Source organism: Geotrypetes seraphini, chromosome 9 (genome assembly GCF_902459505.1).
Source record: "Geotrypetes seraphini chromosome 9, aGeoSer1.1, whole genome shotgun sequence".
Classification (NCBI taxonomy): Eukaryota; Metazoa; Chordata; class Amphibia; order Gymnophiona; family Dermophiidae; genus Geotrypetes; species Geotrypetes seraphini.
In genome coordinates this window covers 64,204,678-64,332,604 of record NC_047092.1, presented here as the reverse complement: position 1 = coordinate 64,332,604, position 127,927 = coordinate 64,204,678, and the positions used below count along the sequence as shown (strand labels likewise).

Sequence of the window (127,927 nt, the reverse complement as noted above, 5' to 3'; positions counted from 1 at the left end):
CTGTTGCCACGATCCAGGCCTCGGGGTTTGATTTTGCGGAGGCCGTGTTTCCATTCATGCCCCCGCAGCCAGGTTTTAAGAAGTGCCAGCGGTGTGCACGCCCGATCTCCCTCACTGACCCACACAATTGGTGCTTGCAGTGTCTGGGACCAGAGCATCGGGCGGACTCCTGCACCCGCTGTGCCACTCTCAAAAAGCGCACGTTGAAGAATCGTCAAATCCAACAAAATTTACTTTTCGGCACCGGCCCGTCTATGGATTCGACATCTTCATCTGCGGCACCGTCGAAATCGACACCGACCACTTCGACGCCGCCTGAGACGACGTCGGCGCCTCCGGCGCCAGGTAAGCCGGCTAAGAAGCCTTCCCCCCTTGAGCGCCCTCCCGCCTCGGGGACGGCACCAGTCCTCTCGGCTCCACGCCGGGCCAAGAAACGCTCCACTCCGATATCGGTGAGTGCCTCGTCATCGGCACCCTCATCGCCGGAGTGTAGAGCGGCACCCAAGGAACCAAAAAAGAAAAAAGTGGTTCCGGTGCCTCCCCTGGATGACCGCATTGCGGCCATCCTCCAGGACAAGTTGCAAGAGCAACTCCACCAACAACTTCAGCAGCTCTTACCATCTATCTTGGCACCGCTGCTCTCGGTACCAGACCGGCCCGAGCCCCGCACCGTCCAACCGGTATCCACTCCATTGGTACCTATGGACTCCTCCATGCCCATTCTCTCGGCACCGCATCTCCATTCCCATACCGAGCCAGTCGCCTTAACGACGACGGATCCTCCTCGGGACCGAGCAGGACACCGGTCTTCCCATGACCCGGACCGGCACCGGTCTTCCCGAGACCCGGACCGGCACCGTTCTTCCCGGGATCGGGACAGACACAGGTCTACATCGCCAGGAAATGTCTCGGTACGCTCAGGCAAGTCTTTGTCTAAGACTCACCATGCCGACCCGTCCACTCCGGTCTCTCGACACGCAACCACCGATGTCAGAGACCCGGACCTATGGGAAGAATCCCCCCCCGGTACCGAGGAGGATGCATCGTCGTCGGACGAAGAGCCTTCCGCACCCGAGACCGCTTCCAAACCTGAACAATCTTCCTTCTCTAAATTTCTCAGGGAGTTGTCAGGGGCTTTGTCTTTGCCATTGGAATCTGACTCCAAAAAGTCACAAGCTTTCCTGGAGGCTCTGGATTTCGATCAACCTCCCAAGGAGTTCCTAAAGTTACCTGTTCACGATATCCTACGGGAAACTTTTTATAAAAATTGGGAGAACCCGCTAACTGTCCCTGGGGCCCCCCGTAAATTGGACAGTCTCTATAGGGTCATACCAATCCCAGGTTTTGATAAACCCCAACTGCCCCACGAGTCTCTCCTGGTAGAATCCACCTTGAAAAAGACTCAGGGCACCAGTGTGTATGCCTCCACCCCTCCTGGCAGAGAAGGAAAAACTATGGACAAATTTGGCAAACGGCTCTACCAAAATGCCATGCTTGCCAATAGGGCAAACAACTACTCCTTCCATTTTTCCTTCTACCTGAAACATCTGGTAATGCAACTCTCCTCCATGCAAAAATACATGCCGGAGCACAAGGTCCCTCTTTTCCAGCAGCACATCTCCAGCCTGCTTCAACTGAGGAAGTTCATGGTGCGCTCTGTCTATGACTCCTTTGAGCTCTCCTCCCGTGCATCTGCCATCGCTGTGGCTATGCGCCGCCTGGCCTGGCTCAGGGTCTCTGATCTAGACGTCAACCATCAGGACCGTCTAGCCAACGCCCCATGTCTGGGAGATGAACTATTCGGAGAGTCCCTGGATACCACCACTCAGAAGCTCTCCGCCCATGAGACCAGATGGGATACTCTCATTAAACCAAAGAAAAAGACTCCTCCTACTCGTCCTTATAGACCGCAGACATCATATCAACGCAGGTTCTCTGCCAGACCGCTCAACCCACCTGCACAGCAACCTAGGCGGGCCCGCCAGCACCAACACACCCAGGCTCGTGCCCAGCCTAATCAACCTGCCAAGCCTCTTCCTCCTGCCAAACCTTCTCAGCCCTTTTGACTCCTCTCTCCAGGGCTTAGCCAGTCTTCCACCCTCATTGCCTCTTCCTCAGCCAATCGGAGGCAGGCTCCACATTTTCTTCAGCCGTTGGGAGGTCATCACATCGGACCAGTGGGTCCTCAACATCATCCGCCACGGCTACTCCCTCAACTTCCAGACTCTTCCGCCAGACAATCCTCCCGTCGAGTCTGCTTCTCTCTCAACTCAAACCCCCCTCCTCCTGAGGGAGGTTCAATCCCTCCTCCTTCTCAATGCCATCGAAGAAGTACCTCCAGATCAAAGGGGTCAGGGATTCTACTCCCGCTACTTCCTGGTACCCAAAAAGACAGGAGACCTTCGTCCCATTCTCGATCTCAGGGACCTCAACAAGTGTCTAGTCAAGGAGAAGTTCAGAATGCTCTCCCTTGCCACGCTTTACCCTCATCTCTCTCACAACGACTGGCTATGTTCCCTGGACCTCAAAGAGGCCTACACTCACATACCAATCAATCCAACTTCACGTCGCTACCTGCGATTCCAGGTGCACCATCGCCATTATCAGTACAAGGTGCTACCTTTTGGCCTCGCTTCATCACCCAGGGTGTTCACCAAATGCCTCATTGTGGCGGCGGCCTTCCTCAGGTCTCACAACCTCCAGGTGTTTCCCTACTTGGACGATTGGTTAGTGAAAGCTCCTACGTCTCCTCTTGTGCTACAAGCCACTCAACATACCATCTCTCTTCTCCATCTACTGGGGTTCGAGATCAACTACCCCAAGTCGCATCTGCTTCCCACACAGCGCCTTCAGTTCATCGGAGCAGTTCTCGATACCACACTAATGAGGGCATTCCTCCCCTCCGATCGTCGACGGACTCTGCTCCACCTCTGTCATCAGGTGCTCCTTCATCAAACCATCCCAGCTCGACAGATGATGGTCCTCCTGGGACACATGGCCTCAACGGTGCATGTGCTTCCCCTAGCACGACTCCACCTCAGGACACCTCAATGGACTCTAGCCGACCAGTGGTCACAGACCTCGAATCTTCTTTCTCATCCCATCTCTGTGACATCATCTCTTCGGCGATCTCTACAATGGTGGTTGAACTCCTCAAATCTTTCCAGGGGCCTTCTGTTGCATCTGCCCCCACATTCCATGATCATCACCACGGATGCCTCCCCTTATGCATGGGGAGCTCACCTGGGAGACCTACGCACCCAGGGTCTTTGGACCCCATAGGAGCGTCGACATCACATCAATTTTCTAGAACTACGAGCCATGTTCTATGCTCTCAAGGCCTTCCAGCACCTTCTTTGTCCTCAGGTTCTGCTCCTGTGCACGGACAACCAAGTCGCCATGTACTACATAAACAAACAGGGCGGCACGGGATCTCGCCTCCTTTGTCAGGAGGCTCTTCGTATTTGGACCTGGGCCACGGCCCGCAGTCTCTTCCTCAAGGCGGTCTATATCCAGGGCGAACAGAACTCCCTGGCCGACACTCTCAGCCGCATCCTTCAACCTCACGAGTGGACTTTAGATCCTCCCACGCTCCACTCCATCTTTGCTCGCTGGGGCACTCCGCAAGTGGACTTATTCGCAGCTCCTCACAACCATCAGCTGCCCCAGTTCTGCTCCAGACTCTTCTCTCCTCGCCGTCTGGCCCCGGATGCATTCCTACTCGACTGGACGGATCGGTTCCTCTATGCCTTTCCTCCACTACCTCTGATGTTGCGGACTTTATTCAAACTCCGCAGGGACAGAGCCACCATGATCCTCATAGCCCCCCGGTGGCCTCGTCAACACTGGTTCTCCCTCCTGCTTCAACTCAGCTCCAGGGAGCCCATTCCTCTACCTGTGTTTCCTACTCTACTTACACAGCAGCATCAGTCTCTACTACATCCCAATCTGTCTTCACTCCACCTGACAGCTTGGTTTCTCTCGGGCTGACCTCTCCAGGAAATCTGTCTCAGCCTGTTCGTCTCGTTTTAGACGCCTCCAGGAAACCAGCCACCCTTCAATGCTACCATCAGAAGTGGACCAGGTTCTCCTCTTGGTGTCTCCGACATCATCACAATCCCACCTCCTTAGCGGTGGAACCTGTTCTGGACTACTTGCTCTCCCTGTCCAACGCAGGCCTCAAGTCTACCTCAATCAGAGTCCATCTCAGTGCCATCACGGCTTTTCATGAACCTGTCCTGGGAAAACCCCTCACGGCTCACCCTCTGGTTTCCCGATTCATGAGGGGTCTCTTCAACATCAAACCACCTCTACAACCTCCTCCGGTCGTCTGGGACCTGAATGTGGTTTTATCTGCCCTCATGAAACCTCCCTTTGAGCCGCTTGCCACAACTTCGCTCAAATTTCTGACATGGAAGGTTCTTTTCCTCATTGCCATCACCTCTGCCAGGAGGGTTAGTGAGCTTCATGCACTGGTTGCCGATCCACCGTTCACTATTTTTCACCATGACAAGGTGGTTCTACGCACCCATCCAAAGTTCCTTCCTAAGGTGGTCTCAGCTTTTCACCTCAACCAGTCCATTGTGTTGCCTGTTTTCTTCCCGAAACCTCATTCACATCCCGGAGAACAGGCATTGCACAGTCTTGACTGCAAGCGTGCCCTGGCTTACTATCTTGATCGTACAAGGGCTCACCGCTTGTCCCCTCAGCTCTTCCTGACCTTCGACCCAAATCGTTTGGGTCGACCGGTCTCTAAACGGACGCTATCCAACTGGCTTGCAGCTTGCATCGCGTTCTGTTACGCTCGGGCCGGTCTGTCACTAGACGGTGCTGTCACGGCCCACAGGGTAAGAGCTATGGCCGCTTCTGTTGCTTTCCTCCGTTCCACACCCATTGAGGAAATCTGCAAGGCGGCCACCTGGTCCTCAGTTCACACATTCACTACTCACTACTGTCTGGATGCTTTCTCCAGACGGGATGGGCACTTCGGCCAATCTGTACTTCAGAATTTATTTTCCTAATGGCCAACCATCCCTCCTCCCTCTTTGTTAGCTTGGAGGTCACCCATGCGTAAAGAATATGCTGCCTGCTTGTCCTGGGATAAAGCACAGTTACTTACCGTAACAGGTGTTATCCAGGGACAGCAGGCAGATATTCTTACGTCCCACCCTCCTCCCCGGGTTGGCTTCTTCGCTGGCTTATACTAACTGGGGACCACGCACTCCTCCGTCGGGCGGGAAGGCACTCGCGCACGCGCGGTGCGGCCAACTAGAACTTTCTAGTAAAAAGGTCCGTACCGAGGGCTCCGTCGGTGACGTCACCCATGCGTAAAGAATATCTGCCTGCTGTCCCTGGATAACACCTGTTACGGTAAGTAACTGTGCTTTTTGGGGGGTGAAAACTGCGCATACAAGAAATTTCCTAAGGGATAAAGAGCCTTTTCCTCTAAAGTGCATTAAAAGTTTGCAGTTACTAAGAATTAAGGACTAAAATTAATGCATGATGTGCAGCGTCTTGAAATTTCATACAAGTTGGGAACACTTTATGGGGATTTAAAACTGACGCATTCCTTTTGAAATCCTGGCAGGGAAATGCAGTAATTGTTAATGAGCTTTTTTGCATATTGGTCCTTTATCTATGTTTCCCTCTTTTGATCCTGATGGCAACTGTGTTGTGTTTGAATTCTGCAGTAGCCCAAGGAAATAATGAAATGAAAAGAAACTCCAGGTACAGTGTAGAACAAAGGACTAGTCAGATTTTGTTTGAAATTTGAATCAAAGGCATATGGAACAGAGATCTAGCCAGACCTCAAATTTTGGATGGGCACATGTCTCCACATCCCTTCCCTTCCCAGCCAACTCAACTCAAAGCATTAAAAGTACCTGATCTGTTGAGGATCCCCAAGCCCCACCAGCTGAATGGATCCTCTGGTGGCAAGAATTCCTCCCCTCTTCCACTTGCTCCAGCCTGCAGCTGTCTATATTTGGCTGTTGTCCCGCCCATGCTCAATTTTTATGCATGCATGAAACATTGTGTGCAGCACTTGGACAGTGCTGTAAGCTGGAAAAAATGGGAGAGGGAGTTCTTGCCGCTTGAGAATCTCCACCAGCCATAACAAGGGTGTGAGAATTTTGGATGGGTCTGAGCCCATGGGTGGCTACATTACTGAAATGGAGGTAATTCTATAAGTTTGCTGATATTTAGGCACCAATGTTGCCTTTGGAGCCTATTCTGTAAAGAAAATTATAAAATAGCACAATAAGTAAAATACATATGAAGTACAAACGCACTTACAATACAGCTGGTATAAATGGCACTTACCTGCATTATAACCTACTGTATGATATGAGGCTACTTTTTCACAATCTATAGCTGTAACTGTTGGCCCCGACCAAACTCCATGCTTGTGAATATCCACTCGCAAAGTATGTGCCCTCAAATACCAGCTCATAGTTTACACTCAAGCAGGGCTGCCCAAGTCCGGTCCTTGATCTACTGGCAGGCCAGGTTTTCAGTCTATCCACAATGAACATTCCTGAGAGAGATTTGCATACCAAGAAGGCAATGCAGGCAAATCTCTCTCATGCATATTCATTGTGGATATCCTGAAAACCTGTCCTGCCAGTAGATCTCAAGGATCGGACTTGAGCAGCCTTGGTTTACAGAATAGAATCTAGCTGAAAGTCACTCATTTATGTGCAGCTGTATTCTTCTGTCTATGGCTAGAATATCGGTGCACACAGATATGCCATCTAAAACTAGGCAGCTTGTTATAGAATTAGCCCCATGATGCTGAATTATAATGAGAACAGTTTTTTTCAAGTTAAAATTCATTTTTTTACAAAGATAATTGCTGGTTTAAACTGGGACAACACTAACACAAAGCTGCCATGTATTAAGATGAAGATCAGGTGTCATGAAGCCATTGTTTCCATGTACTGTATTGCAGGTTGAGGTGTTGGTTAATAAATGAAGCATTTTGACAGCAAAGTTGTATTTAATTATTGTGGTGTTCATGGTATTGGAGAAAACAGCATTAGATTTCACTCAGGGCAGTGGTTTATTTTTCTTCTTGAGTTTTTACTTTTTAGACAGCCTTTATACTAGCAAAACCAACAAGTGCAATGAATACCACTGGTTACACAAACAAATTTTGGTTGCCTACAATAACTAAACCTAACATCTTCTTATTTAGTATTTCATTCTCTAAGACTTTATTTCTGTCATGTGGGGGGTGGGGCTTAAATCAAGGCTGTTGGGGTAAGGTTTGAACTTTCTTTTGCGAGTCAATATTGAGCCTGTGCTGATCAGCATTTTTTTTTGTTTTTTAAAGCAGTACCTGCCACAGGCTGGTTTGAAGAGGGGTAAAAAGTAAGCTGTTGTATAGAAGTACTAAGGCCTCCTTTTACTAAGGTATGCTAGCATTTTTAGCACACGTAGGCAATTACCACACGCTATGCAGCTAGAACTAACGCCAGCTCAATGCTGGCGTTAAGGTCTAGCGCATGGGGCAATGTAGCGCGTGCTATTCTGTGCGTTAAAGCCCTAATGCAGCTTAGTAAAAGGAGCCTTAAGTTCCAAACAACTTGTGAGGGCGGGTTTCTTGGCAGACTATTAGAAGAGTGCTTTGCCATCACCTTCCCCAATCATTAGGTAAGTATGCAAGTTTAAGATGAATATTCAACGAATCTTTCGTTGAGGAAGCAGAATATGATTCCAAGTTAGAAACCTGTTTTCAGCAGATAGAATTCACTTAGCTAAATTCTGTATGTTAGAATCAACATTTCCCAACTTTTCAAGATGCTAGATATACTTTCCCCATTTGTGAGCACCAGATCCAGCATCATTTCTTCCCTTGTGGGTTCTGTCACCATTTGTCTGAAGAGAGCATTTTGAAAGGCATCCACAAACTCTCTGCTTCTTTCCGATTCCACAGATTGAACTTTCCAATCTACATCCGGCAGGTTAAAATCACTCAGCAGTAGCATCTCCCCTTTCTTCCCAACTTCTGGATATCTGCAACCAGATCTTTGTCAAGTTACTCCGCTTGTGTCAGAGTTCTAAAGACAACTCAAGTTCCATCTTCTCTTTAGAGCACAGGTGTCAAAGTCGGTCCTCAAGGGCCAGAATCCAGTCGGGTTTTCAGGATTTCCCCAATGAATCTGCATGAGATCTATTTGCATGCACTGCTTTCAATGCATATTCATTGGGGAAATCCAGAAAACCTGACTAGATTCCGGCCCTCGAGGAGGGACTTTGACACCCCTGCTTTAGAGAGACAGGAGAAAAGTATAGGGGCCAAGGCAAATATTTGGATTTTTTTTTTCTATATATAGTTTTTAAAATTTATATCTGCAAACAGTAAAACATTCCACTCACTAACCAATAATAAATAAAAATGGAAAATAAGGAGCACCTTTAAGTACTAATTTTTTTTTACTAGCTTTCAGAGAAGCTAAAAAGCTCCTTACTCAGAGCTGGAGTTTACTGACCTGAGTAAGGATGTTTTAGTGGTTAGAGTGGCTTATGGGCTTGGATCCTTCTCTCTCTGGTTCACTAACACCCCCCCCCTCCCCCCCCCCCCCGACTACTTAAGCCACCTCTGTGCAACTCTACTAGGCTTTCCTATGCCAGATGCTGATGTTCTGGAGGCAGGAATGTACATTTTTATTCTGATTTTTATGGTATGGGGGGGAAGGCAGTGATCACTGGGGGAGTGTGTGGGGGTCTGTACTTTGTGTCTGCAGTGGTTATCTGGTCACTTTGGATACCTTCTGAGCACTTAGACCTGTTTTTAGATCACCTAAGTCACTACATACAAGTTCCATCTAGGCAATCTTGTTAAACTTTTGGTTATACTTGCAGTATGACTAAGTCTAGGTCAGCCCATGTCCCGCCCTCACCACTCCTCCTAAACAGCTCCTTTCAGCTCGGTGTACAGCGACACTGAAAAAGCCTGTTTTTAGATACGTCTAAAATCCCGTTTCGATTATCAGCACTTGGATGACTTGTCTTTTTGACCGTCCAAGTGCCGATTTAGGCGAGATTTTAAATATATTCCTGTTTCTATTATGAGCCCCATACTATATATAGTCCAATAAAAAGATGTCACCTTATTTTCCACTTTCTTTTTTGTTAACCATTGCAGTGGAGCAACAGTATTTCACCCTAAGCTAAAAATATTTAGTTCTACCTTTAGTCATTTAATTTTTCTAACCCAGAATCTCCTCTACTACTATTTATCACTTATATAATGCTGAAAAGCATACACAGTGCTGTACATTTTGACATTTATAGACTGGCTCTGCTTGTTCTTTCCCCATAGGCCATCCAGGATTACCTGTCTTTTTGCCCATCATCATTTTCTGTCTCTCCCTGCCCTCACCATCCAACATCTCTATACATCTCTTTCTTCCAGTCATGCTGCTCTTCTTGATCTCGCTCCCTCTTCCCCCCTCTACCATCCAAGCCTTTGTCACTCAACACCACTGCCCCCTCTCAGTTGTTCTCAACCTGTCGTCCCACTGGCTTGCTCAATTACAAAATTGTTTGCTCTTTGTTGGGCCAAGTGTTTTCCTGTGTCAGTGGTAGCACAAAGATCACACAGAAACCAGGTATGGTACCATTGACTATTGCACACCGCTGCTGATTCTGGTTATGTCCCCCTCTGATGTAACTTCCTGTTACTGGCAGCATTTGTGATGGATGCCATAGGGCTGTACCCAATATTCTTATCTGGAAATCAGCATTGAATTTCCAGGGGTTACTATGGCTGCTACAAACATAGCCGGTTAAGCTGATATTCATTGGCTAGCCATCTAACTTATAGTAGCCAAAGATAGACTTGCTATTTGAGTCCATCTGACCACTTAGCTGGTGAGTTAACTGGTGCTAACCAGTTACATCAGGTGACATAGCCAGTGACCAGTTAGCCACTAATATTCAGTGACCATCTCCATATGTAGGCAGTACTTCTGAAAAGCTTTCTGCACTGCAAGTGGGGAGTTATTGGCCAGGTCATTTGTTCCCAAATGGATAATAGCTTTAGCACTCTTTAGTTTCTTCCCTAATTATTAACAGTATTTGTTTGGTACTCATAGTAGCCAAGGATCCTCTTCACTATTTTAGGCTCTTTGACTTGAGTTCCTAGGTTAATGCCTCTGATGATGGAATCCCCGAAAAACAATACTTTTCTGAATTGAGCTTTCTTACTTTTCCTTTGTGGGTGCTTTTCTTAATGAGTTACCTTCACTGGGTCCAGTTTCATTTCAGTTCTTTTTTTTTTTTTTTAGCACTGCAATGCTCTAATGGAGCAAAAGAATTCTGTAGATGCAACTGTGAGGGTGGATGTTTGTGTCGCATGTTACAGTCTGCCTGTGATCCATTTATTCTTTGATTGCATTACTCTTTGTGGCAGTGATTTTAATTTGGTATGACTCTGTGGAGTGATTGAAGCTACTTTGATGGCGTCCCCTGCTTAAGATTTAAAAGCTCCTCTTTAATATCAGAAATCTGAAGACAGTTGGTATGATTCTGTGGAGTGATGGAAGCTGCTTTGATTGCATTCAATTCCTGCTTAAGATTACAGAGCTCCTCCTTAATTCTAGAAAGCTGAAGGCAGATGGGGTGAGCCCTAAGTCTCCAGATAGTGTACCTTGAAACTAAAGCACCACAATGTTTGCACTGAATAAAAGTCATCCTGATTGGTTGGTATGGGGACTGACTGATATATAGACAACCCAACAGTCAAGAATACTTATCAGTAGCAAAGCCAGGGATAGGTGGAACAATAATTTTTTAATTCAGCAGAGAACCAAGCAGATGAGAATTAGGTCTATAGGTAGTATAAGCACAGAGGTGGGAGGGCCTAGGCAACTATGTCCAATGTTATTTTCTATTAAAACACCTTTTTATAACTGTTTGCAAAAAAGCCTGCCTCCAGACAAAAGGTGTGGGGGGGGGAAGGAGGAGGGAGGAGTCTACCACAAATACTTCAAAGAAATAAAGTTATTAGATTTAACAGTTTTGCAAAGTTAGTCTAAAGCTGTGTGCATAGGTTCAGATTAAAAGGTTGAAATGGGTGCCGGTTAACAGAGTCTACTGTACTGTATATTGATGTTTTCTGATGTTTCCAGACAAATGCAAAAACATCATAAATCCTGCCTCCTGCTGAAGCTGAAGGTTCTGGAAGGTGGGGGGAGGGGGGGAGATTTTTTCTTAAAATTTCCCTGATGACATGGGGGTTCAGATTCTTATATTTTCTTGGATCCAGTACATTTAGGGCTCCTTTAACTAAGGTGTGTTAGTGTGCACCAGCTGAAAAACTACTGCCTGCTTAAAAGGAGGCGGTAGCGGCTAGCGCGCACCTTTGTAAAAGGAGCCCTTAGAATTTTTTACTAATAAAGAGTTGAGTTTATCTAAATAATGTGACTAGGTTGATTAAGACTTGATAAAAGGTTTTGCCTGCTTTGAACCTTTATAAATTGTGACATATCTCTTTTGTTATGGGAACCTTCGATGTTAACCTTGACTTGGGATTGTAGGAAACAATGTGGATTTTTCTAGTTTTTATTCTTTCCTTTTTCTGTTATTTGTTTTTGTAACATTTTAATTATTTAATTAAAAAAAAAATAGAACTGTGCTGCATGATCATTCTTTAACTGTTATACTAATAGCCACCTTCCTTCTTATTTTATTCTTATACAAAATGTAATTTTAGCAAGCAAGGCATCCTGTTAAAGTATCCAAGATAGAAATAATACTAATTGATAATCTTTCCACCAACAGCTTTTTTATCACCTTTGTTAAACCTTAAGTGCCTCCCTTTTTATTTTACAATCTCAAAGAAAACTGGAAGATTTTAATTTCATTCTTTCATGAATCTTGATTGCTGTTACAAACATCAGCATTTCATGACCTACCGATTCTTGATTTGCTTTCTAACCATAACATAATTAATTTAAGATTTCTCCTTGCAAAAGGTTAAGACTTGATCCAGACATAAATATACATTGTCCTTTCCAACCCCAGGATGATATAAGATACTTTATTTAATACTCATGTCAGAGGAAAGTCTTGATACCTTTGCAAGGGCAAACTATGTCTCTACCATCCCATATTGTACTGAATCAATTATAGCATTAATGAATACATAATGAGCTAAAGAATTGATTTATCACTAGATATTTTATGAATCCCTTACTCAGTCTGCATGCTAACATTATTTATCATCCCACTGGAGTGCAAATTATTGGCTGCATGCCCAGTACAACAGTGAGCCTCAAACTGGATTCTATAAAGGGCAGTTAGCTTGAAAAAAATGAAACAGATTTATTCGCAGAACTGGTGAAGACAGTCTAAGAATGATATTGTTTATTACAAAAATATATATAAAAAGGTCTGAGGAGTAGCCTAGTGGTTAATGCAGAAAACTGTACAAAAATATATACAAAAAACAGGTTTTAACCAATTTTAAACTGACAGGATGGTCACTATCTTTTCCAGATCTTGTTGAACCTGTAACAAAATAAATAAGAGAAAATAGTGTAATACAATATGTTAAAACATAGTAAAGCGCATACACACCAAGATGCCTGAGACAAACACACATAAAAAATACCTTGTTAATAACAGGCCTCTTATTTTTCAGTTGATGCAGACATCGGCTAGCTAACAAAAACATTTTTTCAATTGTAGTGGAATATTCTCGCCCTATGTTTTCATCAACATAATCTTCAATTGTCTTTTCCTCATCTTCAATTTCTTCTTTGATATCAATCTAAAAAAAAAAAAAACCTACAAAAGTTAAATACTATTTTCACAAGTCTTAAAAATTTAGGGGATCATTTACAAAGCTGCAGTAATGATGCTGCCTCCGTAAATGCACTTAAGCACATTCAGTTCCTCTGGGCTTCAGTGCATTTACCATGGCAGCATTACTACCACGGCTTTGTAAAAGCCCTCAACTAGGTCATAAGTAATCTGAAGGAAAAAAAACCAAACTACGCACCACTAAATAATTTATTTGGGGGCAAGGTTAAAAATTTCATGCATAAACTACAAAGGGGGCATTTTTCTCCAACCCTAACACGGTTACCAGAACTCTACCACATAACTATAATTTTTGCTAAAACGATGGGGGTGGGACAGAGCCATTTATAACAGAACATGACAATAAAAGAAAACAAGATTATGTTAGTTAATTTCCCTTCATAGGAAAAGGGTATAAAAAGGTTATTCTTGTAATCTAAATCACAGCACATCCTACCCTCCCAAATGCAACCAACTGCCTGGCAAAAATCAAATTACTGTACTTTGGCAAGAGGTCTTCACTAATCATCTATAAATTATTTCTAATCATTTGCTTGAGGGGACAGAAAGAACAGTACCAACAATTGTGGTTCTCGCGTTTCATCCAGAGCTGAAAGTCCTGTTATTATTTCTAGTAAAACCTGTGAAGAAAACAAAAAAATGCACTACTTACTTTTGTAACCTTAATTTTACAACTCCAGAGAACGTTAAACATTTTTATTGACTTGTTAAGTGTATGGCAATGCCTTTTAAACAAGATTCTGAACAAAATAAAAGGTCAGTAACAGACTGTGTTTCATTTTCTAAGACAGATTAGACACAGTACACAGCTAGTCATTGTTTAATCCTTCAGTATACATTTCCCCCTCCCCATTTGCGGTTTCATATAATCGCGATTTTTTTCTGGGGAGGGGGAAAATAAAAAAAGTAGTCTTAATTTTAAAATAACCCATATTTTTTTCCTCCCTGCCGCCTTCCCGGCCTTACCTGGTGGTCTAGAGGGCTTTCGGGGCAGGAGCGATCTTCCTACGCTCCTGCCCCGTGCAGATCGCCATGAGGAAATGGCTGCTGTGATTTCCCGTATTCTCTTGAGACTATGTCAGGAACTCCCTACAGCCATTTCCTCATGGCGATCTGCACAGGGCAGGAGCGTAGGAAGATCACCGTTGTATTAATAGTAGAAAACTCACCAACTACAGTTAACATCCAATATCTACTCCTAGTTTGTCTGGGGTTCTCCTATAAAGCATAGGTTCTCAGCAAGCAATACACATACTCCAAGGGTTCCTTGGCCTGCATTTCTGGCACCTACCTTTGACCAAAGCTGTAATTCTGTAAACGATACCATTGCATGATTGACATGCAACCGGCGGCCGCCAATAACAGCGCTGTTTACAGAATCCAGCCCTATGTGCTCTTATGTTATATCTGCATTATCCAGTTGGCACACGTTAATCAGAACGTGCTGGCTGGGTAAAGCTAGAATGCTCATTCCTTGCACCCTCCTGAAAAAAAAAAATGCCAAACTATGCATGATTAGAACACGCAAACAGACAAATTTTTGGGTGCACTATCCATGTAATAGAGCTTAACACCATTTAGTATGCTCCTTAGAAGCTTAAAAAACAGAAAAAAATAACTAAAAATACATAGACTTTTCCAAAATATAGAAGCTCTTTTACTAAACGGTAGTAAAGCACTAACAGGTGCTTACCACTGCTTAAAAATGGTGCTAGTGGCAGGTGCTCACATGCTAACAATAGACTTTGAGCACACTTCCCATGGCTAAAACATACATTTTATAGTTTAGCATGGTGGGTGTGTTTGGGGGTTGGAGTAGGCATGCTCTGAGCTAATTCGATCATGTTACACCTCTGCTTCAAAACGCTCACTGGCTACCAATTTCATATAGGATAACATATAAAATAGCTCTATTAGTCTTTAAGACAATAAGAAATAATACTCCTGCATTTATAGATAGGCTCCTGATTCCTTACAGCCCGTCAAGAGTTCTCAGATCATCCTCACAAGCTTCCCTATATGTCCCCTCTTTAAAAATCATTGGTACTCGCCGTGACCTGATCTTCTCGGTTACAGCCCCAACTATTTGGAACTCACTCCCTCTATATTTACGACTTGAACAAGATTTGAAAAAATTCAAAAATAGCTTAAAGTGTTTTCTTTTTAAAGAAGCCTTTAACTAAAAGTTTATTTTCCGGTTGATTCCTAATTTCATCGTCTTGTATTAAATTCAGATTATCTACCCCCTCTCTTTAGATTTTCCTGTTTTCAAATTCTTTTCCTCACACCATCCCTATGTTCTAACCTAATCTGATTAACACATTTTTTTTTTTTTATTGTATTTTTTCTTTTTCCCTCCTTTCCTACTGTTTCATGTGTTTGTTACCCCAGTTCGTTTTTTTAATTTTAAAGTAATTATTTTTATTTACGATGTATTTGTGATTTAAGAAATCCAATTTTATTTCTTTGTAAAACGCTTTGTATCCTGAAAAGCGTTTAATCAAATAATATAATAAACTTGAAAACTTGAAACTTAATTGGTTAGAACGTAGGCATTGGAGCACACCGATTGATTAACATAAGAGCCATTAACATCTACTAAATAGGTGATGTTGAAGGCTCATGTGCTAATGGCTATGCACTAGTTTTACAATTTGCATGTGGCCTTATCACATGAGAAACCCAGGCAGTAAAAACAGCACAGGCCACTTTTTAGAGCAGCTTAGTAAAAGGACCCCATAATATTTAACTGAACCTTTGATTAAACACACAACTCAATTTCTTCTTTTTCTACTCACCACACCAAAGCTGAAAATATCTGATTTGATGGTTATCTCCCCACGCAGTGCCTCTGGTGCCATGTAGGCTGTTGTCCCCACAATTCTTTCAGTCATAACTGTGTTTTTCAATTGTCCACATGCTCTTGCAAGTCCAAAATCAGAAATTTTGGGCACAAAGTTTTCATTCAGTAAAATATTTGCACTAGAAATTAGAAGCAAACACTACAATTAAGTGTTTTGGTTTTTTTTTTTCAAATGACCAAAAAAAGCATTAATCTTTAAAACACCCCCAGCCAAGTTTTTTTTCTGATTTTTCTGGACACATCTCAACACAGATGACTCTTTAGGGATATTTTTCTTATTTTTAAAATCCATTAAAATATTTTTCAAAGCTAGTTTGTTTACAAAGCAGATTGCCACAGTGGCTCACAGTAATCGCACCGAAGCCCACTGGGAATTAATGGGCTTTGGTGCCATTGCTGTATGGCAGCTGCTAACACAGTTTTGTAAATGAGGTTATTAAGCAATATAATGCTAGGTAAATTTATACTTTCAAAGCCATATGTGTTCTTCAATATAATGAACTCATTTATTAGCTACAAGTCATCTTTTTATGTTAATACCCACTATTCTCACTCATAATACTGACTCTAGGTATATTCTCTTTTACTAAAAATGTTACTTTAACATTTAAGTCCTGCTCAACTATGAATAACACAGAATTCTGAAATTCAATTAATAAAAAGCATCTTCCATGTTTACTGTTAATAATTCTAATAAAGCAATGCAGCGTTGTGGCAGTGATTCATGTCACTACAGGGAAGAAATATGGTGGGAGAAAGAGAAGCAATACTCAAGGTAAGGTCACATCATGGAGCAAGACAGAGGCATTATAATCTTGGTTTTCTTTACCATTCCTTTCCTAATAACTCCTAGCTGTTTGCTTTTTTGGCTGCCACCACATTGAGTGAAAGATTTTAGTGCGTTGTCTACGATGATACTTATATCTTGTTTCTTGGATGCTGACCCCTAAAGTGAACCCTAGTATCTGGTAATTATGATTTGGATTATTCTTCCTGATATGCATCACTCTGCATTTGTCTACATTAAATTTCATCTGCCATTTGTATGCCCAATCTTCCATTTTCCTAAGGTCTCCCTTTAATTTTTCACAGTCCACATTTTTTTATTATTATTTTTATTTAAAATGTTTATATCCCATATATCCCAAAATCTATATGGGTTACAACATACATACATAAGCATAAATAGCCAAACATGTACATTTTTTAAAAAATTCCAAAACAGAGCATTACAATAATCTAAAGGCTTCTTTTACAAAGCTGCGTTAGCGGCTTTATCGCAAGCAACTTTTTAGCACGCGCTAACCCCTACGCTATCTGAAAAATTACCACCTGCTCAAGAGGAGGCGGTAGGGGCTAGCGCGGCTGGCAAATTAGCATGCACTATTGTGCGCGTTAAACCGCTAACGCGGCTTCGTAAAGGGAGCCCTAAGTTTTGTGTTACCAAACACTACATCACTTGCCGAAAATTAGCTGGAGAGAGCAGTTTTTGCAAGTTCAAGACCAGACGAAGCTTAAAAAACATCATCCTAACTACCGAGGCAATATGACCCGAAATGTTAAAGCCGAGTCTAACACCCCCCTAAATTTGTAATCTTCTGCTGTATCAGGATCAACACCCCATTTATATTCAAAATGCAGAGGGGCATCTAGAAATCTGGTTGAAGCAAGCCACAATATTTTGTTTTTTGAAACATTCAGTCATGGGGCATTATTCATCATCCATGCCACAATAGAATCAAAATAGGAAGACAACTGAAAGCTTAGAAAACCATCAGCGGGCATCTCAAAAATAATAGTCTTGTGTCATCTGCAAATTTAGTCACTTTGTTGTTCCAAGTTGCAGATCATTTATAAATGTTAAATAGCACAGTTACCAGTACAGATCCTTTTGACACGCCACTATTCACCCTCTGACACTGAGAAAAATGGATATTTAACTCTACCCTCTGTTTTATGTCCAGTAACCAATTCTTAATCCACAACAGAACATTACCTCCTATCCTATGACTTTTTAATTTTCTCAGGAGTCTCTCGGAGAAACTTCTGTCAAAAGCTTTCTAAAAATCTAAATACACTACAGCAACCGTCTCATCTTTATCCACGTGTATATTCAGCCCTTCAAGGAAATGAAGCAAATTGGTGAAGCAAATGATGGAACATTTAACTAAGTCTTCTCTTTTGTCTGCATCTACCCGGCATGATCAACAATCACTTTTCCACAAAATTTACCTTTTAATATCCCTGTGGGTATGGTTGTTTTCATGTAAGAAATTGATACCATGTGCTGAACCCAGAGCAATGTTACATCTTTTTATCCATGAAAGAGGGGGTGTGCTATCCTAAAATAATATCAAAATTAAAGAAAAAAATCTGAAATCTATAAATAAAGATAAGGTTCATTACAGTTTCAGCAACAATGTAAGATCACTGCAGTATCTTCTTTGATTTTAGCTCCAGTTCCCAAGATGACATCCCAGCTACTTTAAAACAACAAAAAAAACCCACGTAGGTTTCTCTCTCATTTCTCTCCCCACCCCAGAGAAATCACATCAATCGACATACCTGTTCTCCTATTAATATTTATACTTTCTAAAAAGGTTGCAAATTCTTAAGGAACTAGCAGGTTACTTAGCCATTTCTGATCCAATCATGAGATACATTCTCCCCTTTAGTGTGTGTTAATGGACAATTAAAAAGCCATTAATCAGTTAGAAGGCTGCAAATTTTTTATACCCAATTGTGTTCCCTTCTAAGATGGAGAATACATGTTGATATTTTAAACTTGCCACTGGCATTGCGAGGGTGGGAAGTGCCCAGGGAAGTGGCGCCCCCCCTCATCCTCTTTTCCGTCTCCCCCCCCACCCCCACCCCCGCTGCACATGAACCTTCCCTTCCCTACCTGTACCTCTTTAGCTTTCCTAGAGTGAGCAGCATCTTCAACTTGCTGCCCGTGCCGGCTTTCCTTCTGATGTCACTTCCTAGTCATAGGACCCGGAGGTAACATCAGAGGCGAACAGCTAGAGGTACAGTGGGGGAGGTGGGAGGGGAGGTGTGCCGAGGCCAGTGCAAGCAGCAGGTTGGAGTTGCTGCTCACGCTGGCGAAGAGCTAGCGGTACAGTGGTGGAAGGGGGAAGTGAAGGCACACAAGTGGCGGGAGGAGTGGGGGGCAGAGGAGAGGTGCCAGCACTTCCACCAAGACAGCACCAGTGGTGGTCCATCCCCCCCTTACTAGACCACTGAGACTTGCTAAACCATACCTTCTTGAAATCTTTTTATGATGTGGGTTCTCATGAATTCATAGTAGCCTTGGGAGGGGCCTTAGGCATCTCCCTCTGTATCCCATGTGATGCACAAGGAGGGGCTTAAGGTCTGACATCTGAGCAAATCAGGACCTTAGGCCCATACCCATGTATCACATGGTGCACCTGGGAGGGAAAGGCCCTTCCTGCCTTTTTTTTTGGGGGGGGGAAGAAAGGAGGGAAGGTAGGGGGTGGTTGGAGGAGGGGGCGGTGGCGCAGGGGTCCAGGAACGGGTGGGGGCATGGCACAGGGGTATTCAGCCAGGCAGGAGGGAGTAAGCCATCCCTTCTGCCATTTTTACTGTCATGGGGGGGAGAGTGTCACAGTGCCGGTTCATGGGGGGGGGGAGTCATTGGGGAGGGGCTTTTTACTTTTTTTTTTTTAATTGGGAAGATTGTGTGTGTGTGTAACAAACACACACAATCTGTGCAATTAAAAAAAAGAAGCCCTAACAGCAGTGACAAGAGGCTGCATGCAAACTTGGTAGCACATCAACCGCTGGTCCACAATTGGCCAGAGAATCAGCCAACAGAAATTCAGTCAGTATTACCGACTGTCTTTAGTGCATCTAGCCCTAAATAGAGGAAAAAGTCTTAACTTACCAGACAAGTTAACCTGTCTAGCAATGAACCATTGGGCATGTAAACATATACCAGGCAATGATCATCATGGTCACTAGAGAAGCCAATCAGCTCTACCAAGTTTTCATGTCGACACCTATGAAAAAAACCCCAAAAAACACTTTCAATAAATTCATCAGACTTGAGATCATTTAGATTAATTCCATTTTTTTCAGGTTATCAAAATGGGTGCATGGAAGGACAATAACTCAATTCAACGGTCAGTGTTTACACAGTCTTTTTGAAGCCACTAGACTAGTAGCTACAATTTGGTGTTACTTTGCCAATCCTTGACACTTTTCCATGTCACAATATAAACTAATTTTTTGCTGCTTATTTGTGGTTAATAACTAAAAGTAATTAGGTGTTATTTTTTTAGAAATCTTTTTACAAAAGTGTTTGGAAAAGTGGCCTTAGTATATGCTTAAGTGGTCTTTCCCGTGCACTAAGGTCATTTCTTCATGCAAGCCAATTCCTAAAGTGGTGAAACACTGTCCTTAATTTACCATCAGAATTTATAGAGAGAAAAAAAAGATTTCAGCTGGGTCAGCATGCCTACACTGCTGGCATCACTTACTTTCCCCCAACCTCTATCATTGGACAAAAAAACTCCTTCTTAAAAAAAAAAATCACCTACTGCTGCTCTTTTTTTATACATTATTTATATTCCCACATATTAAAACTCAAGTTTCAAAAAGAGCACTCATCAGGGACCACAGTTTCGTTAATTGCTGGCTCTGAATGAGAAACACCAGGAGCAAGATTAATGAATTGAGCACGGAGCTTAAATAACTTTACTGAAGGACAGTTCCCCTCATGAAGCAATAAGCGAAACGGAGGTCCCATTGGGACAGGTTTAAGATAAGTGTTCCTTTTGAATCTTGAAATATGGGAATATAAATAAATGCATAAGAAATTAAAAAAAAAAAAAAAAAAAAAATCACTTATTGCTACTCTAAGAGGGAGCTTTTTGACCAATGATAGAGGTTGGGGGAAGTAAGTGATGCCGATAATGGAGACACGCTGACCCTATTTAGGTCTTTTTCTTCCTTTATAAACTTTGATTGATGGTAAAGTGAAGACAGTGTTTCACCACTTTAGGAGTAGGCTTGCTCATTGGTGGTGATATATTTTTCATCCTTTGTATTGATTTATTGATCATTTCTTCATGCAGACAAAAAATGTCTGATTTCCAAATTCCAGCATTAATGGCCACGTGCTGTCATTAGCGCATAACCATTAAAAAGATTAGCACATGAGTCTACTGCTACCTATTTTGTAGGCAATAAGGGCTCAAGTGTTAATCACTTAGTTCGTCAGAACTAATTGATTGAGGCCAAGATTTTCAAAAGTTTAACGCCGTCGCTAAACTATTTTCTGGTGGTTTAGCCTGTATGCAGTTTAGCGGCAGATAATCAAAATGGATTATCTCCATCTTTAGTGAGGTTTCTAGTAGTCTCCGACACTGACATGCAAATAGGCTCTTCAACAATGAAATGAGCCCTCCCGTGGATTCTTAAAAAATGCCGAGCCATTTTAAAAAAACAGCATCGGCTTTTGATGACTAAAAAAAGTGACTGGTCCAGGGGTACCGGTCAGTATCAGAGACTGCTAGAAAATCCTTTTGTGGTGTGATGCAGTGAGAGATGCCCATTCTCTCCGCTGTATCACCACACCCTTCCCTAACATCATGGCTGCGACCTCCCCCCGGCAGCAGGAGAGATGCCCACTCTCTCCTACTGCACTAAACTACCCGCCTTGACTAGTAGTGACCCCCATCTCTGCTGCACCCCTCCCCCTTACCTGAACAGATGAGCTGGAGATGGACATCCTCCTTGCAGCTGCTGCTGCGTAGTCTAAACCGGGTATTCCCCTCCCCAGTGCATCTTGGGATGCACCGGGGAGAGGCCTGAGGCTCTGATTGGCCCAGAGTGTTTAAGGCCTCCTCCTATGAGTGGGGCCTTAAATAGTTTGGGCCAATCAGAGCATCAGGACCATCCCCGGATGCATCATGAAGGGTCCTATAGCTCCGACTGGCCCAGACACTCCATAGGCGGGGCCTTAGGTATCTGGGCCAATCAGAGCTTTAGGAACCTTCCTGATGCATCCAGGGAGGGGCCTTTGGTTCTGATTAGCCAAAATTGTTTAAGGCCCCTCCCCTGCTGCCGGGGGGGGCAGGGTGTCGTGGCCAGGATGTTAGGGAAGGGGGTGTTGTGATGCAGCAGAGAGAATGGGCATCTCTCCTGCTGCATCACAACACAGGGGCAGTGGGAGAGTGTGGTTTTCTTTTAAATGTTTTTTTTCTGTGCACGTGTCCAGCAGCGACAGGCACATGAAAATGTAGGAAATCTTCACTGCTGTCCGCCGATCTTATTTGCATGTGCGATTTTTTTAAAGAATGTCTCGGTTTTTAGATTCGGTATCGAAATGGCTGCGTTAGCAGACCTTCGCTTTTTAATGCGAGTTTTTGAAAATCTTGCTCTGAGTGTTTCTACACTACTCTCTGCCCCCCTGACATAACCACTCTGTGAAAAAATAAAGAATCTTTTTAGCATGTGGTGTACATGTGAGCAGAGAGAAAAATTACCATGGGACACCTCAGCATAGCCCATGATAAGCCCCTTCAAGCTGCAGTAGGCATGCATTACAGCTTACTCAGCTTGGTAAAGTACCCCCTTAGTGTTTAGAGGGCTGACCATTCAGTAAATCTCCAAGTGCTATTTACTGTTCACCTGCTATGTCTAACATTTGTTGTATTGATAGAAGTTGCAAAATGAAGAATATCAGTATTAACTCCACCATCTCCAAACACAATAGTAATCTGATCCTGTATCAGAATGGTGATTTTAAATATCAGGATGTTTTCTAGAAAAATTGTTATGAGACCAAAATTAAATATCAACTTAACAGTACCTCTCTCAGCAAAACGTCTGCTCACAGAATTAGCTTGACTTTCTAAATTAAAAGTTATGAGACGATAGTACTATTGTCTCCCTAGCATGACAGCATTTAAATTGGTGTTAGTTGTGATGGCAATTTTCAGTAATGTGCTTAATAAAAAGTTTAATGGAAAGGTCCTCTACTTACTTAGCCATTGTTTTGATTTCTTGATCAAACTGATCTTTCAATTCTTGAATGCTAATATCAACCAACTAAAAAGAAAAATAAGCAGAGAAGTCCCAATGGGTTAAAAAGAAAAAGACTGATATACAAATGTGTTCTAACATTTTAGAGATGGCAGAATCATTAGTTAATGTAACAGGCCTAAAGACTAGTTTAATTTATATTTTGTTGTAATTGAGTTGGTACTAATCAAAAATCCTTGAAGCATATATACTAATCCATGAACTCACTGTTCCAAAAATCCAAGCCAGGAATATGAACTTTCTCCTGCAGAAAACAAACCACATTCAGATGAGCTGCCAATGAGCCCCTCAGGGAAGGAGGGTCCATACATGAAAGACCAGCAATCTGTACCCGGAGCAAAGATACTGCTAGACATTTCTTCAGACCATCCTGCAGAAACTCCAGGACTCGAGGAATCAATGGAAGAGATGGTGCAGGGAACACCAGGCCTGGTAACACCTCCAAGCCTTCGCATAGGTCGCCACTAAGGACTTCCTTTTGCTTCACAGCAATCACTGCCAAAGAGTAGCCCCGGCTAGACAAGGATGCGTACTCAAGAGCCATGCCGCAAGACTAAAGCATTCCGGATCCTGCATCGCAATCAGACCCTGTGTGAGGAGGTGAGAATGACAAGGTAGCCGGAACTCCCAATCCTGCTGCAGCCGAACCAAGTCGACATACCACGGCTGCCTCGGCCAGCTGGATGCCACCAGAATCACCGGACCCTCGTGGGCCGCTATCTGCCTTAACATACACCCTAACATGGGCTACAGAGATAAAACATAAAGAAGACCCTCCTCGGGCCAGAGCTGAACGACAGTGTCCAGGCCTTCGCTGCCGGCCTCTAGATGACTCAAGAACTGATCGGCCATCTTGTTGGCCTTGGTCACCATGAGATCGAACATAGGGCACTCACAGTGATTCACTACACTAGGGGTAGGCAATTCCGGTCCTCGAGAGCCACAGGCAAGTCAAGTTTTCAGGATATCCACAATGAATATGTATGAGATGGATTTGCATGCACTGCCTCCTTGAGATGCAAATCTATCTCATGCATATTTATTGTGGATATCCTGAAAACCTGACCTGCTTGTGGCTCTTGAGGAATTGCCTACTCCTGAACTATGCAATCGAATGCTCTTTGAGAGAGTGACCATCATAAGAACATAAGCAATGCCTCCACTGGGTCAGACCTGAGGTCCATCGTGCCCAGCAGTCCGCTCACGCGGCGGCCCAACAGGTCCAGGACCTGTGCAGTAATCCATCACTTTAGTGAAGGTCTGGGGTGCCGTCGCCAATTCAAAGGGCAGTGCTGCACACTGGAAATGTTGGCCCAGAACATGGAACCGCAGATACTTTCGGTGGCCCGGGAAAATGGGAATGTGGAGATACGCCTCCGTCAGATCCAGGGAGGCTAGAAACTTCCCCGGTACCACCGATGCTATCACTAAGCGCTCCGTCTCCATGCAGAATCAAGGGACTTTCAGGGCTGCATGGACCACCTTGAGTTCCAGAATTGGTCTCCAATCATCGGATCCTTTCTTTGGAACGATGAAGTATATAGAGTATCTCCCTGGCATAGGTTCAATGGCCGCAATATCCAAAAGTCTGCGGACTGTGGCCTGCCCCCGAACCACCTTCGCGGGGCAATCCACAGGGGTATCCAGAAAATACTCAGTCAAAGGACAGAGAAACTCCAATTTGTAGCCATCTCCAAGAACCTCCAGACCAGTGGTCGAAGGTGATGGCCTGCCACCAAACAGCCACCAGAATGACCCTTCCCTGATGAGTTGCAATCTGGTGGAGGACCCAACCATCATGGGCCAGGGAGGAAAAACTTACAGTAGGACTCCCTGCGGCCACGGCTGTACTAGAGAGTGTCTAAGCCCACGGTTCCAGGCTCTGATCGTCAACTAAAGAATCGGTCTGCTTTTGAGTTCATCATGGCCATGAGGTCGAAGTGAGGCCTACCCCAGCATCACACAATGGCCTGAAACGCTACCGAGGACACTTCCACTCACCCATATCCAAGGTCTGTCTACTGAGGAAGTCTGCTTGAACATTATAGACTCCCGCCACATGCACTGCTGAAAGGGCCAGGAGATGACACTCCGCCCAGAGAAAGAGAAGGCGGGCTTCCTGAGCCAGAGAAGCACTCTTGGTTCCTCCTTGGCGACTGACATATGCCACTGCTGTTGCATTATCGGACTCAGACCACTTGGCACTCCAGAGTCAAGTGCAATTTCACCAGAGTCAAGCAAATGGCCCGCAGTTCTAATCGGTAGATGGATCAATTCTTTTGAAAGGACATCCAATGCCTCTGAATGGGACGATAGTTGCAATGGGCTCCCCAGCAGTGGAGACTGGCATCTGGCATCACAACTACCCAAGATACAATCTTCAGCGACATGCCCCTGGAGAGGGACTGCGGAAAGAGCCACCAATTCATGCTGACCTGGGCTTCCAGAGTACAAGGAAGAGCCGTCAGCAACTACACCATCTGTGGTGCCCAGTGGGAGAACAACACATTCTGCAGAGGATGCATAGGCACCCTTGCCCATGGGGCCATAACTATGGAGGCCGCCATGGACCCCAGTACCTGTAGATAGTCTCAGGCAGACGGAACTGGATTCTCCAGAAGACAAGAAATCCAAGAGCACAGCTTCTGTCTGCATGCCTCTAGAATATAAACTCGGCCAGCTGCTTTGATGAACAAAACCCCTAGGGGACTACATCAGGGTCCAGTTGCTTTTCCTGTAATTCACAATCCAACCCAGGTCTTTCAGAACCTGGACCACCTGATCTACCGTGCACCAACCCTCAGCCAACAGGGGGCTCTAATCAGCCAATCATCCAAATACAGGTGCACCTACCGTTCCATCTTCCTCAAGTGAGCTTCTATGAGGCACCATTGCCTGGCCAAAGAGACAGACCTGAAAACTGATAATGATTTTCCAGAACATGAAGTCAGAGAACCTCTGTCTGGGAAAATCTCGAACCATGAAAATAGAGCATCCTGAATCTCTAGAGGATCGGGGTCTGCTGTCAGGCAAGGCAGTGGTCCACAACAGAATTCATGAGGTTATCCAGACCTTTGCCAATAACAACTGCCCCTTAAAAGGGAGTCTTGCAAGAATAGCTTTAGAGGTGGAATCACCAGCCCACTGCCTGATTCAGAGCATTCTTCATGCAGAAATCAAATATGCCAATACCTTACCCAAGACTCAAATACTGTCATATAAGGTATCAATAATAATAGTACTCAGGATACCTTATACACTCCAATGGGAATTCAGATTCCACTGTTCTCAGAACAAGTCAGTGGTGTTGGAATTCTTCACCATTCCCTTTACATGGAGAGTAATAAATATCTTTTATGGAGATAAATATTTTTTTCTTTTTTCATTTCTTGTTCTTTTTACATCCTTATCTATTCTTACATCCAAATAACTTATATTAGCTTAAATAGCTTATAAATCGAAAAGGAGTGTATAAGGTATCCTGAGTACTATTATTATTGAGGCTACTATTTTTTCATATTTTGAAGTGAGTCATAAAAGTCTGGTAGATGATATAAGGTATCAGCCACATAATCTCCTCTAGCCAAAAGAAGCTGAGGAGGAGGCTCCATAGCGCGCAGAGAGAGAGACAGGTGCATGTGACAAAGACTGCTGTCAAAGCAGCCTTTATGCCCAAAGCTGCTGCCTCAAAGAGCCTCCTGAGGACCAACATCCACCTAGCAGTCCTGCATGTCCTTGAGCACTACACCACCCTCACTACGAAGGTGTGCTTAGTCACTTGCACCACTAAAGAATCCACCTTAGGCTGACCTAAAAACTGCTGGCACTCCTGTGCCATAGGATACAGACGATACATAGCTCTCACAATCTTAAGAGTCCCTCTGGAAAATCCCATTGCTCAGAGATCCGAATGCTTATATCAAGATGCCAGAGTGCACACCATATAGCCAAGAAGAGGAGGTGGACAGAGCCAACTGAGTGACCAAATTCAGCTCCTGCAAAAACTCCGAGATGAGATCTGGCAAAGTGATAGACTTAAACACAGAGGGATCATTCCCTGTATTCCAAAGTCCCCGAAGATCTAGCATACATACAGTCCCGGGTCCCCCCACCCTAAGAAGTGCTCCGTCAGAAAACAGAGGGCCATAAAGGTGGTCATCATCATAAAGATCTCCCAGCTAGAGGGTCAGCTAGAGAAACAGTGGCTGATAGAGAGGAGGATGTGCCTAAAGAAGCAACGCCACAGAAAGACACGTCCGAGGCGGAGGGAAGAATGGCTGGTCTGAAACGTATTCCATAAAAGTTTCAGAAAATCTGCCCTAGGGCTTAGTCACCCTCAGATGACTTGCGCATTTTGGGCTGCAGAGGGTCCACAGCCTGGTGCATGGAACTTTCAGAGCCCCGAAAACAAAGAGAGAGAGAAAACAGCTAAGGACAGGTGGATTGGTCACATTGGCAACTTCTGTGGAGAACTTCCTTTTCTTCTGTTTTTATAAATTGTCACTTTGGGCCTTTCATTTATATTCAGTTTGAAAGAATAATACACCAACTGTCTCAGGGGTACAGATGGCAATCCAGTAGATGGCGCAGAAGCACTTAAACATCTATATCTCACAACGTGAAATGCTAGCGGGTAATCTTTGGAAAATTAGCGTATCACTCTGGAGCTGCACAGCTTCATACATAGAAATAGCGCTACTTTTCCAAAGATTACCCGCCAGTATTTCACGTTGAGATATAGCTGTTTAAGTGCTTCTGCACCATCTACTGGATTTCCATCTGTACCCCTGAGGCAGGCTTCTCTTTCGAAGCCGAAACACGGGCCGTGTCGGGTCTTGAAGGAACCACAAGATAGATTGGCCTTTTTATATGTTTTTGTATGTTCTTTATTAGCCGATTATATTTAATAAACTCTGCTTTATCTCAGGTTGATGTGTACAGCTCCTTCCCCACTTTTTTGTCTGTTGTGTATCCACAGTGGGGTAGTTTGCCTTGTTTTTTGGACTCATACTATATATGCCATTCATTTGTAGAACAAATAATTCTAAAGCTATCCCTATTTAAAAACTAAAAGTACAGCTTTTTGACTACAAAAATCATCAAAGTTTATAAAATCCATTTAGAACTTACGGTCGTTAGTTTCTTTACTGCCACAGTTCTGCTGTTGACTGTACCTTTGTATACAACCCCAAAACCTCCTTCTCCCACTTTTCTACCTCCAGCTGAAACAGGTCGGTCATCAAAATTATTTGTACTCTTATTTAACTCTTCAAATGAAAATCTGCAAAAACCTGTTTTAAAAACAAAACAAAACATTTTAGTTATAATAGATTATGATATGCCTACATCAATTTTATTCTATGTACCTCTATGCAAGAGGTGTACAGAAAATCTCTTAATTATCTGGCAAGGAACAATTATGACTCTATAGTCCAGTTCACAAATGATAACTAAAATACACAAGAAAATCTGCTCACATTTTTGGAATAGCAACAGTATACATCATAACCCAAATCCTAAAAATGTGTCAAGTCTTTGCTGGGTTCTGTTAGTACAGTGCTTTGGGGGGGGGGGGGTGTTCAGACCATTTCCCAGGTTTGTATCAATTACAGTGATGATACTCAAACTATCCTGAGGCAACATCAGCCAATAATGTTTTCAGCATATCTAAGATGACCATGCAAGCATAGCAAGCATAGATGACCTTATGCATAGTCATTGTAGCTATCTTGAAAATATGACAGGCTGGTCCTCCCCTAGGATAGTTATGAGAACCACCAATTACTTGGGCAGATGAGTGTCCTAAGTTTAAAACATTTTCTAATTCAATTTGCTATCATAATAATATAAGTTCATACATTTTAACATACAAACATAAGAATATAAACATAGCCATATTGGGACAGACTGAAGATCTATCAAGCCCAGAATTCTGTTTCTAACAATGGTCAATCCAGCTCACAAGTACCAGGCAAGATCCCTAAAGATTACAACAGATTTTATGCAGCTTATCCTTGAAATAACCTGTGAATGTTCTCAAGTCCATCTTAATAATGGTTTATGGATTTTTCTTTTAGGAAATTATTCGGATTTCTTTTTAAACCCTGCTAACTGCTTTTATCACATGCTCTTGCAAAAAATTCCAGAGTTTAATTACACAGTGAATGAAGACTGAGAGAGCGGCAGATGCTGGAATGGGGAATAGGAAAGTTGCAGTACCATGAGGAGGGGCAGGGGAGACAAGACAGAGATAGTGAGCCTGGAGTAGAGTACAAGAGAAAGGGTAAAAAAGGAAGAGAAGCTAGGTGGGGGTGGAATATCGGGACAGGGATAGAACAATGGCCTTGGAGGCAAGGGAAGAAAGGATAGGGTTGGAGCTGGGACTGAAAGGGTGATGAGATGCAGTGAAGGGTAGATTAGGGCCAAAAGGGTACAGAGGATCAGAAGGGGGGGATAAGGAAATGGGAGGCAGGGGCAGGGCATGATAGAGGTGGAGTGTGGGTGGGGCCAGGGTAGGGTCATGTGTCCTTTTTTTTTTTTGTCTTCGCAAATATGGTAACCCTATCAATAAATCATTATTTAACAAGCAGAACTTGGAATGCTATCGCTCATCCCAGGGAAGGAACTGCAAGCAATGGATCTATTGATATTCCTAGTGATATGGATTGACCATTATCTAGGACAGAATGCTGAGCGTGACTTGGCATGCTATAACAGATCAAAGACTCATTCTGTATTGATATGAATGATTTATCATACCTGTTTCACTATCCTGAGAACTGTTTTCACTTCGACTATCTGAAATTGAACATGGTACTTCCAAATTCTCAGCAGGGCAGTCAGAAGCCATATGGATTTCATGTATAGGGATGGTATTTTTGGATGTCCATTTCGCTGCATTGTCAGAATCTTTGACAGAATCTTTAAGGCAAAAAGGGAAACAATTGCTTCCAAAAACAACAACTTTTTAAAAATCATTTCTGATACATTTTCCCTCCCCCTCCCATACAGCTCAGGGACTCATGCCAGCCTGAGAGCCAGAAGGTGTCTTAGAGCGACGATGAAGCAAGCGCCCGTCTTCCTTCTTTTCTCCTCCTTGGACCCCAACATAGCCACACCACCTTAGATGACTACATTATAATACATGTAGTCTGAGCAACAGAGCAAGCCTCCATTTCATTATTTATATATGAATTTATCATGTGAGGATTAACTTCAATAGTCACTGCATTTAAAGAAGTCTAGGTAAAAGGACTGAAAAACAAAATGCTGTGAAAGGCAATGTGATGCAGCAGAGGAACAGCTCATGACTCAAGACATTAAGTTTTACCCAAAACAAAAGGTTGAGAAATAAGAAAAAAAATATTATAATGATTAATAATAAAAAGCTACCATTCACAAACAGAAGGTTTAGACAAGGAGAGTACCTCCAAAGTTTAAGAGAATAACAGCCAAAAATAGTTTTGGCTCAAAACAAATTTTTATTCTAAATACTGTAGTCAAACTTGAATAATCTCAAATTCTCTGCTTTCAAAAATCACATAAACAATGAAAACATGGAATAAACATGCATCTCAGTGTTAAAAAAAACAACCTGATCAACTGCAAAGGACAATGCCACAGGAATTATACTTGACTGAATTCAAGAAGGTGTGTGATAGGCCAGTGGGATCTCTCAGAGGTAATGGTTACTGCGGATGGGCAGACTAATGTGCACATAGTTTTGTTTTGAAATTTGTTGGGATACAAAGTATGCATGGTCATTTACAGGTGCTCTTCCTGTATCTAGATTTCTACTGAAAGAATTTTCATGAAGAGTTTAAAATACTTTTTACATGCATATATGTGGATAAAATACATTTTGCCAATTGCTTTGAAAACAGTCTCCTCCTTCTGAAGGAAACAATTCCTCATTTTCCATTCAGGACTCAGTTTCCAATTAAATGGAAAATCATAGAACCTCAATGTGTGAGTCTAAAGCACCTTTGCAGACTGTTCGGCTTTTTACTTTTAAAATTTGCCTATTTCATAGCCACAAATCAAACTTAGGGGTTCAACCATGAACCTCTTGGAATCCCTAAGTGAAATCAAATCCCAGTTTGGAACACTACATCATCATCACATGCCTGTGATCAGTTTTGTTTACCAGATTTGTAGCAATTTACCTGGCAGTAAGAGAGCTGCAGCTGCCAGGAACTCATTCCTCTTCAGAAGCTCCACCAGATCATCCACTGTGCAGTTTGTGGTTCCCCAGTCAAACAGTAGCTCACATGTAGGGCTCTTGCCCATTTGAATAGATCCTTCAAATCTCCTGACAGAAAGTTAAGTGTACAGAAACATAAGTTATGATTTACTTTTTATTCACCCCCCCCTCAATAACGTCCAATCATATTCTTAAGATTTGCATAGGTAGTGTAACAAGACGCTTACTTGGGTATTTTTAAAATACGGTTCGACAGCTTTTTTGATGCAAGTATTAGATTTAATTCATTTCCCAGGTTACACAGTTTTAAAGCAGTTTAACAGCCTTGTTCTTAATTTAACTTGCAAACGTAAATGCTATTATCTATAGCAGGGGTGTCCAACCTTTTGGCTTCCCTGGGCCGCATAGACCGAAAAAAACGTTTCTGGGGCCGCGCAAACACTGCAGCAAGACAGAGGAGGGAGCCGGCAAGACAGTAAACATCCAAGGGCAGCAGAGGAAAACACTGCATCGCCCTCGCCCGGGGACAACATACTTCACGGGGCCGCAGGTTGGACACCCCTGATCTATAGCATCATCATTTATTTGTTCATATACACTTCTTGTTCTACAAATCATCTTCTTACCTTATATGAAACTGGTCGTATCGATCCTCACCTGAAGGCTTTTTTATATCTACTGCTATTTTCTTCCATCCTTCTTGTGGATCAAGAAAGTCTGCCAGCTTCCGCAAAAGCCCAAAGTTAAGGCAGCGGACGTATGTAGAAGGAGTTATGGATTTGCTCATCTTGAGTTCCTAAAATAAAAAAAGATTAATTTAGTCAGAAGTGCATCTTTAATCATGTCACTCTACAGACTTTCACAAGGATAATTCCAATGAGGAAAAACCCACAAATCTAAAGCAGGATATTTCCTTCAAAAAGAACCCTAAACTAATAAATCTCCACACGGTCACATTTGCTCTACTCAGTGGCTATGAAATTGCTCACACTGTGTCAGATACACCAAAGGGCTTTTCCTGATTTTTGAAGCATTTCTCATATACAGAGTGGGAGGAAAAATCCTATATAGGCACTAATATTCATGTAAATCATACAAAAAAAGAGAAAAAAATATTTGTTCTGCAGCATACAAATTACTATAGAAACCTGCACATAAATCAATATGTCCAGTGAAAAAGAAGGGGGAAAGACATCAGTAAATAAATTAAACAGGTCATATGATCTCCTATAACACACAGTTGTTTCAGATTTTAAGACCTAGGAAAAAAAAAAAAGTTTCCATCACCTGACTAAACCCATTTTCCTAAAAAAATAAGTGCCAGTGTCATTATTAAAACAAACGTATTCAAAATAAATTCAATAAATCCTTTATAAGAACAAGGAACCACTTCTGTTCACCACTTGAATCAAGTACCCATTTATGTGGCAAATATGCACAAAAATGACTACAATACCAGCATAACAATAAATATGAATACTCCACTTATTTAATGTAAGAGCACTGTCTCCAATGGAAGAAAAAGCCTCAGTTATCATCATGGCAGAGAAAAAAATGCTCAAACCTCCTTCACCCACATCATTGGCAAAAAACTTCCGAAGAGAATGTGCAGTTACCACTACTCTATTTTTGCAGGACTAAGTTCATTAGCTGCCTTCTTTTAATTGTGAAGATGTAAGTGATACAACATATAAGCCAACGTTCACGGTGTGTAGCCGTTTCTTCAGGGCTTCGTCAAATGTCACTTCCCCACATTTATTGCGTTGCTTGCTTGTCTGCTCTTACCAGGGTCCTGTCCAATACCAGCATATACATACATGCCAGAACTTTGGCTACACATTCTTTAAATACATCTTAAAGATGACTATATCATATGAACAGAATGTGTAGTACTTCAAGCTACTCATATTGTAGCATAATATGATTGATTTTTGCTGGATGTAGCAATTTTTAAATATTGCCTGAACTAAAGTTTGTTTTCTGACCTGGTCTTTTTTAGAAACTCTAGCAAACTGTCTTCATACTATTGCAAGCCTGAAACAAAGAAGTTACCCATTTAGTGGATATCAACAGATGGAAAGATGTAGCAGCAGTCTCTCCTCAGACCTTTACTGTGCAAGATATGCACCATAAAAGAAGGTTGAGCAGTGTTAAACTGCACTCTATTCTCCAAGCCATGAACAGCAAACAAAGGCTGGAGTAAAACAAAAGACACAGGACATAAGCCATTCAAAACTGGGATGAGACTGAAAGCCTAAGCATCCACCTGGACATTCTCAGACAAAGACCCTATTAAAATCCAATTAAGGTTCTGCCCTGCTAATAATCAAATCAGTTGACATCATCTAGCCAGAACAGAAACAAGTTTGAACTGAACTCCTGAGTTGTGATTGGGCCCGACTTCAAGCCCTTAGAGTCCACAAAAAGGGGAGATTCACTTAAACGCCTCCTGTTTGGATCACTGCTGGACATTCTACAGCACACTTTTGCAGGGATCTCTCCTCTACATTCAAGATGCCATGTACTCTCAGCTAATCTGCAACTAAAGAACTCTTCTTCCAGCAAGGACATCATCTCCTCCAACAGACCACCTTGGGCCTATATCATAGTGAGTTACTCTTAATCCAGCTTAAATCGATCATTCTGCTTCTCTAACAATATTTTATCTTGTGGCACATTTCCCTCATTTAAAAATTCCTAAATTGTAACCTAATCTTATAAATAAAAGTCTAAACTTATACATTTTGCTCTGTAAAAATAAAATTCTAGTTCCTCCTTAAATGCGTCAAGTATCTGTTCTTAAATATTACATGGAGCCAAGTTATAAGTAGGTTTCCCAAAATTAACATATACACACATTTTTCCTTTCCACTCTTATTGTTATATTTTTTATTGGTGGTGAATTGTGGCCAAGGTTTAATAGTGCACAAGATAATATTGTATACCTAAGAGTTAAATTAATACTGAAATTGTATTGTGCTGTTTTATAGAAAATTGAATATCTTGTTTCAATAATAAAATTTCCATTGGTACTAACAGCCTCTTTTACAAAGCCGTGCTAGCGGCTGCCCTGCACTAATGGCCCCGAAGCCCATAGAGATTTAAAGGGCTAATGCGGCTTTGTAAAAGAGGCAGTAAGTGAAAACAGTCGCTACTCTCCCTGGTAACCAAACTTGATTTACTTAATCACTGTAACTTTTTATATCTATTTTCCTGTCAGCATGCACTCTTGTGCTTGACTACCTTAACTTCTAACAAAACTCTATTTCCTCCTAAACTTCCACTGTTAAAGGTTGGTACCCACTTTGTTGTTCAGGCATAGTTTTGAGGGTGGTCTTCATGCAAGTGCCTCTGCACTGAACACCCAAGCTTGCTTAAGTGCTCACACTTAACCACATACACACAATTATTTCCACTTACATAGAAACATATAAATTATGTTAGCATTCTGTAAAGGGATGTAGGTGTCCCTTTATAGCAGTGTTTTTCAACCGCTGTTCCGCGGCACACTAGTGTGCCGCGAGATGTTGCCTGGTGTGCCGCAGGGCCGCCATCAGGGCAGTACTACCAGTCCTGCATTCAGGGGCCCGGAGCTTACAGGGGGCCCGAGGCAGGGGCGCCAGTAGCTCGCCAAGGCAAAGTGAGTCGATCACCCAGGACTCACTTTGTCTTGGCGATCTAATCTATCGAGCCGATAAGTCTTCTTCTCCCCGACGTCAATTCTGCAGTCAGAGAGGAAGTTCGGGCCAGCCAATCGCTGCCTGGCTGGGCGGAACTTCCTCTCCGATTGCAGAATTGACATCAGGGAGAGCATGCGTCGGCGTCGGCTTTGGGGCCTGTTATCCATTGGTGGGTCCTGTTCCCCGATGGCAGTGGCAGTGGCAGTGGCTTGGGGAACGGCAGGGAGAAAGAAAGAAAGGGAGCAGGCAGGGAAACAGAAGGAAAGAAGAGAAACAGAAAAAAAGAAAGAAAGGTCAGGGAGAGAGGAAGAAAAAGTTGGGGGAGGGAATGAGGTGTGGAGGAGAGAAAGCATACAGGCTGATAGAAGGGAAGAAAGATTGGATGCACAGTCAGAAGAAGAAAGTGCAACCAGAAATCACCAGACAAGGTAGGAAAAATGATTTTATTTTAAATTTAGCAAAGTGGAGGCAGTATTACCACAGTTTTCAAAGGAATTTGCCCAAATAACTTAATAGTTAACTGGGTAAATTCCCAGAGATGAAAACTTCCCTTCACTTACTATGCACAGTTCTGAATTTATATCTGCTGTCTATATTTTACAATATGGTCACCTTTTGCTAAACCGCAATAGTGGTTTTTAGCGCAGGGAGCCTATGAGCGTCAAGAGCAGCGCTGGGCATTCAGTGCAGCTCCCTGCGCTAAAAACTGCTATTGTGGTTTAATAAAAAGGATGGAGGGTATATTTGTCTATTTTTGTATGCTATAAAAACCAAATACAGAGAGAGATTGAGAGCTGTTGACGAAGAGCTACGTGTGTGTCTTTCTTCGATTCCAGCCAGAATATCAGCTTTGTGTTCAGCCAAACAGGCCCAGGTTTCGCACTGAATAAAGTATTTTATAATTTTTCACTATTCTGTTTACTTAATATTTCATAATAAAGTAATTATAAAATACTTTCTTTGTGTTTATTTGATTCCTATTCAAGAGAATTACTTTATATATAGTCAATATAGGCACAGAGTTAAATTTTTTAACATTTTCTAATGGTGGTGTGCCTCGTGATTTTTTTCATGAAACAAGTGTGCCTTTGCCCAAAAAAGGTTGAAAAACACTGCTTTATAGCATTGCCACAATAGGAAAAAAGGGCTTAAAGTGCATCACGCTGATTTTGGATTAAGCTTTGTAACTTGACTTTTCCAAATTCAAACTCAAAGCAAGTTACATGACTTATTTCCCTGCTCAAGTAGGCTCCTAATTTAAGTTGTGCCTGAGGCAATGGAGGATGAAGTAATTTGCACAAGATCACAAAGAATGTCAGTAGGAGAAGACTTCTGAACCCTGCTTCTCAACCACTTAGCTACGAGTACTTAGTACTTATCCACTAAGGAGGATACTTTTATAAACAAAGCGTCAGAATTTTGTAAAAAGCCTCTTACAAAATTAGGTCAAGCCCAATAATATTCATAGTGCAATCCAGCATACTTTTACAGCAAATATAAACAGGGGAGAAGTCTGGGTAGAGTTTTGATTTACATGTGTATTTTGTAATAACGATGTTCTTTACACATCAGTATTTAGCTTTTTCCTAAGCACGTCCAAATGTCAGCATCTACAACCTAGTTGCTATCTATAAAACACCAGCACAAAACAATCTCCGTGCTTGGCCCCCCAAACTTCTTAGATTTCGATGCTATGTGAGACAAAGTGTTGGTCAGGCTAAAGCCAGGTGATGAACCCTATTCTACTGCCTGTATTTGTTTACATGTACAGTGGTACCTTAGATTACGAGCATAATTCGTTCCAGGAGCATGCTCGTAATCCAAAATGCTCGTTTATCAAAGCGAGTTTCCCCATAGGAAATAATGGAAACTCGCTTTGAAAGGTTCCCATCCCCCCACTGAGGCCAGCAGCGCTGCTCCCCCCCCACCCCACAAGAACTCCCCCCAAAGGCCCCGCGATCTGGCACCCCCCCTCCCGCCGCCATCGGGCAACCCCCCCCGCCGCAACCTGAGTCCCCTCTTCTTACTTTAATGTAGCACCGGCATGTCGGCCTCCTCTTCTGTGCTGGCCTTGAGAGAAAGTGAACTCGCAGGCCTTGAGCATGCGCACATGCTCAAGGCCAGCACAGAAGAGGAGGCCGACATGCCGGTACTACATTAAAGTAAGAAGAGGGCTCTGGGGGACTTCAGGTTGCGGCGGGGGGGGGGGGTGCCCGATGGCAGCGGGGGAGGTGCCAGTTCGCAGGGAGGGGGGGCGCTCGCAAATCGAGGCGCGCTCGGTTTCCGAGGCGCCGATTTTGCGAATGTTTTGCTCATCTTGCAAAACATTCGCAAACCGAGGCACCACTGTACATGCAAACCCCCTACTTAACTTTACCACAAGGAATGCAGCTGTTCATGCTAGATAGTTATATGTGTAAGTTTGGGGGGGGGGTTAAATGCAAATATTAGTCATTATTCTGTAACACCAGCACCTAATTTGTCCAGTGTGCAACTCAAAAAAATGCATGGTCAAGGGAGGGATATTGGTTGATCGGAGGAAGAAACATTCCTACATGTTAGGCACAGTGTTATAGAATACTGTGATATGTGCCCAACTATCAAAAATTAGGCAACAGCGTTTACACTGAATTTTAGCAGACATAAATGCTAATGCCTGAAATTAGTCACAAAGAAGGAAATTCTGTATAGGACGCCCGTTTTTGCAGTCGTCTAAGAAGTGGCTGAGAATCACACACCGGCGTCCTATACAGAATTAAGTCTGCCTTAAGGGTCAGATGCCCAACTCGATTCTTTAACCAGCGCCATCTCAGGCGCTGATAAGAGAATTGCAAGGGAATCCCCCTGCCACGTTCAGCTTAGCGGTTGCGGCATGGAACCACTGACCCCTCCCCTCCCCCTGTGAACTTGGTTAGCAGGAGGGATGCCAAATTCATCCCAATACCACCCCCGAACCCCCACCCGACACTGTCTGTGGCAGGAAGGATGCCCAATCCCTCCCACTGCCACCTTCAAACCTCCCCTCGAAGTCCCCCAGCAGGAGGGATACCTACTCCCTCATGCCATCGACCCGTCGATCCCACAAGACTCCCCAACACCCATCCTACACTCCCCAACATGCCATCACACTCCAACATCCTCCCTGACACCTCTTGAACCTCCCCCAGTACCTTTAGGAGATAGCCAGCAAGAGGGATGCTCACTCCCCTTAGCTGGCAGGCCCGCCTCTTCCAAAATGGTAGGCCTTCCCCTTCCCAGTACATTCTGGGATGTACCAGGGAGGGGCCCAAGGCTCTGATTGGCCAAGGTACCTAAGGCTCCTCCCACAGATGGGGCCTTAGGCCTCTTTCCAAGTGCATTCTGGAATGCACTGGGAGTGGCCTAAGAATCCAAGTGGCTAGATACCAAAGGCCATTCCTCTCCCTGATGCACCCCAGAATACACTTAAGGGGAAGACTAAACTAAACTAAACCTTAAGTTTATATGCCGCATCATTGCCACGGATGTGGAGCTCAGCACGGTTTACAAGAACTTAAATATAGGAAGAGAAGGAAAAGGTTTACATGAACTTAAATATAGGAAAAGAAGAATAAGGGTAGGGTTGCGTACAGGGGGGAAGACCCGCCATTTTGAAAGAGGCAGGACAGTGACAGGAGGGAGTGGGCATCCCTCTTGCTGGCCATCTCCTAAAGGTACGGGAAGGGGGAGGGAGGTATCAGGGGGGGAGATGTTGGGAAATGTCCAGGGATTGACGGGGCTGGCGGCAGGAGGGAGTAGACATCCCTCCTGCCAACTGGATGGGGGTGTGTGTCAGGGGTTTGGGGGATCGACAGCACGAGGAAATGGGCATCCCTCTTGCAGGAAGATTTTGCGTGAAGGGGGAGTGAGTTCCGTGCCTCAGCTGATCGTGCTAGTGAGATTTTTTTGCCGTGATCAGCATAGCGGCCGCGTCTGTTTGAAATGTAGAACAGCTTTTTGTTGGCCTATATTTCAAGTGGCTATAGCAGCCCTAGGGAGACGCCTAGGGCCACTTAAGTTTGCCCAAAGCCACTTCTGGGTGAAACCACGCCCAGCCTTGGGTGAGCTTAAACATCCTTACGCATCTCCCTCAACTGCAACAGATGCCTACAGTATAGGCTGCCTGCATTGAAGTGTTTTGTTTTTTTTAAACATGTGTCACGATTGGCTAGTTAGACAGCGGTCTACAATCGGAATGCCGTTTACAGAATTTGGCCCCAAATCTGCACTAAATTTGTATTCTATAAAGCAGTGTTTTTCAACCTTTTTTGGGCAAAGGCACACTTGTTTCATGAAAAAAATCATGAGGCACACCACCATTAGAAAATGTTAAAAAATTTAACTCTGTGCCTATATTGACTATATATAAAGTAATTCTCTTGAATAGGAATCAAATAAACACAAAGAAAGTATTTTATAATTACTTTATTATGAAATATTAAGTAAACAGAATAGTGAAAAATTATAAAATACTTTATTCAATGCGAAACCTGGGCCTGTTTGGCTGAACACAAAGCTGATATTCTGGCTGGAATCGAAGAAAGACACACACGTAGTTCTTCGTCAACAGCCGTTCCCTTCACCGCCCCGTCACCGTCACCGCCATCCCTTTCACCGCCCCGTCACCGCCACTGCCATCCCATTCACCGCCCCGTCACCGTCCCCGCTGCATCCATATAAGCCTTAGTACTGTAATATTTAGCTTATTCCTTTCTTATAAATCAAAGTTCCTGCTGCTGAACTAGAGAAAGAGATGTTCAGCTGGCAGGGCTTTGTTTATAAATTTTTATCAACACAACTAATATACTATTTTATCCTAAAGCAAAAAATAAATAAATAAATATTTTTTTTTTCTACCTTTGTTGTCTGGTTTCTGCTTTCCACATCTTCTCATTCAATTCCTTCCATCCACTGTGTGTCTTCTCTCTACGTCTTCCATTTGCTGTTACTGTGCCTCTCCCTTAACCCCCCCCCCCCCCCAATTGGTCTAGCACCCATTTTCTTCCCTCCGCTCCCCCATAGTCTGGCATCTGTCTTCTTCCCACTCTGTCTTCCACATTTCCCTTCGGGTTCTGTTCCTCTCCACCCTCCTTCAATGTCTGTCCTATTCCTTTCCACCACCACCCTTCCCTCCCTCCTTTACCACCTGTTCCTTTCTACTACCCTTCAGCTCCTCTCACGTGGCTTATCTATCTACCTTCCTCCCTCTTATTTTCATGGCACGTTACAATGTAATTTGTGCAAGCCACTGGAGCCTGCGAGCTCGATCCCTGTCCCATCCCCACAAACCATCTCGCTTCTGTGCTCCTATTTTCTCCATTTCTAATATCTCCCCTATGTATCTGTCATTGCCCCCCCCTGTGTCCATATACCATCCCCATGGCATGTCCCCTTTATGTCTCTGTCCCTATGCCCCATGCACATAATTTCCCCTCTTTCTGTTACCTTCCTGTGTCCAGATTTCCCCTATCTTCCTCTTCCATACCAGTGTGTCTCTTCTTTTCAACCCCATCTAGCTTTTTTCCCTCTTTCTTCCCCCCCCCTGCTTCTAGCATCTGGCTCACCTGCCTGTCCTTCCCTTTCTTTCCTGCTGTGGGTTTTTCTTTCCGTCTTCATCCCCTTGGCCCAGAATCCTTTTCCCTTTCACTCCCTCCTTCCAATTTGAGCCGGGAACACGAGCGATCGCACGGTCCCCGCAGCCACCACTCGCCTGCCCAATCGATCCTACTGTTTAGCCAGCTCTCTCCCTTCGCCTCACCTTAGTTTGTAGATTTTGTTTTTCGGCGACATGCACGCTTTCCCAAAGAGCCGCGCACGCGCGGCTGCTCAGTGTTCAATCTTCTGCTCTGCTGCAACTTCCTGTTTCCGGTTGCGTCAGAGCAGAAGATCGAAACTGAACAGCAGCGGGGACCGGGGGAGTCTCATGGGAGCGCGTGCGGGACCCGGCCTGAGGCCTAATCAGTGTCTGCACCGTACGGCACACCAGGCAACATCTCGCGGCACACTAGTGTGCCGCGGAACAGCGGTTGAAAAACACTGCTATAAAGGACACTCAGCACTGGCAATGGAGAATAGAGGTTACTTTGAGTTCCAAAACTTGGCTGTGGAACTGTCAAACAGCAAGATGAAGCCTGTCTCAAAGTAGTGGATGTGGATTTTTAGACCAAGATTTCTCTTGTTTTATTCTTTTAGATTATGTTTGATTCTTTTTTTCTCCTTCCATTTTCTTATTACCAAGATATGTATGAAATTATTATATTTGGATGTGTATCTTTTCTTTCAGAAAAGGTTGAGGAAAAAAAGACATTACTGCCAATGTTAGATGGATATTGGAGAAGAGCAAAACCCCCTATTTCTTTGCTTCATCGACTATAGCAAAGATTTTGACTATGTGGATCACAATAAACTATGAAGAACTCTAGTGCAAATGGGAAAACCCAAACACATACAGTCGACTCCACCTAACGTTGGTTAAGCACACGCTTCGGTTATCCGCAGTCTACCACCATGGTCCCGGTTTTTTTACATTAAAGTCAATGGACGTAAACTCTGGATAATTGCAATTCTGATAAGCACACAAACCATTTATGCGCACTGATGTTATAGGTCCTACCTCTATTCGTTCACGTTACGTTCACTCCGGTTAAAAGCAATTACGTTCTCACTTTGATGAGCCATGTGTTTCAGATCAGCAGTCTAGGCCTGGCCAGGTGTTAGAACTTTCGAAACCGCACCATAGCATCTCATGGAGAAAAATCTTTGTCTTTGGCTGAATGTGTCCAACATGCTGGTCAAAAGTCATTGTCTTTGGCTGAACGTGTCGATGTCTTAAAGAGACTTGACCAACAGGAGAGTCGGGTCTCTATTGCAAAACATTACAGTGTTCATCCTAGCCAGATTTCTCAGATTCACAAAAAAAAAGCAAGCCATATTGAAAGACTGGCAAAATGGAGCAGCAATCCTACCAGAAAATGGAAAATAATTGGGAAAGCTGGAGACGCTGAATAGGCATTGCTGCAATGGTTTGCTGAAGTTAGAAGTTGCCAACTGCCAATCAGCGGGCCTCTGCTGATGGAGAAAGCAGCACAGCTATCCGAAGAACTAGGTGTAGAAGACTTCAAAGCAACAAACAGATGGCTGGAGAGGTGGAAGGTTCGTAATGGCATAAAATTTAACAAGCAGCATGGTGAAAAACAAGACGCGGATGAGTTTGGTGCAGAAAGATGGGTCATAGAAGTGTTGCCATCAGTCATTGGTGGATATGAGCCATGCAATATTTTCAACGCCGATGAGACGTTCCCTGATGGAACATTGGCTTTCAAACGCAACAAAACTGTTGGCTTCAAGGTGCTAAAGGAACGATTGACGTTGCTGCTCAGTTGCAATATGGATGGTAGTGAAAAGCTTGAGTCACTGGTGATTGGGAAGAATTGAAATCCTCGGTATTTCAAAAACATTAAACGCCTGCCTGTTGAATATGAAAGCAACAAAAACGTATGGATGACAGCGACACTGTGGATTGAATGGTTGCAGAATCTGATGAGTTACAATCTGATGGTTGCAAACTAATGAGAAAGCTTATGAGGCACATTGTAATGCTGTGTGATAACTCTGCAGAACACAGCAATGACATAAGTCTAACTAACATCAAACTCATGTTTCTGGCATCAAACACGACCTCTTTGATCCAACCAATGGACCAGGGAATAATCGCCAACTTCAAACGTCATTACAGGTTGTTGTCTTAAGATATGTGATGGCAGTGATTGATGCAAGCATGGCATCCAGCCCCCAAGCTGCTGAGCTCGCAAGAAAAATGACAGTGCTCAACTCTCTTCACATGGTACATGAGGTGTGGAGTCGAGTCTCATCATCCACGATTTTAAATTGTTATCGATGTACGAGCTTCGTTCATGCATCTGATGAGACAACTGAAGCTGATACTTCGTCCACTGAACTCCCAGTTGGACTCTTGATGGAACAGTGCTGTTTCTAAAACTGAACTGTGTTAAATTGTGTGATTTTTTTGCTGAATAAAAGTTTATTGCATTTGACTACAGTGTACGGTGATTTTTCATGACTAAAAAGTGGTACTCCGATTAAGCGCACGTCGTGGTCCGGTCTGGAGGCTTTGCACTTAAGCAGAGTCGACTGTAATTCAGCTGATAGAAGAGCCTATATAAAAATCAAGAAGTTGCAGTGAGAAACGAATAAGGCAACACTGATTGGTTTTCAATAAAACGTGGCGTCACGCAAGGATGCATCTTGTCACCTTACCTGTTCAACCTGTACAGTAAAACCATCTTCAGAAAAGCAAATTTTGAAGAAGAGTGTCAGTTTCAAAGTTGGTGGCCAATATATAAACAACCTGGTTATGCAGTTGATACAATACTCATCACCAGCAGCAAAGAAGACATGCTATATCTTCTGAGAAAAGTCAAAGCCGAAAGTCATAACATAGAATTAGAACTGAACATAAATAAGACAAAGATCATGAACATGGAAAATGATGAAGATGTTGAGCTTGAAGGCGATAGAATAGAAGTTGTAAAGGATTTCAATTTTCTCAGCTCTTTTGTAAACAAAGAAGCAACTAGCAGGGAGGAAATACTCCACAGAATAAGCACTTGGCCAATCTTCAATGAAGGCTCTTGACAAAGTATTCAAAAGCAAGTAAATAACACTCCAAATGAAGATCAGACTTGTCCATGCACTCATTTTCTCAGTTGTTGGTTACAGATGCAAAAGCTGCACACTACGGAAACAAGACAGAAAGAAGATTGACTCATTTGAGCTTTGGCGCTGGAGAAGGATTTTAGATGTGCCGTGGACTGCCAGAAGAACTAACAAATCGATTCTGGAAGAGATCAAACTTGAAGCCCAAATGATGAAGTTACGACTGTCTTATTTTGGTCACACTATCAAAAGAGAGAGATCACTGGAGAAGGACATCATGTTTGAGAAGGTCAAAGGAACCAGGCAAAGAGGGTGACCTGCAATCAGATGGCTGGACATGTTGAAAACAACCATGGGGATGACCCTGGAGAACCTTACCAGACTAACACAAAACAAATTTCTCTTTAGATCCTTCATTCATCAAGTCGCTAGGACTCGAGCACAAGTTGATAGCACCTAACAACATATTTTGTTATTTCATGTTATCATCCTCTCAGGATTGGATTTACCTTGTATGATGTAATATTTAATAATAAATAAATAAAAATCAACTTTTGTACAACAAAGCCATACCAACTTCCAGGATAAACTGCTGCTTTTTCCGTTTCTCAGCAAACAGGATATACTGTATAATATGATATCGACACAGTGGTACACCAGCATAAAAAGGTACCCACCAATTTTTCATCAGCTTTACTTCACCTTTTCTGTTCTTCTCGCGGATTAGTTTGACAAACAGCTACCGAATTTCTCAGCACATCAACGCCAGCAGTTTCACTGCTCATCCAGTCGCCTTACCTGCCACGGACACACACTCTCATTCTTCAAAGTGAGCAGCAACTGGACCACCAACTCCCAGCAGTAGCAAACAGTGCACTGTCTCTCTCAAGAACCCTGGAACAGGAAAGCCGAAAGCCGCAACTGCTTCTTGACCACTCCCACCCAGTTCCTACTTTCGCAACCTGAGAAATTCCGCACATCCTGCACATCTCACAAAGCTTAAACTATAGAAACTCTGCTGCGCATGCGCATCTCACTATTCGCTCCCTCCCTCTCTCGCTTTGCGCTACCAGCGGCTTAGCAGTCTGCTACGTAAGCGTAACCTCGAATCTCAGCGCACCTTCCACCTGGGACTTTCTCCCACTGGACCGCACAGGATAGGTGCGAGCAGAATCCCGTTTCTGCATTGCTGCCTTTTAATTTAGCTACACGCGCTCGCAGGAAGTGAGGTAAAATTTAGGGTGGGTTTGGGGAAATGATGTAATAGCGGTGCTGAGGTTAGAAGTAGGAAGCGTGTATAATTTTGGAGTGACCGCTCTAATTTATAACTGTCTTAAATTGGCTGTACAGTATGCACTGTAGTTGATGGAAAGGAATGCAGACAGGTTTAAAGTTGTAATAATTATTTAGTAAAAGATAATGCACTTTAAAACAAAAGTAAATTATAAATAAAATACTTTGGGAAGCAAAAATAGGTTCATTAAACTCATTAACGTAGAAGCAGAGCCTTTTGTTTTCAGTTTAAACTGATGTTTGTCTCCAAAGGGTTCTTTTCCAAACTGCAGTAAAAATAGGCCTTACCGTGTCGGGTCCCCTGGTTTGTATAAAGGTGGTAACATTAACCGCAATATATATTTATTTAAATAAACCTAGCCTGCATCTTGTACTCTGGTCTACAGTTTTTTCTTTGTTCCGATTGTGCTTTACTGCAGACTAACTTGGATTGTGTTTTTAACAGGTCTTTCCTGCACGCTAAGGCTTTTTTTTTAACTACATAAAACCATAAAAATCCTAAAATCCTGTTTTTTTATTTTTCTACATTTACAATGCTGATATTTCCGTTAGCATGTGTCCATATTGAAAGTGCATTTAAGTCATAATAATAGATGTTAATAAGATATATGATTGAGACATTCTAAAAGCAGTGCAATGATTGAGAGAACTGGCTGAGAAGTGGTTCATGGGCTTGACCCAGAGATCAGCCTCTTTTGGTTGCAACTCTGAGCACTGTGAAACTTCACAAAATTTATTGGTTAAAATATACTGCTGGTTAAAATATACTGCTGGTTAAAGTATACTGTTCTTGTTTTGCTTCTTGTTTGGCTATTGTGATTTCTGTTCTTGTTCGTGTTACATTATTTTGCCACCTTCAGATTCTCAGATGCTATCACCTTGAGTTCTTTGCCTTGCTCTGTGCACATTAAATTCTTGTCACTTATATATTACTCTTTGAATTCTGCACCTCATATGCATCACTCTGTACTTCTTCACATTACAGCTTAACTATCAAACAACCCACACTTCTAATTTTTGTAGATAATTTCATGTTGTACACTTCCTCTGGGATGTCCACATAGCAAATCTCGTCATCTTCAAAAAGGCATTTTTTTCTTCTAATCTTTCAGCAATATTTCTTTTAAATATATTGAACAGAACTGATTTATCGAAGCACTCCACTAATCACCCTTTGTTCTTTTGAGTGAATTTCATTTACCACCACCCTCTGTTGTCTGTCAGTCAACCAGTTTTTTTTTTGTTGTTTTTTTTTATAATTCTTTATTCATTTTCATATTTTACATGAAGTGTACAAAATATTGAGTTACAACTAATGAATACACAATATCACTTTTATATCTATTACATAATATTCTGAACAAATTTTTTTATCCCCTCTCCCACCCCCCATCCTTCAAGTACTTTCCAATCACCTTATACATATTATATACCATATTATAACATGTTATGTAAAATTATTTTCACTACCCCCCCCTCCATGTGTGCCATAAAGAAGAAAAGAAGAAGATAAATCCTACTATTCATTCAGTACAATACTTTGTCAATGGCCCCCATATTTTTATAAATTTAGGATATGTCCCTCTTTGTATTGCTATTACTCTTTCCATTTTGAATATATGACAAATTGTATTCCACCAAAATGTATAATTAAGGTTACTATGATTCTTCCAGTTATTGGTTATATGCTGAATGGCAACCCCTGTCATGACTAGTAAAAGCTTGTTATTTTCTGGTGAAATTTGACTTTTTTTTCTCATCATCATTCCAAATAACACTGTATCATATGATATTGCTACATGATTTTCCATCAATTTATTAATTTGTGGCCAAATTGCATTCCAAAAACTTTTAATGTAGGGACAATGATACAGTAAATGATCTAACGTCCCAGGTTCCAGATTACAGTGCCAGCTACCAAATGAGTATGATACCTATTTATTTTCAGGGGTCCTTTTATAAAAAGCTTAATAGCATTTTAACGAAATTTCTTTGGCTTGGTAAAACGCATAGAATAGCTTTGGTATCTTTGCAAAAATCAATTAAGGAGGGAGGGGTAAATTTTCCAAATTTTTATAGGTACCATCAAGCCTATATTTTATGTCAGGGTATGTATTGGATCCTCCCAGAACTGATAGATAATGCACCGGATTGGTTATATTTGGAATGGCGCCTTATGTTTCCCCTAAATTTAGTTCATCTTCCAAGTATCAACATGCCTAGAAGATACAGAGAAAATAAGATATTAATGGATACTTGGAAAACGTTGAGGTTTATTAGTAAATTAACACCTATCCCAATAAACAAGTCAACTAATCAGTCTTTATGGATAATCTCCAAAATTAAAATTGGTGGAGCTCAAATCCTTTGGAAGGACTGGATTATTGCAGGCATTAGATCTCTGAATGATGTTATTTCGGAAGGTAAACTGCTGGAATTTTCACAATTGCAACATAGATTTGGTCTTAGTAAAAAACAAAGTTTTAAATGGTTGCAATTGAAGCAGGCCATTCAGGTTGGGTTCCCTGAATGGAAAACATTGAATAATCAATATAGTTTAGAGTTCTTATGCTTCCAAGCAGACTTCCTAGGGCATCAAGCCGCATTGTGGTATAAATTAATATCTGGATATTTGAATAAAAAAACCAAAAAAATGGTCTAAGAGACATTTGGAGCATTGAAATTAAGCATCAAATTACTGCATCTCAATGGCCACTAATTTGGTCTTGGAGAATGAGATGTACAGTGTCAGCATCTATGAGACAAACTTGGTTCTTTTTATTACATAGAGCTTTTTGGACCCCTACAGTCAACCAGTTTTTGATATTACCACCTTGGCTCCCATCCTCAGACTGTCCAGTTTATTTATTAGCCTCCTAATGATATATTTACTTTTTGAATTGAGCACTACATTGTATTGATTTCTAGTTGCAATTCTTGGTAGGAAGCATTTAATTGGATTAGGACATCAAGATTTGAATATTTACAACTTTTCCAGTATTTTAGAAAGACTGAATTGAATCTGGAGCATTTAAAAAATAGTATGTAAGAATACTGAAAAAAAGCCAAACACCAGAAGCATCAATTTCACAATAATTTATTCATGTGCGAGGGCTGATTGATAAGTAATGAGACTGTCTCTGGTTTTCTTTCCAAGAAGTAGACATGGCAACGCTATGTTGGTTCTTATGGAGCTCATCCATAAATGTTTCTGAACCTACAGTTGGACTGCCATATAATAGTGGTGCTTCTCTAAAATTGGGATGCTTTCTGCAAGCCATTTTACTGCATACAATTTTAATGTAAAAAACAGCATAAAATTGCCATTGTAATGATGTCATAATGCTGAAACGTGATAATATTATAGACATTGTGAAGATGTCTATGCGACGTCTAAAAGGTGATTCTATAAAGCACGCCTAACAATATAGATTTAGCTTAAATTCACTAAGATTGATTCTCTATTGTGCATCTATTCTTAATAGAATCGCACTCAGTGTTGTGCTGCTGGATATCTAAACGATTCCTAAATTTTAGATGTCCTTTATAGAATTTTCCCCTTTAAGTACAGTTGTATTACTTGTTTTGAGACCTGCCTAAAACAAGTGGTTTTGCTGAACTTTTAAGCAGGGCTGTGGAGTCGAGCAGTCGGAGACAATTTTGGGTACCAGAAACTGAGGAGTCAGAGTCGAAGGATTTATCTACTGACTCCACAGCCCTGCTTTTATGTGCCATGGGAACAATATACATAGGTGGCAATTCTATACAGTTGCACCAAAAATATAGGTGTCATGAACACACATAGAGCCAATTCTATAATGGTGTGCCTAACTCATTATAGAACAGTAGTGCAGCATTGTCTTGATGTGCTGATATCTAGACTTGACTGCTTATGCCAAGTCAATAACAGGTGTAAGTTACTGTGCTTAAATGTGCCTCACAGTGCACACAACTCATAGTATTCTATAGGTTGTGTACATCACTGGACAGAATGCCCTTGACATGCACATGCTCTGCCCACAGGTACAGCCTACTTGTAGTTGCATGCTAAACAACCTGCACGCCATATTTACAGAACAGAGCCTAGCATTTACATTTAGGGTGCCAGTCCAATGTGTAAATGTTAATATTCTGTAAAACTGGCACACAAGGCCTTAATGTAGGTGTGCCTTATAGAATTGCCTTATAATTTTGGGAGTGATCACACCATACCAAAGGCAGGGTCCTTTTGAATCTAGGCATCCTGATGCGTTTAATCATATAGACATTCCAAAATTAACATTTGGAAATATACTAATTATAATTTACATGTGTAAATGTTATACAAGGCTTCTGAAGTAACCATCTATTTCAGTGATTTTTTTTTTTTTGTAGTCTAACCCCCCCCCCCCTTTACTAAACCGTGATAGTGGCTTTTAGCGCAGGGAGCCGTGCTGAATGTCCTGTGCTGCTTCCGACGCTCATAGGAACTCTGTGAGTGTCAAGAGCTGTACAGGGCTTTCAGCACAGCTCCATGCACTAAAAACCGCTATCACAGTTTAGTAAAAAGGGGGGGGGGGTAAATGTATTTTTTTTCTTTTTTTTTAAGAAAATATCAGGCAAAATTAGTTGAAATAGGTCTTGTGTCATTGAAGAAGCATAAAGTTGTTACTTGATGGAAGTTTCCATTTTTAGGATGTTGTGCATCTTGACAGTTGATGACTGAGCTTCCTCTTGAGTTATTTCTTTGACAAATGTCTATTCCTACTTCTTTTACAGATTTTAATTTCAAAATGGAAGGGGTTGTTCACGATTCAAGCAGTATTCATTCTCTTGCCTATCTTGATGATCACGTAGGCTTTTGTGGTACTATAAAAAGTAGCCCAAGTGACTTTGTGGTAACAGAAATTGATATGTCTGGACAGTTGGTCAGAGAAAGTGTTATTAACTCCTTTTTCAAATTCGGTGAATTACCTGAGAAACAAAATAGCTCTTGTCAGTACAAGAAGCAGAAGATAGTTCCTCAGGAGTCTTATTTAGAAAAGAGACATTTTCTGAATTTCAGAGAATTTGTCAATAGAACAGACCCTCCAGAGCAGGATATGGCTGTTGATACAAACACTATGGAAGAAGTTGATGATGAGTATGGGCCTGAAAAAACTGACAATCTGAGCTCTTTGTTAGAAGAACCTCTGTTGGAATCATTAACTGCATTTGCTTGTTCCATAAAAAGTGAGTTGAGTTCTGAAATGCAATCTGCCACTCCTCCACTTGAATTTTCACTGGGATCGTTTCCAGATAAAGACCAGAGGGCTAGATTCCACAGTGCCATCCAACAGACTTACCCCTTTCTTCTCACTGCTACTCGGAGCACAGAAATCATTGTTAAACCAAACCTTGATTACAGAGAGCTTTGCCAATTAGTGTCTGAAGAAGAAGCAGAAAACTTTCTGAAATACTTGGATTCAAAACAAGTGAACTCAACATTTACTTTTAAACCAGATCTTAGCAAAGAGCACAGGAAAGCTGTCCATCACTTTATAAGTAAGAAATTTGGAAAACTCGTGGAAACAAAGTCTTTCTCCAAGGAAGACCATCAAGGTCAACAAAATACAGTAATTACGGCAAGGTTTCGAGAGAAAAGTGGTTCACTCAAGAAAAGGCGTAGAGCTGATTGTCAAGATGTGTCAGACATATACACAGGTAAATACTTAAAGAGGCATTCTATAACTTGGTGCCTCATCTTAGATGTCCGAATGCCATGTGTGAGTGCCAATTATGGGTACCAAGATTCCTTTATAGAAGACTAGCATAAGTCAGCATTGATGTGCTTTGTTTTAGGCATAACTACCTAACTCTGACCCAGCATTATGAGCTATGCCTAAGTTGCCATGTGATGTGCATAACTGGTAATATTCTATAATTTACATCAATATGTTGGAGACATGGCCACAGACTACCCTTGCTCTGCCCATGTGTACACTATTATACGCTATCCCCCTAATTCTATAAACTTCCATGCCCAAATTTAGACTTAGCTATTCACATATAATACCCCACTGGACCATACCATTATGTAAATATATTCATCAGACCTTCAGAGGTGCAGCTTATAGGAAACACAGTTGAACAAGTTTCAAACACCATATTTGTCATAAATGCTGCAAAAAAATTATCATCCTTTTTAATTGTAACTTGTAAGTCATCTATATCAGAAAAAGTACCCATCTTGCAAAGAGCAAAGGCTTGGGGACAGGTATCAAACATGAACTTATGTTTTGCCAACTGGCACTATGCCTCATTTACAAATACCTTGTAAAGCAACATGGTGGCAGCGTTTGTCTAACTATCCAAGAACCTCGTGCACTTGCTTACATAACTGCCTATTTTGGCACCTCTACATGTAAATGGCACTAAATTCTAGAATTGCCTTTTATATGCTTTGTGTTTTAAGGCATACACAGCAGATTTCCCACAGATACAGAGTAGGCTAGTGAGTTTAACGGAGGTTGTTTTCTTTCTTCAGCAAACAAATATATTACACATCAGAATAAATGGTTTTCAAATATGCCTTTTACTGTGAAAACCATCTATTCCACCTTCCAGTACCATTTTATTTTGAGCATTCTAGAACCACCAGGGGAAGTTGCTCCTTATTTCATCCCATCAGTTTCTTCATTCTCACTGCTTACTCGAGCTGTGGTGGTATTAATGAGTTCTGCAGCTGGGCTGCTTATAGTAAAGCACTAATATTTAATGAATGGAAAATAATAGTATATTCTGTCATTTATATTTGGTGGCTTACCACACTTAACTTTGAATTACTTTTGTTGCAGCTTTTACGCTACGAAAGGAAAATCTGGAAACTTTAGAAGCCATTAGCTGCTTATCCTCGGAACTTGGTGTGCTTCCTTCAGATTTCAGTTATGCGGGTGTTAAAGACAAAAAGGCCATTACATATCAAACTGTGGTTGTCAAGAAAGTGACCCCAATGAGGTAGTTGAACATTAAATTTAAAACCTAGCAGAGATACTATATGCCTTGCAGCAACAATTCATAGACAGTGCATCATACCAACTTAATTAATTATTTCTAGAGCACTACCAGACGTACGCAGCTCTGTACAATCACAAAGGAGACAGTCCCTTCTCAAAAGAGCTTACAATCTAAACAGACAAGACAGACAAACAGGATGTCAGGGTTGGGATACAGTCAGGGGGAATTCTAAAGGAACAGCACTTGAGCTGCTATTGCATATCATCTAGTTCACAGTTCTTCAACCGCCGGTCCGCGGACCGGTGCCAGTCCGCAGAAAATTCCTGCCAGTCCGCGCAGGACTGGCGAGATCAACTTCTTCAATTTCCTGCCGGTCTGCGCAGGACCGGCAAGATCGAGGAGCGCAGGGCCAGAGAGATAATGGGGAGCCTCAGACTGTGCTTTCTTCCCTCCCAGTGGCTCTCCTTACAAATGCAGCGATTCAGGAAGGAAGCCTTGGAGCTTTTGCTGAGTAGGGCCGCCTCTGATGATGCAACTTCTGCTTTCCTCAGAGGCGGTGCGAACCAACAAAGGACCCGAGGCTGCCTTACTGAATCGCAGCGCTGGCAAGTAAGGAGAGTTGCTGGGAGGGGAGAAAGCTGCTGGGCATGGTGAAAAAAAAAAAGGGACAGCTGCTACTGGACCTGGAGAGGGAGAAGGAGAGATGCTGCTGGGAGGGGAGGAGGGAAAGGAGTCTGGGAAGTTGCTGGGCAAGGGGAAAAAGGGACAGCTGCTACTGGACCTGGATAGGGAGAAGGAGAGATGCTGCTGGGAGGGGAGGAGGGAAAGGAGTTTGGGAAGCTGCTGGGCAAGGGGGAAAAGGGACAGCTGCTACTGGACCTGGAGAGGGAGAAGGAGAGATGCTGCTGGGAGGGGAGGAGGGAAAGGAAAAGGAAGAGAGTTACTGCTGGACAGGGGGAGGAGGGAAGGGAGAAGAAAAAAGGAAGGAAAGAGCTTGCAGGGAGATTAGAGGAAGGGAAGGGGAGAGATAGGAATGAGATGGGAAGGGGGGTCAGCAGAGAAATTGAGAGGGACAAAGATGCTAGATCTGGTGGAGAGATAAAAATGAAGAGAGCAGTGAAGCTGGAGTGAATTGTGTAAAAAGGAGAGAGGGGCATAGGCTGGATGGAAAGGGGAGAGGGGCATAGAAAGAAGACAAATACCATATGGAAGGGGGAGAGGTCAGACAGTAGATGGAAGGGGCAGATACTGGATTGAAGAGACAGAGGGCAGACGCTGGAAGGAAGAGAGTGAAAAGAAGATGAAAGCAGAAACCAGAGACAACAAAAGGTAGAAACAAATAATTTTATTTCTATTTTGTGATTAGAATATATCAGATTTGAAATATATATCCTGCTAGAGACATAACTGGGGACTGCAGTATTCTGTTAGCATGATATTTCTATGAACTTGGCTTGTTCAGTTTTCTTGATAGTAGAGGGGATATATGTGAAGGGGAGGAGAGACAGGGGTTTTGTTGGTCCGTGCTCTGTATATTTGTATTTATAAAATCACAATTGTCAGAATATTGTTTCTTTTTATACTTTAATAAAATACGTTCAATATAAAATCATAATTGCGGCTTGTGCAGATGGGATCAGATGGTTTGTGGGGACCGAGCTTGCGGAGACGGGGCGAAAATGTGTTTTTTTATTTCGGTCTTAGTAGTTTGCCGGTCCACAAAATAATTCTTTTATTTCTGCCGGTCCACGGGTGTAAAAAGGTTGAAGAACACTGATCTAGTTGACTCAAGCCTAATTTTGGATGATGGAGAAAGGTGTTTACCTTTAGAGGAATTATGGAACAAGATTTGTAAGTGATAAGATTAGTGAGATAGAGGGGAAACTGGAGGAAAAACATGATAAGATATTTTAGGCATGTTTTTAATAAGTTGTAGGTGCATGATATTTGAGCAAGTCAAACCCAGTGTTCTCCGTCTAATTTAGATGACCGCCCAGCTGTCATCTATCAGGAATCCTGCAGCTGCCGCCGCTCAATGTAAAAAAAATCTCCCCCCCAAAAAACCACCTCTCACCGGCTTGGAGATGCGAACTCATGCTTCGGGGCTCTAAGGTGTGTGTGCCGGCTTCCCTTCTCTTCCCTCCGAAACCGGAAGTTACATCTGGGGGGGGGAGAAGAGAAGGGAACTCCAGCACACACACCTTAGAGCCCTGAAGCATGAGTTCACTGCGGGCTAAGGCAGGAGACTGGTCAACGACGGATGGAAGCTTTCAACTCGCTGCCGGGTCCTGCCTACTTTCTGTTTCCGCGAAGGCAGGACCCGGCAACGAGGAAGGCCCGAAGCAAATTGTAAGTTTCCCTCCGTCGCTGACCTATGGAGGGAAGCTTACGATTTGCCTAGCGACTTTGCCGACGGATGTGTGAGTTGGGAGGGAAGGGGCGGCTGGGCAGGGCTGATGCTGTTGATGCTCATCTCTCCGCCCTTGTTCTCGTTGCGCGGCCGGTGGCGGAAACAGTGTAGAGCTAGAGCTGACCGTGGACCGGGAGCAGGCGTTGCTGGCTCAGCGGCGGCAGTTGCATGAGCTTTTCATACGCTACAGCGACAACAGCTCGCTGACGGTGCAAGGCTTTCGGCAGCTCCTGCTCAGCATCGGTTTGGGGCAAGTTAAGTCAAGTGGCTACCGGGGGAAGAGGAGGTGGAAGATGCCCGGCACCGGGGCTGGAACCACGGCGGCCATGGCTCTGGCTGCCCAGCTCCTGTTGCCCACTGTAGCTTGGCCCTGGCAGCGCCCACAAGCCCCGAACCGCTAACCAGACACAACTATCCCAAGGCCGTTTACAGCCGGAACCTCAGGTGGTGAGACACCGAGTGCCACTGTGACTAAACTAATTCATTATTTGCCTGTGACTTTCTGGTATTTAGGATTAACTCTTTCCATTCAACCCTTGACTTTAAACACACAAGTCTGGAAGTCTAAGCACATTTATTTATTTATGTTTACAGGTTTTTGGGAACATAAAACATAGTGAAATCTAAACATAGAAACATAGAAAGATGACGGCAGATAAGGGCTATAGCCCATCAAGTCTGCCCACACTATTTACCCACCCTCTTTAGCCTACTGACCCCCTAAATTATAATTATACTGTCACTCTACTGACCCGCTCATTCAAGTCCTAGTGACTCTATCCCTTGGCATGACCTCGTAGGGATCCCACATAGGTATCCCATTTGTTCTTGAAGTCTGGGATGCTGCGTGCCTCGACCACCTGCACTGGAAGCTTGTTCCACTGCTCAATCACTCTCTCCGTGAAGAAGTACTTCCTGGCGTCTCCACGAAACTTCCCTCCCCTGAGCTTGAGCGGATGTCCTCTTGTGGTCGAGGGTCCCTTGAGAAGAAAGATATCATCTTCCACCTCGACCCGTCCCGTGATGTACTTAAATGTCTCAATCATGTCTCCCCTCTCCCTACGCTCTTCGAGAGTGTAGAGCTGCAATTTACTCAGTCTTTCTTCGTACGGGAGACCCTTTAGCCCCGAGACCATCCTGGTGGCCATCCGCTGAACCGATTCAATTCTGAGCACATCCTTACGATAATGTGGCCTCCAGAATTGCACACAGTATTCCAGATGAGGTCTCACCATGGCTCTGTACAATGGCATCATGACTTCAGGTTTCCTGTTGACGAAGCTTCTCCTGATACAACCTATCATCTGCCGTGCTTTAGATGAAGCCTTCTCCACTTGAGTGGCTGCTTTCATGTCAGCACTGATGATTACTCCTAAGTCTCGTTCTGCCGTAGTCCTGGTTAAAGTTTCTCCATTCAGGGTGTAAGTTCTGCAAGGATTTCCGTTACCGAGATGCATGACCTTACATTTCTTGGCGTTGAAGCCCAGCTGCCAGATCAAGGACCAACTTTCCAAAGTATGCAGGTCCTGCTCCATAGCATTCTGTAGATTATAGCCGTTTACTCTATTGCATAGTTTGGCGTCATCAGCGAATAAGGTTACCTTACCTTGAAGCCCTTGATTCAGATCCCCAATGAATATGTTGAAGAGGAGTGGGCCCAGGACTGAACCCTGTGGCACTCCGCTAGTCACCTCCGACATTTTTGAGAGGGTACCGTTAACCACCACCCTCTGAAGTCTGCCACTAAGCCAATCTTTAACCCATGCAGTTAGAGTCTCTCCTAATCCCATTGATTTCATCTTGTTTAGCAGCCTGTGGTGTGGGACGCTGTCAAACGCTTTGCTGAAGTCCAGGTACACGACGTCCAAGGACTCTCCTGTGTCCAGTCTTCTTGTTACCCAGTCAAAGAAGCTGATTAGATTGGACTGGCATGACCTACCCTTGGTGAATCCATGTTGGCTGGGATCCCGGAGATCTTCCTCGTTCAGGATCGTATCTAATTTATACTTAATCAGTGTTTCCATGAGTTTACACACTATTGAGGTGAGGCTTACCGGTCTATAGTTCGCAGCCTCAGCCTTGCAACCCTTTTTATGTAAAGGAACGACGTTGGCTGTTTTCCAGTCTAATGGAACTTTCCCCGTACTTAGTGAGAGATTGAAGAGCACTGCCAACAGTTCCGCCAGAACATCTCTCAATTCTCTGAGCACTCTTGGGTGTAAATTGTCCGGTCCCATGGCCTTGTTTACCTTTAGCCTTGCCAGTTCGTTGTAGACATCCCCAGGTGTGAACTCAAAATTCTGAAACGGGTCATCCACGTCTTGTTTTATCATCAACTGTGGTCCGATTTTATGTAGCGATTAGTTGCTTCGTGTATGGATGATTTCAGGTACGACCACATAGTTTCCACATTGCCGGTCTCTGCTTGGTCCTGCAGCGTCTGATGAACGAAATCTCCCATGCGTGCGAAGTCGGTGCCCCAGAATTTGAGCACCTTTGTTTTTGTAATTGATTTAGGGGATCCTTTCCCAAGGTTGAACCATACCATGTTATGGTCGCTGGAGGCTAGCGTATCTCCCACCGAGACCTCTGAGACGCTTTCCCCGTTGGTGAGTACCAGGTCTAGGATCGCCTGGGCCCTAGTGGGCTCCGTTACCATCTGTCTGAGATATACTCCTTTTATGGAGGTCAAAAGCCTCCTGCTGCTGCTGGTTGTTGCTGAAAATGTGTTCCAGTCTGCATCAGGCATGTTGAAGTCCCCTAGCAGTACAGTGTCGCCCCGTAGAGTTATATTCTCTATGTCTTCAATTAATTCTGCGTCCATATCTTCCGGTTGTCTCGGAGGTCTGTATACCACACCAAGATACAGGCATTTTTTGCCACCTCTTGCCAGGTTTACCCAGAGGGACTCCCCGGTATACTTGACATCAGTGATCCTGGTGGTTTTGATGTCCTCTTTAATGTATAGTGCTGCCCCTCCACCTAACCTGCCCTCTCTGTCCTGACGAAGTAGATTGTACCCCGGTATAGCCATATCCCACCCATGTGCGTCCGTTAACCAAGTCTCGGATATTGCCACCACGTCCAGGTTGGCATCCCTTATTTCAGTTTCCAGTTCTAGAATTTTATTGCCTAAACTGTGTGCATTAACATACATGGCCCTCCACACTTTGTGTTTGTGTTTGCTAAGTCCCTGTAAGGCTATTCCTGACTGAGTCTGTGTGGCTCCTAGTGAACTGTTTGCAAATTGGGTCCTTACCTCGGAAACAGAGTGTCGACTCGTCCCATCAGGATAGTTCCTTTCCACACCAGTATATGAGTAGGTCCCCTCCCCCAACTTACCTAGTTTAAAGCCCTGCGAAGCAGGCGGGCCAGTCGGTCCGAAGATGTTCTTACCTCTGCTGGTCAAATGGAGTCCGTCTGGTCCCTGTAGTCCCTGCAGCGCCTCTCTATGATCCAGGAATCCGAAGTTCATATCCCGACACCATCCCTGTAGCCATTCGTTCGTTCTCAGGATGCATTCCTCTCTGGCTCTTCCCTTGCCTCTAACTGGGAGGATTGATGAGAAGACTACCTGCGCACTTGTCTGCTTCTCACCCAAGGCTCCAAAGTCTCTGGTGATGGTCTCTGGGGTGTTCCTGGCAGTGTCATTTGTACCTATATGGATAAGAAGCATAGGAAAATGGTCATGAGGTGTAAGTAGTTTCCCCAGGCTGGTGGTGACGTCCCGTATTTTGGCTCCAGGCAGACAGCAAACCTCTCTTGAGTGTGCATCCGGTCTGCAGATTGGTCCCTCGGTGCCCCTCAGCATGGAGTCCCCAATGACTCTACTTCCAATGAATCCCCAATGAATCTACTTCCAACCGGTGATAGGACAAAAGCGCACGAGACTTCAGCGCGCCCACATTTCAGCACAGACAAATCGGCGCAAAATCCCAGCGCGCCGCCTAAAAAATTACTTTTAAAGAGCTCTGACAGGGGTGTGGGGGGGGGAACCTCCCCACTTTACTTCATATTTTTTGTGCTGCCGTTGTGGGGGGGGTGTCATTATAGAGAAAACTGAACTTTTTCCTAAAAAATCGGGAAAAAGTTAAGTTTACTCTATAATGGAGGGTTCCAACCCCACAACTCCCCCCAATGGCAGCACAAACAGTATGAAGTAAACCGGGGGGGTTCCCCACTCACACCCTGCGTTGGAACTCTTTAAAAGTAACTTTTTAGGCGGCCTGCTGGAGTCTTGTGCTGATTTGTCTGCGCTGAAGTCCCGCGCATGAATGACTATGAACCGTTGCGACCTTGCCCCCCATCCCCCCCCGAAAAAAATGATTTTGCAGTGGGAGGGTCGTAACTGGTGTTATTTAATAGAGTAGGGACTGGATGCTTGAAGAATGTATGGTAGTCCTGGATTTATTGATGCAGTTGCAGTGCTGTAGAAAAACACTTTTCTAGATTATACATCTTATTGTTTGGGGGTGTATTAGGGGAGGCTTATCCTTGCTTTTAAAGTTGGACTTATAAATGTATTTTACATTATTATTATTTTTGTATTAATAGGATTTTTATAATTTTGACATTGGGGAGGAGTATTTTAATGGTTGTACAGTAGAGTTGTGTGTACATGAAAAATGAATGGAAGAAATTGCATTACAATTAGTACTATTATAATGGGAGTGGGGTCAGGGACGGAGCTTGGACTGAGGTACTCAGTTGGTATTTGTTAGACTTAGGGGGGGTACTTGGCTTGAAGAAGTTGAGAAACATTGGTCTCTAGGTGACTAGTATGGAGTTCACTAAGTAAGGGTCCCTTTACAAAGCCACAGTAGCAATTCTCCCATGGCAAATGCACCCAAGTCCATTCAATTCCTATAGGCTTCAGTGCATTTGCTGTGGCAGAATTGCTATCGCTATTGTAGAAGGAGTCCTAAGGCAGGAACTACTGTCTCTGTGCTGTGTCTTAAAACACAGATTGCCGGGGATGCAAAGCATTAACTGATTCAACTTGAGTTTGAAGTACGGTAGTTTTGAAAGAAATGGAAGGTTTGATACTGGTCATTAGTTATTCGGAATAAGAGGATCTGCATTACTTTTTTTCAAGGGTGGCTTAAACGCTACTGGAACACTGCCTAAGTGTCAAACCTTAAAAAAGAAAGTCATATTGAGCATTGGAAAATAATTAATAACAATTAACTAATAAAAATAGTGCACATTTAGTGATCTTTTTACTAAGGCGTGCTAGCTATTTTAGCGCACACTAAACGCTAACGCATCCATAAACTATAATGGGCACGTTAGCGTTTAGCGTATGTTAAAATGGCTAGCAAGCTTTAGTAAAAGTACCTTTTCATTTTCCCCACCACCAAATTTCCCCATCCCGCCCCGCCCGGCTACTTTTTCATGCCACCTGGCTGGAAAAAATTTCTGGGGAGAACACTGCAAACCAACATACAAGGAATTACAGTAGTCAAATCAGAGTTATGAAAACATTAAGGCAATGCTTCGCAACCCAGCCAGTCAAGTTTTTAGGTTATCCACAATGAATTTGTATGAGATAGATTTGCATACCAAGAACGCACTACAAGCAAATTCATTGTGAATATCCTGAAAACCCCACTGGCTTGGTGTAACTAGAGGATTGGGTTGAGAAACCCTGGAATACAGTGGTGTACCAAGGGTGGGGAGGGGCAGTCCACCCTGGGTGCAGACCATTAAGGGAGTGCTCCACAGCTCCAGAGGGCCCCTGTGGTCTTGGAACCTCCTTCCCTTTTCACAGCAGTGGCAGCCTTCACAACTCACCGCTCTGGCCGGCATCAGGTCTTCCTCTTTGCCATGTTCTGCCTTCGCAGAAGCAGGAAGTAGGTGGGAACCAGCAGAGACGAAGGCCCGAAGCTGGGCAGAACAGCAAGCGGCGAAGGCTGCTTGCCAATGATAAAAAGGCAAGTTTTGTGATGGGGAAGGGTCTGACAGAGAAGGGGGGGGAGAGAATGCTGCATCCAATTGGGGAGGGAGAAGAAAGACCAGGGAAGGAAGCAGAAGTGAGAGAAATAGAAGTTGCTTACCTGTAACAGTTGTTGTCCTTTGACAGATGATCTTACAGCCACACAATAAGGTGATGTCACCATGATAGAGCCGACCTGGCAATCTCAAGCTGCGATAGCTCTAGAAAAACTTAAAATGCATGTGTCGGCCTTCCCGCCCAATATTTTATATACAGAACCCCCAACCGTTACCTGTCAATTTAGTAAATAGCTGGTGGCAACTAGGGGAGGCTGGGCGGGTTTGTATGGCTGTAAGATCATCTGTCCAAGGAGAACTACCATTACAGGTAAGCAACTTCTATTTCTTCTTGGACAGCTGATTCTTACAGCCATACAACAAGATGCCTCCCAAGCTTAAAGGTAACAGATAGTCACTTATCAATGCACATCAAAGGAAATATTTATATAAAAAGTCTGTTACCTGAAGTGAAGTGGAGGAGGGATGTTGACACCTCATAAAAGTTGCTTGTAAAACTGCAGACCCCAGAGATGAGTCGATTCTTGAGTCCACATTGATGCAATAATGCTTTGCAAAAGTATGTGGGTTAGTCCATGTAGCTGCTCTGCAGATCTTTTGGAGCGGAGCAAAGCAAATATGGGTCCACATAGAAGCCATTGCCCTGAGGTCATGTGCTGTCACATGGAGAGAATCTTCCCGTAGAGAAGCAGTTGAAGAAGATGCATAGCAGAATGAAATCAAATTAGAAATCCATTTTGATAAAGTCAACTTCATCACCGACTTAGGTATAGAAGACAGCACTAATGACTGAAAAAGTTGAGATGGTTGATTTGCCAATCGAGTTCTGTCCAAATAAGTCTGTAAAGCTCTGAAACAATCCAGAGAATGAAGACGCTGTTCATGTGGAGAAGCTTGAAGTGCAGATAGAATGATGGTAAGACCATTGTCTGATTTAGGTGAAAACAGGAAACCACCTTCGGTAGAAATTTAAGGTTCATTCGAAGCAGCACTTTACTGTGTAGAAACTGGGTGTATGGACTGTAATACACCAAAGCTTGAAGCTCCCTAATTCTTCATGCTGAAGTAATTGCCACCAAGAACAAAGTTTTCCAAGATAGAAATTTGAAGGGCACTAAAGATAGAGGTTCAAATGGTGGTTCCATAAGATCCCGCAAAATCACATTTGAGATCCCATACCAGCACGGTAGGCAAGGCAGGCGGGTGTAGTCATAGCAGTTTTTTTTAAAGTAGCATTTGACGACTGGGTGATGTATGAGGGTTAGTGCATCCACAGGATCATGGAGCACTGAGAACGCCACTAAATGCATGCAAATGGAATTTTATGCCAGGCCAGCTGATTTCAGGTAAGTAAGGTACTGGGCACTTGTGAAATAGTGTTTGTGATAGGGTCACAGTGATGTAAAGAACACCATTCTTCATATCTTCTCCACTTTGATGCATAAGAGCGTTTGGTGGAGTCAGCTCTAGAAACTAGCAAAACATGGAGGACTTCCGGTGGAAACAGGTGGTCAGAAGTTATTGAGGCAGGAGAAGCCATGCTGTTAAATTGAGAGACTGAAGATTTGGATGTTGGATGAGAAGGTCCGGTCATTTTAGAAGAAACCACAGGGGTTGAGAAGCACTGGAAACCATGCTTGCCAGAGCCATTACTGTGTGATGAGAATGAGCCAGGCATTTTTAGCTATTGCCTTTTTGAACGGTCTTGCTTATGAAAGGAATAAGTGGCAAAGCATAGAGAAGATGTTCTGTCCACGTGATCTGAAATGCATCCTCCACCAGATGATTCGGCACGGAGTACTTGGAGCAATACTTGTGACATTTGGTATTCATCAGGGATGCAAAGAGATATACTTGAGGGACTCCCCACTTGATAAAAATTTCTCACGTAACTGTGGTCTGTAACGACCATTTGTGCGGGCTGAGTTGTCTGCTAGAACATTGTCCTTGCCCAGAAAGTAAATCGCCTGAAGGGTTGAGTGAAGCTGAAGTGCCAGGTTCCAAATGGTTACAGTTTCCTGTGAGAGAGCGTGATCTCATGCCCCCCTGCTTGTTTATATAAAACATGGCCACTTGATTGTCTGTGCGGATCAGAATGATGTGATTGCGCAGACAAGGGCGGAAAACCTTAATGGCCAACTGAATAGCATGGAGTTCTAGAAAGTTTATATTGTGATGTGAGAGCGCCGGGGGCCACACCCCTGCGTGGACCAGGTTTCCAGATGAGCTCCCTAACCTCTTTTGGATGCATGCATAGCGATGGTGATTGTAGATTGAGGAGGATAAAATGGGATACCCTGAGACAGATGGTTCCTGTGAAGCCACCACTGCAAGTCTTGAATCACATGGTGTGTTAACCGAATTTTTGTTGAGAGTGGTTGGGAAAACTGGTTCCAGTTGGATATCAGAAACCACTGAATCGGCCTCATCTTGAGGTGGCTAGTCATAGCACCTGGACTGTAGCTGCCATATGTCCAAGCAGGGTGAGAATTGACCACCAACTGTGCATCTGGTCTTGGAGTGTTTGAGCCCATGCAGGCGGAAGATAAACTGTGGTGCCCTGAGTTTGAAATATTGCTCCTATAAATTGGAGCAACTGAGATGGGTGAAGTTGAGACTTTGGAAAATTGATGAGAAATCCCAGTCATCAGAGTAGGTTTACCATCTGACTCAATACTTGGCAATTAAGGCTTGGGGTCATAGTGGAAATAAGCCAGCAATGTAAATATGGAAATGTCAACAGGCCCCGTTTGCGGAGATGCGCTACAATGGGGATGACACACTTCGTAAAGACTTTTGGAGCAGAAGAGAGGCCAAACGTAAGCACCTTGTATTGATAATGACGATTCTGTTATAGGGGAAAACACCCTCCAGGGATTCAAGACAAAGTTGGACAAGTTCCTGCTAAACTGGAACGTACGCAGGTGAGGATGGACTCGGAGCACTGGTCTTTGAACTGGGGGCTGCTGCGTGAGCAGACTGCTGGGCACGATTGACCACTGGTCTGACCCAGCAGCGGCATTTCTTATGTTCTTATATTTCCTGTGTGACTGATGAATGGCTATATGGAGCTAGACATCCTGCAGGTCCAATGACGTGAGCCATTCTCCCTTTTGAAGGAGAGGGTTTATGGAGGATACCGTGAGCATTCAAAATCTTTCCCTCAGTTGAGATTGTGTAAGTCCAATATGGGATGGACACCCCTTTTTTCTTTGCAATTAGGAAATATCTAGAGTAGAAACCCTGACTCCATTTTATCCACTGGAACTGGTTCTACCTCATTTATGGATAAAAGCCGAATCAGCTCTTGTTGCAATGGAAGAAGGTGTGACCTCTGAACTTCTTGGTGCAACAGCGGACACCATGGAGGGGAAGATTGAAAATGTATTCGGTATCCATGATGTACTATCCGGAGCACCCAAGCATCGGATGTAACAGTCTGACAAGCATTGAGAAAGTAAAGCAAATGACCACTCACCGGGAACAAAGGAAGAGGAAAGTTGTCAAAAAGATTGCTGGGGTTTCTGACCCACCTGCTGGACCAGCTTCTGAGAATGCCTGTCCCGGGATAATCTGGCAAAAGCCTGTTGTTTAAAAGGCCGATACGACTTCTGAGAATTATAATTTTTAGAAGATGAGTAGGGTCATTTGTTTGGATAAGACTTCTGTGATGGGTAATACTGCTGCCTTTTGAATGGTTGTTTTGAATGATGAGCAGTGTCTTCCTCTAGTGTACATGTGTCAAATACAAGGCCTGTGGAACAAATCCGGCCTACCTGGCCCGTTTTATGCGGCCCGTGGTGACTGTGTGCTGGTTTGAGGGCAATGCGGCATTTTCCGCATTGCCACCCCTGGATGTTTTACCTTCTGGCCGGCTGCCTCCTCTTCACTTCTGCAGTTGTTTATGTGCACAAAGCCAAGGGCGGCGGCTCCTCGCGTGCCCGTGCCTCATCCGGAAACCTTTCCTCTGACGTTACGCATAGGAGCCGCTTCCCATGGCTTTGTGCAGAGAAACAACTGAAGCAGTGAAGAGGAAGGAGCCGGCCAGAAGGTAACACCTGCAGGAGGGAGGCACCTAGTTAAGGCACAGAATGAAGGGAGGGAGCGGGGCGAGTTGGGACTCGAGAAAGAGGGAGCACAAACTTCGGACAGTTGATAGAAGGGAAGGAGGGAGGGGGCATGAACTTGGGACATAGAATGAAGGGAAAGAGAGAGGGGAGCATGAGCCATAGAAAGGAAGAATGGAGAGAGTGATGCAAAGAGATGCTGATGTGAGGGAGGGAATAGAAAGGGAGAATTGGGTGTCTGAGAGAGGGAAAGAGATGGTGCACATGCGATGAAGAAAGAGGATAATTGTTGGACAGAGAGAGAATTATTGGACATGGTGGTGGGAGAGGAATGAGGTAGAGATGCATGGGGAAGAGAGAGATGTCAGATCACTGGAATGGGAAGGAGAGAGAGAGATGCCAGACCACGGAAGGGAAGGAGGGGAAAGAGAGATGCCAGACTGCAGGGAGGAGAGATGCCAGACTGCAGGAAGGAGAGGAGAGAAGGAGAGAGATGTTAGACCTCGGGAAGAGGGAGAGATGCCAGACTATGGAAGAGGAGAGAGATTCCAGGCTATGGAAAGGAGAGGAGAAAGATGCCAGACCATATGAGGGGGGAAGACAGAGTTGTCTGACCATGGGAGAGGGATGAGATGGTGCACAGGGATGGAGGGGAAAGGGCGACAGAGGGAGGAGATGGTGTACTGCAATGGGTGAGGCAGGGAAGAGATAAGAAATGCTTCTTATAGATAGATGGGAATAGGGGAGAAGAAAGAGGGAGGAGATTGTACACATGGATAGATGGGAAGGGAAGATATGGAAAAGTAGATAGATTTTGAGAAGAAAGCAGAAAAATTGAAGAAAGTTGAATGTTAACAGTTACTGCTGTATGGCAGAAAGTAAAGGAGAGGAAAACAGCAAATGGATAAAGTAGCCCTGGATACACAGTTAAAAGAACAGACAGAAAGAAGTACAGCCAGAGACTAGGAAAAGATGGTTTGAAAACCAAAATCACCATTCAACAAAGGTAGGAGAAATGATTTTATTTTCAATTTAATGATTGAATTGTGTCAATTTTGAGAATTTACATCTGCTGTCTACATTTTGCACTGTTCAAGAAGAAATGCATTTGTTTCTATTTCTCTGGGGTTGTACTGCATGCAGAGTCTTGAATCTTAGGGTTTCGTTTGTATATATTAGTACTTTTTAGTTTGTGGTCCGTATTTGCATAGGAGTTATCTGTGTTCTGGTAAGAATAAATGTTGAGAGGCATACAGTGTTCTCTGTGTAGTTTAATTTTGTGGTTAACCATCATGTGTTGTTAATAAGATTATATCTTGTGTATATACGAAAAATGAATGGAAAAAATGGTATTACAATTAGTTCTGTTATTGGGGGGGGGGGGTTTTGGGGCGGAGTTTGGGCGAGGTCTGGCTCACGACTTAGCCCAGGGGTCTCAAAGTCCCTCCTTGAGGGCCGCAATCCAGTCAGGTTTTCAGGATTTCCCCAATGAATATGCATGAGATCTATGTGCATGCACTGCTTTCAATGCATATTCATTGGAGGGACTTTGAGATCCCTGACTTAGCCTGTGCAGTGGCATACCTAGCATGTGTGACACCCGGGGCCCATCATTTTTTGGCACCCCCCATCTGTACGAAAAACATGATTTTTTAGTAACGCCACACGTCACATATGAGTACCTAGGAAAAGGCAGCATCTTACATACTGCAGTGAGAAGTACAACAGCAATACACCCATTGTAAAACTAACAAGCCAGACTAGTTCAGATCAATCCTGCAGTCAATCCTAACAGAAAACCATGTCTTTCGAACACACAGAACATAGAAAACACCTTCGCCTAGTATGGAATGTCATCACAAACTTACCCCTCCCCCTTTTACAAAACTGTAGTGTGGATTTTAGCCACGGTGGTAACAGCTCTGACGCTCATAGAATTCTGAGCATAAGAGCTGCTACCACCACAGCTGGTGCTAAAAAAAACGCTCCACAGTTTTGTAAAAGGGGGGATAAAATAGAAATACATAGACAAAGGTTAAATTGAACTAGCAAGAAGCTGGACTCTGCATACAATGCAATACCACAGAAACAGTGACACGTCTCCTAAAGCAATAAATAAATAGAAAATTTTTGTTCTACCTTTGTTTTCTCTGGTTTCTGCTTTCCTCATCTTCTTGTTAGTCTCTTCCTTCCATCCACTGTCTGCCATCTCTCTGCCCCTATATGGCATCTTCTCTCCTATGCCTCTTCCAGAAACTGTATGCCTCCCCCTTCCATTTCTCCTTTCACCCCCATTGGTCTGGTATCTGTCTCCTCTCCTTCCCCCCTGCTCTGACATCTCTCTCTCCGCTCCCTTCCTCCTCTTCTTCCCTGGTCTTCCTTCTCAATTTATTTTCTGCCTCTGTCTAAATTCTTTTTTCTTTTTTACTATTCAGTCCTCAATTTCCCTCTTTCACTGTGTCTACCTATAGCTTGCCACCTCTTTCCCTCACCCCTTCCAGTAACTAACTCTATCCTCTTCCCTCAATCTTGCATGTGCCCTTTTTTCTTTCTCCTCCCCACTTCCTTCCAGCATCTGCTCCCCCTTTCCCTCACACTTCCATTCAGCAGCTGTCCTTCCTCTCCCACACACTTCCATTCAGTGTCTGTTTCCCTCTCTCTACCCCTTCCATCTACTGTTCACCCTCTATCTCACCCCTTCCATTCACTGCCCTCTGTGCTCTTTCTATCCAGTGTGCACCCTCTCTCTCTTCCATATGGCATCTTCCCTCTTTCTATGCTCCTTCCATAAACTATCCCATGCCCCTTCTCTCCTTTGTACATGATTGATTTCAACTCTGTCACCTCTCCGTTTTTCTCTCTCTATCACCACCCCCTCCCCTATGTTCTGGCATCTCTCTCTTCTCCTTCCTTTCCTTCCCACCTCACGGTCTGGCATCATCCCTTCCCTGATTCCCGGCATCTCTCTCCTTTCCTTTTCTTCCATCTCTCCCTCCCGCTCCATGCTCTGACATCTCCTCCTTCCTTTCCCCCTTCCTTTTCCCTTGATCTGGCATACCTTCCTCCTTCCCTCCAAGCCCTGGCATCTCCTTTCATTCCCTCCAGCTGGGTACAGCAACACTCTCCCCAATTCTCTCCCCCTCTGCTCCCTTTCCTCCTTCTGTCACCCAAGGTCTGGTGTCCTGAACTTCATCGGGCAGCAGCAGCATTCACAATTCACTGCTGTTGCCGGCTTCAGGCCTTCCTCTCTGTCGGGTCCTGTCTTCATGAAAACAGGAAGTAGGCAGGACCCGGCAGAGAAGAAGGCCTGAAGCCGGCAACAGCAGTGAATTGTGAATGCTGCTGCTGCCCCTTCCCAGCCCATCCCGCCGAAGCCTAAGGCCTGATTGGCCCAGGCTCTAGAAGCCTGGACCAATCAGGCCTTAGGCAAAGCGGGTCCGCCCATCCCCACTAAGTCTAAGGTCTGACGAGGCGGGCCTGCCGGCTGGACGGGCAAGAACTATCTGGCCTTAAGAAAAGGTTAGTTTGGTGGGGTGGAGGTTTGGGGGTTGTTAGCGCCGGGGGGGGGCATCTTCTAGCAGGAGGGTTTGGGCACCCTCCTGCCAGCGATCGGTAGTGTCGGGGTGGGAGGGAGATCGGTAATGTCGGGGGGGGGGGGCGGTTGGTAGTGTCGAGGGGGCGGTCGGTAGTGTTGGGGGGCATCTTCTGGCAGGAGGGTTTGGGCACCCTCCTGCCAGCGATCAATATTGTCGGGGGGGGAGGGTGCGTCTTCGGGCAAGAGGGATTGGGCACCCTCCTGCCAGCGATCGGTAGTGTCGGGGTGGGAGGGAGATCGGTAATGGGGGGGAGCCGTTGGTAGAGTCGGGGGGGGCGGTCGGTAGTGTCGGGGGGGGGCATCTTCTGGCAGGAGGGTTTGGGTACCCTCCTGCCAGCGATCGGACAGGCCGCGGCCCACTATACTTATAGCGGCACAGAGATTCCTTGCCGCAATAAGTATAGCGGCCGCGTCTACTTACAATGTAGACCAGCATTTTGCTGGCCTACATTTTAAGCGTTTCTTCCTCTACTAGGGAGACGCGTAGGGCCGCCTAGGTTCGCCTAAGACCCGCCTAAGGCCCTTAGGCGAGCTTAGGCGTCTTTGCGGGTCTCCCTAGGCTCCCGGAGGCGCCTTCAGGCCTGCCTGGGGAGCATTTTTTTAAAAAACGTGCATCCCGATTGGCTGATTAGACAGCTGTAGGATGCCTACAGCTGCCTAAAATCGGGACGCACTTTGGAGAATCAGGCCCTCAGTCTTGAGAGACTGCACTAGAGTGCTATCTATCCAGAGTGGATTAAACCAGTCCCACTGCAAAAATAACAGGATGCCTTGCTCAGCTGTGGACAGTGAAACAAACCATGCATAAGCTTAACAGAATATTTAAAACAAGTGAGTTCCTGTTCTGACTTAATTATCTTAGGATTCATTTGTTTAGAGCAAATATTCTGCTGTTACTTTTACTATGTAATAGAAACAAGATTCTACAGTCAGTCACCCAGAGATGCAAGTGCATTCTATGGAAAAGTAAGGCATTTATTTTCTTAGTTCAGTTTGTATAAACCTCACAGATGGTGTCCTATGACTGGTGCTTGAAAAAATAGAAAAGAAGCATCTTTGGGATGTTTCTATTGATCATTTTCGTACTAATAAATGTTCCTGGAGGAATTAATATACACAACTGTGCAATACAGAATTTGTGCAGAATTATGCTTTTGCTAAGTAGAATTATGTGCAGGTACTGGTGTCACTCCCTCCCTCGCAGAGATTCCTGTTACAAGAGGAGGAGGTAAGCAGCTGCACATCAGGATGCATTGTCTTCCTCTACCATCCTAAACTTGATTGTTCATTTGAACAATTCAAGTCTCTATGCAGCTCTATAGTTCAATACATGATCAGGTCTAGGATGGTGGAGAAGGAAGATGTGTCCTGATGCACAACTGCTTATCACCTTCTTTTGCCACTGTGATCAGGGCAATGAGAGAACACCAGAAGACTGAGTGAGGTAGGGGCAGCAGGGGAGGGGAAGGGAAGAAGTAGCTGGAGTAAATGGGGTGAGGTGTGTGGACAGGGTGGTTTAGAATAAATGGAGAATGTATTTGGGAATATGACATTGAGAGGGGGAGGAGATAGGTGTTACCAGAGAAAGCTGGGTGTAATGTCCCACAGGATAGAATCCTCTTGACCAAGGGAGACAGGGTTGGTCACTGGGGCCAGTTGGAGGGGGGTGTGCTTTGGGAAGGGGGGTGGGGCATTACTGGAGCAAGCTAAGGGCATGTGCCATGTGGATAGAAAATCACTTGAACAAGAAGGGGTAGAGGGTTATTGGTTGCCATGGGGGGGGTTCCTGGAGTATGCTGGGGATCTCTAAAGCAAGCTAGATCTTTGTAGGGGAAAGAATTGGAGGTCTGGGTATGGGGAGAGGGAGGTTTATAAATGTGTGTGAGGGATGGGACAAGAAAGAAGTCAAGGTAGGAGTATGTGCTAAGGGGAGATATATGAAAGGAGGGTAAGGAGAAGGTATGTGTGTTTTGGGGGATCTTTGGAGACCCACATTATTGGAGTTCTTGCTTTTTGTTACTATAGTTCAGTAATTCTCAACCAGTGTGTCACAAAAAATTGGTATAGACAGCAAGGCTATGCTTTCCTTAATAACCGTCTGTGGCCTAGATGCACTAAAGAGCATCGTTAAGACTGGGGGGGGGGTCTGCTTTGATCCGATTTTTGACCAATTCCAAAAGAGCTCTTCATGCACTAAAAAGTTTGCATATAAATAATTTATGCGGAGGTTTGTCGTAATCCCTGACTGCCATCTGATTGATCGCTATGAGATCGATTCACACATGCGCAGAGTTGGTAGGGGAAGCCCGAACAGCTGAGAGGAAGGGGAAGCCACCTGCCACTGAGTTGTTCAGGACAGGAAACTTTTTTTTTTAAATGGGCAAAGATGCTATGCATGTTACACTGCACAATATCTGCCCCATTAATTTTTATTATTTTTTTTAAAAAGCCGGCTCCATTCTGCCATGCTGACCACTCCCCCTTTTGCAGCAGTGAAATGGCAGGAGTGATGCCCACTCCCTCCTGCCACCGGAAAACCCCTGAACCCCCCTCCCCCTGGTACCTTTCACGGAAATTGGGAGCAGGAGGGATACTTGGTCACTCCTCTGAGGTTCATCTGTCCAAAATGGTGGGCATTTCCCTCCCTGGTGCATCATGTGATGCACTGGGAGGGGCTTAAGGCTTTGATTGGCTTAGGCATCTGAACCAGAGTCTTAGGCTCTTCTCTTTGTATCCCAAGATACAGAGGGAGGAGCCTAAGGCCCTGATTGGCTCAGACACCAAAGGGCGGGGCCTTTGACATATGAGCCAATCAGGGCTTTATGCCCCTCCCTTTGCATCATATGACAGAGTGACAGAGCATCCCTCTTGCTCCCAACTTCTTTGAAAGGCATTGGGGGTGGGTTCAGGAGACCTCTGGTGGTAGAAGGGTGTAGGCATCCCTGTTGCCTTATTTTGTGGGGGAGGGGATGTTTGGGAACCAACTGGCACTGGTACAGGCCTTCGGTGGCAGGAGGGAGTGGGCATCCCTCCTGCCATTTCGCTTCCACAGATGGGGTTGGTTGGCATGGCAGGAGGGAGTGGGCATTCTTCCTGTCATTTTTTTCTCGCACGGAGGGGGTGGGGGAGCAGCATGGCAGGAGGGAATGGGCATCCTTCCTGCCGATTTTTTTTGCTAGCACGGGTGGATTCTGTTTGTTGGGGGTTGTCAGGGAGGGCCATTATCGACCAGGAGGGGGGGCTTTATTAATTTCTTTTTAGCACGGGGAGATTCCGTTCATTGGCGGTTGTCAGGGAGGGCTGTCATCGGCTGGAAGGGGGGGCTTTTTTCTTTTTTTTTATGGGACAGATATTTTGCAAGTATAACACACAAATATCTGCGCCATTAAAAATAAAATAAAAAAAAATCCAGGCAGACCTGTAGGTTTTCTTGGATTGCTAAAACCCTTGCTTTTTTAGTGATTAGCCAAGTGATGTTAGTGGATCAATTGCTTGGCTAGTTTGCATGGGGTTTTAGCTAATTTGCATGGCCAGATCAGAAAATGGGCGATTGAGGGGAAAAACATTCAGTGAACTGTTTTGTGCATTGCATCGGGAAATGCGATCAGACCATGTTTAGCGACGATTGTTGGCTTTAGTGCATCTGGGCCTGTGTTTGCAAGCTGGGGAGAGCAGAGATCCTCAGAGTTAGGTTTTTTAATTCCCTGTAAATAGGTGTTTATTTCTGCTGATTACCCTCAATAATAACTGCTGCCATCAGCCCTGACTGGAAATGTTTCAGTTCTGCTCTCCACAGGTTCTGTTTCTATCATAGTATTTGCTGTTAAGGGATTCCATTTTGTAACTGTTTCACAGTTATCTAGCAGTAGTTGGATTTTGTATTACTATTACTGAGGTGACTCCAAAATTGTAATATATTTGTTGTATATGGCAAGCAGAGGAATCTGGAACTGATCTGTTGCATATAATTTTTTTTAAATATGGGATTGAATGGTAGGCAAATTCACACTAAATTTACTGTCAATGGGATGTATTTGTTTTTTGTTTAGTTGTGAATTTTAGTGTCACAAATATGAATAATGTCCGGCAGGTGTGTCACATCAGAAGAAGGTTGAGAACCACTTCTGTAGAGGGATAGAGAACTAGGGAGGGCAGGTAAAGCTAAAGGACTGGGAGATAGAACTGTGTTTCTAAAAAGACAATTGAGGGTGAGGAGAGATGTCGGGGAATTCTGCACACAAAAATATTTTACAAATAAAATGTGCCAGAATATTTATTTTTGTGTGCAGAATATCCTCTGGAGTATAGATAGAAGTTAAGTCATGTTGTATGCTGCAGGGTCTTATGATTTGTAATCTTGTGCAGGCTGAAAGAGGTAGAAAGCAGAATTCAGAAGAAAGGAATGACAATGTACAACATCCGGTCTGTGCAGCAGCACCTTCGACTGGGTCAGCTGAAAGGAAACCAGTTTGATATAATTGTGAGAGATCTGAAAACCCAGCATGGAGACTCAGAAGCAACTATTGAAAAAATAATTTTTCAGGCAACTGAGAATGTTAAGGTGATGAGCTATATATATGTTAACCAAACACTTTCTCTGTGCTTTAAGCCAGGGTCAGCAAGATACAGTGCACTTCATTACACACTGTTGTAACTTACCAGTCATACCATACAAGGCTTCTCAAAGAAGTCCCTGGGACCATCTTCCCCACTAGTTAGTTTTTCAGGATATCCACAGTATATATATCTGAGATAAATCTGCATACGGTGGGTCTCCAAAGTACATATCATGTTTCTAATTCATTGTAGATAAGCTGAAAACCTGAATTATTTTGGGGCTGAAAGCATGTGAGAACACTTTGCATAGTATTACTAAGAGGTTACAACAATATGTAGCGAATTTCAGTGCACTTTGTTGTCTCTGCTCACAAGTGCATGTTCTGCCTTGTATTTATTGCACTAAAAGGCAAAAAACTTCACACCTCTCACGTACATTAAGGTTTGTATTCATTAGCACACATTTGGTTCAGTAGTGTGCCTTTAAAAATTTAGGCCTAGATTCACTAAACTCACCTCACCAATCCATGGCCGAGTTTTGCCGGGCGATCAATTCATTAAAGGCTCCCCATGCAAATTACCTGATCGGACACACATCCACAAGCGATCCCATGGAGCGCTGAAGAACGATCGCGACGCATGCGCAGACCAGCCTTTGTTGGCTGTAGATGCAATCCTCGCATGCGCTTGCTCTCCTGCACAAACGAGGTAAAAAACAAAGGGGGAGGGGGTGGCATAGGAGGTCACAGCTCCCGAAAGGAATATTAAAAGCACTTTGCAGTTAGACAACAGAACAGAAAAAATCAGACTGGCGAACAGACTGGAACAATCTTATCAGGCTGGAACAAAAACGACAATGCCATAGTTCAGCCCTGCTTTTAACCCGTGGGTTAAAACCGCAGGCTCGCAGAGAGGCAGGCCAGCAGAGAGCACGGCACTTTTTTTCCTCAGCCAGTGATTGCATAAGAACATAAGCATCGCCTCTGCTGAGTCAGACCATGGGCCCCCCCCAGGACCTGTAAGTGATCTTTTTACCTAAAACATTTTATTCTCTAATCATTTAATATCCTGTATAGTAACCATCTAACTATACCCTTCAATCCTGCTTTAGCTGTGCACGGCTTCTGAAACTCATTGGATTTATCCCAGGCACAGAATGAGTACAGGGGCTCAGAACTCATTGATCTGAGGCTAGCAGGGCTGGGATTTCAGGGCGGCAGAGAGCAGGTCAGTTGGCAAGGACGTGAGTGACTGGTCCTCAGCAGTCGCTTGGTTTTGGATCGACCAGCCCAGTCGGTGTGCCTGAATTTGTTTAGTAAATCGAAGCACAATTAAAAGGGAATAGATTCCATACAAATGTAAGGAAGTACTTCTTCACCCAGAGAGTGGTAGAAAATTGGAATGCTCTTCCGGAGGCTGTTATAGGGGAAAACACCCTCCAGGGATTCAAGAGAAAGTTAGACAAGTTCCTGCTGAACCAGAACGTACGCACGTAAGGCTAGTCTCAATTAGGGCACTGGTCTTTGACCTAAGGGCCACCGTGTGAGCAGATTGCTGGGCATGATTGACCACTGGTCTGACCCAGCAGCGGCAATTCTTATGTTCCTACTTTGCATGCTGTTTCCCCTCATTTGCATGCGCGGATCGGATCGGGTGCAGATATGCTCGGGAGGAAGGTTAGTGAATCGGGTCAGGGTCGCAAAGTGGTTGGGACACGATCGGTGGGCTTAGTAAATCTAACCCTTAGTTTATACTTAATTGACTTAAGTGCTCCTTAGTTCATCATTAAATGAATTTAATGTGCACTAAATATCCCCTATTAAAGTGATTGTGTGAAACTAACCAAAAAATTGAGAGTGTAAATGTCCATACCTGCATTCAAGACATAATACTTTATAATAGTACTTTATAAAGAGACAAAGATGACTATGAGGCTTATTTTCAAAGAAGAAAAGCATCCAAAAGATGACACAAAACAACACTTTAGATGTTGGGTTTTTTTTTTTTTTTATTTTATTATTTTAGAAGACTACAACAGTGTATTACATTTGTTACAGAAAGAGTATTACAGACCTATTTTCATAAAATACACCAATTCATATAAGAAATTATAAAAAATATTGTTTTACCCACCCACTCTACTTATCAAATAATAATATTCAATAACTTTTTATTACATAAAATAATATAAAATATAAACAATTATTAGAAAAGTACATCGATTCATATGTATGAAATAATAATAAAAGTTAAATATCCTTATTCAAAAAAATAATAATTTGATATACAAGTATATTTTATAAATATCTCCCACCCTCCCGGATGTGTAGTGAAAAAATCACAAAATGAGGAAATGTCTTACTGAGAATCAACAAATAAAGCCAATGGACCCCATATTTTATTTAAAAACACTGTGTCCCAAACTTTCAGCATGCATTCTTTCAAATTTATACGTATTACATACACTTGTCCACCAAAAGTATAATTGAATCTATCATAATTTTTCCAATTTTTTGTTATCATTTGAATAGCTATTCCAGTAAAAATAAAAAAGAGATGACTCATATTTATTTAATGGAAGTTTAACAAATAACATAGTACCACATATAATGGCTTCATATGTTAATAAAATATCAGATTTTAATGTAACATTTATTTGTCCCAGATAGATTTCCAGAATTGTAAAATAAGCGGACAAAAAAAACAACAGATGATCTAAGGTCCCTATGTCAATATTACAATGCCAGAAAAAACAAGGAAGGCAACCAAGTCACATCAAGGTCTGCGAGGGGGAAGCTCAAAGTGCCTAACTTGGGTCACAACTTGCAAACCAAATATAGTGTAACATGTCAAAAAACATGTCACATTATATGATGTTATAGGGCGCTCTCAGTGTGAACCCTCAGTGATAGGAGCCCAGCTCCGACACTTCACTTCTGGGTCAAGGCAATAAGCCTCCACCCGCACACCATCATCGAGCGCCCTGTGTGTGCAAAAATCAAACCAATCAACAATCAAAGTGAGTAAATGAAACTCAACACAAACAACCTGAGCGACCCCCACACAGACCCTGCCAGCCAAACCCCCTCAAAAAGCTCACACAAAATCACAAACAAAGTCAAAAACCATACCAAAAAGTGAAAAACATATCCAAAAGAAACAATACTTATCCAAAACTGTCACAAAAACGGAAAAACCGCGCCAGGAGGAAAGGTTCAACCGCGCTGGTTTCGGGAGGAGCCCTTCTTCAGGAACCTGGCCTCCAGCAGAATACAAGCAGTGAAGTGAGTTTCATTTACTTACTTTGATTGTTGATTGGTTTGATTTTTGCACACACAGGGCGCTCGATGATGGTGTGCGGGTGGAGGCTTATTGCCTTGACCCAGAAGTGAAGTGTCGGAGCTGGGCTCCTATCACTGAGGGTTCACACTGAGAGCGCCCTATAACATCATATAATGTGACATGTTTTTTGACATGTTACACTATATTTGGTTTGTAAGTTGTGAGCCAAGTTAGGCACTTTGAGCTTCCCCCTCGCAGACCTTGATGTGACTTGGTTGCCTTCCTTGTTTTTTCTAGTTTAGGATTTGTTTGGCAAATCAGGAGTGTGTTGTTGTTGAATATTACAATGCCAGCATCTATTAGATTTGAAACTCTAATTTGTGCAAACAAACTGGGGTCCAAAAAATCCTATGTAATAAAAATAACCATGTTTGCCTCATAGATGCTGACGCTGTACACTTTAATCTCCAAGACCAAATTCGTGGCCAACGAGATACAGAAATATACTGTTTGATCTCGAAGCTCCAAATATCTCTGAGACTATTTTTAGTTTTTTTATTCAAAAATTCTGAAATTAATTTATACCACTGAGCAGCCTGATGTCCTTTTAAATCTGTCTGGTAGCAAAGGATCTGCAAGCTATAATAGGTTTTAAAAGTTTTCCATTCAGGGAACCCATTCCGAATGGCCTGGTGCCAATTTTCAAAACTGACTTTTTAGACGTTTTTTAGGTCATTTTCCCTCCAGTACATCTAAATTTTAAGGGGGTGTATTAAAGGCTTGTTTTGGGTGGGATTAGAGCACCCTTAGGACTTGGATGTCTTGCAGGGAAAATGAAACCTTTTTGAAGATGTCCATTAGACGTTCAGAATTAGACCTGTTTTAAAAGCGCATAAGCGTCAAAAAGTTCATGAAGGCATGATCCCCCCATGCTTCCCGGGTGGTCATTGACTCCCCTTCCACCCCCCCAAAGATGTGAAAGAAACAGTACATACCAGCCTCTATGACATCTGCAGATATTATTGGAAATCCTAGTAGAGCAGCAAGCAGGTATTTGGAGTAGCCTGGTGGATGGTGTAGTGAACCACAGAATGATATTTAGGCCCATAATCCCACCCTACCCACTACATATATGGTGGAAAGTGTGAGCCCTCCAAACCCCACCCCAAACCTACTGTACTGTTACATAGGTGACACCTGCTGCCTTAAGGGCTATTGAGGTGATAAACAGGTAGGTATAGTAGGGTTTGGGGGAATTTTGGAGGGCTCATCATACACTATAAGGAGGTTATGGTGAAATGTGTACCTGCCACCCTTTATGTGAAGTTCACAGCAGTGTCCCCCCCCTAAGACGCCTCATTGCTCTGTTGGTATGTCTGTGTGGCAAGTCCATTAAAAATGTTGGCCCCTCCCACATCCAAATGGGCTTGTTTGTACATTTTGATTTTTGAAAATGGCCAAAAAAGCATAGTAACATAGTAGATGACGGCAGATAAAGACCCAAATGGTCCATCCAGTCTGCCCAACCTGATTCAATTTAAATTTTTTTTTTTTTTTTTTCTTAGCTATTTCTGGGCAAGAATCCAAAGCTTTACCCGGTACTGTGCTTGGGTTCTAACTGCCGAAATCTCTGTTAAGACTTACTCCAGCCCATCTACACCCTCCCAGCCATTGAAGCCCTCCCCAGCCCATCCTCCACCAAACGGCCATACACAGACACAGACTGTGCAAGTCTGCCCAGTACTGGCCTAGTTCAATATTTAATGTTATTTTCTGATTCTAAATCTTCTGTGTTCATCCCACGCTTCTTTGAACTCAGTCACAGTTTTACTCTCCACCACCTCTCTCGGGAGCGCATTCCAGGCATCCACTACCCTCTCCGTAAAGTAGAATTTCCTAACATTGCCCCTGAATCTTCCACCCCTCAACCTCAAATTATGTCCTCTGGTTTTACCATTTTCCTTTCTCTGGAAAATATTTTGTTCTACGTTAATACCCTTCAAGTATTTGAACGTCTGAATCATATCTCCCCTGTCTCTCCTTTCCTCTAGGGTATACATATTCAGGGCTTCCAGTCTCTCCTCATATGTCTTCTGGCGCAAGCCTCCTATCATTTTCGTTGCCCTCCTCTGGACCGCCTCAAGTCTTCTTACTTCTTTCGCCAGATACGGTCTCCAAAACTGAACACAATACTCCAAGTGGGGCCTTACCAATGACCTGTACAGGGGCATCAACACCTTCTTCCTTCTACTGACTACGCCTCTCTTTATACAGCCCAGAATCCTTCTGGCAGCAGCCACTGCCTTGTCACACTGTTTTTTCGCCTTTAGATCTTCGGACACTATAACCCCAAGGTCCCTCTCCCCATCCGTGCATATCAGCTTCTCTCCTCCCAGCATATACGGTTCCTTCCTATTATTAATCCCCAAATGCATTACTCTGCATTTATTTGCATTGAATTTTAGTTGCCAGGCATTAGACCATTCCTCTAACTTTTGCAGATCCTTTTTCATATTTTCCACTCCCTCTTCAGTGTCTACTCTGTTACAAATCTTGGTATCATCTGCAAAAAGGCACACTTTTCCTTCTAATCCTTCAGCAATGTCACTCACAAACATATTGAACAGGATTGGCCCCAGCACCGAACCCTGAGGGACTCCACTAGTCACCTTTCCTTCCTTCGAGCGACTTCCATTAACCACTACCCTCTGGCGTCTGTCCGACAGCCAGTTTCTAACCCAGTTCACCACTTTGGGTCCTAAAGCATTCTAAGGGCCAGAACATCTAGACGAGTCTTTTTCGAAAAAAAAAAAAAAAAAAAGATAAGACATTTTGTGATTTCAAAAATGGTCATTTTCCCAACCCAACTTTTGGATGTTCTTCCAGAAGTGTTCAAAATCGTACTTAGATGTCCTATCAAAAATGCCCCTTCATGTCTCTTTGTAAAATAATGCTTAAGTTAATGCCTACTTGGTCTCTTAACCTAGGTGCCCTATTATAAAATTACACTTTTATGTTCAAGATCCTTTTGTGTTTAGATCTAAACTTGAACACTCAGCCCAATATTCAAAGCAATTTTGTGTTTATCAGTGAGTGGCAAATGCATAATTTGCTTATATGGGTTGCTTCTAAAATTATTTGGATAATATCAGGTCAACTCGGTAAACAACTAGATGGCTATATAAAAGAGTTCCAGTTTGGGAAGGGTGGAGTTGGCACCAGAAACCATCCGCCCAATATTCACCGCTGTTTAACAGACCTGGAATGGCTCTTGGCTGTTTAAAATAGCGTTTAACTGGCTAACCAGTAATATTCCGACAAACAACAACACCCAACAAAGGTGAAACTGCCTCCAGAACTGTACTTTATTTCACAATGTACTTTATTTCACAATGTGTAACCAAGACGTATGACCCGACACTGACAGTGTTTTGGCTCTTGCCTCCTTCAGTGGTCTTTTCGTTCTTTAAAATAATTTGTCCAAATGCAGTAAAAAGTTAGATGCAGTGCGTGTTCTTACTCCAACATGTGAGAGTCACTGTCGATACTGCGACCCGAATAAGCAAACTTTGGAGTACAGGGGAGGAGAAGAAGAAAAGTTGGTGGCACAGGGAAAGGTAAGAGGTGAAAGGAACTTCAGGAAGGAAAGCTGGTGGCACAGGAAGAGGTAAGAGGAAAGAAAGTTAACATAGAAACATAAAAACATAGAAGATGACGGCAGATAAGGGCCATAGCCCATCAGGTCTGCCCACTCTACTGACCCACCCCCAAGTCTACTATCCTAGGGATCCCACTCCTGGTGACAGGTTCCCTTGGCTTAACCCTCTAAGGGATCCCACATGGGCATCCCATTTGCTCTTAAATTCTTGCATGCTGTTTGCCTCGATCACCTGCACCGGGAGCTCGTTCCAAGGATCAACCACTCTCTCGGTGAAGAAATATTTCCTGGTGTCGCCATGAAATTTCCCGCCCCTGAGTTTGAGTGGATGCCCTCTTGTGGCTGAGGGTCCTTTGAGAAAGAGAATCTCGATAAGGCCGGTAATATACTTAACCGTCTCGATCATGTTTCCTCTCTCCCTACGTTCCTCGAGTGAGTACAGCCACAAATTTTTCAGCTTTTCCTCGTACGATAGATCCTTGAGCCCCGAGACCATCCTGGTGGCCATCCGTTGCACCGACTCTACTCTCAGCACATCTTTTCGGTAGTGTGGCCTCCAGAATTGCACACAGTATTCCAAATGGGTCTCACCATGGTTCTGTATAATGGCATTATGACTTCAGGCTTTCGGCTGACGAAACTCCTGCGGATGCAACCTAACAACTGTCTTGCCTTAGATGAAGCCTTCTCCACATGATCAGCAGTTTTCATGTCTGCGCTGATGATCACTCCCAAGTCTCGTTCTGTTGAAGTTCTAGCTAAGGTCTCACCATTCAAGGCGTAAGTTCTGCACGGATTTCTGCTGCCGAGGTGCATGATCTTGCATTTCTTAGCGTTGAAGCCCAGCTGCCAGGTCGAGGACCAAAGCTCCAACAAATGTAGGTCCTGTGTCATACTATCGGGTGAATTGCCGTCTCTCACTATATTGCATAGTTTGGCGTCATCAGCGAATAACGTTATCTTACCTTGAAACCCCTGAGTTAGGTCCCCTATGAATATGTTGAAAAGGAGCGGGCCCAAGACTGAGCCCTGCGGTACTCCACTGGTCACCTCCGATGTTTTAGAGAGGGTACCGTTAACTACCACCCTCTGAAGTCTGCCACTCAGCCAGTCATTGACCCATGTAGTTTCTCCCAGTCCCATTGATTTCATCTTGCTCAACAGCCTGTGATGAGGGACACTATTGAAAGCTTTGCTGAAGTCTAGGTATACGACATCCACGGATTCTCCCAAGTCTAGCTGTTTTGTTACCCAGTCAAAGAAGCTGATGAGATTAGATTGGCAGGACCTACCCTTGGTGAATCCGTGTTGACTGGGATCCCGTAGATTCTCCTCATCCAAGATTGCGTCTAATTTACGTTTGATTAGTGTTTCCATGAGTTTGCATACTATTGATGTGAGACTCACCAGTCTGTAGTTTGCAGCCTCTGCCCTGCAACCCTTTTTGTGCAGTGGAACAACGTTAGCTGTTTTCCAGTCTATGGGGACTCTCCCCGAACTTAGGGAGAGATTGAAGAGTCCTGATAGCGGTTCTGCCAGGACATCACGCAGCTCACTGAGCACCCTGGGGTGTAGATTGTCCGGTCCCATGGCTTTGTTCACCTTGAATCTTGCCAGTTCGTAGTAGACGTTGCCAGGTGTGAACTCGAAATTCTGAAACGGGTTTTCCATGCTGGGCCTTGCCTGCAACTGCGGACCGTGCCCCGGTGCCTCGCAGGTGAAGACCGAGCAAAAGCATTCATTCAGTAGTTCTGCTTTATCGGAATCTGATTCTGCGCAGTTCCCATCTGGTTTTCTAAGGCGTACTATCCCGTCTGTGTTCTTTTTCCTATCACTAATATACCTGAAGAAGGATTTGTCCTCTTCATGTTCTTTGCCAGAGTCTCTTCCACTCGAAGTTTGGCCTCCCTGACTGCTGTTATGACCGCTGCAGACCTCACCCTATGTTCTAGTTTAGCTTCCCTAGTCCCCGTTCATTTGTAGGAAATAAATGCTTTTTTCTTCTCCTTGATAAGGTGCAAGATTTCTGCGGAGTACCATTGGGGTTTGTTGTTTCTCCGCTGTTTGTGGCACAGGGGGAGGGGAGGGTGAGAGGAAGAAAAGCTGGTGGCACAGGGGAAGGAAAGAGGTGAAAAGAGCTTCAGGAAGGAAAGCGGGTGGCACAGGAAGAGGGTAAGGTAAGAGGAAGGAAAGTTGGTGGCACAGGAAGAGGGAGCAGTAAGAGGAAAGAAAGTTGGTGGCATATGGAGAGGGAGAGGTAAGAGGAAAGAAAGTTGGTGGCACAGGGGAAGGGAAGAGATGAAAGGAACTTCAGGAAGGAAAGCTGGTGGCACAGGGAGAGGTAAGAGGAAGGAAAGTTGGTGGCACAGGGGGAGAGGAGGGTGAGAGGAAGGAAAGTCGGTGGCACAGAGGGGAGGGAAGAGGTAAGAGGAAGGAAAGTTGGTGGCACAGGGGAAGGAAAGAGGTGAAAGGAACTTCAGGAAGGAAAGCTGGTGGCACAGGAAGAGAGAGAGGTAAGAAGTCGGTGGCATAGGGGGAGGGGAGGGGAGGGGGAGAGGAAGGAAAGTTGGTGGCACAGGGGAAGGGAAGAGGTGAAAGGAACTTCAGGAAGGAAAGCTGTAGGCAGGAAGAGGTAAGAGGAAGGAAAGTTGGCACAGGGGGGAGGGGAGGTTGAGAGGAAGGAAAGTGGGTGGCACAGGAAGATGAAGGGAGACATGCATGGCGAGGGGAGAGGATGAAATTGCAAATAATGGAGGGGAGGAAGGGAGAGATGGCGCATGGAGGGGGATAGAGAGATTTGACACAGGGCACAAGGCAGGAAGAGAACAGAGAGATGGTAGACAGTAGGAAAGAAAAAGAAATGTTGGATATGGCAGTGGAAGGGAAGGTACAGAAACGAAAGATGAATGGTGAGCACGGAGAAAGAAGAAAATATCAAATTGGCAGGAGACCCCCCTCTCTGATGAGGCTTGCCTCTGTAGAGGCTCACCGTAGCTGTGATAGAAGTGAATGGGAGAACCAAGTTTCCACTGTCAGCGGTGCCCGTGAAAGATCACTCAGTCAGGATAAGTATGACTGCATTTTTGGGTTCCTCTCCACAGTGTCCCTTTTAATGAAGGTTTATTATTACATATGTACATCTTCTATATTAGTGATTGCAAATTTGGGGCCTGCTCAACCTTATTTTTTGCTCATCAGCTAGCGTTAGTGTTTGTGCAGCCCTAGACAAATTATTTTCTTCCAGTGCAGCTCAGGGAAGCCAAAAGGTTGGACACCCCTGGTGTAGATCATTAGAAAGAGAAGGTGGTGTGTTTGGCTGTTGGGAAAAGTAGTTGGAGGAAACAGAGTTCACCTAATCTTTCTCTTGGAATTAAATCTGGTTCAATTAAAATTATGCTGCTATTTTTTTCTGATCACTATGTTTTTTTCATTACAGAAAAATGGGTTTGTAAATTATTATGGGCCCCAGCGATTTGGCCGAGGAAAGCATGTTCAGTCAAATCAAATTGGATTGGCTTTGCTGAAGGAAGATATGGTATATTTCCATTATTTTACCTTAATTTGCTCAAAACAACATACTCCCTCTTCTTCAAAACTGCACTAGCGGATTTTAGCACAGAGAGCCGCACTGAATGGCCCGCTCTGCTCCCGATGCTCATAGGAACTCAATGAGCGTCGGGAGCAGCGCGGGCCATTCAGCGCGTCTCTCTGTGCTAAAAATCACTAGCGTGGTTTCGTAGAAGAGGGGGATAGTGTGCAAAGGTTATTATCTATGTAGCTGTGCTACTTTTAACGTCTGTACTTTAAATAGCAATTCCATTATCTTTTCAGGCCTTCACACCTATACTGTCTTCTGCTTTCCACCTTATGATCACTTATGTAAATCACTGCTTCTTAAATAAAGTTCCATTGTGTCATATGTATAAAATGGAAAGAATATTAGCCATTCAGAAAGAGAATTTTAAGAAATTTCAGGAGACTTGGGAGCCATTAGCAAAATATTGTAATGTTTAATTATTGTTTTTCCCTATAACATGCACATCCGGGAGGGGGGAGGTTGGGGGTCTAATAGATTAATGAATTTAGATAAATTGGGGTTCATTATAGAAATTTTATGTGATGGGCATTGTGATTGTTTAGGAGGGGGGGGACTAATTCTGAAATGGATATTGATGGAATATTAAGTGTGTCATTGATGTATAAAATGTGGTATTTATTGTTACACTTACTGTAAGTTTTGAAAATAATAAAGAATTGAAAAAAAATGAAAAATAAAGTTCCACTGAAAGATTAAACAGTAAATTTCAAGTATGTCCCAAAACATGGTATGGCAGCATCTAGGTACCAAATGCGGCATCAGAGCAAGCCACCACATCCACCCAGTAAAATTGGGTAAAGATATGAAGAGAGGACGAAGTAGCCACCCTGCAAATTTCATTTGGAAGAATCACTTAAGACTCCGCCCACAAAACAGCAACACTTCTAGTTGAGTGGGCCTTAAGGGAAACTGGCAGCTGCTTGCTGCGGGTGATTAAGGCTTTGGGCAAAAAAAGTTAGATACTTTGAAAACTGAGCAAGCAAACAGATTTATAGGTCTCCTTTATCCTTTTTTGCTTTAATGTTTTCTTTCATTTTAAGTCATAAAAACATAAGAGTTTCCATACTGGGACAGACTAAAGGTCCATCAAGCCCAGTATCCTGTTTCCAACAGTGGCCAATCCAGGTCATAAGTACCTGGCAGAATCGCAAATCAAAGCAAGATGTCATGCTACCGATTCCAGGGCAAGCAGTGGCTTCCCCCATGTTTTATCTCCTATGCTTATATTTATATGGTCTCAACTGTAATTGCCTGCTATGCATTTTGGTTGCAAGAAATTGAAATAACATCTTAATTAATAGCTGAATTATACCCCTTTATAGCAGCATCCAAAGAGGGCAACTTTTTTTTTAATTAGAAACAGTTATAAAGGCATTTTAGGTAACTTTAGCATGGGGATCCCACAGCCAGTCAGGATGTTCACAAAGAATTTGCATGAGATAAATTTAAATATACAGTACTAGGTATCCAATCATTTATTTAAATGTTACCAAAGCCTCAAATAATGATTATATTTCAGGAAATAAAGTTGTGAGGAGCCTCGACCCTGAGCAAGAGTCTTGAAACATGGTCATGTTGGGAGAGGGGACTGACAACGTCTGAATCTTATATTGGATCCTCAGATGGCTGCCATGGACTTACACGTCTCTTGCATATATTTCAGTATTGCTGCCCAGTTCTTCACTGGTCCATATATATATATATTTTTTTTTACTTTTTTCTCCTGCTTTTTCTTTTTTTTTTGTTTTACATAAGAACATAAGAATTGCCGCTGCTGAGTCAGACCAGTGGTCCATTGTGCCCAGCAGTCTGCTTATGCGGCGGTCCTTAGGTCAAAGACTAGTGCTCTAAATGAGACCAGCCTCACTTGCATACGTTCCAGTTTAGCAGGAATTTGTCCAATTTTTCTTGAATCTCTGGAGGGTGTTTTCCCCTATAACAGACTTCGGAAGAGCATTCCAGTTTTCTACCACTCTCTGGGTGAAGAAAAGAACTTCCTTACATTTGTACGGAATCTATTCCCTTTCAGTTTTAGAAAGTGCCCTCTCATTCTCCCTACCTTGGAGAGGGTGAACAACCTGTCTTTATCTTCTAAGTCTATTCCCTTCAGTATCTTGAATGTTTCGATCATGTCCCCTCTCAGTTTCCTCTTTTCAAGGGAGAAGAGGCCCAGTTTCTCTAATCGCTCGCTGTACGGCAACTCCTCCAGCCCCTTAACCATTTTAGTCGCTCTTCTCTGGATCCTTTTGAGTAGTACCGTGTCCTTCTTCATGTATGGCGACCAGTGCTGGATGCAGTACTCCAGGTGAGGGCGTACCTTGGCCCAGTACAGTGGCATGAAAACCTTCTCCGATCTGTTCGTGATCCCCTTCTTTATCAATCCTAGCATACTGTTCGCCTTTTTCTCCACCTCCGTACATTACGTAGACAGCTTCATCGACTTGTCGATCAGAACTCCTAAGTTTCTTTCCTGGGAGGTCTCTCCGAGTATCGCCCAGGACATCCTGTATTCGTGTTTGAGATTTTTGTTACCGACATGCATCACTTTACACTTATCCACATTGAACCTCATTTGCTATGTTGATGCCCATTTCTCGAACTTGATTATGTCACGTTGCAGATCTTCGGAATCCCCCTATGTCTTCACTACTCTGAATAACTTCGTATTGTCCGCAAATTTAATCACCTCACTCATCGTACCAATGTCCAGATCATTTATAAAGATGTTAAAGAGCACGGGTCCAATCATCGAGCCCTGCAGCACCCCACTGGTGATGCACTTCCAGTCTGAGTATTGTCCATTTATCCCCCCACTCTCTGTTTCCTATGCCCCAGCCAGTTTTTAATCCACGTGGGTATTTCACCCTCGATTCCATGGCTTGCAATTTTCCGAAGTAGTCGTTCATGTGGAACCTTGTTGGAACGCCTTCTGAAAATTCAGATATGCAATGTCGACCAGGGCGCCCTTGTCTATCTGCCTGTTTACTCCCTCGAAGAAGTGCAGCAAATTCGTCAAATAAGATCTGCCGTTGCTGAAACCGTGCTGGCTGGTCCTCATCAGTCCGTGTCCGTCAAGGTGATCAATGATGTGGTCCTTTATCAGCGCCTCTACCATCTTTCCCGGTACTGAAGTCAGACTCACCGATCTGTAGTTTCCCGGATCTCCCCTCAAACCTTTTTTGAAGATCGGCGTTACATTCGCCACCTTTCAGTCTTCCAGAATCTTTCCCGATTTTCTTTTCTTTTTTTTTTTCTTTATTTATTTCTTTATTTATTTATCATTTTTCAATAACATATCAAGTATCCACTTGTACAGAAAGGTAAAGTTAAGCAGAAACTGAAATACAATACAAATTATACTAATATAACCTACTGTAATAAGAAAATATAGCTTAACTTCAACTCAAGTCTTTAAAAAAATAAAAAAGGGGAATCCAAGAAGTAGAATCAGCGACCATTATCAACAAAGAAATACTAAATTATAAAGAAAGCAAGTAATTCAATTAGCTGAGGGAGGATATCGGACGAATCAAAGAGTTATTATTTTCCCCCTTCTTTCAGGCGAGCCCCTGACAAGAAGGTTGTCAGTTGGCTAGGATCAAAGAAAACATATTTTTGCATTTTATATCACACATTTACACGGGTGACGAAGGAAAAAGGTCGCCCCAAGAGCAGTAATTCCTGGCTTTAACATCAAAAATTCTCGCCGACATTTTTGTGTGTCCCGTGCCAGTTCTGGAAACATTTGTATTTTATACCCAAGAATTCTTTTTGTTTATTTTTGAAGAAAAGTCTTAATAACCATTTCTTATCTTGTGCTAAAGCAACTGTAAGGAGAAGTGTTGCCACTTCCCTGTCCAAAAGTTCCAACATCTTTGAAATATTAAGCGGTTGTTGATCGTCCTTAAATTTAGATCTACCCTTTTGGTCGATAAGTAATACACTTGGGTGAGTGGTGGTAGCAATTACTCTGAAATTTCTAATACCTCAATCATATAGCGTTTAAGCATGTCTCTATGAGTTACTGCTGGAACTCTAGGAAAGTTAATCAATCTGAGATTATTATTGCAGGAAAAATTTTCAAGAGACTTCAGTTTTCTCAAGTTAATATTATCTCTCACCAAGGTTTCCATGATTTGTTTAGAAACTTTTATTTCCTGGGAAGAATTCAATGTTGAATTTTTCAATTCTTGTAGTTCAATTTTAAAGTTCTTTATTTCAGTTTCTTGAGTGTAAACTTTATGCTCCAACTGAACCAGCTGGGGCTTGACTGATTTAGCTAAGTCTGCCACGAGATCCCAAATAGCCTCAAGAGTTACTTCTCGGGGTTTCTCTAGTGTAGAAGAAAATTTTATAATATCAATATTCTCACCAACCGGCTTCTCCTCCTGGCTGTGACTTTCCTGCTCACGGTCTATCCGCGAAGGTGGCAAATCTCCAGACTCCACAGGACTCCCCTGCAAATGCAGGGAGTCCAACTCCTTGCTTCCCTCCATGTTGTCAATGGCCTCCGTGGATAGGAGCACACCACCTTCTGGTAGTTCCTCCACCTGCGGGGAGCTGGTGGTCTGAGGAGGAGGGGGCAGTACTCTGGCGTCGAGGCTCAAGGTGGTCTCCAAGCCCAAAGAACTGCCTCCGTCTCGCCTCGGGGCGTCTCCAGCGGGCGCACCGATGCTCCCGCTATATCCTGCATTCAGTGCAGGAGCTCATTGATGTTGCCGAGGTTGGTTGGTTCAGGATGCTGCAAGGCTCCAGCGGCACTATGGCCCCTCCGTTTCGGCATAATTACAGGTAAATGTTTTTTTAGAAATGCTGAAAGCTATAATAGACGAGCCTCTGAACTGAGCCACTCAGCTAACATGTCCGTCAGCCATCTTGGATCTTTTTCCCCGATTTGATTTTTTTTTTTATAATTTCATTTTTCTAAACCATTTACCACAATCTTGTTTCAAATACAGTGAAAAACTTTCACTTAATACTTCTAATTCAGTCAGTCACCTTTCCCAACATGATTATGTTTCAAGACTCTTCCTCAGGGTCAAGGCTCTTCACATCTTTATTTCGTGAAATATAATCATCATTTAAATGTACTGACTGAATTAGAAGTTTTAAGATAATTGAAAGTTTTTCACTATTGGGGTCTTTACTAAGTCGTGATAGTCGATTTAGCACGTTCTAAATATTAGTGTGAATTAAGTTCTAATGTGCCCATTATATTCTAAGGACACATTAGCATTTAGTGCGTGCTAAATCGGCTAGCACGCCTTAGTAAAAGACCACCTATATTTGAAACAAGATTGTGGTAAATGGTTTAGAAAAATGAAATTATAACAAAGAATAAGAAAAATCAGAAGAAAAATGTAAAAAAAATTATATACAGTATATTTGGACCAGTGAAGAACTAGACAGCAATATTGGACTGTATACAAGATTCAGAAGTTGTGACTGAGTATTGATATTGTGATGGTGATATGTAATTAGTCAGTCATTTAGCTACTAATTGTTGATTGAGTCATGTAGCAGAGGGATTTATTTTTGTAAAGGAAATTCAATAAGAACCTACATATATCGCTTAGAAAATATTTTTTCTTTGTGAACAGGTGAAGGCTGTTAAGTTACTGTTCACACCAGAGGAAGAAGACAATCCTGTAAATCGGGCAAAGAGATATTTTCTTCAAACTGGTACAGTTTTAAAATTGCCTTTACATGATACTTCTTTTTGCTTGACTTCAAAGTAGGGATGGCCACCTTTAAGATCTCGAGCCATATACATATCTGTTTGTTTTCAGAATATGCACAAAGAATAGGCATGAGCAGGGATTCTAAAAAATTTTTTTGGGTGTACATAGTGCTTTCCCCGTCTTCTTCTATAATTTATTCAGTTGTTTTTGAATGGCAATCAATTCATAGTAAGTGCAACTCTTTCTTGGCACATGGATACTCCCTACTCTGCCCTTGTACAATCTTCTTTTCTTTCCCACCTTATCCCTCCTCGCCATCCCTGCCCCTGCAACCCACTCATTCTCTCTCCCAACTATATCTTCCCTCGCTCTGCTTTCTATTCCCCAGGTCTCACTGCAGTTCTCTCTTTCTTCCCCAGGCCTCTAGTGAGGTTGAAAATGCCTCCTATCCCTTGATTAAACCCAATCAGGCCAAAAATGTTCCCTACTTATCTTTTCACCTCCGCTGCCTCCTCAAAGGGTCAAGGAATCTATGGCCTTCACCCAGGCACTGAGTGAGTTAAAAACACTTCTCACACTGTTTCCTCACTACCTCTGATCAGGGCTGAAAATGGTAATAGCAATTTGTATACTATGAAGGATTGCAAGTGAAAATATCATACATATTCATTGTTGATATTCTGAAAACTAGACTTGTTCATAGCTGAAATTGACTGTACATAGGTACAGTTGGGATCTATATTATTTAGCACAGAAAAATACTGTGGCGCTCAGTTTTTCACAGTAACATGCATAGATTTTACAGTGACTTCTAATGATCCAACATTATGGCTTACATCAGCTTGTTATTGTTGAGTCTGTTATTCTTAAACGTCTCTCCAGACTGGAACAGCTCACTGATGGGTAATAGCTCACAATGACCAGCAGGTGGAGACTGAGACATAAACTTTTGGTTGTAGTACATATGGGCTGTGCAGTCCCAAGTACAGTCAGTCTGTTCTGTCTCCAGCAGGTGGAGGTGGTAAGCTTGTGCTGTCTTCCCTGGTTTAGTATAGGGCTGTTGGCATTTGTTTAGTGGCATTACAGTCCCCATCTGTGGTGCCAGATTGAGCTTGGAGGACCCTTTTAGGGGTCCATCCGACTTTGGAGGGTGTCACACTCGACGGGTCAAGTCCCTCCCCCCATTTCCCCCACCTCAAAATTTTTCTGTAGCGGTGCCTCAGCTGTAAGCCTTGCCACTGATACTGGCAAGGCATATGACTTAGAAAGCCAATGGGATCTGTTCATGTAAAGTTATACTAAAAAAAAAAAAAAATCCTGAGGCAGCCTGAGGGAAGCCTTTAATTGAATTTAATTGCTAACCGGCACTTTCTTTCAGCTAGTATCGGGTTGCACAATTTCCAGATCATTTATAAATAAGTTAAATAGCACCGGTCCCAGTATAGACCCCTGCGACACTCCACTGTTTACTGTCCTCCATTGAGAAAAAAGACCATTTACCCCACCCTCTGTTTTCTATCCGATAACCAATTCCTAATCCACAACTGAACTTTGCCACCTATCTCATGACACTTTAATTTTCTCAGGAGCCTCTCGTGAGGAACTTTATCAAAAATTTTCTGAAAATCTAGATACACTATATCAACCAGCTCACCTTTATCCATATGTTTATTCACACCTTCAAATAAGTCAAGCAAATTTGTGAGGCAAGATCTCCCTCGGCTGAACCCATGCTAACTCTCATTAAATCATGTTTGTCTACGTGTTCCACAATTTTATTTTTTATAATCGTTTCTATCATTTTGCCGAGCACCGAAGTGAGGCTTACTGGTCTGTAAATTCCCTGGAGCCCTTTTTAAAAATTGGCGTAACATTGGCCACCCTCCAATCTTCAAGTGCTACAGACGATTTTAGCGACAGGTTACAGATCACTAACAGCAGGTCAGCAATTTCATTTTTGAGTTCTTTTAATACCCTGGGCTGTATACCATCCGGTCCTGTCGATTTATCACTTTTTAACTTGTCGATTTGACTCAGTACATCTTCCAGATTCACCGAGATTTCTTTCAGTTCCTCCGCATTATCACCCTTGAAAACCCTTTCCGGTTCAGGTAATGACCGAAGCAAAGAATTCATTCAATCTTTCTGCTATGGCCTTAGCCTCCCTGACTGCCCCTTTCGCTCCTTGATCATCCAACGGTCCTGCAGATTCCCTCATAGGTTATCTCAAGAAAGATATAGCAGCACTAGAAAAGGTTCAAAGAAGAGCAATCAATATAATAAAGGGGATGGAACTCCTCTCATATGAGGAAAAACTAAAAAGGTTAGGGCTCTTCCGCTTGGAAAAGAGGCAGCTGAGGGGAGATATGATTGAAGTCTACAAAATCCTGAGTGGAGTAGAATGGTTACAAGTGGATCGATTTTTCACTCCATCAAAAAGGGACACTCGATGAAACTGCAGGGAAATACTTTTAAAACCAATAGGAAGAAATATTTTTTCACTCAAAGAATAGTTAAGCTCTGGAACGCGTTGCCAGAAGTTATGGTAAAAGCGGCTAGCGTAGCTGGTTTTAAGAAATATTTGGACAAATTCCTGGAGAGAAAGTCTATAGTCTGTTATTAAGACATGGGGAAGCCGCTGCTTACCATGAATCGGTAGCATGGAGTGTTGCTACTTTTTGGGTTTTGGCCAGGTACTGGTGATCTGGATTGGCCACCGTGAGAACAGGCTACTGGGCTTGATGGTCCATTGGTCTGACCCAGTAAGGCTATTCTTATTTTCCTATGTTCTTATGAATGATCCCTGGATATAGTTCTTCTGAGTTCCTCTTTTAGGTGTGAAGAATACCTCAGTTCAAACTTTTCACCAACAGAAAAAACACAAAGCCTTCTCTGTTTTGTTCGATTCTTTCTTCTATCTCTCCATCCCCCATTGATTAGCTCTAGATGCCCTAGAATTTACAAGTACTTGGTCATTAATTTGTGCTTACCATGCAATTCCTCGTATAATGAGAGTTCCATTCAAGTTGTAGGAAAGCTGAAGCATCATGCTTTTCATAGTGCCCTATTGATCTCAACAGTATTGGTTTGTCTTCTTGAAATGTTAGCACTTCCACCGTCTCACAAGCTGCTTTCAATTCCCAAAGCTGATAATCAACAGGAAGGCCATCATCCATATTTGAAGCCTGTACCCTTACAGTCTTGGAAATTGAGCAGTCTCTAGTTTATGTTCTCAGTATTCCAAAGCCTATCCAGGACATTCTTATAGCTGCTTGGAAACCTTCCACTAGATCAGGGGTCAGCAACCCATGACTCGTGAGCCACATGCAGCTCTTTGACCACACAGCTGCAGCTCTTCTCTTTCCATTTCCCCCTTCTTTTTTGTGGTCTAAGGAAGAGATTGAGTTTCCTTACTTATTTTGTTTCTTGTTTGTTTGGTGAGTAAGAGTAAATTCCTTATTAGTCATTTTGCTGGAGGAAATTATTTCTGGTTTTCTTGTATAAGTGTTTAGACTTATGATATATGATTTAAAATTACAGAATAAATAAAAAGTAAAGAAGAACAAACCCAACAATGTTGACCAGTCTGTCAGCTAACAACTGTTGGAGTAACAGGGTGATATTTGAAGTTTATTCAAAAAGATAAAAAATATAACCGAAATAGAGAATAAACTTTTCCCTTGTACCAAAATAAGAACATAAGAATTGCCGCTGCTGAGTCAGACCAGTGGTCCATCGTGCCCAGCAGTCCACTCACGCGGCGGCCCTTAGGTCAAAGACCACTGCCCTAACTGAGACTAGCCTTACCTGCGTACATCGTGGTTCAGCAGGAACTTGTCTAACTTTGTCTTGAATCCCTGGAGGGTGCTTTCCCCTATAACAGCCTCTGGAAGAGCGTTCCAGTTTTCTACCTCTGGGTGAAGAAGAACTTCCTTACGTTTGTACGGAATCTTTCCCCTTTTAACTTTAGAGAGTGCCCTCTCGTTCTCTCCACCTTGGAGAGGGTGAACAACCTGTCTTTATCTAAGTCTATTCCCTTCATTATCTTGAACGTTTCGATCATTTCCCCTCTGTCTCCTCTTTTCAAGGGAGACGAGGCCCAGTTTCTCTAACCTCTCACTGTACGGCAACTCCTCCAGCCCCTTAACCATTTTGGTCGCTCTTCTCTGGACCCTTTCAAGTAGCACTGTGTCCTTCATGTACGGCGACCAGTGCTGGATGCAGAACTCCAGGTGAGGGTGTACCATGGCCCGGTACAGCGGCATGATAACCCTCTTTGATATGTTCGTGATCCCCTTCTTAATCATTCCTAGCATTCTATTCGCCCTTTTTGCAGCTTCCGCGCATTGCGTGGATTGCTTCATTGACTTGTCAACCAGTACTCCTAAGTCTATTTCCTTAGGGAGTCTCTCCGAGTACCGCACCAGACATCTTGTATTCATGTATAAGATTTTTGTTACCGACATGCATCACCTTACACTTATCCATGTTAAACCTCTTTTGGCATGTCGTGGCCCATTTCTCGAGAGTGTTTGTCACATTGCAGGTGTTTGCAATCCTTCCGCATCTTCACTACGCAGAATAACTTTGTATCGTCTGCAAATTTAATCACCTCACTCGTCGTACCAATTTCCAGGTTGTTTATAAATATGTTGAAGAGCACGGGTCCGAGCACTGAACCCTGCGGCACTCCACTGGTGTTGCTTTTCCAGTCCGAGTATTGTCCATTTACCCCCACTCTCTGTTTCCTATCTGCCAGCCAGTTTTTAATCCACATGAGTATTTCACCCTCGATTCCAGGGCTCGCAATTTTTCAAAGTTGTCGTTCATGCGGAACCTTGTTGAACGCTTTCTGAAAATACAGATATACAATGTTGACCGGATCTGCCATGTCTATCTGCCTGTTTACTCCCTCGAAGAAGTGCAGCAAGTTCGTCAAACAAGATCTTCCTTTGCTGAAGCTGTGCTGGCTGCTCCTCATCAGATCGTGCCCATCAAGGTGATCAATGATGCGGTCATTTATCAGCATCTCTACCATCTTTCCCGGTACCGAGGTCAGACTCACCGGTCTGTAATTTCCCGGATCTCCCCTCGAACCTTTCTTGAAGATCAGCGTAACATTCACCACCTTCCAGTCTTCCGGAATCCTTCCCGATTTGATTGACAGATTGACTATTAGTTGAAGCAATTGACTATTAGTTGAAGCCCTGTAACCATGATTAAACAACTCCAAACAATCCAAAATACAGCTTTGAGACTCATCTACTCATTGAGAAAACACGACCACATCACTGAAGCCTTCATCAACTCACATTGGCTCCCAATCCAGGAAAGAATCCAATTTAAATTCTACTGCATACTATTTAAAACCCTACACGGAGACAGCCCATCATACCTGAACAATCGCCTCATCCAAGCACCCAGTACCAGACACAGAAAAACGCACTCCCCATTCATACCCCCCCCAATCAAAGAAGTAAAAAGAACAAAACTACACGACGGCCTCCTAGCCACTCAAGCCGCAAGGCTGGACAACCAGATCTCCAACCTTCTGATGACCACCCCAGACTATAGGACGTTCAGAAAAGAAATAAAAACCACACTTTTCAAGAAATTCCTGAAACAGCAATAACAACAAGACCTCTAAATGCTCTTAAGATCTACAACTTACCTCTCTGGCTAATCATTGTAATTCTGTCTTTTTTAAATTAACCTTTTGTAATCCGCCTTGAACCGCAAGGTAATGGCGGAATAGAAATCCCTAATGTAATGTAATGTAATCTATAGCCCCTTTCAGTTCCTTGATTACCCTCAGATGGATGCCATCCGGTCCTGAGGATTTATCATTTTTAAATCTATCAATCTGCCTGCATACCTGTTCTAGACTGACTGTCAACCCTGTCAGTTTCCCATCTTTGTTTCCTGTGTATAGCCTCTTCAGTAAATACGCAAAATTAGTGTTCAGTTTGTCGGCGATGGCTTTGTCCTCCTTTAGCACTCCCTTTATTCCATGGTCATCCAACAGCCCCACCACTTCCTTTGCGGGTCATTTCCCCTTAATATATCGAAAGAATGCCAACTTGTAAGACCAATTACAGGGTCTCTCAAGTTTCAAGTTTATTGTAAATTTGATTAATCACTTACTCAAATTTCTAAGCGATGAACATATCATTAAAATTATATACAATTAGGAGGGCAGCAAAACAAACAGACTAAACATACATAACATGATAAGGACTAACAGTACAAATATGTTAAAACAAGAGGAAAGGATGGGTAAGAAATACATATCGCTGATAGACAAGAAGACAATTGGTAACAAACAATAGGGAGGGAATAAACAGTGAACCTTAAAGAGGTTATGAAGATGAAATGAAACTCTCAAGCAAGCTTTTTTAGATATCAAAGGCATCCTTGAAAAGAAAGCTTTTCAGTTTGCTCTTGAATTTATCTAAATTGTTTTCTTCTCTTAAGTAATTGGGGAGGGAGTTCCATATTTGCGGAGTTGTAACAGAAAAAATAAAATGCCGCCGTGTATTAATAATTTTAAGTGAAGGGATAACTAATAAATGTTGATCTATAGACCTCAGTAATCTGGTTGGGGTATAGGGAATCAATGATTTCTAGATGAAAGCCGGAGTTTTATATAACAGAGACTTAAAGGTAAGTAGGCTTAGTTTATATTGTATACGATGTGCAACTGGGAGCCAGTGCGCTTTCTTAAGAAGGGGAGTGACGTGATCAAATTTCTTAGCTTTCATTATTAGTTTTATTGAAGCATTTTGAATGATCTGTAGACATCTAATTTCATTTTGGGCTATTCCCTTGAGTAGGGCATTGCAATAATCAATTTTTGAGATAACCAAAGAGTGAATTAGAATGTTAAGAGATTTTGAACATAGAAATTTAGATACTAACGGATTTGACAAAGTCTATAAAAAGTGGATTTAACAATATTACTAATGTGATTATGATAAGTTAGTTTATCATCAAAGATAACCCCTAAAATATTGATGATGTCTCTGACGTCATTAACTCTCTGTTTTTTTTAATCTAAACTAACTTTATTTACAATGACAGATCCTCCTTACTCTTATTGCCTGCCATTAACTGCCAGTATCATTTAAGGAAGTTCAAGTCTGAATTGGGAGAGAAGCTTTGTCATTTTAAATAAAGTTTTTTGTCACTTTAAACAAAGAAAAACAGAGCACTGTTTAGGTTAATGGCAGGCAATAAGAGTAAGGAGGATCTATCATTGTAAATAAAGTTAGTGTAGAGTAAAAAAACGGAGAGTTAATGACGTCGGAGATCCTGTGACTGGTCTTATTTAAATAGTGACGCCATCTTGTGAACAGTGTTCTGAGTTTGTTGAAGCACCAATTCGGACAATGATGTAAGTTTTTTAAAAAATTGAATGTTTGCTAAGTTATTCCATATAAATGTTTGTAGCTTAATATGACTTTATTATTAGTTTTCAGTTAGAATTTTCAAAATGAGAAGTCAACAGATGACTGTTGATTGTGCATTGTTTAAAAACGAGCACAAATAAAGCAGCACTGCCCCTGAGGAAACAGCTATGTGAAACGGTTGAGCCACCGTCGGGCTAATAAAGATAAGTGCTCTTTATTTTAATAGATGTTTTTTTTTGGGGGGGGGGGGGGTTAATCATTTTTATTAATTTTTTTCATTTACAAAATTAAACAGTACAACAACATACCAACCATAATGAACAAGACAAAAAGCAGAAACAGTCAGGTCATTTGCGCCTTCCTTCACGAAGACCCACAGAAATCAACCCCCCCATACCCACCAGAATCTCCCACCCCCACCCCACACACTCCAGTGTCAAAAGTTCAGTAAAGAACTACGAGCTCTCGGGGACAATCCCTCCCAAACGGGAGCCCATATTCTCCTAAATTTCCTCCAGGGCCCAGATATTCAAATTTTAACAAAGTAAACAATTTATTTCTCCACATAGTTAAGGTAGGCACATCAGCTTGGCGCCACAACAAAAGATACACTTACGTGCCAACAAGGAGACCTTTTGCAATAACATGTTGCCCTCTCTAGACAATCCTAAATGAGCCCCTTGAGAAAAAAGCAGAATGTCTGCCCGCAAGGGAATCTGCATGCGCAGAGCAGACTGCAGGTACAGTGCTACAAAAAACCAAAAGATTTGAATACGGTCACACGACCAGAACATTTTAATAGATGTTTTATGCATGGTCATTTTAATACAATGGAAAAGTTAAAGTATTAAGTGATATCCAATGATGAATATACCACCCTAGGAAGGACATGAAAAAAGTTAAGTAATGTCCCGGGTGTATGAGGACTGCTGGATGTGAAAATTCAATCTTTGTAAAACAGGCTGTATTACTACAGCTAACAACTGTTGCAAGTTGCAACCTCTATACAAGTTGTTTTAAAGGCTAAGAGAAATATGGATCTTAAACAACCCAAGTTTGAGAATCACCAACTTGTGTGCCTGACTCAGTTCTTCTTGTCAGCAGAAAGAAAACAATGTTGCTCACTTGTAACTGGTATACTTGGTATACAACTGGATTGAGTTGGCACACAGTGCCTATTGAGCTTTGAAACCAGCTGAGGAGCTGCTGTACATGGGAAGGGCCTTGCATATACACAATTATACACAAAGTTCTGAGTTCTGGATCTGTCCCGGCCCTGTTGGATGATGTAACCCACTTGTTTCACTGCTGTTAACAGAAAATACCTGTTACAGGTGAGCAACATTTGGCTTTTTGCTTAAAGCATATGTGGAAAGCTAAATTCATTCTCATTTCTGCCTTCTCCAGAGGATGCAAAAATAACCCTGGCATTAATGCCTGAATGTAAAGTGCGAGAGAGAATGGTGCTGCGAGCACTGAACCGTTACAGTATCAGTCCTGAAGGGTGCACGCGTGCTTGGTTCAGCATTCCCCATTCTATGCGTATCTTCTATGTTCACGCGCACTGCAGCAAGGTCTGGAATGAGGCTGCATCTTACAGGCTGAAGACATATGGTTCACAGGTGGTGGAGGGGGACCTGGTCATCCGTGAAACTGATGATGTTGAAACAACTTCTCTTACTGACAGAGTAAGTAAAAGGTTAGCATTACTGGTTTTCTAAACCAAAAATGCTCAGAGTAAATGTTATAAAACTAGTATGATATATATAGTTACTTCCCTGAAAAAAAAAAGAAATTTGTAATCTTCCTATTTTGCACTAACTGTGATTTAGAAGGCTAGCCTGAAGACTTAGTGACAAATACTGTGTGCTGCCTTTTCAGGGACTTGGGTTCAGTTCCCAGCCAGGCTTGCTTCCCAGGGTTACTGGAGCTGGACATGGTCCAGAGGCAGCATTTGCAATTCTTTATAGAGAGGAAGCCTTAGCTATCAGCAAGTGGTGATACTTGGTGGGCAATTTTATGATACAGTGCCTAGTTTAAGAGAGTAAGTAGGTGGTACTTAGCACTATTATATAAAGACATATAAAATAGTAGCATAAGTGTCAGAAATTGTTCCTTGAATGTAAGTGTGGACATCTACACCTTCTCACAAACAAGTGTAAATGTTCACATGTGGAGTACACATGTAAGACTAATGTGGTTTTTAATCTATGTTCTCACTTGCAAACTTTGCCCAGCTTACACTCATTTACATCCTCGCCAGTGGCATCTGTTCCCCCGAGAGGATCTTGGAGGTCCAAGACCTCATCAGGAGAAAATGCCTTCCCAAAGAAAAAAATCCTTGCTCCATGTGACCCGCACATTCTTGGATGAAGACAGGATCCGGAGCCGACGTTGAAGGGGGCCGAATGGGGATAGACACGGAAGGCAAAGCCCTTGGCTGCCTGCACATAAGGCTTGCACAAGGCTAAAACAAATCTGGGAACCGCCCCTCCCCCCCCCCCCCCCCCCCCCGGTGGCAAAGCAGGACTTACTGTCAAGGCAGGAGACTCAGCAGAAACCTGCTCCTGTCTATCTAAAACAGGGGAAGGTCACCTGAGGCTGCAGACAAGATGGCAGAGCTTCCTGCCAAAACCGGCGGAAAACTTGCCGAAAAAGACTCCCCTGAGGCCAGCAGTGGCAAAGAGGCCTGAAAAGACACAGCCACTAAAGTGGGGAATCCAGCAGCTGCGAAAAGGGAGTCCCCAGCACTATCGGCGGTAAGGGAAACCTTATTTCCCTGACTGTCAGCGGCTGGGGAAATCCCTGTGTGGGCGGTAAGGAAGCCCGGGCTTCCCCACTGCCTGCTGCCGACTTGCGGTGCACATGCAAAGGGGAACTCTGCTTACCGGCAACCAAAGCCAGAGAGGATTCTACTTCATGATGGCCGGTGCACTTTGTGCACATGTTGGCAGCATAAACTGTGTGCTTGGAGCACAATGAGCACTTTTTCAGCTTAAGTGCTCATTGTGAAAACCACTACAGGGAAAAAGAAAAGTGCTGGTTAGCAGTAAGATGCAATTAAACTTAATTGAAGGCTTCCCTTCAGACTGGCACTGCCTCTGGACTTTTTTTTTAATATACAACTTTAATTTACAATTGAACAGGCCCCACTGGCTCTCAGAGCTATATTCCTTGCTGGTATCAGTGGCAAGGCTTACAGCTGAGGCACCTCTAAAGATAAAAATTTGTGGAGGTGGGGAAACATAAGAATTACATTACATTAGGGATTTCTATTCCGCCATTACCTTGCGGTTCAAGGCAGATTACAAATGGATTGTCTGGAAATTAGAAGTATTTAGGGAGTAGTTTGTACATTTCTTTGAGTTGCTAAGGATTACATCTGAGTTATCATGATATTGGAAGTACATGTTGTCATGGTATTGGAAGTACATATTGTCACAACCCCAGCCTTAAGACTAGGGTTGTGCCAGGTCAATCTCCTCCAAATCCAAGCCTTACCCTGAAAAGGGCTAACCAGAAGGACAGGCTAAGCTCAGACAAACAGATAGGGTCTGAGTTACCATTGAACCACCAGGTTACAGAATCCTGGGGAGGGGAAGATGAGGGTGAGAACAGCCTGGAGCAGCAGGAGGTGCCTTACAAAAAAGAACAGCCTAAGAGGCAAGCTCACAGCTCAGCTAAGGCACCACTGCTGGGCCCAATTAAGGCAAATCAGAAAACTCAGCAGAAGCAACAGGTTGTCCCTCCCCCTTACAGGTTAGGGCGTGTCCAGCTCAGGGCTTTAGAGGCTGAACTGAGGAGAAACAATTCAGTCTACCCTGGGTCAGCCCAGGAAGGAGGCTCGAGGGACTGGGCTCCTGAGTCATCACAGAGTCAGGACATTGAGATGGCAGATGTAACCACTGTCCCTGAGACCAACCAGCCAGCCAGCCAGGACACCATAGAATTCATGGATACTTCCCTGGAACCAGAAGAAAGCTACACGGATCAAAGCTAAGTTGGATTTCTTTGCTGTTTTGTTTGCTTTTGAATCTGGTTTTCTTTTGGGGCTGTCTGGAAGCACCAGGCGAGTGCAGGCAGCGTGAGCAGTGCTAGGTTCACGGCTGCAGGTGTGCCTTATTGCCTGAGACAGTGAAGAAAGTGTTTTTTTTTCTTGAACATTTTGACTTTTTGCTTTTTTCTCTGTTTGGATGTGACTTTGTGACTGTCCGGGTGAAAAGGGTAGTAGTGGGGAGAATCCATGTAAGATCCTCAGGGCAGGATTGTGGGGCCAATTTGTGGTAAGCTTTAAATAAGTGGATTCTGCTACTCCCCTCCCCCTCCAGCTGTTTGTTAAGTTGGCTGGGGTAGGCCTGTGACAAGCCAGGCCTAGGCAGCACAGTCTCCAAGTGTTTAAGCAAAATTATGAAAGACTCTGATAAAGCTGGAAAGTTTTGGTAGCCTTATTTTTGGCCCTTCTTGGACTGTGGGACTGATAGGGCAGTGCTACTATGAACTATTTGATCACTTACCTGCAAGAAAGGTGTGGGCTATGTTTTTGGTAAGCCCGGATTTTCTGTTTGTTTGAATTCAAAGACTAAACTGTAGTAGGTGCTACTTGGGAAAATAAAGTTGGACTCAAGTTTATTGAAAAGCTTTATTGTTCCTGACATTTTTCTTTATTTTATTTACAAGTACCAGCAGGACCTTCAACATCTTTTGAAGGCACGTCGAGTTCGGTATTTGTTGAGCCCTGGTCGGTGGCCATTTGTAAAACCCGGCACCGGCAGGCTCACAATATGTAGTAGTTGCAGGTGATGCTAGGAGCATTTCTGATTGTGTTAGTTCAGTTTTAAGTGTTTTTTTGAATAGAAGGGTTTTTATTTCCTTTTTGAAGGTTTTGTAGTCTGTGGTCGTAGTCAGTAGGATGTAGAGTTGTGGGTCGAATGTTGCAGCTCAAGTGGCTAGGGGGTTGTTGTACAATTTTTTTCTTTTGACATTTTTGTTTGGAGGGTGTGTAAATGGTGCGTGGGTTCTCCTATGTCTGGTTGAGGTGGATTGAACTAGTCGATTGTTCCAATAGGCTGGGCGATCTCCATTTATTGCTTTAAATAGTAGGCAGTAAAATTTGAAGTGTATTCTCACTTGTATTGGGAGCCAATGTGAGTCATGGTATGCCTCTGTGATGTGGTCGAATTTCTTCAGTGAGTAGATCAGTCTTAGGGCTGTGTTTTGAATTGTTTGTAGTTGTTTTATCATGGTTGCTGTGCATGGGAGATATAGTATGTTGCAGTAATCTATTTGACCTAGTATTAGGGATTGTACCAAGAGTTGAAATTGTTTTCTGTCGAAGAATTTTCTGACTTGCCTCAGGTTTCTCATGACTGCAAATGATTTTTTTTATTGTTTTGTTGATTTGTGGCTGCATTGTGTTGGAAGTGGTATGTTGTAGAGTTTATGACAAGGTTTGTTACAGTTGGGGGTTTTGTTATTTTCGAGTAGGATGAAGTTTGTTTTGTCCGGATTTAGTTTTAGTTTGTGGTCTTTCGTCCATGTTGCTATTGTTTCAAGTGTTCTGTGTATCCTGTTCCCCATGGATGGTGCTGGTTGATCGAACGGAAGAAGAATGGTAATGTCTGTATAACTGTAGGAGGTTAGACCTTGTTTGTTTAGGTAGGAGCTGAGGGAGGCAATGTATAGATTGAAGAGTGTGGGGGAAAGAGGTGATCCTTGAGGTACTCCGCAGGGGTTAGACCATGGCTCGGATTTTTCTTTGCTTGTTTTAACTCTGTAAGTTCTGAATTGTAGGAATTCTTTAAACCATGATAGTACCATACCACTGATTCCTATTGAGTCCAGTATTTGTAGAAGGATGTTATGGCCTACCAGGTCAAAGGCTGCGGAGAAATCTAGTTGGATAATTAGCATTTTTTTGCCTGTGCTGAGGTGTTGTCTGGCGATGTCCATAAGTGAGTCTAGTAGGGTCTCGGTGTTGTGGTTGGTTCTGAAGCCTGATTGTGTTGGGTGGAGTAGGCTGTGTTTTCTAGGCTACCAGGCCTTCCATTAGCTTGACATAGAGTGGTATTAAGGCTATGGATCTGTAGTTGGATGGTTGGTCTATTTCTCCTTTGGGGTCTTTCAGGATTGGAGTGATGATGATTTTGCTGAGGTCTTGTGGGAAAAGGCTGTCAGTTAGTAGGGATTGTATCCATTGCAAGAGTAGGGTGCAAAATAGTGTACTGGAGGCTTTCAATAGGTATGGGGGCAGTGGTTGAGGTCGCAGGTTGCGTGGCTGTATTTGTTGTAGAGTTTGTTAAAGTCTGACCATAGTATTGGTGAGAATTGGGACCATGTTCTGTCTGCCACAGCTGCTTCTTATTCTGTGAAGGGTGTTGTGATCTCTTCTAGGTGCATAGGTGTTCCATTGAAGGTGGATCTTATGGTTGCGATTTTGTCTTTGAAGTATGTTGCTAAGAAGGTGGCTTTGGGTGTGGGGGCGTTGTTGCTTGTCAGGTAGGGTTAGGTGTCTGTGAATTCTTTTAGTAGTTGTAATAGTTTTTATGTGTCTTGGGATTCTTCTATTTGCTTTGTGTAGTATGTTTTTCTTTTAATTTTTGTTTGTATTTTTGGTTCAGTTTTCTCCATGTTGTTTTTGTGGAATCTTGATAGTTTTTCCTCCATTTTCTTTCTAGTTGTTTGCATTGTCTTTTTAGTAGGAATAGTTAGTTGTCGAACCATTTGTCAGATTTTCTATGGATTTTAGTTTTCATTTGTTCTGGAGCTAGCTTATCTAGGGTTGCTGCGCTTAGCTGGCTCCATTGTATGATTAAGTTTTTGGTGTTATAGTTTTGGATTATGGCATCTGTTTTTGTCCAGAATTTGATGAGGTCGATGTGCTTACATGAGATGTAGGCTATTTTTTGTGAGTTTGGTTTGTTTTTGTTGTTGGTCCAGTTGATATTGAAGGAGTATGTATAGTGGTCTGACCAGAGGGAGCGATGCCATTTTCCATTTGATGTGTGAATTTCTGGTTGTGTGGGTTGTTGGGTCATGTAGGCTGCAATGTCAAGTTGGTGGCCTTTTTCATGAGTTGTTTGAGGATCTAAACTTGTATGTTAAGGCCTCAAGGTAAGATAGTAAGATTTCTACTTGTTTGGAGGCTTGGTTTTCGAGGTGGAGGTTTAGGTCTCCTAGGTTTAAGTTGTAAGTTGTCATTAATGAGTTTCGGTAGATAAAGTCTTCAAATTTTGGTTTTGCTGTGTTCCAGTTTCCTGGTGTTATATAGCAAAGCATGCAGTTTAGGGTGTCTTTGAGTAAGGAGCCTGAGAGTTGACAGGCTAGTAAGTCCATGTATGGGGTAGTAATTTTGTCTTGTATTTTTAGGACTATGGTGTTTTTGGCTATGAAGGCAATTCCTCCTCCTCTTTTGTTTTCTCTGCAGACCATTTTGTATCCTTTAGGGCAAACTTCTGTTATTCTGGGATCTGTTTCAGAGGTAAGCCAGGTTTCAGTGAGAAAGAGGCAGTCCAGTTTTTCTCTTTCTATCCGGTTTTTTATGTGTTCTTTTTTTGTGCTTATGGCTCTTATGTTTAAGTATGCACATGTGAGATTGGTGAAGTTTGCTGGTTCGCTTTGAGTTGTTTTCGGGTAGATGAGCGATCTTTGGAGAGAGTGTGTTTTAGTCTTGTAGGGGTTAGTCTGTCTTCTTCTTGTTATTTGTGTGTTGGGGTGGTAGGTGTAGGTCTGGTAGTTTGTATCTGTCTGTTGTGATTCGTTTGGATGGGTGGAGAATTCCATTGGTATTTGATATTGTTGGTATTGGGAAGATGTTGTTTGCTGTTGTCTTCTGGTTGGCTAGGATCAGGGCAATTAGTAAGATAGCTTGTGTGTGTTTTTGTAGTGTAATTAACATTTTGAGAGTAAGCGTGTCTGGTAGAGTGATTGTATGAAATCAAGTTGTAGGTTGGTTAGTTAGAGTTGAAGTTGTGGTAGTTCGGTCGTTTCTCGGTCGCTTCGCTAAGGTGCTCATTAGTGTGTCTTTGATGTGCGTATTAGTCGGGTATCGGACAGCTGTGCCATTAGGGTTGTGTCTTTTAAGTGGTTTGGAGGGTTGTAGCGTCGGGGAGGGGCGGAGTATGCTCCCACGCCCGATGAAGTCCTCCCAATTGCTATTGCAGAAAGGCAGATAGAAGTTCAATCTGTCCCGCTGAGCCTTGCAACTGGTTCAGCGGGTTGTAGCGTCGGGTCAGACCAATGGTCCATCAAGCCCAGTAGCCAGTTCTCACGGTGTCCAATCCAGGTTCCTAGTACCTGGCCAAAACCCAAGGAGTAGCAATATTCCATGCTACCGATCCAGGACAAGCAGTGGCTTCCCCCGTGTCTTTCTTAATATGGACTTTTCCTCCAGGTAATTGTCCAAACCTTTCTTAAAACCAGCTATGCTATCAGCCCTTACCACATCCTCTGGCAATGCGTTCTAGAGCTTAACTATTCTCTGAGTGAAAAAATATTTCCTCCTATTAGTTTTAAAAGTATTTCCCTGTAACTTTGCATGTCCCCTAGTCTTTGTAATTTTTGACAAAGTAAAACATCGATCCACTTGTACCCGTTCTACTCCACTCAGGATTTTGTAGACTTCAGTCATATCTCTCCTCAGCTGTCTATTTTCTAAGCTGAAGAGCCCTAACCATTTTAGTCTTTCCTCATACTAGAGGAGTTCCATCCCCTTTATCATCTTGGTTTCTCTTCTTTGAACCTTTTCTAGTGCCACTATATCTTTTTTGAGTTAAGGAGACCCGAATTGAACGTAATACTCTAGATGAGGTCACACCATGGAGCGATACAGGGGCATTATAACATTCTTAGTCTTGTTAACAATCCCTTTTTTAATAATTCCTAGCATCCTGTTTGCATTTTTGGCCACTGCCACACATTGGGCAGAATGTTTCATCGACCAGTCAAGTTTGGCATGCCCGAAAAGGTCCCCCCAAGTTCAATCTGGCACTATAATCAGAGACAAGAAGGCCAATTTAAACAAAATCCAACAGCCCTAAACTAAAACAGGGAAAGACTGCACAGGCTTACCACCACCACTTGCTGAAGACTGAGAGCAGACTTGATTGTACTTGGGACTGCACATCCCACTTATACTACAGCCAAAAGTCTGTGTCTCAGTCTCCACTTGCTAGTCATGGTGAGCTGTTACCCATCAGTTTATGTGCCAGTCTGGAGGGACGATAAAGAAGTTATGTTTGAATATCAGTCCAATAATAAATGACAGCAGAAACATGCTAAACTAGCCCACACAATCTACCTGGTTGTGATTCTTTCATTTTAGATATATCTGCATATAATGAAACCAAAACCAGGTCCCACCTCTTCTTAGAGGAAGAAAATATGTGTGTGTATCTATCTATCTATAGATATACATACACACAGAACATTTGAGGAAGGGGTTGCTTTTTCTTTACTGTTGATCAAGTAGCTTTGATTTCACAGTCTGTGAGTTAAATTTGCATCTGCATTATACAAAGTCTTGTTTTCTCCATTTGAATAACAGGTTCATGTCGTGACAGCTTTAGAAGAGGCATCTAAAGCATATGCACTTCACCAAGTAAGTCTGTCTAAAGCTGTAATACAGTAGAGCGGACAAGGCAGTTGTTTGCTGATTCATTCCTCTATTTTATCTTTCATGATTTTTTTTGCTGTCAACAAATTGCTATGTTACAATTCATGCAAATTAGGATTGTAAAAAAATTGGGTCAGTTTTCTGCAGCAAGAGCAAGCCTATTTTTTTAAAATATTAGGAGCAGTGTTTTTAAAAGACTCTCAGCTACCTTTAAGTGGAGTTTGTTTGCACTAGTTTATTTATATTTCCCCACTTCACCTTTTGCAATATTGTATTTTAAAAGATTCCATACATTCTGCATCACTATATGTATACAAACACAAAATAAGTCTCCCCTAACCCAAAAATAGGGAGAAGGATAGAGGCGTCCGAACCAAGAAACCAGCCTAAAACTAATAATTAGTGGGGACTCGTTCCCATAGCAAGCTGTGAGACTGAGGGTTTTCCACTTACACCACTAATTATTAGTTTTAGGCTGGTTTCTTGGTTCGGACGCCTGTTGTTTTGTGTTTGGTTATTGCAGTCTTCCCCATTTTGGGTTTTCGCTTTGTTCACTATTTGTATAGGCGGTGGCACTGAATATATGTAAGTTAGCCAGCATACTAGCATTATTCAGTTTCTATACATTTAGTAAATTAGTTTAGGACTAATTTTCTGCAGGTCTAAATTAAACTGCTCACCTACATGAATAGCAACTGAATATTGCTGCTCTCTGTAAAGTTTGTTGTTCCACCCTAATTCTGTCCTTTCACTATCCATGTATTGCCATGGTGGTTAAAAGGAATTTTCAGCAGTACTGTCCAGATATTGTTGCTGAAAATTAATGAATAGGGGAATTCTATAAACAGTACCCTATTTAGGCGCTGCTAGGTGCCCTAATCACAGCTGCCTAGCAATGCTTAAGTTCAGAATCTATGTCAAACGTAATTTTTTTAATTGGCTTAATTACCATGCTGGCTGTCAGCCAATCAAAAAAATAAAAATTAAGCAATTTAAGAGTTCGACGCCAAACTCTTAGGAAGCCTAGCAACGCCTAAGTTGAGGCGCTGCCCAATACCTAGGGACATCCGACGCCTATGTTAAAAAGTAGGTGTGGTTATGTGCAGAGAATAGGTGTGGTTGAGTTAGGCATCTGACATAGGCACTGTCAAATTAGGCGAGTGAAAAGGTGGCCGAATGGAGTGGCACCTATGTCTAGGACAGCTAGTGATGCCTATGTCCGCTTAGGTGCCACCATTTTTTTGATTGACAACCACATTGAGCGGTGCTGTTTGGTGCCCTTTATAGAATCTGGCCCTTAGTATCCATCACAAGATGTGTAAGTCCTTCAAATAGCAGGCTCAAATGTAAACATTGCTGAAGATATGAGACTCATTTTGGAAACAGAAAAATATCCCCAAAAAGGCACAAAACAAGAGATGATATTTCACCAAAAAATTGCAAATAATTTTTAAGATGGTTTTTCTCTGCAGTTCATCTAAATCTCAAGGGCAGCATATTTGAGGCATGTTTTGGGTGGGACTAGGGTGGGATTACAATTTGGACATTTTTCTGCGATAATGGAACATTGTTGCAGGGCTAAAAATAGGACTTTTTGGCCAAGTTTCCAAGTTTATTAGGGAGCTTATATCTCATTTATTATATTAATGCCTAAATGGCATACAACTTGAGAAGTAAGTGAGGGGTAGGATGCTTGAAGACAAGTCAATGGAATGTGAGGAAAGGGTGTGAACTACAATGCTTAACGGAAAAAGGGGGCTGGGAGCATACACGAGTAAGCTACAACTTCAGGGTCATATTTGACTTCTCACTCATACTCACTCTCTCTGTCTCTGTTGTTTCTTTCTCCATAATATTGCCAAAATTGGACCTTTCCTCTCTGAGCACACTACCAAAACCCTTATTACCTCTCACCTAGGCTACTGCATCTTGCCAGAGTCACTATGCTCACATCACCTCTCTCTTCAAGTCACTTCATTGGCGCTCTATCCATTTCCGCATATAGTTCAGACTCCTCATATTGACTTACAAGTGCATTTACTCTGCTGCTCCACATTCTTGTACAATCTCACTTTATTTTGGGACCAGTGGCTTATTTCCTTCCACCCGCCAGGGTCTGTAGGAAGTCTCAAAACTTCAGAGGTTTTTTCCCCCCTTCCTTACATACCTCCTCCCTAAGCAGGCTCACCAGTCTTTTCTTCCTACAAGCTAGGCTGTAGGAAACCATCTTTCTGCTCATGTTTTATTTTGTGATCTTTCAGCATTTTTGGTTCGCAGTTTTCGCCCTCAAACTGTGGAGGTTCCCTGTAGGAACATCCTTGACGGTTGGTAAATGTCTGCTTCTGGGGGGTTCCCTGCTCAGCAGTAAGCTCCCTGGACAGACTGCACATCAGATCAAAGCAGCTCCTGATTGGTGAGGCCCGACTTTAGTACAGGAAGAGGCGGTCGAAGCATACCACGAGTGATTTCCTTCACTCGTCAGCGCTCTGGCTGCCCTCTCCTGCCTCTCCAGCTACCCTCTTCTGTCTCCCCTGCCTAAAAACCTTATTCACAGTTTTTCAACATTCGCAGGGATTCCTGGAACGGAACCCCCACGAATATCGGGGGAGTACTGTATACATTACATTTTAGAAGGGAAATGCACATTCATTTCATAAAGACTTCCATCAACATTTACATCTCTAAATCGTATGTAAGTATAAATGGTTGAATGAATAGGAGCTAAAAAAGAAATGCAAAATAAATATGTCAGATATGAAATCAAATGGCACTTTAAGTGAGGGCGGAAAGCTGAAGAACAGTGTGTCAGAATATTTCTGGATTTAGAATAGCACTGGTGGTGATGATTCTTTTGGTTTGTTTGTTTGTTTTTAAATATAGGTGGTACTTCCCATGATTGGGCACAGTGTAACATACCCAGGCAATAAAGTTGGAGAATGGTACCATGAAATGCTTGGTAGAGATGGGCTACAGGCATGCACATTCAGAAATTCTGTTCTACAGCTGAATGTACCAGGATGTTACAGACATATTCTAAAGTATCCACGGAACTTGTTGTATGAGGTTATAGAGGAACTTGATGATGGTGTGGAGAGTAAGGAAGACACAAAGGAATGGAATGCTGCTTTGTCGTCAAAACAATCCCTTAAAATATCCTTTGAACTGGATTCTTCATGTTATGCAACAGTTTGTCTCAGAGAAATCATGAAATATGACTGTTAGATTAAAGCCCCTATGTTACTAATGTGTAGTGTCTGATAAAGGAGTTTTATACAATGAGCTTTGCAACAAACAATGTGCATTAATGCTTTTATTGCATGCTGAGCATTGCTAAACAGGGGCCTAAAAAATTACTGTGTAAATTTTTTTTTTACATTTTTTTCTCATCCAATTTAAAATTCTAAAAGGGTCATTTATATTTAAAGTAGTGACATTCAGTTGTGAATACTATTCACATGTAATAATATATAACTTATTTTATATTACTGTGTTTAACCTACTTTAGATGATATTACTTTTAACCTAATAAAACAGAATGTTGAGGTTACTGAAGTCCACTGATAAAACATGTCATGTTCCATGAAAGAGAGAGCAGGACACAAACCAGAGGAAAGGGGACATATACTGTTTATTTGCTAGTTTTTCTAAAGCAAAAAGAGGAATTTCTCCTCAGTGGCCTATATATTCAAGTTGGGGGTGAATTTGAGTCGTAAGAGCAAGGGCGCCTGATTTTACAGGTGGTTTTCTTTCCTTTCACTAGGATTTTCTTAGCTTGGGTTCTTGGGAACTATGATAGATTGTTGAAGTAGGGGGGTGGGGATTTGTTAGTATTTTCTATGTTACAAAATGGATAACTGTATTTTGTCTTTTGGCACTTATTATTGTATTTATCTGTGCAAGTTATCAATAAAAAATTGTTGAAACATAAAACTGTAGCGCAGTTTGTAGTGGGGCCTGAAGTTACTGAGGGTGGCACTAGGCACTGTGGATGTTAAGAACATAAGAAAATTCTTACTGGATCAGACCAATGGTCCTTCAAGCCCAGTAGCCCATTCTCACAGTGGCCAATCCAGGTCCCTAGTACCTGGTCAAAACCCAAGGAGTAGCAACATTCCATGCTACCGATTCAGGGCAAGCAGTGGCTTCCCCTGTGTCTTTCTCAATAACAGACTATGGACTTTCCTCCAGGAAATTGTCTAAACCTTTCTTTAAACCAGCTACACTATCTGCTCTTACCACAACCTCTGGCAATGCATTCCAGAGCTTAACTATTCTTTTTTTTTTTTTAATCAATAAATGTTTATTGAAAATTTTTTTTTTTGTTAGAAAATTACACAAACCAGAATATAAATATCAGGGACAACACATTGGAAAGCAAGCATACAAAGATCACAACAAAAAAAAAGGAAATCTACAGAGCTCATAAAGCACCCCCATCAATACAAACAAGCCCCCAATATTCATCAGTAACCAGAACTCCACAGTAACCCCCCCCCCCCCCACCCCTCTAGCTCCAGATCCCTTAGAGAGGGACTCCCTGTTGGTTCTTCAGGAAAGTCCCCCCAATCACAATCCCCCCCCAGAAAGAAGCTCAACATAAAGATTCGATTTTTTCAAGTATTCACGTCCAAGTCCGATTGTAAGTATAATAGTAACCATGACGTTTTGCAATAGACAGTTCCATTTGAAAAATAAACTGAAGCTTTAAAGTCCAATCCAATTGAGTAGGTGCCAGTCTCTGTTTCCAATGGGCAGCAATCAAGCATTTAGCAGCCGCCAAACCCCAGCGTCTAAGTTTAGTTTGCCAGGAGTACAAACTAACATTGTAAAGGCCTAACAAACAGCCCTGTGGAGAAAAAGGCAATAAGATTTGTAACAAGTGTGATAAACATCCCACAACTATCCTCCAAAAAGGCTTTAGAACAGGACAGTCCCACCAAATATGCAAAAAGGTCCCCAAAGCCAACTCACATCTCCAACACAGTGCCGAAACACTAGGAAACATGCGATGGAGACGTTCAGGTGTATAATACCATCTGAGGACCACTTTGTAGGCATTAATAAGTGCACAAGAGGAGGCCTTGCCTACTTCCATAATAATCCTAGCCCACTCCTCCACAGTAAAGGTACAGTGTAAATCCACCTCCCAAGCCCGCTGGTAGAGAGCCGGAAAAGAAAAGGAGCCCCGAATATACTGGTAAAGAACAGAGATGGGTTTAGGCAGGTTTCTAAGAGTGACCCACATGTGAGCAAATGGATAAAGAGAGTGAATGGGCCCCCTATCCCACTCTTGAGAGTGAAGAAAATGACGAATCTGAGATTAGGCCAGAAAATCTCCCCTGGGCAAGGCAGCACTAATCCGGAAGGTTTCGAAAGACACCAGGACCCCCTTCTGAAGCACATCTCGAAAGGTAGATAACCCTAATTGATCCCACCGCTGAAAAACAGAACTCTTCCTACCGGCCGGGAACATGGGCTCCTCGCGCACCGCACCAAGAATGGATGGGACTACCCCAGCCCCCCAACGCCGTCGAGTAACACACCACACTTTCAGAAGATGTTCCAAAAACGGGTTCCCCGGAACCGCCAATATGCCGATATGACCCACACCCCATAGGATCTCTGTTCAGTTTAAGCAGGACCGAAATCCCGGCCTCCCCCATAGTGGAGGGCAACGGGGAACCGCCAAGTACCCCATTCGCAACCCGAACCAACAACGGAGCAAGAACCTCACGAAAAAGTTTATAAAACTGATTAATATACCCATCCAGGCCAGGCGATTTTCCCAACTTCAAATTAGCAATGACTCCCAAGACTTCTCCTAATTCAATAGGCTCATTAAGCAATTCTCTATCCGCGTCTGAAAGTCGAGGAAGCCGTAACTTCGAGAGGTATCCCTCAATAGCAGTGGGATCTCTCCCCTGCGAAGTCCGATACAAATCAGAATAATATTTAAGGAAAACCGAGATAATAGCCGAATCAAAACGATGCACTGTCCTCCCCGCATCCCGTATCGTCGTAATTGCCGCTCTCGCCTGTTTCAGTTTAATTAGTCTAGCCAAGCGAGATCCAGGTGTATTATTATACTCATAAACTGTTTGCCGCAAGCGCATCCTCAAAAACTCATATTCCTCCATCTGTAATAAAGAAAGCTCCGCCCGTACCTTAACAAGTTGCTCATATACTAAGGGGTCCTGGTGTCTCTGATGTAGCCTCCCCAACCGCTCCAGTTGTTCATGAAGTGTCAATGAGCGCTGAGCCCGTAAACTCTTGCGACAAGCACCCCATTTTATAAAAACACCCCGTACTACCACCTTCAGGGCATCCCATAAGGTAGCATCAGTGACCGCATTATTATCATTAATCTGAAGGTAGTGATCCACTGTCACATTCACCTCCCGAACCACTACTGGATCTTTCAATAACGACTCATTAAGTCTCCAAAAACGGCGTCCCTCCCCATCCCAATAACCCGTACAAGCTACCCATACTGGTGCATGATCAGAAACTTGAATTGCTCCAATTTCCGCTAGTTGGATCCCACCCCACGAATTACGATGGACCCACAGCCCATCTATACGTGCGTACGATCTATGTGCATGGGAATAGTGAGTATAGGAACGCTGCATGGGGTGCAACAACCTCCAGCAGTCTACCAAGCCCAGAGAAGAAAACAAAGACAGTAAAGCCTGTCTAGCAGCCTTTGACGGGGCCCGAATCCCACCTACAGAGTGATCCAAAGTAACATCTGGAGTAACATTAAAATCCCCACCAAGATAAACAGAACCCTTCACAAACCCTACCAGATCCGCTTTAATAGACCCAAAATAGTTGGCCTGACCTGTATTTGGGCCATACAAATTGATAAGGGTGACAGTGCGGCCTTGCAAAGTAGCTACAAGAGCCAAACATCTCCCTGCGTCATCACGATAAACTTGATCAACCTCAAGACCCAATCCCTTTCGTACCAATATGGCCAAGCCCCCCACCTTCTTCCCCGGTGTCGACCCCTGGTGGGTCCAGATCTGATCATAAGAGTGGGAACGTAAAACTGCTACGTCCCGAGGCCTCAAGTGTGTTTCCTGAAGTATACAAACATCCCATTTCATGCGAACCAATTCTTTATACACAATACTGCGCTTATCTGGACTATTAAGTCCATTAACATTCCACGAACCTACTGTAAAAAGCTTCTCATCCCCCCTCCCCTTCCCCCACCCCTACGCTGCATCGAACCCTGTGCATTAGGTTTCGCCAGCGTGCAGAAAGTGCAATCCTCTCCCAAAGGCATTTATCTCCACTCTCAAAAACATGGAAACAACCAAAGTGCATGTCCACACACACATACGCAATATGCCACACCTCATCCCCCCAGCCTCACTCAACCCCCAAGCATTCCACACACTCCCCAAACCCCTTCAATCCAGCAAAGGCATCCCTCTAACCCCTAAATCCAAACACTCAATTAACAATACAACCCAACAACATTCCCTGTAGTAAGATTCTGTGTCATAAAGAAAGTCAGAAAGCTTTGGAAGCGCCAGATCCAACTAAGGTCCCCAGCGCAACCAAGCACACTTATACAGGCTCAATTACAGCCAAAGAACCAAATCTGGCTCTTCAGAAGTGGTATAGTGTCCAAACCCGGTCAGAATTGGGGTTTCACAGGTTTCTTGCCAGAGCACAACGCCGTACTCCAAGATGTGCTCTGTGCTGAGGTGGATGCCACAGCCGGGGGTCGATCTTCCTCCCTCAAGGTCCCACAGCCCAGGGCTCGCATCTCCGCCCAGGCTTCCGACACTGTGCTCACCCTCCGAGATGTCCCATTAATGGTCAGCCACATCCCGAAGGGGAAGAGCCAACGATATTTATGGCCCCCAGAGCGCAAGGCATAGGTGACATCCTTAAATGCCCTCCACTTCTGCAAGGTTGACCACGCCAGATCTTGGAAAACTCCCACCGCGAGGTCCTTCCACCGAAGTGTAGCTTGTCGTCGGCCAGCCAGCAGGATCCGTTCCTTCAGTGTAAATTCCCCAAAGCAAGCAATGATGTCACGAGTGCCCTGTGCTCGCGCAGCTCCCAGACTGCGGTGGGCACGTACCAAGGCTATGGTATCAGGCAGGTCAGCTCCATCAGCTCTCAGCAAATGCTCACAAAAGTCCCGTACCACTGCCTTGCAATCCCTGTACTCCTCAGTTTCAGGGATGCCTCTAAAGCGTAAGTTGCAGCGCCGAGACCGGTTCTCCAAATCTTCAACTTGGGTTTGGAGGTCTCGGAGTTCTGAGGACAGACGGGCCGAAGTTTCGGAATTAGAGGTCACCGCCGTGTTAAGAGTAGCCACGTGGTCTTCCGACGCTGAGACTCGGGCCCCTAGTTCGCCGACCTCCGACCGCAGCTCCGCTATCGCTGCCCGCACATCGCTCCTCACCCCAATAATGTCTGCTTTAAGTTCTTTGAACCAGTCCGTTATGGACTTCTGGGGCACCTCACCAACCTCCCCCCGCTGATCGGGGATACCTTCATCTTCGGACTCCGATGGAGTCGCCGGTCCGGCCGCCATTTTTTTCGTTTTCTCCTCCATGCAGCCCGCCGTCTCCGGGCCCGATTTCTCCAGCGGATCGCCAAAGAATTTGAATTTTTCTAGGCGCTTTCGGGTCGCCATGAGAAGGGGAGCCCGGACAATCCAAATCTGTAGCAAAAAAAACGCACTGTGGAAGCGCCACGCTCAAAGTCAACAAAAGCCCGACGGAGCTTCTGCTTCACGCTGCCATTCAGCAAGATGACGTCACTTCCTCCAGCTTAACTATTCTCTTAGTGAAAAAATATTTCCTCCTATTGGTTTTAAAAGTATTTTCCTGTAACTTCATCAAGTGTCCCCTAGTCTTTGTAACTTTTGACAGAGTGAAAAATCGATCCACTTGTACCCGTTCTACTCCACTCAGGATTTTGTAGGCTTCAGTCACATCAGTTGTCTCTTTTCCAAGCTGAAGAGCCGTAACCTTTTTAATTTTTCCTCATATGAGAGGAGTTTCATCCCCTTTATCATCTTGGTCGCTCTTCTTTGAACCTTTTCTAGTGCCGCTATATCTTTCTTGAGATAAGGAGACCAGAATTGAGCACAGTACTCTAGGTGAGGTCGCACCTTGGAGCATTGTAACATTCTTAGTCTTGTTAACCATCCCTTTATAAAAATAATTCCTAGGATCCTGTTTGCTTTTTAGGTCGCTGCCACACATTGGACTGAAGGTTTCATCATATTGTCTACGATGGCACCCAGATTCTTTTCTTGGGCGCTAACCCCCCCTCTCCCCCAAGGTGGACCCCAGCTTCTGGTAACTGTGATTTGGGTTATTCTTCCTAATGTGCATCACTTTGCATTTGTCAATATTAAATTTTATCTGCCACTTGGATGCCCAGTCTTCCAATTTCTTATGGTCTGCCTGCAATTTTTCACAATCCGCATGCGTTTACAGTTTAGTGTCATCTGCAAATTTAATCACCTCACTTGTTGTTCAAATTTCCAGATCATTTATAAATAAGTTAAATAGCACCGGTCCCAGTATAGACCCCTGCGGCACTCACTGCGGCAATTCTCCATTGAGAAAAATGAACATTTAACCCTACCCCCTCTGTATTCTATCCGATGACTAATTCCTAATCCACAACTGAAGTTTGCCACCTACTCATGACTCTTTAATTTTCTCAGGAGCCTCTCTTAAAGAACTTTAACAAAAGCTTTCTGAAAATCTAGATACACTACATCAACCGGCTCACCTTTATCCACATGTTTATTTCACACCTTCTTGTTTTCTTGATATTCATTTTGTTGACTGCCACTGACTGAGTAGGCTGACTCCAGTGGAGGGGCTTTACCTCACCCATGGCTGTGCCACTGCTGTATCTCTATGTTGAGACCACAGTCCTGCCTCAGCTACCAGCATCAGCAGCCGAAGGAAGTTGGAATATCAACATCTCAAGATCCCTTTTGAGCTCCATGTCTTGTCAATGCTAATCCACAAAAATCTTGAACCCATCAAACCTTATACAACTAGGTTAAAGGTTTGTACCTTGCATCTTAGCTGCTGGACTAAATAAAGTGGTGTATCGTTGCATAAAAACACAGCATTGTTGAAACGGACTAGAACTGAGTAGAAGTCTAATAATGTTAAAATGGAGAATAGCTGCTTAGATTTTTCACAGCTATTCAAAAATACACTTCAGAAAGGCCTTTTACCTTCTATTCCTGATTACATACACGGTGGTCATCTCACAATGCCTTTTGCAATTTCCCTCTCTCTCTTGCCTTCAACTAGACATCACCAGTGAAACAGTGTTTTATTATGCCAGACCAAACTTGTGGATATAAACATGGCAGTGCAATCTAGCTACCCATTTCTTCCTGGTCTCTGTTCAAGATATTAGTGCCTGATGCTGTGTAGAATCTCTATGTCTGACCTGCTGGTTCTCTGTTCTCCTGTTTCTTCTGAGATCTTCACAGAATGACTTCCTTGTGATTCTACCTCTCACTAGCAGCAAAGCTGAACACTCTCACCATATCACCTTCTGCTATGTAATTCCTTCACTGTGGATCAGTTCCATTGAACATAATGAATGCTAGGACAACATGCACAAAGTGACTATTGTTAAATTGCAAACATTAATGGGATTGGGGAAGCCAGACAGCCACCATTAACTGTGGTGGTTGGATCATTACAAACTTGGTAAGAAGCAATGGAAGGCACTTGGGATTGGCATAAGCATTGATCATGTAAAAATCAAAGGGGAGATGATAAAGCTAGAACTAGCCTGCAATTTGGGCTAATGGAGGCCAGCACTATGGCAGATTTTGGACATGGGTGAGATACGGCAGGAGGGATTATGGAGGTGGGGGTTTGTCTGTGTAAATTTATTTGCTCTTCTTTCCAAATGGTGGAAAACTAAAGGAATAATTTCAGCCGGCATACTGGGTGGGCAACTGGTCTGTATTTGCCATAATTTATTGTGTTATGATGTATCCCATTACAGTCGTAAGGAAATTGTCATTAACATTTTTTTGGTGATAGTTTCTCTTTCCTATAGATGGCACTATAACATAATTTATAGCACATAAGAGAACAACTGCTTTTTCTTGTGTGTATGTAATTGAAGTTTATGTAAAATTGTTTTGTTCACTTCATCTCAGCATTGTCTCTTGCCTCTCATGCTTTTAGCTATTAAAAAAAGTGATCTGCCACAACTCTTGTTGGCTTTCTGATTCTAGAAGGCTAACTTTTCTGAGTTCAATCTAATTTTCTCCTGCAAATACTATTACTAAAAATGGTGGTACTGATTTACAGATTACATTAATTTGACAATCCCAAAGACAAGCAGAAACTGGAATCCAATGATCTTGATCTTGCAAATAAAAAGAACAGCTATGGGGGCTTCCATGGCCCCCGACATATCCAATCTGTATATTGCCCAATTTGAAGACAAATATCTCAATGATCACGAATTTAAAAATGAATTACGATTATACAAACATTATATTGATGACATTTTTATATTATGGAAAGGCAGCGTGTCTAGAATACATCTCTTTTTTTCCTGGCTTAAAACATATGACCACAATTTGAAATTCAAGATGGAATATCACCATGAACAGATATCATTCCTGGATATTCTAATAAAGAAAGATCAATATTATTTCAGCACTACCATCTATAGAAAGCCAACCGATAGAAATAGTTACCTTCACTATTCAAGTTTCCACCAAGCACAACTTAAAAAGAATCTCCTGTATAGCCAGTTTTTAAGACTTAAAAGACTCCAGCAGATTTTGAAAAACGAGCACTCATCATGGGAAACCATTTCACACAAAGAGGTTATCCAGAGAAACATATAGAACAAGGATATCAGCGAACCAAAATCCAACATCGTGATGAATTGCTGCAAACCGGAAACAAAAATAAGATTCCACCAGATCTGGTTTGCATATTGAAATATTCACATCTGTCTCATGAAATTCTTAATATTATTCTGAAACATTGGCACATACTTGAAATGCACAGATGTTTCAAAGAAACCATACCCCACCGTTGCTTTGTCACGAAATATCAACCTATGAGACAAACTGGTACATTCAGCACTACCCAAGATCAATTAACAAAAACAAAATCTCGGACATAAATTTTGTGGGTCATGCTCAGTCTGCAAACACTTGTTACAAATATCAAAGTTTGTACACCTTAGGTCGGGGGAATGGTATAAACTAAATTTTTCAAACACATGCCAAACAAGCCATGTGGTGTATGTAATCCAGTGTCCATGTAAATTGCTCTACATAGGAAAAACAAAAAGACAAATAAAGACAAGGATCATTGAACACAGGAGCAACATCCTCAGAAGAGTGATGACAGCACCCCTTGACAGTCATTGTATATATTTCAGTCATATCATTGAAGATATAAGATTTTTTTTTTGTATTTCAAACTTTCAGACTATGTTGGTGAAAGGGTGACATTAATTCCTCACTACTCAGAGCTGAACAAAGAGTGATCTTTAACCTGAACACTGTAACTCCTGCTGGACTTAATGTTGATATTCATTATATTTCTTTTCTATGATATGGTTTTGTCGCGTTAAGGATTTCTCTGTATGGAAGATTATCCATTTTTCTCTTCCAAATTTGTTGTTCTCTATTTTTTTTTTGGGGGGGGGTTCCTCTTTGTCATTGGTCTCTTATCAGGCTACATATCACAACCCACCAGGTTTTTATGTTTTATACACGCATATGTTTATTTTAGCACAGATGTTTCTGATTGTTTTCTCTGTTAAAAACATGTTTAAGAAATTTATCAAGACAAGCTCAAGATATAACCAGTTACTTCAATCTATCTCCAGAGCCCAATTGTTCCAACCAAATAGCTAGCTTGTAATCTTCTGGTTATAACCAGAATCTCCTCTTAATGTATTGGCGGAATAAAAAACACCAATGCAATGTAATTGCGCATGTGTTTTGTATTGATATTCCAATCTAGGAGTACCATCGGAAATCCAAATTTTACTTTTGTGTACTGTTTGCCACTTTTTATTTAAGGCAAGAGGACCTTCTCTTGGACCCTCATTTTTAGTGTAAAGTTTTTAGTCTTAGTTTTTAATCACTACGGTATCATCAATCCCTTTTTATTCACGATTATGATCTTCTCTCATCAGCAAGCTGCACATATCTGACACTTTTTCTCCTTCCACTCTGGGTACGTATTTTTAGCAAGGCAGGCGCAGCACGATGTCATCCGCCAGCGCCTTTAATTCACCCTTCCGTGGCACACTGCCATTATTTCTGCACAGCAGACACGAACACACTTTCACTTTGGTTCTCCTTCAAGCAAGGTAAGGCCTTTTCAGGCACAGTTTTATGGCCACTTTCCATTTTTGAGTATCAGCTAGCTTAGTCACCCCTCGACACATGTTCATTTGTTAGTTACGAGATCGTCCTTTTTTAGGCGTAGTGTCCCCTCTAGCTATTTTTTTGTTTTGTTTTGTGCATGTATAGTTGCCACCATCTAGCACACAGTGAGCAATGTAAGGTTTACCTCATTTTGGGATTGTTTATACATTTGTCACATATCCCGTTTTAGCTAAAATCCCTTTGAGTATTTATTTATATGCTGGTTCCAGCATTAAAAATTTTTGGCCTAATCGGCTTTTGCATTTATCAGAAACATGGGATTGTTGGAGTACAGTTCTGTCCTTCACTAATACGGAATATGGCTTTAATGTTACTCATTTAAATATGTGTCATCATATTATGATTGTCATGATAGCTATGAAGGTTCCTCATGTTTTTACTATGAATTCATTTTTATTATTATGTTCTACATCTTCCGCCTCTGGGTTTCGGGGTTGTTGCCGTGCGGCTTTGTAAAAGAGGCCGCTAGTGATGCTATTATGTTTTTATAGTTCCTATTATGTCACTAAGTTTCCAATTAGGTTACACCTATACCTGTACCTAATTGGTGATGTTCCTAAATACATTTTTTACGTTTGATTATGGTAATGTCATTTTAATCTTTAAGGTTTTAATCTTTTTATCATGTCACTATGTTTTAAATCATGTTTTTTTAATCAGGTTGTACCTATATTTATAGCCACTTCTTATTCTTTGAATATATACTGACCTGGTATGTATTTTTGTTCTATACATAAACTCTCCTCAAGTGGTGGGCGCATCACTATCACATTATTTTATGAACAAAATTCTCATTCCTTTAAAATTACATCCTCTCACACATTTTCCTTTCAAAGTATCATGGCTTCCACTTGTGTTACAATTCCTTTACCTTTGATCTTAACATTAGACACTATGGTTCACATGCCTTTTTCATCCACTATGGTCAGTTCACAACCCTCTTTTTGTGTCACTCAAAACACAATGGTAACACAATTCTCTTGTTTCTTCATCTTTGTGCACCCTACACCAACAATTCACACGCATGTTACGAGTATATTTTTAGGACCCATGAGGAAGGCTTGTGTTAGCCGAAATATGGACTGTATTGGGTTCGCCACCAACCCTTTTGGATCAGCTGTTTCTTACAGTAGATATTGTTGTTTTATTCATCTCAATAAACATCATGTCAAGATCATTGGATTCCACAGTTTCTGCTTGTCTTTGTTTGGGATACCATTTCATCACTGTAGAACATTCGTGCTTTTGCTGTTTTACATTAATTTGACTCCTAAGCATTATCCTCACAGACTGCATTGTGGCTTTCTGACATGGCATCAGCATTCTTGGAACCCATCTTGCACTAACCTTGGATATGCCTGACTTTATGATTTATTTTCCAAACTGTACCTGCTGAGATGCCCATTTCTTCAGTTATTTGGAAATCCTTAATTCGTCTGTCTGACAAAATTAAATCCTCGACTTTCTTGCATATTTCTGTGAGGGTCATCTTCAATGGATTCTCTATTCTACTGCTTGCTCCAAAATTTTACTTTGTAGGATGATGGGGCAGATTCACCATAAACTGCAGTAATACATTTATGGATCTCCTTTGACTTTTTCCCTTCTTTTGTAAGAAATTTTATCACTGAATGGTGCTCCAAATCTAGCAGTTTCTTATTTGATTCACATGAGGACTCTCCTGACATCCTGTCTCTTGGAATGTTAGACTCCAATTGAGCCGCGACAGTGCATGAGTAACCTTAAGACATGTCACAACATGCACAGACTTGTTTCAACACTTGCTACTTTCTTTCATACTCAGGTAGATAAATTATTGAATATTCCTCGTATGAAGGATATAAAATACAAAAAATCTCTTTGTAAATCTCTCAGCAATCTCTTTGTAAATCAAATAGTAAAACAACTGGAACTTCCCACCGAGATCAGAGTTACAACTAGATATGCCATGTTCCACAAATATCTGAAAATATGGCTGTTCTAAAAATCCATAGGAAAAGACTAATGCAACCTCAGTTACACATACTGAAGCCTACTCAAAAACAGGTTTAAGCCTACCTGAGACAAACATTACAAACTGCAACATAATACCACAGAAACATAATATGTAAGATAGTCATCTTCAGAAATACTATTAAGAATGTAATGTGACTCACTTCTGTCTGTATGTATTAAGTCTATATGCTATTAAGCCTATGTATCACTTATAATATTTGTGACCTGCCTAGAACTCCACAATGGGATTTGGTGAGATATAAGACGACACCTAACATAACATAAATAATGTAACTACTGTTTGGCTAAAGATTTAGGAAGCTGTCACATGAAGTCTAAATTAGTGCACAAACAGGGAATAAAGTTGTCAAGAGCATTAAGACAGATTTTTAAAAACTGGATTGCAAGTAAGAAAATGCTTAATAAATCTGCCAAACCTGTGACAGTATAAAAATGCTGAGAAGCATAGTCAGATAGAAACATGCATCTCCTTAATCAACATTTAGAGATTTCATCCAAGGTCAGCAACTTTATCGCACTGATTAAATGTGCACTGTATTATAGAAGTCTCAAGCAAGGGTTTTTAAGTCTTATGTCCTTGTTCTTGAGGGTTTCTAATTTTTTGTCTAAATGATTAAAGGAATTGTATTAGGTCATCTGTTCCACTGGGCTTATCCTGAACCTTAAGCACTCCAACCCTCTCTCTGTTTCATACCTTTTGCTGCTATTATTCTAAAGGGGTAATACTAAAACTAGGTTATTTTTGATATACTGCCTTTCTGTACTACAACCAAAGTGATTTATATACAGGTGTACAATTGTTATTTTCCCTGTCCCTAGTGCTCTCACAATCTAAAGTTTTGTATCTGAGGTAATGGAGGGTTAAGTGACTTACATTAGATCACAAGGAGCTACAATGGGAATCGAACATGGTTTCCATGGTTCTCAGCCCACTAACCATTAGGCTACTCCTCTGCATATTTAGACACCCCAAGGACTGGCAGTAGGAGCTAGTGCTGCCCAATTTTAGGGAAAAAATTTTCAATTCGATTCAGCCAAATCTATTTTTCGATTTGCTTTTCCTGCCAAATCGGGCATTCCTCCCCCCAAAAAATATCATCTGTCAAGTACCAAGAAAAATATGGCCAGACTCAAACTGATACAGAATACTGAGGTCAGATTAATTTATGATCTGAAGAAATACGACCACGTGACTCCACTTTATTGTGAGCTGCATTGGCTCCCAGTGGAGACATGAGTTGTTTTCAAATTGGGATGTCTATGCTATAAAGTTGCTTTTGGATTAGCTCCATCATATCTAGTTGATACATTTCTTATATCATCTTACAAGAATAGTAGAAAGTCACACGCTTTGTTCGTTTTTCCATCAGCTAAAAGATGTAAAAGTAAGAAATATCTTGACCATACTCTGGCCTAACAAGCAGCACATTATGAGAAAGATCTTCGGCATTTAATATGTACATCTCTTTTCTTGTGTACAATTTAGAAAACAACTGAAAACTTTTCTTTTATCAAAATTTCTTACAAACAATTTAGAACATAATTGAAAATGTTCTTCTTTCCCAAATTTATGACTTATATTTTTTATTGTATCTTTTTGATAAAGTTTTGTAAACCACATAGAACTTTTGTTGGTTATGTGGTCTAGAAATCCAGTATTATGTTATAGTACTAGTCTCTAAGCCCGTTACATTAACGGGTACTAGAATAGATGTGTCTGTCTATCTTTCTGTCTCTCTGTCTCCTTAGCTGCTGTCTGTCTTTCTTTCTGTCTGTCTCTCTCTCTCTCTCTCCTTGGCGGCTGGCTGTCTGTGTGTCTTTTTTTTCTTTGTCTCTCTCTTTGACCTCTGTCTGTCTGTCTGTCTTTCTATCTGTCTCTCTGGCCCCCTGTCTGTCTGTAATTCTTTCTCTCTGTGTCTCTCACTGGCCCCCTATCTGTCTGTCTTTCTTTCTCGCTCCTTAGCCGCTGTCTGTCTATCTGGCCCCCTATCTGCTTGTCATTCTTTCTGTCTGTGTCTCTCCCTGGCCCCTTGTCTGTCTGTCTGTCACTCTCCCTGGCCTCCTGCCTATCTCTCTCTAGCCCCCCAAGCAAACCAAGATTGCTGCCTGCCCCCCAGCACACCCCTCCTCCCAAAGCAGCCCCTTTTCCCTCTCCCCCTCCACTTCCCTGTGCAGCAGTAGCAGCCAGACGCCTCGCACCTCGAAGGACACCCTCCTGCCGTTGCTCTCACCGCCGCACGCACCGCAAGCCGCCGTGCGCCGCAAATGGAACACGGCACGGAAGCAGAAATCACGGCAGCAGGAATCACGCTATTTCAACAGCGCATGCGTGAGTAAGGGTTTTATTATAGAGGATCCCGGTGGGTTTATTTTGTAGCTTTTCCACCCACCTCAACCCCTCTTTTTCTCTGTTAGGTCCTAGTTCATACTCACTGTCTAACAACAGTTCTGGCAGGATGCACATTTCAAATCTGACATATTGTAATCACAAAATAGAAAATAATTTTTTTCTACCTTCCACTGCCATATTCAACATTTTGTTTCTTTCCCACTGTCTACCATCACTCTTTCGCTCTCTCTCCCTCTCTTCTCCATGCATTTCTCCCTCCCATCCCCCTGAGCAGCAGCTTTCCTCCTCTCCCATCCATTCCCCTTTGTAGCAGCTTCCCATCCCCTGTGCAGTAATTTCATGTGTTGTCTTATGTGTTGTTTTATATCCTGCCAAATCCTCCCATTGTGGAGTTCTAGGCAGGTCACAAATCTTATAAGTGATACATAGGCTTAATAGCATATAGACTTAATACATAGAGACAGAAGTGATTTTTCATCCCTCCCTCCTATCCCCCCTGTGTAGCAGCACCCCACGGACTCTCCCACCGTTAGACCTGACATACTGCCGAGGCCTCCTAAAGCAGTACTGGCAGTGGATGGTCAGCAGCGGCATTGCTCTGAATGGGCTACCCGGGTTCTGCGCCACTACGGCTTCCCTCTGCCACATCATCTGTGATGTCATCAGTGATGCATCAGAGGGAAGGCCCTGGTGAGGCAGGCCATAAGCAGTCTGTTTAGAACAATGCCATGGCTGCTATAGGAGGTTCAAGGTATGTCAGGTCTCACGCGAGAGGGGGGGGGTTGGTCGCTGAATCGGTGAGTCCAATTTTCTCAGGCAACGAATCGGCAAATCAGGCAGCACAAGTAGGAGCCTGATCTATAAAAGAACCTATGTTCTATTATAGAATATTAGTGTAATCCAATATCAATGTGCCAAACATTTAGGAGCCTATATTTACACTAACCATAGAACTGGCATAAGCAAAGGTGCCAAGTACCTGTACATGCAATGAAGGAAGAGACTGTCCATGAACAAGGAGAGGCAGACTGTCAAGATGAGACGGTTGCTATCTGCTTGGCTAAGGTAAGCCAACCTTTCATATTGAATATACTGTTGCAGCCAGTGTTTGGAGGGTGGCAAATATTGACCTTGAGTATATTGGACTTGGTAAACCAGATAATAATTAAAGACATAGGTTGTTGGATTAGACTGATATTTTGAGCCACTCATAAAAGATTATTCTGCAATTCCTGAGCCTGTGAAGTAACAAGACTTAGATTTGTGAGCCAATAAAGAGTTGTTTTGTACCATTCAAGTGTGTCTGTCTGTGTGTGCACAGGCTTAAAATCTTGTCAGAGACTTTTCCATTCTATGGAAAAAGAGACTAACTGACTTTCCCGCCAAAATTCAAATTGGTTGACTGCCCTGTTCTCAGTCAGGTCAGTGAACCCACTACAGTATTTACAAAGGCAAATTGCAGACCTCACAGCATACCCTGAAGAAATCTACAGCATGATGGCTGAAACATTGGTTTCTACCTGACAAGGCGCAGCAAGACCCGGAAACCTGCAAGAAGCACAGGCTTAACATCCACTCAGTATCTTACACTCCAAGATATTTAAAGGAGTTTACTATTTGTATCAGGATGTCTCACAGGATCAGATTTGGTGGGGGAGCAAGGTGACCCAAAAGCAATCTAACTATAGTTTTGTAACGATTAAGTACCAAACCATGATTGTTTAACCAGAAGGCAACTCTGACCAGGCAAAATTGCTATGGATACAGATCCAGAATATGAGGAGAAGTAAAAAAAAAAAAACCACGAAGAGGATATCATCTGCATAGAAATATATAGTAATACCTTAGTCCTGAATAAGGACTACCAGGGGACCTAAAAAGAGATTGAAAAGAACAGGAAATAAGATTGATCCTTAAAACATAATAGAGTTATTGCACTAGGCATATTACATGTATATGATTGGGCGTATTGCATGTATATAATATTCTATATAGAATATATTTTAGGACCCCTTGTATTATATCTATTATATTTAATACTAAAATCCACCAATTATATCTCACATAGGAATGAATGACTGTTGTAGGAAGAAAGAGTTGAGAATAAGGAGCTCATAATCGAAAGAGAAAAACATCCAAAAACCGGCCTAAGCTGGCACTTGGACGAACATTGTCAAAATACGTCCAAGTGCCGATAATAAAAACTGGTTTTGGACGTATTTCTAAACGACCTAGGCATTCATAGTGCCGCTGAACGACCATCGCTAAACGAGGCGTTTCAGGAGGAGTGTCGAGGGTGGGAATTAGGCAGGACATGGGCCGGCTTAGACTTAGTCGTACTACATGTATAACCGAAAGTTATACAGCACAGGATTGACGGAACTTGGACGTTGTGACTCGGACCATTTAAAACATGGTCTAAGTCACAAAAACCCATCTAAAGTGACCAGATAAGCACTGCTAACACGTAATACAGATCCCCACACACTACCCCAGTGATCACCGACCCCCCCCCATAAAAATCGTAATCACACCTTTAAAATTCAGCCTCCAGACCATCAGCGCCTGGCATAGGAAAGCCTAGTCATCCTGCACCGAGGTGGCTTAAGCCATCTTGGGGATGGGTTAGGGACCCATGGAGAGGAGGCCCCATGCCTATAAGCCCCTGTAATCACTGCATTGATACTGAAACATGTGCACTCCCCTATACACCCCCCCAAAACCTTTTGTACTGGCATATAAGTGGCTCCTGCAGCCATAAGGGCTATTAGGGTGGTAGATAAGTGGGTGTAGGGGATTCTGGAGTAGAGAGCTGCACAGGAATGGGGACGACGGGAATCCCGCGGGCATCCCGCGGGTTCCCCCTTCGGGTCACGGGGATCCCGTGGGGACGCCCCCTAGGGTCGCGGGAATCCCGTGGGGACGCCCCCTAGGGTCGCGGGGATCCCATGGGGACGCCTTCGAGGGTCGCGGGGTTCCTGCGGGGCTGGATGTACTCAGTCGCGCGGCTCTTCTTCTCTCTACCTGCTCCGCTTGCAGCACAGAGCCGAACGGAAGTCTTCCCGACGTCAGCGCTGACGTCGGGAAGACTTCCGTTTGGCTCTGTGCTGCAGGCAGGGCAAGTAAGGAGAAGGAGAGTAGCCTCGCGGTTCGAGTGAGTGGCTACCAAGGGAGGGGGGCGGTCCGCCCGGTCCGCCCCGGTTGCAGCACAGCCGGCCAGGTCCCCTTACTTTTGTGGCATTTCCCCGACCGACCGACAACAGCCCCGGTCCGACAATCCTCCCTGCCCTGTAGCTGTGAATTTAAATTACCTTCTTACAGCAGCTGTAAGAAGGTAATTTAGATTCACGGTTAAGGGCAGGGAGGTTTGTTGGACCGGAGCTGTTGTCGGTCGGTCGGTCGGGGAAGCGCCACAAAAGTAAGGGGACCTGGCCGGCTGTGCTGCACCCGCGGCGGTAGAGAAGGAGGGGGGAGAAGGACGCTGAAAGCACTGAAGACGAAGGGGTGGAGAAGGATGCTGAAAGGCCATGGGGAAGATGGGCGGGGGGGGGGAAGGACTGAAAGCACTTGTGGAAGACAGAGGAGGGAGAAGGACGCTGAAAGCACATGGGGAAGACAAAGGGGTGGAGAAGGATGCTGAAAGGACATGGGGAAGATGGGGGGGGTGGAGAAGGACGCTGAAAGGCCATGGGGAAGACAGAGGGAGAAGGACACTGAAAGGACATGGGGAAGCAGAGGGGGGAGAAGGACACTGAAAGCACATGTGGAAGACAGAGGGGAGAGAAGGACGCTGAAAGAAAATGGGGAAGAGAGAGTGGGGAGAAGACGTTGGCAGGGAAGAAGACAGAGATGCCAGACTATGGGGGGAGCGGAGAGAAGAAGATGGGTGCCAGACCAATTTGGAAGGGGGAAGAAAGGGAGAGGCACAGTAACAGAGCAAATGGAAGATGCAGAAGGAAGAGAGACAGTGGATGGAAGGAATTGAATGAGAACATGAGGAAAGCAGAAACCAGGCAACAAAGGTAGGAAAAGAATTCTATTTCTTTTTTCTTTTTTTTTTGCTTCAGGATAAAGTAGTATATTAGTTGTGTTGATAAAAATTTATAAACATTAGAGGCTCTGGTAGAAACCCGTTTACAAAGTATGTATTCTTCCCAATTAATATTTTCAAATTAATAAAGTCTTTTTGCTTATTTGTAAATGGGTTTCTACCAGAGCCTTTAATTCAGTAGCATAATTAAATGAAATAACTATTTCTGAAGTTTATAGGGACGGGCGGGGACGGAGGGGATTCCTCACGGGGATGGGTGGGGGCCGGAGTGGATTCCTCGTGGGGACAGGTGGGGACGGAAGGATTCCTCACAGGGACGGGTGGGGACGGGTGGGATTCCTCACGGGGACGGGTGGGACTTTGGCGGGGACGGGTGGGATTTCTGTCCCCATGCAACTCTCTATTCTGGAGGTGCTTTGGGAGGGCTCACCATGACCTATAAGAGAGCTGTAGCGAGATGATGACATGGCACTGTGGCAAGGCCGGTGCCGGGTTTTAACTTAGGCCCCATTCACCGCTCTGCCACGGCCGACATACACGTGCCTTCAAAATAAGTTAAAGGTCTTGCTGGCTT

The 127,927-nt window shown here is 43.1% G+C and overlaps 2 protein-coding genes across 11 annotated transcripts; one reads left to right on the top strand and one right to left on the bottom strand.

Annotated features, from left to right (window-relative positions):
- Nucleotides 1–12,310: 12,310 nt before the first annotated feature.
- Nucleotides 12,311–44,556, bottom strand: IRAK4 (interleukin 1 receptor associated kinase 4). 8 transcript variants are annotated; one of them, XM_033959437.1, is made up of 12 exons: nucleotides 44,460–44,556; nucleotides 31,592–31,761; nucleotides 30,928–31,073; nucleotides 29,522–29,683; nucleotides 27,893–28,053; nucleotides 22,704–22,768; nucleotides 19,599–19,713; nucleotides 17,927–18,036; nucleotides 15,630–15,813; nucleotides 13,389–13,451; nucleotides 12,620–12,778; nucleotides 12,311–12,516 (listed from the first exon to the last, which is right to left on the bottom strand). In XM_033959437.1, the coding sequence occupies exons 2-12, from the start codon at nucleotides 31,750–31,752 to the stop codon at nucleotides 12,472–12,474; spliced, it is 1,371 nt and encodes a 456-aa protein (XP_033815328.1). In that variant the 5' UTR covers nucleotides 31,753–31,761; nucleotides 44,460–44,556; the 3' UTR covers nucleotides 12,311–12,471. The 8 variants fall into 8 exon arrangements, with proteins under 8 accessions (XP_033815328.1, XP_033815333.1, XP_033815330.1 ...); XM_033959442.1 differs by having other exon boundaries at nucleotides 31,623–31,761; XM_033959439.1 differs by lacking the exon at nucleotides 44,460–44,556 and adding an exon at nucleotides 44,017–44,407 and having other exon boundaries at nucleotides 31,623–31,761.
- On the top strand, nucleotides 19,791–109,393 carry PUS7L (pseudouridine synthase 7 like). 3 transcript variants are annotated; one of them, XM_033959425.1, is made up of 10 exons: nucleotides 19,791–19,836; nucleotides 32,965–33,573; nucleotides 49,391–50,314; nucleotides 51,448–51,607; nucleotides 72,057–72,252; nucleotides 82,625–82,723; nucleotides 88,387–88,468; nucleotides 97,284–97,564; nucleotides 105,418–105,471; nucleotides 108,367–109,393. In XM_033959425.1, exons 3-10 carry the CDS (start codon nucleotides 49,405–49,407, stop codon nucleotides 108,706–108,708), a joined length of 2,124 nt encoding a protein of 707 aa, XP_033815316.1. In that variant the 5' UTR covers nucleotides 19,791–19,836; nucleotides 32,965–33,573; nucleotides 49,391–49,404; the 3' UTR covers nucleotides 108,709–109,393. The 3 variants fall into 3 exon arrangements, with proteins under 3 accessions (XP_033815316.1, XP_033815315.1, XP_033815317.1); XM_033959424.1 differs by lacking the exons at nucleotides 19,791–19,836; nucleotides 32,965–33,573 and adding an exon at nucleotides 44,380–44,568; XM_033959426.1 differs by lacking the exons at nucleotides 19,791–19,836; nucleotides 32,965–33,573 and adding an exon at nucleotides 44,689–44,948.
- The last annotated feature ends 18,534 nt before the right edge of the window (nucleotides 109,394–127,927 follow it).

Bases quoted from the DNA above. Each gene is read 5' to 3' on its own strand.
- IRAK4 (XM_033959437.1), bottom strand. From the start codon at position 31,752: ATGAGCAAATCCATAACTCCTTCTACATACGTCCGCTGCCTTAACTTT. The intron at 29,684-30,927 runs GTAAATTGCTAC...TTTGCCTTAAAG, and splicing joins TGCAGCTCTCTTACTGCCAG to ATTCTGTCAAAGATTCTGAC. The intron at 12,517-12,619 runs GTATTTTTTATG...ATTTTGTTACAG, and splicing joins AGAGGCCTGTTATTAACAAG to GTTCAACAAGATCTGGAAAA.
- PUS7L (XM_033959425.1), top strand. From the start codon at position 49,405: ATGGAAGGGGTTGTTCACGATTCAAGCAGTATTCATTCTCTTGCCTAT. The intron at 82,724-88,386 runs GTATATTTCCAT...CTTTGTGAACAG, and splicing joins CTTTGCTGAAGGAAGATATG to GTGAAGGCTGTTAAGTTACT. The intron at 97,565-105,417 runs GTAAGTAAAAGG...TTTGAATAACAG, and splicing joins CAACTTCTCTTACTGACAGA to GTTCATGTCGTGACAGCTTT.